The 144,179-nt window shown below is 43.4% G+C and overlaps 2 protein-coding genes across 7 annotated transcripts in view; both read right to left on the reverse strand.

The window, feature by feature from the left end:
- Positions 1 to 10,256: 10,256 nt before the first annotated feature.
- On the reverse strand, positions 10,257 to 100,104 carry VCAN (versican; the record flags this gene model as incomplete). The annotated part of the gene is made up of 12 exons (XM_084224962.1): positions 10,257 to 11,453; positions 12,296 to 12,478; positions 12,964 to 13,108; positions 25,573 to 25,655; positions 27,080 to 27,238; positions 34,204 to 34,317; positions 35,761 to 35,874; positions 73,985 to 74,278; positions 83,593 to 83,720; positions 84,264 to 84,438; positions 94,973 to 95,344; positions 100,035 to 100,104. The coding sequence occupies 12 exons, from the start codon at positions 100,102 to 100,104 to the stop codon at positions 11,323 to 11,325; spliced, it is 1,968 nt and encodes a 655-aa protein (XP_084081088.1). The 3' UTR covers positions 10,257 to 11,322.
- A 38,370-nt stretch (positions 100,105 to 138,474) lies between these two features.
- Positions 138,475 to 144,179, reverse strand: part of XRCC4 (X-ray repair cross complementing 4) — a 144,019-nt gene continuing 138,314 nt past the window's right edge. For 3 of the 6 annotated variants that reach the window (XM_084225187.1, XM_084225188.1, XM_084225189.1), the window contains exon 8: positions 140,160 to 140,752. In XM_084225187.1, coding sequence (XP_084081313.1) covers positions 140,656 to 140,752 — 97 coding nt within the window. In that variant the 3' untranslated portion in view covers positions 140,160 to 140,655. Of the gene's footprint in view, positions 139,905 to 140,159; positions 140,753 to 144,179 lie in introns of those variants that run through there. The other 3 variants (XM_084225190.1, XM_084225192.1, XM_084225191.1) reach the window with 3 other exon arrangements.

Raw genomic sequence — 144,179 nt, forward strand, 5'->3', positions numbered from 1 at the left:
CCTCTCTCAGTTGACACATCACAGAAATTTGGTTTCCCTTCTTCTCCCTAAATTGACCTGCACAAATCCTTGACCACAGCCACATTTTTATGCTGAAGGGGAACAGTTTTGTGTGTTCTTTCTGCGTGCTTGAGCTTGACCAGTTGGTCCTTAAATGGGCGTTGAGTCACTTCAGCAAAGGACACAGAGAGGAAAATAACCTGATATTTCAGGATTGTCCTTGTGAGAGGACAGACTGGGTGCTGAGAGCTTCTCATGTGGCTGATGAACAGGAGGCAAACATTCTACCCTCCTCCTTTGAGGTTAAATATCAAAACTGGTCCTGATCTGGTCAGCCCAGATCTGATCTGAAAGACCAAATTTCTCTTGAAGTAACAAACATATGAAGACAGCAGCAACTCGAGTTGCATTTTCTCTGAACACACACTTTTTTACATTCTCATCAGTGTTCCCTGCTTTAATAAAGGATACACAGCGTCACTGTGAAGACTCAAATAGTGCAGGCAAATAATAATTTTTTTTTCTTTTCTGTTCAGACAACTGTAACAGGGGTCACAATGAAAAAATTTATTTAAAGGCACTGGAGTTTCCCAAGTCAGTTCATGATAAAAGTATTGATAAAAATAAATTAAAATTATCATATTATTATTACTATTATAATTATTATTAAAACTACTACTACTACTACTATTAATATTACTATTTATTAATAAAATGCACACCATAGTTTTTGGTGAAAGCCTTTATGCCTCAAATTTGACTTTTGAATGTGTCTGCATCTGCCTATCACCAGAGAAGCTGTTTTTTCCAGTGTACTATGAAGACATCAGAATCCACTCTTACACCACAGGCCCTGTAATATTTGGAGGGGTTTATTGATTTTCCAAAACTCTCAGCTATGCAGACTTTGTTAAAAATCAGAATTGTTCAGCCTAGTAATTTCCTAGAAGGAAAAGAAACTTTAAAAAACTGTAAAAAAACCCACTTTTTTTTGAGGTTTTCTAGCAAAACCTTAAAAAAAAAAAAAATCAGAAACATCCCAGCATTTCCTTGTGCTAACAGATTAAAGGGATTGTTGCTACCATGGGAGGAGAATTGGGAAAAGCCTGACCTGCAGCCATGAGGGGAGGGAGAATTTCAAGATGATCCTGGTGGGAGCTGCAAGGATGGGCACAGGAGCCCTCAAGGCCACTGCCACAGATTTACAGGGAAGGTTTACAAACTAAAAATTGTCCTGTGCTGATGGCAAACAGTATCCTCACGACACATTTTCTGTCTGAGTGTTTGATTTGCTGATATTGGTGTTTAGAGCTTCAACCCTGCCACTCTGAACTTGCTGCTGAGCACACAGTGAGGAAAGTCATGGAAATCCCATCGTCAGTTTTTGACTTCATATTGGTAAATATTGCCTCTGGGCCTCATGTTAATCACACTGCAAAATCTCACACTGTGTGGCAGCAAGGAATTCTGAAATCTCAGGTGTGCTGAAAACATTGTGTTGGAAAGTTGTTTGCACAAGCTTGGATCTAAATGAAGAACAAGGGGTGTGGAGGTTTAAAACTTTGTAAGACCAAGTTCTTTATATGAATGCATTTCCTCAGGATCCTTGGGTGTAGGTATTTACCTGCAGGATGAGGCTGTAGAAAATATGGCTTTTTGCCATTGCTTGTACACTGATCAGCAATTAGTACAGTCATTCTTTAATCTATTGTGTTTTTTCCTTCCTGGCCCTGATCCATGTCAGATCAGATTACATAAAACTGGTAATGATATAAAGCTGGCATTGTAGGCAGCCAAAGCATTCCTTTCATCAGCTCAACAGCAATATTAATTATCAGTGAACAAAAATACACGCTACAGGTTTGCAAGACATCTCAAAATTCAACCTCATCTTGATAAACTCCTGGGAATTAAAAGTCTCTTAGTCACTTAGGAATCTATCATCAACAAGAATAATATTTAAGGTAGTGAATTCTCTGTAAAGATATGAAATATTTTTCTGTTTAGGCTTTTTCTTCGTCGTGAGATTTTTGGGGAAAAACAATCCTGATTAGTTTTCTTTTATTCCTGAGCTTTTTGTCTCGCTTTTGAATTTTAAATAAGTAATGTTATTTTTTAAATGAATAATACAGGGAAACAAAGAAAGATTTTTCACATTCAGCTCCCTGAGTGAGAGTATCTCGGATGTTAGACAGCTGCAGGAAGGGTACAAAACAGAGAGATACAGCCCCTTAAAAAGCAAACATTTCCATTCCGCTACAGTCACCCCACTGGCTGTTTCACCCAGGGATGTTTTGCCCTTGGGTACAGGTATCTGAGTTTAATTTTAACTCATGTGTGAGGTCAGAGATGTTGTAATTGTGAATAAAATCCGCGTTGTTCAATTCTTCCTGCAGTTTATCTCATTCTTGAGTGCGGAGACGCTGATCTTAGAAGGACACTTACTAACATCGACCTCAACCTAACCCCAGATTATGAGTTTTTCATAATATTTCTCTACTCCTCAACTCCTCACCTACTCATAAATCAGATATGCAATACATTAATAGATGTGTATAATCTGTTTCTGAAGTTTGTGCTAAACTGGATGCTTTTCCCCATTTTTAAGGAAAGGCTGCATAAAACAACTCCTTGTGCTTGAATCCTGTGATTTCACAGATTCAGAGAGGCTGGACAATCCCCCCCAGCCCATGGAGCCCCAGCTGTGCCCATCCCCACCCTGTCCCCAGCCCAGAGCTCCGAGTGCCACCTCCAGGTGACACCTGCAGGGCTGGGCACTGCAAACCCCCCTGGGCAGTGCCAGGGCAGTTGCTGAGCCCCCTTTCCATGGGGAAATTCCTGCTGTGCCCACCCTGAGCCTGCCCTGGCCCGGCCTGGGGCCGTTCCCTCTCTCCTGTCCCTGTTCCCTGGAGCACGGCCCGACCCCCGGCTGTGCCCTCCCGGCAGGAGCTGTGCAGAGCCACAAGGGCCCCCCGAGCCTCCTTCTCTGCAGCCTGAGCCCCTTCCCAGCTCCCCCGGCCCTGCTGGGGCTCCGTTCCCTTCCCGGCTCCGTTCGCTGCCCGGCCCCGCCGCAGCCCCTCCATTCCCGCCGTGAGGGCCCGGAGGTGCCTCAGCCCTCGCGGGGCGGCCTCGGCAGGGCCGGCCCAGGGACGGGCCCTGCCCCGCTCCCGCTGCCGCCCCACGGCCGGCACAGCCCGGGGCCATCGGCCTCTCGGCCCCCGGGCCCCCTGCGCTGGGTCCGGCTGCCGGCACGCTGAGGGAGCCCAGCGCATCCCTCGGGCCCCCCTGCGCTGGGTCCGGCTGCCGGCACGCTGAGGGAGCCCAGCGCATTCCTCGGGCCGCCCCGCAGGGCTCCGGACCCGGGCGGGGGGCTCGGAGACCTCGGCACGGAGTCGGACAGCCGCGCCGCGGATTGTAAGCCATGGAAACAATTACCAACTGCGTGCCAGCGGTTACAAGCCACAAGGGTTTGAGTAGAATGGTAGTGAATTTATCCCGGGGTGAAAATGTACAATTTTGGGGTTTTAGAAGAGGGGCTCAGGAGGCAAGATGGAGGGATCTGGGCGGGCCCGGTCCTTCCTCCTGTTTCTCCTTGTCCTCCATCCTCTGCTGCGGTGGTGGCACGTTGGGGTTGGTTTAGAGCACAGACAGACTGTCTAACACGGGTGACAGGTATAGGGAAGTTATGGTAAATAAAGTACCGTAGTTTTCAGCATAAAAAGCTAACAGCACCCTGAGGTGTCGGTGTCCCACAGCCCGACCGCGGGACAGAGCTGGGTGGGTCAGAGAAACAATGTTATAGATAAGGAAAAATAAACAACCTCGAAAGGCAGAACGCCGCATCTCGGCTTCTCCTTGGGTCTCGGGGCTGGGAAAAAGAGACTTTGTAACACCTGGGGCTCATCTGAACCCCAGAGACCTCGGCAGCGCAGCCACCGGGCCTGTCCCAGCTTCCCGGCCCCTCTGCCCAGCCCGGGGTGCTCCAGGGGGCTGGAAAATCCTTTCAGCGTTGAAATTGCTCCTAATACCACATGTAAACCTTTTCTGGGTGTTGTAGGGTGTTGGAACCCTGGCTGGTGAGAATTCCAGACTTTCTGTGCTGCTAGGCACTGACCCCCAAGAGAGCACTGCATTGACCTGAGGCCGTGGAGAAGCTTCCAGAATGGAATGGCAGAACTGGGATTGTGGGTGTGGAGTTTGAATAGAAGTGTGTGATATCACAGGGTGGGAAACTTTAAGGGTTTAAAAAATAGTAAGTTTAAAATATAGTAATTAATACAGTAAGTTTTAAAATATTATAAGTTTAAGGGTTTAAAATATAGTAATATATATAAGGCAAGATGGAGGTTTGAGGGCAGAGACTGGTCCTTCACTTTATCCTTCTCCTTCTCCTTCTCCTTCTCCTTCTCCTCCTTCTCCATGGGTTTGGGTGGTTTTCTGTAATTGGATAAAATGTCCCCATTGCAGGCTACGGGTGGTTAGTTATTGAGTTAAAAGTAAAAAATAATTTAGGTGTCATTTCTAAATTGGACAATTTATCCTTAAAAGGCCTTGGAGAGAGAGAGAGAGAGAGGGCTCCATTTTTAGTTTGTTAGAGTGATGTGCTGTAGAACTCACAGCTTGTGAGACTGTGATATGGATAAGAATTAATAAACATCTGACTACGAACATGAAACATTGTCTTGCAATTTAATCCTAACCTTGGCAGCAAAGAAGCAAAGGATCCAGGAAAAATTAGTTTCCCTCACCACACAGCGTCAGCAGTGGGTTTGAGAAAAAGGGGGAGAAGAGGTTTGCATTAGAGCTGGGTGCTGCTGTGCCCCAAGGTTGAGGAACACAGGAATAGCTCCCAATGTGACCCTAAAACACTCCCAAGGATGTGTGGGTAGGTCAGACTCTGAGCTGTGCTTGCCATAAAACAGCTCAGAGGGGTGAAACTGGGAATTTCACATCCAAAATCAAGTGGGTATCTGTCCCCCTGATTTGGGGCCAATCCAGCTAGCCAGTATACAGTATATTGCCAATCCCAAAAGTAGTCTAAACCCCAAATTTCTCCTTAACTTTCACAGCTGGGGTCTCTTCAGGAAGAATCTCCCAAGAGCAGAATGAAGTGATGCTGGATGTCCAAAGCTCTTATCTTTAGAAGACATTTCACTCCAGCAATATCACTTATTAATGATAGTTAATGTCACTTCAACTTGACAAATCCTGTCATTTTAAACGCAAATGTTTGAGTTTACAAGTGCAAACAGCTGTTCCTAACAATTTTCAAGGACTAGAGAGGGACAGGAAGTGTTGCCCACTTGAGCAAACATGGGCTAAAACGTCTTGTCTTAAAAAAAAGGTCCTGAAGGACTGAAGTAGCTTTTTCTTTAAAAAACCACCTGTCATTATATGCAAACAAAACACATTTAAGCCAGTTTATCAAAAACTAAAATAACTTTTTTATATGCTTTTTATCATATATAGATGCTCTACTGGTGTGCATTTCCTGGGGATGTCACTGTCTGCTTGGTCTAAATTCACTGGTATAAATTCAAATTCCTGCCTAATACAAAACTTGCCCAGATTGATTTTCCGTTTTCAAATCATTACCCACAAACTTTTCCTCCCATCCCCCTTCCTGCATTTTCATCTCTGCCACCAGAATTCCCTTTCACAACAACATTTCATGAAGATTTTCACCTTTCTTACTCTGCCTCTGTCAGCCTGGAAAGGTTTTCCACAGGGATTAAGCGAGGCTGAGGGCATGGGAAGGATGTGGGGGAGAAAATCAGTATTCCAAATCCTTTCCTTTAAATCCTCATCCACTGATCTGTGGGTGATGGGGCAAGGGGACAGAACTTTGCTCCAGGTCATCTTGCAGGGAAAAGGGAGATGGGTTCTCTTTGTAAACTCAAAGGATGAGGAAACCAGCACAACCTGTTCAGGTTGATAAGAGAAAAAAACATCTTTTTTTCCCCCAAAAGCAAAGGGGATGGTCTGGCATTCCTTTTGCCATCAGCTATTTTCAAGCTGCAAATATCAGCCTAGCTGCAGCATGGTTTGAAATTTGCCAAAATCCACGTTTTCTTAACAGAGCACGTATTCCTGTGGAAATGCACTTTTGGGAGATACAGGGGATGTTACCTTGCCATGTACTAAAAAAATCCATGTAGTTTGGAATTTTTGGTCCTTGGTAAGAATTTTTGATCTTCGGTAACCCAAGATCCTTCAATTCCTGGAATTTGGATCTCTGCTAAGGATTTTAGCACATCTGGAAGCTGCCCTGGTTTAAGCAGAGGTGGAAGTTCCCTTCAGGAAGAACCAAAGGGATCCCTCCTCCAGCAAGTAAACAGCACCATCAGCAATTTCTGGTGCTTCTTCCTCCTTTCACAAGCTTATTAAGAATATTTATTTTGACAAAGTGATGGTACTGGAGTGAGCCCAATATTTGTTCTAACTCTGAGAAGACTAAACTGGGATCCTGCTGCCTTTTGCAATTAAATCTTCCATCACCTGCTTAGAAAAGACAGTTTTTTCTTTTCCCTCTTTTTATTTTTTTCAAACCTGTGGAAGAACAGGGCCTTTAGTGAACACTCAGGTCTGCCACAGATCTTTTTCTGTGACCTGTGCCAAACCTCTGCTTTGCTCTTTTTCCCTACCAAATAGCAACATTACGTGCAATTATCACCTCGAAGGCTGTAAGAAACACAGAACCTGAATTCCTGCCATTCTCCTGCTACCAGAGACAACCACACCATTTATTCCTTTCCCTAAACTGATTGCCCTCCTGTCTCAAAAAGGACTTTTACTGCCAGGGGGCTGCTCACCACTGCATGATGTAACTTCCAGATCCTAATCCCAGCAGCCTTGCTCGTTACACTGCTGCATCCATGCAGGACCACCAACAGTGTTTGTCTTCCTTTTACTTTCTCCTCCAACCACCACAGAAATTGGCTGAAAAAATGGCTGCTGGGCCACTTTCAGCTTCATTTCATTTGTCCCACCTTTTGGCATCTGGAAATCTGGAGTCATTTTGGTACTGCCACCAATCCGTCCCTGCCCCAGAAATAAATTCCTCACTCAGAGAACTCGAGGTCCTGCTTTTCTGTTCTGTCAGCATTTACACAGTGACTGAGTCTCTACTGCACTACCAGCTGATGGCTTCCCCACCTGGAAATATTTATTTGCTATGGAAAACAAAATTTGCCATCAAATTGCACTGCACAAGCCCTTAAGCTTCCTTCCAGGTCTGCTGCTGGAGGGCTGAAATGATACACATTTTCCTGAGCAATGTTTCTGTCCTTACTTCTTTTCTCTGCCATGCTAACAGCTTTGTGTGGCCTTCAAGCTTTTGTTCATGTTTCCTCCAAGCGTTGTTTGTATCTTTTTTATCATTCCTCAGGAAGAACAATGTGCTCATGGAGACCGGCACACGTCACTGCTTAAAATCAGCAACACTAGTTGTGTGTTTTCTCTGAAAAAGAATGGATTTGCCCTTTTGCACCAGCTGCTTCAACTCCCACGGCCCAGGGATGGTCTCTGCTTGTTCTCAGAGCAGAGATGTCACCTACAGAAATGAATTTTCTCTTAGAAAGGGTATCACATTGCCCTTAACCATACTCACAGGGTGAACCTCAATGTTCCACCAGCCACTGCCCTGACAAAGTAATTTCTGATGCCAGAGCCCTCTTGGCAGCAAATCCTTTCCACTGGCAGCCCCCTGCCAGCCTGCCTGCATCCTGCTGGCCCCACTGCTGCAATTCCAGGACTTGTGTTTTCTCCTACAGGGCTCCTCCATCCCCAGCCTGATGAGTTGTCTCAGGCAGGAGATCCCATTAAACCAAAGTTCTGCCGTCATGGAGATGTCTCTATCTAATTTCATGCATTTGTGCATCTGGAAAACTGGAATGTGTGCCCCAACCAGCACCTTCTCTTGCTGTTTGAGGTCTCCCAAAGGAGTTGTCCTGGCTGATCTCTGCCCTGTGGCATGCACCCCAGGAATTCAAACAGTTGTTATCTGAAGGGATGGGAGGATGTTCAGAGCAGCACTGGGTACTCTGCAGAGACTGTCAGGGGCACAAAAAATGGAAAATCTGCATTCAGATCATAGAACCATAGAATAATTGGGGTTGGAAAGGGCTTTAAAGCATCACCCTCTCATGGCAGGGACACCTCCCACTGCCCCAGTGTCCATCCTGGCCTTGGGCACTGCCAGGGATGCAGGGGCAGCCCCAGCTGCTCTGGGCACCCTGTGCCAGGGCCTGCCCGCCCTGCCAGGAACAATTCCTCATTGCCAGGATCCCACCCAGCCCTGCTCTCTCTCAGTTTGAAGCCATCTCCTTTTGTCCTGGCACTCCAGACCTTTGTGACATCTCTGGCTTTGTCTTCTATGCCTCCACTCCAACCCAGCATTGTTGCCCAGACTGGAGTTCAGGGATGCTCCAGGTGAAGGAATGATGATATTTGTCATGGCAGCACCTTGGCCTCACAGCAGAGCCACCCCTGTGACATAGGTGTGTGCATCTTGCAGGGTGTTGGTACAAAAACATTTTGGGGTTTACATCAGTATTATAAAAAGTCTCCAGAGCTGAATAACTTGTCATTCCCTGTCTAAATAAACAAGCATGGGTGACAGGTTTTTTTAGTGGGTTTTTTTGGTTTTTTTTGTTTTTTTTTTTTTAATAAGGAATGTTGTCAGACCTATTTTATTATGCATAATAGAAGGAGGTGAAAAAAAAATCAATATAAGCACTGCATCTAACCTAATTAAAACTACAATCACAATGGTATCTGAATGTCTTACAACATTGTTAAATCCAACAAGTAGACAAGAAAACAACAAATCTATGCAGGGTTTTTTATACATATGGTGAGAAAGTTTGCAAAGTGTTAAAATATATTTTCTGTTCTGTGTGTTTCTGGTACAAGGAAGTGATGTGTAGATTAGTGTATATTTCATGAACAGAGCCTTGACTTTTACAAGCAATAATCGACTTCAAAACATACAATGTATATCTTAAAATATCCCCTAAAGCTGCTCATATAAAGTCAAATCCAGCACCTACTAAAGTTCAGCCAGCTGACTCTTTGACTCCAGTGGGCACTTGACCAAGCCCATGGTAATTGTGAAGTACCTGACAGTCTAGTTGTATTCATATGAAAAAAATCACATTGCATAGATTTAAACAGGAAGACATGCAATAACAAGACAAGTCACAGTATAGCAAAACCTTGTTTCTTTGGTGAAACAGAAGCAGTTATAAAAGTTACAAAGATTTTAGACTTTCATTCACAAAAAAAAAAAAAAACAAACCCCAGACATTCACATTATACACTATACAAGATAATAATATAAATAGAGAAAGGTATTATGTGCATTGTTTGGGGGTGAGGGGTGGGGAATGGACTGGCCAATGCAAGGAGGTCCTGCCACAAGGGTGGGGAGCAGCCCCTGCCATTCCTCAGGAGATGTTGTCTGAACTCTGCTTCCAGCTATGGCAAGGTCACTCCATGGGCAGCTCTGCCCTGCTGGCTGCATTTCAATTTTTCTCCTTTCCCTCTCAGTTTTTTTGTCCCCATCACAACCCCACATGAACACAGAGGCGCAAACCTTGCGCCTGTGTGTGTTTTTCTTGTTACTTTAAAAGGTACATCCTAAGGAACTTACTTTATTTCCATGGGGTTTTTTTAACTGTTATTATTTCTTTTTTTCCTTTTTTTTAACTTTTTTTTTTTTTTTTAACATTTTTTCGTCCTGTGCCCAAAGGTGTGCAAGGCACTTTGCAGGAACAACAGTCCTTTCAGTGGAGAGGCCGTTTCAAACGTCACCTCCTGCACTCACTGTACACATCCAGGTCAGTGGTGGCACTGACCAGGGCAAGAAATCATAACAGAAAACTCCTACGTACACACTGCACCAAACTACAACCTAGAACCAATCTGTGCACACACTTCTGTAGAGAAAGCCAAGATCCTGATTCTTCTGTGGGTCACACACAGCTCTCACCCATCTAGCCGCCAACAAATTATCCTGTTTAGCAGGAATTTTTGTTCTCCGGGGAAAAAGAGCAAGCTGAACTGAAAGATGGTTCCAAAAGTGGAGCTCAGGGGCTAATACTGCACTGGTGAGCTCTTTGAATCTTCTTTGTATGGGTAAAATAACATCCAATAAATTAAATCAGTATGGCTTACTTCATTTATTTATGTACGCTTCACAGCTGCAGCATTCATACACAAACATTCATTACTTTATAAAAAGATTAAAAAATGGTTATATATACAAAATTATTTACTTTTTTGATTTTTGTTTGTTTTCTACAAAAAAAAAATCCCCCAAACACCAGGTCTACCTCCATTTTAGAATGCAGAGACCTGTAATATAGACCTTGTGGTTAATATCATGAAAGTAATTTTTTTCCTTGTTTCCTTTTTTTTTCTCTTCTCAAAAAAACCAAAAAAACAAATAAAAATTAAAAAAAAAAAAAAAAGTGGCCCTGGTTGATAAAGTTAATGTATTAGCACTTGGAATTTTACAGGCTCTCCTTGTCATACACAACTCCTCCACACAGTCCTTTCTCACATGTGCTGAAGCTGGAATGGAGAGCAGAAAAAAAGTTCCATATTGCAGTCCCTAGTTTATGCTTCGTGCCACTTTTATGTGCTCTGCCTAAACTTTTCATCTCATGGGACACAAACTGTACCTTGGGTGGGAATTGGCACAGCTCCCATAAAAAAAAAAAAAAAAAAAAAAAAAGTCATGTCACTTGTGTGTTTATCTTCACCTGATAATTGCAAATTTCAGTCAGTGAAGTCTTTATTTCAACCATTTCCAGCCTAGGTAAACAACACAGAAACAACGTCATAAATGACTGAAGACCTCTGAGGCCGTTCTAACCATAAATATGCCTGAAATTAGTGTGACTTTTCATTTTATATACAGGATTTTAAAAACAACACACAGTCAAACAACATTAAAATCATCTTATTTACATTTTCATTGGTGCTAAAATTGAGCTGTTTAAATATTGCAGAAGGCTGGTACATATCATAAAATGGTCCACACCGATGGCATATAGAAAACTAATAATCTTTATAGGCTGGAAATGGTTTCCTTTTATCCCCATAAGCACTTCTCCTCTTTTTTATTTATTTCTTAAATTTTCTGATAAACACCGCAATTTTTATTTTTTTCCTTTTTTTTTTTGCAAAACGCGTCGTGAATACTGCAGTCCGTAGTTTCAAAACGATTCGATAATACTCCTATAAGTGATAGAAAAAGGCACAGAAAGTTATGACTTTGGCTGAAATGGTGGAAATCCCCAATTCACCATTTAGCTCTCAGCGCCTCGAGTCCTGCCACGTCCTGATCCAGCGGTGGTAGTGCTTGGACGAGTTTAACGACGTCCCCTTGCCTGATGCGGAGTGTTTGTAGTAGTATTTCTTAGAGTAAGTCCTTTGGTATGTGGAGGCTGCAGAGAGAAGGGAGAAGGGAAAAAAAAAGAGGGGAAATTCGTTTAAAATTAAGCTGTGAATGGGCCAGCTACACTTCACAACACAGTTGTGTTTATTCCTTGTTAATTAAAGGGTAAACAAATGATTAACGGGAGGTGTGGCAGTGTTACAGGCATACACACAGCTGCAGAAAGAGTCATTAGCATTATTAGGAACCTGTTGATTCCAGGGTTTTCTGACTTTGAAATAATCTTAATGCCTTCTGGAATGATGCCTTAAGATTTTAGCCTTTGTGTTTTTCAAATCCTGTACTGCTCTAGGGTATGACTCTAAACTCTATATAAAGTGTTAGTTACTGTCTTCACATTTTTGTCAGACAACACAACTCCTCTAGGCCTGAGGACAGCCTCAGGCCCCAAAAGTATAAACAAAAGTGAATTGAGGGGGAGCAAACTGGGGTAAATTACTTCATTACCTGAAGCTGTAATTGGAGGATTAACCCCTGAAATGCAAATGGACCAAACTTATAATTGTTTGAAAAACTCATCACTCATCCATCTTGGGTGCAGCCCCTGGGAAGCTTCTGACAGCCCAAGCTGTACCTATTGAAGGCCTTTAATAAACAAAACACCCACTTTATTCTCTTAATCTTGTCCACCCTCTGTTCTAGGCAGCCCCTCCAAGGCATCAGTAGACACAAAAGAGGAAAATTTCCATTAGTTTCGGATGCTTGGTGTTATTCCACCGTAATCTGTCCTACCAGACTTGCTCCTCTCTTAAAATACACATTCATTACTTATTAATTGCAACTTTGCCCACTGTTTCTGATTTGCCAGTGTATTTCTTTCAGAGAACTCACGATTCATGCAAGTAATTTTGGGCATGTCCCATCGCCCGTTCCCCTGGCAGCGGATGGTCGGGATGTGGCGCTGGATGAAGCCATCCTTGCAGTGGTATCTGATGAGGGAGTTGATCTCATAGCGAGGCTTCATCTTCCCAAAGGTCTTTGCATTCTCCACCACAGGAGGCTGGCCACAAGCCACTGGAAGGAAGAGAGAGCATCACCCAAAACTTCAGTTTGTGAGCCCAGTTTGAGGTGGGACTGGCCTCTGAGCCCTGGCTAAGGGAAGGTGACAAGGGACCTCAGCTGGACTCCCAAGGGAACATCCAGACAAGGACAGGGGGATCAGTCCGCCTTGGAGACCTCCAGTCTTGTAATCCAACACTAATAGTGTTGGGAATTGGAAAATGCCAGATATTTAGGTCAGTATTGCCTTTTTCGTTTAAATTCTAAAAGTAAATTCGAGCCAAAAAGTTGGCATACTCACACAAAGAAACCTGAAAACCAATGAAGTTACTACAAGCATTTAAGGAAAAATATCCTTTTTTCAGGACTCTTCATGTCATCCTCAGTGACATGTTCAAAAGGACTGAAAACTGATGGATCCATCAAGGTCCAGAGAACATGGTCAGAAGTACTGAATGGCAATTTAGCAAATTATGCTTTTGTCACTGCAAAGTTTGTACCTGTTCCTTTCTTGCAGGTATAAGTGAGATGGTAATTGCACGGGACATCATTCCACTGCCCGTTCTCATGCCAGATTATAACAACACAGTCTTCCCCAGCAGAAAAGAAGCTGTCTGGCTGGTTTGGTCTCCAGTTCTCATATTGCTGCAGAAAAGAGAAGCAAAACCATCATTCCCAGTGCTGGAGAATATTTACATTAACAAAAGAGCACATGATCTCACCTGTGGCAAGAAGCAATCTCAACTGTTTGATTCAGGCTGCTAAGAGTGGGCTTAACAAAGATAGATTTATAATATCCTCCCGCTATATTGAATATTATCTCAAGGGGAAAAATATTCTGGTGTAACTTCTCATTTACTGTAAACTGACGTCAGGTGAACAAAAGAGACACAAGCAAAACTGGATCCTAAGAGTGTCAAAAACACTCTTTCCTACATAAATATAATGAGGTATAATGCAGGAAAATAGAGTAAATAACCCATGATCCTCATTAGAGCACATCTACTAAGTGAGAAATTACAGACTAACTTCCCAGACTTGGAATATTTATGATGTTGGATGATTTCATTCAGTTAATGAAGTCATTCCGCAGGGATGACATGCAGAATTAGGTGCAACGTGAGTGAAAGAGTCAGAATGTGGTCCCCAAAACCACTGGAGATAGGTGTTTCCACTAAAAATGCTAGGTGGCAGTCTGAGCCCAGACAGCAGCCTCTCAGCTTTAGAAGTGTTGATTCAAATTCTGCCCTCTGTTGAAAAGCCAGACTCAAACATCTGTGAAAATACATGAGTAACAGCAGAAAGTGCTTCGTCAATATGCACTACATTTAGAAATAGAAATATGGGGTCTGATATGTTCAAAACAAACAAACAAAAATTCCCAAAAGAACCTTCAAATGGCTGTGAAATACCAGCATCATGTCATTTTGGGGTGAAAATTTGGGAGGATTCAGTCTGTTTTTACAATCAACCATCAAGAAAAGTAGCAACACTTTTGTCAGACTGATTGAAACTTGTGCAGCAGGTATCAGGGGACATACAGCCTCCTGTCCTGGCAGCCAGCAGAGGTGGGATAATCCCTCACTTTGCTCCCAAACAAAGCACAGGAATCTGAGATTTGCATAATCTTGTGTCAAGAAAAGAACGAATATTTGGAAACCACTCCTAGCGATTTTTGATTTTCACTGGGATTTCTGTTGTGTCACTCTAGGAAGAATTTAAGAAATGATAAAAATAGCTATCTTTAAGAACTGGAATTCACATAAATGCCAGACATTACCCAGGCAGCGAGCCCCTTTTATGGGCAAAATGGCACAGTTTCTACAGTGCTTATATTTCCCTCAGTGCTTACATCTTTCTGACTAAACCTGGCCCATACAAATGTCATAAAAGTTTAGTTTTCTATTTTCTTAACTTTGTGATTTAACCCCTATTCACTGCCTGGGTGAACACATTTTAGAAATAAAGTTAACATACCACACACAAGTAGTATTTACCTTACAATGAATCAAAGTATGAAAGGAAAATGAGTCAAATACTTAACCTTTTCCTACCACGTGTCATCTTACCCATCATAGGTTTTAATTATCTAGGCAATTTAACCAGCACAGCCTGAATAAATTTGTTCTGCACTGAATTTATTACCTCTAATAAAATATCCCCCTTTTCAGCTGGAACTAAATTAACTCCATCTCAACTTCTCAGTGTTTAACAGTCCTAAATTACAGTACACACCAACTCATTTATTCAAGTTTAGGATCCATTTCCTTTCAAGAACATGTGCATGGGTACAAAAATTAAGGAAGGTTAGTGGCAGAAAGTTTCATCAATAATGTCCTGAGAGCCAGGGAAAGATTTCAGCAAGCCTTGCAGCTGTTTCTTGTGAAAATTACACAGCAGAGCTGCTTGCTTCCATAGGGATGAGAGTGTGGGAATGAAGGATATTTAGTGGCTATTGGGGACGTGTGAGCTGGAGGTGCTCAGCAGCCTGCCAGCTCCCACCCTCAGCACACAGACTCCATATGCTCTTACTTGCCTTGCCAAAATGACTCCAAAATTCGTGTTTGCTTAGCTGGCAGGGCTGCAGTGTAGTGGTAGAGTATTACATCTAGGCCCTGTGGTTTGTTCAGGAATGTCTGATATCCTCCAGCATGACTTGCTGTTACCTCACATCTGATATCATCATTGCACAGATTTATTTTGGCTGAGGAGCTCTGATTTTGCCTGGGTCTGGTGCCAGAATTGCTTAGCAGAGGAAGTTCCAGACTGCTGAATTGCTTTCTTAGGTCCCCACCCAGCCCCTCTGTAGTTTTCCAGTTCCTTATTTAGACACTGATAATGGGACAATGATACAAGAAGATTCTAACAGTTTGAGTGGAACAGGCTACTAGACAAATAAACTAATATTTTGTATTTCTCTTATGGAATAGATTTTTCCATGAGCATAGGCATGAATCTGGTTTCCACTGGTGTAGATCTGGGTGACTGCACCATCTCCAGTAAAACCGTATCAGCAAAAAATTAATGGGAAAAAACCTTTGGCAATGCTGTATCACTCATAAGACCTAAATAGAATCAAATACTTGGTGAATACATGGAAGAAAAGTTGCTGTAAGATTTTTAGTCCTTGTCAGAAATATTGACACTGGGTGATTGCACAGAGTGACCTAAAAACCATCACTACTATGATCTTTAAGCAACATTACCACAACAGACATGAATTTTTACTCAGTCTTAAAATGCAAAGCACTTCCAGAATGTACATTTCTGGACATATAATCTGAATTATGTACAAGACACAAAATGTATCTCAGAGGAGGTTTGTCTGGCCACAGTTCTCCTGCAGCTGAGGCGGCTGGAGGTCCAGAGCAATCACAGTATCTCAGCATGGTTTGGATTGAAAGGAGCCTTTAAAATCATCCAGTGCCACCCCCTGCCATGGGCAGGGACACCTTCCACCAGAACAGGCTGTTCCAAGCCCCATCTAACTGATAACAAAATCAGCTAAAATTTATTATTCTCTGTGTTTTTTACCACAACCCATCCTTGATCAAGCACAGACTGCAGGCTCAGGCAGACACCCCTGTCCCAGCCACTCTGAAAAACTTCCAAAATCCTCAATGGCAGGGTGGTTGGGACTTTTCCTCAAAAACCTGAGGTTTCTGTGTAGCCAGGCAACTGCAGGACCTGGCCCCAGGGACAGGGGTTTGGTCCCTGTACCTTCCTTTGGTCCCTGGGGTGTTTGCCTGACCATCATTTCAGGATGAGAAGTGGACTTTACACCCTTTTGTGCTTTTAATCATACTGTAATAATTAGTTGATCTTACTTGTACTTTTTTGGTTTTATTGTTGAAAGCAAAGCCTTCTCTGTCACAGTGGATTTATTTCTTCTGGCTTTCTCTGCTAAAAGGCCCTGAAAATTTTCCTGCAGAGTCTGGATGGTCCATGACTTAGAGCTGGAGCCCAGTTGGGATTCAGCTCTTCTGGTTTCCTACGTGGCACTAGATAATACACTTGGCTGGCCATTCACAGCCCATAAAACCGGGAAAAATCTATTCTCTTGCCTCCCAGGAGGAGTTTGGATATGATGGCCTCAAAAGCCCATGAGGACGTTTTATTAAGTTCCACATTTTTGGGGAGGATTGCCTTATATGGCACTGCATAAACTCATAGCCATGTTGGGTGGCAGGCTGACTTGTCACATAAAATGAGCTAAAAATGCCAGGGTTGCACCAAGAGCTGTAAAGCAGAAAACTTTATTAGCCAGTCATTACCTATTCTCACTCTGATGGCTGCTAATTAAACAGAAGGGGCATAATCTTCCCATCATGGACAAGGTCCCACCTCGTGAGATTTGTTATTTAAAATCTCAGATAAGCAGCCTTTCTTGACTGGCTCATTTCCTCCCTAATGGGTAATCCACTCAGCTTTCCCAGGTGCTTGCCCAGGTGGATCCAGGAGTATCTCAGCTTTGAGACACTCCTTTGGAAATTTCAGCCCTTTTATCTCCAAAAGGCTCATCAAGTTCCTGAGATCAATCACCTGTATTTTGCATTTCAGAATAGCCAACAAACACTGTGTTTAATGAAGCACAATAAAAAAAAACAAACACCGATGCCAACAAAACTTTACTGCTTGACCTCGGTATTGTGTAAAGGCCAATAATCTTCCATATAGGACTGAATCTAGGAAATCATTTACTTGAAATACATCTATTTAGATTTACAGGTTAAGACTTTTCCTTCTGGAGAAAGGAAACATGTTTTCAGCATGTTAAACTAAGCTGTCTTTACAAATCTGTCTTGGTACTTTTTGGAACTTGCAGTTGTGATTTTTATTTTCTTTACATCTGGCTACTTCCTTATCTGATTCCTCCTTAATGCAAGACTAATGAGGCAAATTAGAGAAAAATCAACAATGGAAGAGGTAGGGACTGGCTGATTGGATACTCTGTGCCATTTCATCTCAAAGTGAAGCAACATTTCCTGCCTGGTATTTATCACTAAGCTGAAACCACCACTGCAAACCTTACTATCACCATTTTCTTCTCCTGCCATAGCTCTGATAAGAACAGGAATACAATTCTGTATTTTTTTTTTTCAACACAATAGCAGGCACAGTCTTAGAAATCTTTATCAGGAAAGCTCTGAATGAGTCCCTCACTGTGGGGGTTGTTATAATTGGACAGCTTAAGTAAAAATTACATCTCACTTTCAGTGAGTCTCGGGAATTACTCGGTGGCTGAACTTCAACAAGATCAGCACGAGGTTACAATGAGCACATGCATCAGGCCAGAAAACCCTCACTTGTGACTCTGTAACAGCACTGATGCTGTTACAGGAGACACTTGGGAAGTTTAAACAGGATTGCATTTCTTTTCCATAGGAAAAAAAATCAACCAGATTTCTGTGAGGATTTTGGCAATGTATAAGATACTTCCATTAAGGTCACCTAGTCTTTAAATGCATTTTTACATGGGAAAGACAACAAGCTATCTCACAGTGCAGGCTCTGTTCCAGGAAAATTCCCTTCAGTCCTGCAAAGGATTTTTCTGTTTAATTTGAAGAAAGGAAGCAGACTGACAGAACTCACCCAAAGCGTTCTTGAGATTAAAAACTCCATTCAGTGAGAGTTAAAGCACACATCTAGATTTAAAGGCGTGGGTCATGCCTTAAGGGGGATGATCACAGGGAAGATCACATGCAGATTCAGACAGATGCTAAAATAATTGCCTGAAGGAGGCACCAAGTGTGTGCATAAATCTTTGCTGGGAGAAATCAATTTGAAGACAGCTCCTATATTTAAACCTATCTACAAGTACACACAAAAATCACATGTCGTGATCCTGATATTTTTTTTAGATTCTGGTTGAATGGCTTCCCTTTAGCTCCTAATCTGAGTTTTATTTGCATAGGACTTGGGAAACTGGCAGGGTTTGGACCAGGCAGGAACCCAACACTCCCCATGACTGAGTCACACTGTGAGCAAGACAAACTCCCAGGAGGAGCTTTGCTAAATACTTCTGCAAAAGATTTCACTTGCAGGGGTTGGGTTTTTTGGTAACAGAGAGATGGAATGTGTTGGGAAACTTTTTTAGTCCCGTGCAGCAGCTTGCAAAAAAAGAAAGAGACTCTGGAAAACACACATTCATGTGCATCTATCCACAAGAAGTGATTGCAGATTGAATAAGCAGGAAGAGTGCTGCAAAAAGAACTACTTTGGGAAAGAATCGAATGAATTGAAATTCAACCAGTGGAAAAAAAAGGCTACCTGACAAAACTGAAACATTAAAGCACCGTCAGTCCTATAGTTTTGGGAAGAAGTGTTTGTATGGTGGAGCAGATGGCTAGCTCTGGGGTGTTTTTAAAGCAATACCATGGAATGACGATTTTTCCATGAGAAGCAGAAAACGGGCAGTGAAACCCCACTAGGTGACGCTGTCTGTTTGCTCCAAAGCCCAGAGCTGCTCCAGAATTATAATTATTCAGAACTACAACAGTCATTAACTCTTTCAAAGCTAAATGAAACCGTGGACTTTTACCTGCTCTTTACCATGTGTTCTTTTCAGAATAATAGCTTCATCACACACTGTACAGTTCAGTTTTGAGGGTATGCTGTGGATGATGGGATCTCAGAAGTCACTTTAGCAGCTGAGAAATCACATTAAAAATGAGTGGCAAAGAAAGAAAGTAGGATGGTAAGTGCTGATTTGGTGTAATTCGTGGTTTTTTTGGAGTCACATGAAAATATATTAGCAGCACAATGCAAATTGTGTGGGGTGTGATTTAATCTTTTTGTGCATGGCTACCAGGAGAGAAAAAAAAAAAATAGAGGAAAAATCATGCACTTTGTCAACAATTACTGCGGGTTTGAAGCTGTCCAAGAATTTTTGCCCAGAGTAACAAGTAATTTCAGCCCAGCAGTAACAAGTCTCTGAAGTAACTGCTGACCCCCCTGGTAAAAACAAGACAAACCCCACTTTGTCCAAGAGGCCCTCGTTATGACATCCTGAACCAAAAATATACCTGTCATTAATAACATTATATAGTTCTCCTCCATTTAAACGTGGGTCAAATGAGCACCTTAAAAAGAGGCTGTAATGACTGACTGCAGCACAGAACCAAAACATTTGGTAGGTTTAAAATCTCCTTCTCCAAGGATCCTGTGGGACATGGGCACAATGAGCTTTTTGTCTGCAGCTGACTACAGCACTTTTTTAGTTTGTTTGCTTTACTTAACCCTCAGAGGCAGGCTCCTTCACTACAATACTCCATGCCTTTTGAAGGTTTTGGGTTTTGTGTGTGTGTGTGTGTATGTGTTCAATGAAGTTACTCTTTCTGAGAGGGGTGCAGTTACAGATTTGCTCAAGTTAAAGCCTTCTGATTCACCAACCAATAAAGGGAGGAAAAGAGAGGGCTTTGTTTTTTGCCAGAATTAAGTTTCTGGGTTGTTTTCCTTCTTTTTCTTAATTTTTTAAAAAAGTTTTTATTCTAATGTACCTACCTAACACTGGCAACCCGAGGAGTTGGCTTTGCAGAACACAAAGCACAAACACCCCTGTGCTGAAGGGGAGGCAAAACCAAGGCAGGGTCTCTGTGCAGCTTTAAAAGTGGCAATATTCCCCATCCCTTTCCTGGCTGGCAGCATTCTCCCAGTGACAGACAATCTGGCCACAGATGCTGGCCAGCTCCTTATTACAGCACTAATCTTATGTAATGGCAGTGAGCTCACCGCCCTACAAAGCACTAATTATCAGCAGCGTTTTCCAGGGGATGTGAAAAACCCCCCTCGTGGGGCAGGGGGCCCTGGGCACAGCCCCAAGTTGCTGTATGTGCTTAATCCATAACATGAATAGCTCCAAAGGGCTCCTTGTCTGCTCTGCCTGCTCACAAGGGTCCTTAGCAAACACAAAGGGGGAGTTGCCAAAAGCAACACCAGATTTTTTTTTTCATTTTCTTTTTTTTTTTATTTTTTTCTGTTTGGATGGGTGTGCTTTACAGCTATAAAAGTTACCATTCACAGAGCTAAGTGAATTACTTAAATTCGATTTCACTGGTGTATTTTCAAGCTTCCTGTTGTCTCCTCTCTCCCTTTGATCAATTATTAAATGCCCCAGCTGATAATGTAAGTTCTGTTGTTCTGTAGTTTGTATTGCATCACATTTAAAGTATAAAAAGATCCAAGTAGGCAAATTCCTCTGCTCAGACACTTCCTTCTCCTGCAACACTGTGGTTTTTTTCCCAAATGTGTTTGTTTTCACTGCTTCGAGCCTTATAGATAATTGTGGGATGAAGACTGTCCTTGATACATACTTGAAAGAGTTGTTCACTGTTGCAGAAATGCTGGGAGAAAAGTCTAGAGTAAAGTGCACGAACAATTTAGATTCTGTAATTTTCCAAATGTAAATAAAGACTACATAGAGCCATTTTCATTGCACTCTAGAATGTAGATCAGAGGGAAAATAATGTTCTCCCACACCAAAGCCAACAGAACAGCCCTACAAGTACCCTGAAGAGAAGAAAAGCAGAGCTAGCAAACCATGCTCTAAAAACCACTATATTATTCTCTCCTGCCTCTTGAATCCATCAGTGTAATCATACCTGAAACATCTTGAGCAGAAATTGGCTTGCTTTTCAGGAAGTAATGATTAACAAAGCTCTAAAAGAGCTGGGGTGCTGCAAGTTCTCTGAACACACCTCAGGGGCTCCTCTCACCACCTTCACTTTTGGGACAAATTATCTGAATTCAGGGACCAGGCAGATTTGCCACAGTTTGCAGCTTCCTGCTGGTCCACACTACCTCAGGTGATGCTCCCAGCCCAGTGTCAGTGGCTCCAGCTCTCACTGAACATGCCCCACGTGTGAGGATCTGAGTTTCCTGAAAGAACACCCACCTTTTGTGCTGCACTAACACAGCTGCCAACCACTCTTTCCCCTTCATACAAAAAAAGGTGGTGTTGTTTTGCCCAAAAAATTGTTTTGTTGTGTGTCTCATCAGCTCCAGAACATGACTTCCACCTCTCCCAACCAAGAGAACCACTGAGAAATTATTTGAAATAAATAAATAAGAGAAATAAAATAAAATAGAAGGCAGGGACATGATGTAGAGGAGAAAAGATTGGTCCCTGCCACCCACATACAGCACAGCAAATCAGAAAAAAAAAGCACATACATGTGAGCATCCATTGGATCCCTCAGCTTACTGTAATTAAAGCCTATTTTATGCTGGTCATTGGACAATGTGTCCTAAGCTTAGCCAAGGAGCACTTTGAAGAGAAATTCTGGTCTTAGCTAAGATGATCCCAATTTGGTTTTTTTAAAAAAAAAAAGTTAAAAAAAGAAAGACAAATACAAGCAAATTCATTTGGCCAAAAAATGTATCCTATGATAGACCAGTTACCTGAAAACCATTTTCTTTATGCAAAGTGCCACCTCAGCTGACAATTAAACTTTAGGGCATGAGAGGTGGGACACAACCACTTGATTCAATTAATTTTGTTCTCTCAAGCCCAAGTCTGTGTTTGGGTTGCAGTGGGTACAACAAGCTGAAAATGTGAGTTTCACCAGCAGATGGTGGGGCTTTATCTGCACAAGATTGTGCCTGAAAGGCAGGAAACTGCTGGCTAGTTTTGAATTAAAACCAGTTTACAGTTAAGGAATAAACTTGCCAAATCCCTCTGAAATCTCACAGATAATGATGCATCAGACATTTCAGCGAGGTAGATCAAAAGGCTTCCTCAAGGTCTCTATTCAGGAGCAGAGCCTCCAATACTGTGATTTAGGAGTGGGCCTATTCTATTTTATTAGGATAATTTTTCTTGTCCTAGAAGTTGGGGTTTTTTAATGGAAAACAGGCAGACTCAATGCAAATATGGACAAAAGTCATGTGGGCCAGGAAGATTTAAATACTATTTCTTGCTTTCTCGCTGAATTTGGTTGTGTTCACTTCATTATTCAAGACACCAAAATTTTCCTCCAGGAACTCTGAGAGCCAGAGCATGAATTTACAAGATCCCTCTTCATCTTTTCCAAAACTTGATTACTGGCACTATTTTTCCAAGTTCAACAGAAATTGTAGTTGAAGCACAAAAAATGGGCACAGCAATACAGGGGGTTTGTTTTTTTTTTTTTTTTTCTGACTGCTGCTGGTTTTGATGAATTGTTAACAGAGAGTATTTTCTATAGGAGTGAAAAAGGAATAATTCCAAGGTATCAAAAGTGGCTGACTATACTTAGTCTACTATTAGGTAACTAAACAGTCTTTTTCAGAAGGGCTGAGACCCTGTTAAGGCTATTTTTAGTTCAGTGTAGGTTTACCAGTAAGAACCATAATTCTATATTCCCATTTACATGCTTTGCCCAAATATCATGTTTAATGGTGGCTGGCTCTTGGCTTCATTTTAAAAAAATATGAAACAACACAACTTGTCAGTGGCTGAAAATGTCAAAAAATTAATGATTTCCTTCCATTGAACCCATTGGTTGGAAAACATTTTAGGTGCAAAGAAAAAAACAAAAAGGCATTTCATCCCTTTTCCCAAAATTGCCAGTAAAATATCGGGCAAAACAGCTGCTGTCAGTGTGCTGCATATTTCTGTTGGTTTCCTTGTGTTGGTGGGAAATGAGTACCAAAGTAATATCAACCTTTTTCTGTGTCTCCAGTAGTGAAGCCTCTGTTTCAAGCATTCCCAATTCCCAATTCTAGGGGCTGGTTTTGGTTCAGAAGGAAAATTCGTGTGAAAGAGAAACTTGTCACCCACAACATGTCCTGTTGTGGTTGTTGTTGTTAATTTGCTTTTTCTTTTAAGTGCACAAAGCATCAGAACTGTTAGGGGCTTATTTTTAATCCATAAAACCTCATGCAAGCATGATTTTTTTTGGATTGGACCAAGCTCTTATTGGAGAAAATTCAAAGAAGTATCAAGATAAAGATGAATGTGCACCACTCGTGGCCGCACAATCACTCCTCTGGTAGTATCTACAAGAAATCTGATATTGGGGGATCCCCAGCACACCTGACAAATTTTCCCCCATGCCAGAAGTCTTGAATGGAATTGTGAATAGACAATATTTTTTGGAGAGTGCTTGGAGCTGGGAAACAGATTTAGAAACAGCTGAATATACATGCACCCTGATACATTAAACAAGTGGAGGCTGTTTAAATTTTGGCTATAGGCAAGAGTCACCTCCAAACTCAGAAATTCAATTTAGAACCTGAGTGTTGGTGTAATAATGCTGATTTTTAAGATCAGAAATTATGGTAATGATTTTAAAGCCATCATGAATCTTGCTAACCTGCACACCCATAAAAGAGGCAAATTTTCTACCTGCGTAGTATTTAAATTGCCATTTTTTAAATTAAACTGCAATTTTAGGAGAACATCAGGGAAAGAGATTGGATGCATATTATTTAATTATGCCATCATTCTTATTAATTACCAGAGAAGTAATAAATCACTGTAACAACAAGAGTGGTTAGAAAGTATGCGAAATAAGTTAAAAGCCAGAGAAAAAGGAACAAATGAGGCAGCTGCTCAGAACCATGGGATCCAGAAACCATATGGAATGAGTTATGAGGAAAATCTATTGAAGCAAAGAACATAAATGATTTCAGGAGACACCTAAATTGTTTCCAAAGGAAGAGACAGAGGGAAGTTGTTAAAAATGAAAGAAAAATAAGGTGGAAAAAAAGATCAATCAAAGCAGAAATCTGTTGGACAGATGGTACCACTCTGGTCCTGGAATACCTTAATTTCTTAAAATTGAAAATTACAGTAAAAATAAAATGCCCATTTGGTCAGTAGCCTGAATTTAAAAAATAGGATCTCAGCTCTAGTTTTTATTTCCTCAAATTTATAGACACAAGAGTGGTTTGGATTGGGAGGAACCATGGGCAGGGACACCTTCCACTAGACCAGGGTGATTAATTAGTATCACAATGACTCTGGTTTTGGAATATATAAGCGCCATATATTATCTTATGTATATTTATCTTATTTTACACCTGGTGCCTGGAGTCACCAAGGGGTGCCTTGCTACCACCCTGAGCCACCAGGGAGGCAACAGAAAGCTTCACCACCATTTCCCACCCCTCTTTGCTGTCACCTGCCACACACAGCCATGTCCCCAAGAAATGTCACATTGATAAGCCATTTCAGAGCGCTTTTGGGCTGTGGTTATTTACATGAGATGGCAATAAGTGAAGCCTGCCTTGCCCCAGGTGTCTTTCCACACCAGCTGCAGCCACATGGTCTGCAGCAACACCAGGTGTGTCCAGCTGCTCTCTGATTTAAAAGTTCACTACTGGAAGGGGAAATAATAACCAGTTTGGGCTTTTTCTTAATGTAATGTTCTTCACTGGGTGCTCAACAGCAAATAAATCACCTGTTCCTCCTACAGAAGAGATTATTTTGAATGGGGAAGAGTTTGATCATTTCCTATGTCCATCAGCTCTTTGATTTAGGTTTGTTGATGGTGGGCGAAGATGTTTTCCCTCCCCTTCTGCTGATTTTCCTTTTTGTTTTAAGTCAGGAGGTATCAACAGCATCTTAAACCTTTATGGCAGAATTATGGGTTACAGGCCTCCTGAACCAGCTGAGGATGGTTGCTGCAGAGCTGCCCCACAGAGCAGGCTCCAGAAATACTTGTGAGGCTCCTCTGTGCCCCCCAGAGACCCAGCAAAGGCAAGGGCTGAGTGCTAGATCATCACCCAAAAATGCATCCTGGTGAGCAAGGAGAATTGCCACACACAGCCTTGCACAAGGCAAGACAATCACAAACCAGCTCCAGCAGAGACCCTTAAATTACCACAGTCTCAGATTTTTGAGTATTTCTATTTGAAACCTTAGAGAGTTCGCACACACACAATAACAGGAACTAAGAGCAAGACCTTAGAGCTAAACCACAAAATATTAGGTATCGCAAAATGAATTTACTGGCTGTTTGCTTGGGTCCATATTTAGCGACAGGGGGGTTTTTTTGGCTTGTTCTTTTGGGGTTTTTTGTAGTGTTTTTTTTTTTTTTAATGCAGCTTCCCTCATTGCTAGTGGGAATTTGATAAGCCACCACAAAGAGAAATGAGTGAGTGATTTCAGCTCAAAGGCATCTTACCAGTGGGCTACCATCAGTCCAGCGGAAGTCACGCTCAAACATCTTGTCATTGAGGCCAATCCACTGGTAGTCATGGCCAATGCCTAGGGAAACAGAAGGGTATTTCCATTAACTTTCCCATAAATGGAAGAGGTTTCAGCAAAGAAAATAATTTTATGCGGAATGAATCAGACATCCTGTCCTTGAGATTATTCTGCTCTTTGTGCTAAAGACTGGTTTAGAGGGTCTTTTTTAGATTTTTCATTTTAATTTGGGATGTGTATAAAAATGCAGATTCTCATCTAGCAGTTTTAAAGGACCTTGTCTCTTTACTTCCAGGGATGTCTACCAAGGAAAAGAGAATTAGTTTCCTACCTGAGAACATATGACAGGAAGAAAAGAAAAATAAATAAAAATCATATATTCTAGTCCACATTGTTCAAGTTTTGGTTAGGCTGTGACCATTGCTGTCTAAATTTTACAATACAACACAGTAGCTATTTCTTTATGCCTAATTATGGTGGCATTGGCTTGATGTCACTATATGCACAAAAATGTGTCATATGCACAAAATGCCTTAAGTCTCTAGAAAACAAAGTGTTTCAAAAAGACTCAATGCCAAAACAAAAGTTCTTGTCCTCATCCCTCCCCCCACAAAGTCTTTCCTATCTAACAAATTATAACTTAATAGTGATAGAGAACTTGTATTAACCGCAGAAGTAAACATTTATAATACAAAGCGTGCCTTTTATTTAACATTTTAAAGTAGGTTTTAAGTTGGAGATGCAAAACCTGAGTGGTGAGGAGGAGATCTCACCATCTCTACACTCTCAGTGATGTCTCTTGTTTAGAGTCACAGAATATCCTGAGCTGGATGGGACCCACAGGGATCATCAGTCCGGCCCCTGTCCCTGCACAGACACCCCAACAATCCCACCCTGGGCATCCCTGGGAGAATGTTCTAAGTGCACCTGGAGTTCTGGCAGCAAAGGCTTTGTCTTTGCTTCCTGGAGCAAAGGTTTCACCTCAAATGCACTTGAACAAAGCGCTGTATGTTTTAAATTTTTTAAACACTCTTTTGCAGAACCAAATCTGCCAATCATCAGACATTTTCCCAACAACACACAGGTAAAATTAAAGAAAAATCCTTTAGTTTTGATCAGAAATCTAGAACCTTGGGGCCATGCCCATTCCCTGAGCTTGGGCAGTGCCCAGCACCCTCTGGGGGCAGAACCTTTCCCTAAAGTCTAACCTAAACCTGCCCTGACACAATTCAGGCCATTCCCTGAGGGTCTGACCCTGTCACAGGGAGCAGAGATCAGAGATACCCCTCAGAGGATGTTGGAGACCACGCTGAGGCCTGACCTCAATCTCCTCTTCCCCATCCAAACCACCCAAGTGACCTCAGCTCCCGTCTAGACCCTTCCCCATCTCCACGCCCCTCCTTTGGACGCTCCCTGACACCTCCAGATGTCCCTGGCGTGGTGGCACCCGAGATGAGAGGCAGAGGAGGCCCGTGGGTACGCACGGTTGACGAAGATCTGCTCCTCGTGGGACAGGATGCTGGTCAGGTGTGCTCCCTGCAGGCGGCACTCCCGCTCCGCCGTGTCCCACGTGCGCCGGTGCGCGAAGTACTTGTAGCACTGCCCCTGGAACTTGTGCCAGCCGTAGTCACAGGTCTCCGTGTCTGCAGCAGACAGACAAAGCACACTCCTGTCAGTGCCCCAAAATCAGACATGTTTGATCAATGGACCAAAATCAGGCATTTTTGATCAATGGACCAATATGAGGCACATTTGGCCAATGCGCAAAAACCAGGCGCGTTTGATCAATCAACCAGGCACATTGGGTCAACACACCAAAAGCAGGCACATTTGGTCAATGGACCAAAACCAGGCGTGTTTTTTCAATGGATCAAAACTAGGCATGTTTGGTCAGCACACCAAAATAAGGCACATTTGATCAATGGACCAAAATGAGACACATTTGGCCAATGCACAAAAACCAGGCGTGTTTGATCAACCAACCAAAACCAGGTATGTTTGGTCAACACGCCAAAATCAGGTATGTTTGATCAATGGACCAAAATGAGGCACCTTTGATCAATGCACCAAAACCAGGCACGTTTGGCCAATGCACAAAAACCAGGCATGTTTGATCAATCAACCAAAACAAGGCACGTTTGATCAATGCACCAAAAGCAGGCATGTCTCGTCTACACCAAGGGATTTTCTGTGGGACAAAGTTTCAAGAAAAACCCATCTGTCAGGGCATGCAAAATCAAACACTCATCATTTGAACCTCATTTTCAGGTAGTTCTGCTCACCCAGCCTCTGTACACCCATCCTTGATACTTCACTTTCAGGCAGTTCTGTTTACCCTCTTCCAGCACAAACTGCAAGACTATTACTTATCTAAGTCATACCATTGCAATTGGAAACTTTGTGGGTTTCCACTGACTGAATTAAGCTGAATGTGGGCAATTTCAGAAGGATGTCTCCATCCATAACCCTGGATGGATGAAATCCCTGGATGTTGGACTGCAGTGAACCTTCATTTCATCAGTTTTCTGACCCTGTGCGTGGGGATGGGAATTTTTACTTGCAAGGACAAATGGTTCTCCAAGTCACTGTACTAACTTAAGTTTGGAAGAAACTGAAAATTATATGAAGGGAAATTATTGTAATTGTTTAGTCTGCAGAGGCAAAGCTGCAATATTATCTTTCTGAGCTCACACCTCCAAATCCTCCCCAAAAACCCATCTTCCTTGATGAAGTCAACTGTAGGCATCAATTTATTAGGAGGTTGGCAAAGCTGAAATACAAAGGAATGAAATTGCACGTTGTCTGTGCTTGTATGAGGCATAGTGCTGCTAAGAATGCATCACAGAGGGGATTCACACCAGCCACTATGCATCCTTTCAGCTCAAAGAGAAAAAAACACAAGCCTTGGAACAGGAACAACATGGATTTGATGTTAATTATTCTGTCAAGGTTAGGCAGCTGTAGAGAGAATAGATGGCAAAAAACCCAAGAGTTTCAGTTCCAAGTTTGCTTCTGTGGGGATGAATCAGAGGAAAAAAAATCAGCATTAATAAGATGGGCAAAACAAGTGTGATGTGGGAATGTGTGATGTCTGGGCTGTGCTTGAGGATGGGAAGGACCTGACAGTGATAAGAGGCAGTTTTAGGGAGGAGTGGGAGAAACAACAGGGGAAAGGCAGGGAGTTTCGAGCCATGACAGATGCAATGGCATCATAAAGGACATTTCAGCAGGAGATTACAGTGTGTTTCAGCCACAGCTATCTCAGCACAGGATGGCTCACCCTGAGGGGCCTCAGGATGCTGAGGAGCAGAAACACAAGGCCTGGCCTCCCCCACCCACCCACCAGGAATCAACCACTCCCCACCAAATGTTATCAGCCCCCTGAGCACAGCTGTGGCTGAAGCCAACTGTTCCAGCCTCTCCAGAGTTATGGAGATGCTATGGGCTGGAAACTGCATTTCTCATTCCCAGTAAGTCAATGGCATGCTTTGGCCAAAGGGGCTCTTTTTGCCTGAGTACAGAAACTGCCAAATATTGCATTACATGCCAAGGGCTGATGGCTGCAAATACCTTAACCTAGGGACTACTTAGGTTTGAGCTGCTTCCACCACCTAAAAAGCAGTTTTTCCCAGCACAGGTTCTTAATTCACAGCGGGAAGAGGCCATTTCCATCCTGACACACCAAATTGTCTGGTTTTCTAAAAAAAAAGGTTTACATCCCCCATGACACAAACTGGATTTTATGCGTACGTAAAAGGATTCCAAAGTGCAAACAAAATGTGGCAAAGCCACATTAGAGGCTTAGCAGAATTTCTCTGACACTAATAATGTAGTCATTGTCTTAGGTGTCTGATATCAAAATAATTTCCCAAAAGTCATCAGTATTGACATAAATGTACCAAATGCAGAGACATAATCAAGGTTACACTGATTACGTCCCTCCTATTTCCAGGAAGCTGAACTGGAGAAAACTGCTTGTGCCTTGAGTCATCCCAGCTATGAAAAAAGGAATGTAATCGACACAACGAAATTGTTAGCTTTTTTATCTTTTCCCTCGTTGTATTCTGTGTGAGATGCAGGCTGCAGACCCAGCTTTAATCTCTGGCATCTAGGTAATTTTTAAAGTTTAGTCTGCCTTGGTCTTTCTAGAACATTTGTTTAACCACACAAAGCTGACTAACAGACCTATGTCCTCTGTGAAGGCACTTAAGATTTTATTATTTATCTTGTTCAGGGACTCCTTTGTCCCACAGGAAACAAGTCAGATAATAACAAGGAGCTGAGAAAAACGTGGCCAGAGAGGATTTCTAGGCTATTCTAATCAAACCTTCCCTGGCCTCTGCCGGAGAAGTGAAGGATTTGAGAGAAGGCACACTGGGGAGGCAAAGGGGCTTGAAAATACAAAAGTGAGAGGACTGTGTTTACTAAGTTAGATAATGGCCTTAGCATGAATTATAACACAATTTCTCTTCTTACAAAAAATCACACAATTTCTCTTCTTAAGACAAAAGGTGCTGAACACTGAGAAAAGTTAAGTAATTTTCTGCACCTGTGTATATCCCAAATCTTAAAAAAAAAAACAACGAAAAAACCCCCCAAAAAAACCCCAAAAACTAGAACTGATGGCTATAAAATGCATGATGTTTTTAGATGCTGGAAAAGAGGATTTTTTTGTTTGGAGTTGGAGAGTGTCTGAGGATTCGAGGGTTTTTCAAGGAATTTTGCTTTTGGTGGTTGTTGTTGTTGGCATTTTTGGGGGTTGGTTTGGTTTTCTTTAGAGGAGAAGGTTGACAAGAAGTGGGAAAAAATATATAGGGAAAGGAAGATTCAAGATAGTAGAGGATGAAAAATGCAAACCAGGCAAGGAAAACTGTGAGGACAATTTCATCTCTGCAGAGTTTTGTCCTCAGTATGCAACCCTTACTCAAAGCTGAAAGGGTGACAAAAAGGTGAAAGGGTTCCATATGAGTATAAATTTTCAGCACTTTTACTGAACCAGTAGAAAGTAATTGCAGGTAAATTTTGACGCAGCTGCAGTGAGCAGAGCACTTATTGAATGCAATACTTCACACTCATTGTGCACCCAGTCACAGACTTCTGTAACCTTACTCCAACATGTGGTGGAAGGACTGAAACACTGCTCACCATATTTGGGGTATTTTAAAACTCATCGAGGGTTTGTGACAACTTACAGGGGTTTTCAGTGGTGTGTGCAAGGAGTTAGTTTCACAGCTTCTGTTCTCTGTAACTGCAATTGAACATGTGTGACCACATCCCTTAACACTGCACTTAAAAAAAGAGTTCTCAGTGGGTTTGATACATAAATAGGGACTGTTTTCTCAGTGCTGCTGTCAATAGGTCCATTGTCTTTAAAGAAATTCCAGAAGAGGCTTAAAGGAAATGAAGACTGACACAGGTACCAGAACATAATGAGAGTCTTACTCAGCTGTGAATTTTATCAGTGACTCTCTGCCTTCAGCTAATGAGGAAATGCTGGAGGCCACTTAGCCCACACATCTCAAGGAGAAACCCATTTCTCTAGTAAATATCCAAAATAATGTCTTTTCAGCTGATAGACATCAGTAAGAAACCATCTGTTTTCAGAAAGTACCTTTTCCCTGAGCCCTTCTCAACTGCTTTAACCCCAACCAACCAAGCCCTGGGAACAAAGTGAGTTAAATGAGACTGGAGTAATCACAGACATTGAACCATTGAACCTGGGTTATAAGAACACATGATTCCTGATAGGGTGGTTAAAACCCACATTTGTTTTTTTTTCAGAACCTGGAAGAGAGCAGCTGGTTGAATTATCCCAAGGAGGCGCATTCTGTTGCAAACACACATGTGCCATTTTTGCACACATGTCCAGCTGCAAGCAAGCCAAACCTTAGGCTTAAAACATTCCTTGAGAGCAGGTAGACACCAGCTACAGCAGAAAAAGGAGAAAAAGAAAAGGAAACTCTAGCCAGCCAAGGAAGGAAGAGGAAAATCCACAGAGGTGTTCATCCAGTTCTCATCAAGAGAACTCACCCTTAACATTGAGGTTAAAGTTGCAAGTCTCTACCAGTTCCTGAGAGTTGTCACAGGGACTTTTCATAGAGAGATGACAATGGAAAGACTGATGGCTCTCCCAGAATAAAACTCACACCAAGATTTACTGTAATCTCCTGTCACTCTTTGGGAAAATGTTTGGGGGATATTTATGAATTTTAAGGGGCGATGTTCAAATGTCAAAATGTGACAAGCAGACTATCCATCTTTCCTTTGAAAAGATACAGGTGGTGGGCAAAAGAGGATATTGCCCCTTTTAATCTCACCTGCACCAGAAGTGATGATTAGCTTAACTGAGCTAACAATCTAGTTTAAAGGCAAACTTTTGAGGGAACTTTCAGCTGCACTATTTCTAACATCTGACAAATTCAGCTCGCTTCAGGAAGATGTTCCCCGGCTCAGATTGCTGAACTCTTTCCACCTGGCAAGAGGAAGGGCTGTCAGGGAGCCAGTTCCAGCTCCCTGAGTCTCAGGACTGATTTGCCTCAGCCTGGATTAGATCACCCAGAAGGTTCCTTTAACTTCACCACCTGCCAGAGCTCCCTGGTGTGCAGCTGTGCTGTCTCCGGTCACATCCCCTCCAAGTGCTGACACAAGCATGATACCCCTGTCAAAGATCCCTCAGTGCAGAGCAGTCACTTGGGGGCATTTGGGTGAATTTCTGAGCTCTGCTTTTCCTTCTGCACCAGCCAGTGGGTGCAGATGGGGTGACCTCCTACTCTGAGCTTCATTTCCAAGGGCAGTGCATGCTCCCTGCTCCCATTCCCTCCCACGGCATTTTGAATGCTCAGCACTGTGCCTGAGAAATCCCTTAAATCCCTTCAGCCTGATTATTTTTATTTTTTTTTAAGTTTTCTAAAATGAATAGTATATTTGAAATTAAAAAAAAAAAAAGAAGAAGAAGAAGAAGTAATGAAATACAATCTCGGTGTGCTGAGCTCCACCTTTCCTGTGGCACTGAGGTGCACATTCTGTCGTCCTGGCTGGTCTTTAAATCCAGTGAGGTCAGGACTGATGCCTTGAAATAAAGCCTGCTTGCCAGACAACCATGTCTGAATCGCCAACACAGTTTTATTTTGTCTGATGGAGTGGAAATTTGGCACTAAAACCTTTTCCCAAGTCCCAAACCACTGCAGGACTTTAAGTGGAGGAAATTTAAATTCCAAAGCTGAGAGAGCACAGCTCTGGTTCTGATTGACAAACTAGGAAATGTTCCCATTAACCACCTAAAATGCACTCTCAGGTTGGTCATAAAAAGCAGCTTAAAGCTACCATGGCACTCAGAGCTACTCACTGCTATGGATTTGCTGGAATGAAGGGGAGGAGGAAGGGAGTGAAAACATTTATTTCTTTTGGTGTGAAAACACTGTCAATTTTTAATTTGGGAGGCAAGATTCAGAAAGGCTTCTCAAGTTACAAGGTTAGCCAGACTGCTGAAAAGGTTAAACGGTAAAAATGCTGGAGCTGATCAGCTCTGAGATTTTTCATCCCTAACAAAGATCTCTACAGGTTGAGCTGGAAGAGTTTGCAAACCACTCTTCACTGAAGCTGAGAAACAAACATGAAAATACACAATATTAATTAAACAAATCCAAAGGTTTAGTTCATTCACCTGTGACCAAAATAATTCAGCTGAAGGAAAAGGAAAAAAATATTTTCATAAGTTTAGCAAGCACCGTTTCTTTTTTCCATGGAAATGCCTTCATTAATTTTATTGACAGAACAAATGTTGCTACCCTATTCCTCCTCCCACATATTGAGTAAGCATCTTGCACTGCAAATGTTTCCTGTAAATTCTGTGAGGTTTCTTGCAGGCAATTGTCTAAAAACTACAGGCACTTGGATATTCAATCTTATTTTCATTGTCCAGCTCAGAAAGCTTTTTACAACCTCCTTGTAATGATAATTCTGCACCTACTTTTCCTAAAAGTTTCTAATCCCAGAACAAATAATTTTGAAAACTGTAGGATGAAGTTGTCAAAACTGTGGTCCCCAGTGGAGGAATATACAATCTGTCTCACTCACTAAACTTATCCCTACTGATGTTTTTTGGAGGTGATGGGTTCTGATACGTCTTTCACACCACACGTAATTTTTTAAGAGAGAAACTCAGCCACAAAGTAACTCTGCTCTCACTCATTAAGCATCACTACAGTAATGAGAGAGCCTTGTTATGTGTCTTCCCAGCAGTTTGCAAGGCAGCATCAGCAAGCAGGCTTGGAGCCACCTGAATGCTGCTGCTGAAAAGCAACACCTGAGAGCTGTTGCTTTGGCACTGAAATTGCCCCACATATCAGTTTACATTTTGTAAATGGCTTCCACTCAGGTTAGCATGTCAGAATGGCTTGTGCAATGTGAGAGGGGGGAGAACACCCTGAACCACAAGTCAGGGAAGCCTAACAAAACTCAGGAGCTCTCCTCACCACTGGTGACTTCCCGCGGATTTTTGTCGGTTTCTTCCACCTTCTCCCTTTTAGGAGGCCTTGCCCTGTTACTCCAGAAGGATTTTGGGCTGGACATGGGTGTGCAGCAGCACAGGTGAGGGAGCAGCCCTTACCTTGCTCACAGAGAGCCCCGACGTAGCTGGGCAGGCAGAGGCAGGTGAAGGTGTTGAGGCTGTCAATGCACGTGGCTCCGTTCCGGCACGGGTTGGACTGGCACTCATCGATATCTGCAGCAGAAAACAAAACTGGTTTCATCACCCACCCAGCTCCCAGGGAGGGAAATGCTCTGCAGCCTTAGTCAGGCTGGTGACTGGGACCAGTTCAGAGCAGAAGAATGAAGTATTGCAAAAGATCCCAGTGGTGTCTGTGTGGGTGCAAGAGAGGAATGCCATGCAGCCTTTCCTGGTGGAAAATCTGACTCCTGTGTGTGACCCTGGCACAACAAAAATTCCCATTAACCACCAGGGACCTCAAATATCTTCATGAAACTCAAATATTGTAAACCTTATCATGTAGCATTAAACTGACTGCTAATTTCAGTCTGCAGAGCAGCAGGCTGTGGAATCCCATTGGTCTGCATTTCTCATTTCTTTCCTGTCTAATCTTATCGAGATGAGGACAAAACATAATAGCACTCATAGTCTTGCACAGTAAACAAATAACATGTCTGTCCCTGCCTCCTCTAGCTGCTAAAATACCTTTTCTTCACCTTTTAAATTGGAGCACAAGTTCATTTTATATAATTATTTTCAGCATGTGTTGCTTTTGCACAGGTTGTAAACCAGTGTGTCTCCTCATGAAGATCATATGAAGTTTCCTAACGAGTGCTGTTCCTCTGAAACAATCACAGTGTAGACTTCAACACAGATTTTGCAAACATCTCCATTCAAAAATGAACTTCTGGTTGTGGTTCACTCATTAAAATATAAGAGAGAAGCTGAACATATCTACAAACAACTAGGAATAATTGTTGCATCATGTAGAAGGCTTAAAAAATATATATTTCTATTTCAAAACATGCTCTGGTCAAATGTTGTGCTAGGTCTTACTTGTTTTAGTCATTATATCATACTTTGGTTGGCTTTCTGGAAAGAAAATTGGTTATTCTGAACCACATAGGTGAGTCTCTTGATATCTACTGTCACAGGAGGTGCAAAGATGTCACAGGCAACTGTAAGAGGTTCCTCAGCTGAAATTGCTACCAACATATTAATTTGTGCCAAAGATGCATATGATTTTGATAATATCTAAAATTTCCTGCAAAAATTTTCAAGTTTTTGTTCAGTTCTCAGCTTCCCATTCACATTTGGGAATATTTTATCTTACCAGCCTTTCAAATAACTATGGGAAACTCTTAGGGAAGTATCCCAAATATTAATTTTTTTTTTTTTAATTGGTGTGTTTTTTAATTCAATGCTGTGAATTCCAGCTTCTGCAGTTCATTTACAGTTCCCTTAACTCCTTTGTGTGTGTGCACAAATCTGTGCACTTTATGGGGAGAAGGAAAAGGAGAGAGACAATGGGGAACTCTCCGTTTAATTGTCCTGAAGTAAGGCCTTGGTGTAAAATTTTTCAAACATCCATGCAGCCTTCAACTCTAAAGCACACCAGATTTCATGTTCCAGAGCTTTAAACTCGAGCTGATCAGCAGCCAGATGGCACCAGTTTACCTAATTCACACTGCTCCCCGTTGAAACCTGGCAGACAGGTACAGATGTAGAAGGAACCACGTGGGTAGCAGGTACCACCGTTGAGGCAGGGGTTGCTCTTGCATGGATCTTGACCTGTTAAACAAATAGAAAAGGGAATTTGGCTCCCTAGTTTCAAGGAAATGGTGTATTTTTGATTTGCAGGAGGAAAAAAAAAATCTTCATTGCTGCATTGGTGCAGGATTAACTGCAGTTACAGAAACTCTATTAACATACTCAACTACTCAAAATAAGATTTATACAACAGTAAAGCTGGTCTTCAGGCATCACTACTTTCAACTTGAACAGCAATATAGCATTTACTATGAACAATGTAAATTACTCTTGGAATTACTTTTTTTTTCCCAGCAATTTGTACTGTATTTGGCAGTCATGATACTCTGCTGAGGATTTAGTTTGCATGACATGACAATTAATTATAGCTGAAAACAGTTAAACATATGCAAAATGAATGGAAAATGCTTTTCTCTTGAACAGGGTTAGTTTATGCAGAATGACAGGGTACACAGAACATACTGACTGGCTGCTTATATTCAATCAATCAACCCCCACCAAGTCTTATTTCTTTTCTCACATGTGTGCTTCCCACCTGCCTTTCTTAAAAATACATTTAAAGAATACAAACAAAGACTCTGAGTACATTTGACTCTGGACTGAATATTAAGATAAAAACTTACCTGCTGTGAAATCCTTGGTTGTTACAGGAGTTAGCGTTTAAATACCATTTCCTTGTAGAGCTTTATGCCTTCCAGTGATGTTTATTTCCACTGAGTTTAGATACCTGGGGTATTTGCATTTGATTTCATGCCTAGGAGCACTCACTCACACAGACAAGTCCACACCAAGCCATTTCTAAGAGTTAGTTTCTCACAGTGAGAGGGAAATCCTGAAGACAGCCTTTCTGATAAGCAAAACTAAAGCCCTGGCTCTGAAAGCTTACAAGATGGATAAAAGAGTTCTGTAAATCAGAGGCATGAGAAAAATTAAGATTTTTTTGGTCATGTTTTCCCAAATAATCTGGCTAGGATTTATGCCAAAAAAAGAAAAAAAAAAAAGTAAGAATATCTATTTTACTCTTGCAAATTAGAGATTCAATGTCTTCTTACAGTACCAAGCTCCCTGTCTAGGCATGGGAATGCAGAGGGTCCAGCTGTAAGCCTCCAGAAGAAAATCCTATGTGCAAACGTTTAGGGTTGTAATTAAGTAATTAAGGTTTTCACCTTGGAGGTTTTGGAAAGGTTCTGACCCCATCCATTCAACAGAGTGCTTTTTTTAGGACTGCTTCGCTGAAAGTCACAAATGTAGGGCTCTGTTAAGCACCTTAATGGCATTTTTTGTGTGTTTGCTGTCTGTTTATTCTTCTACAGACTGGACATTTCCACAGTAAACATTTTCAAATTGCCAGCTGCCTGGATTATATGAGGAAAAATAATAGAAAACCTATAAAATCAGACCAGTCCATTTCTTTCCTCAGATCTTTCTAGACAAAATATGAATTGAAGTGATACTACTGGCATCACCCATGTATTTGATGAAATGGCTCCCAATACCATCAAGGAAAACAAAATAGTGACAAATTATGTCTAAGAAAAAGTTCTGTAATTTTTAAGAGACTGACACTGCATCAACAACTTAAAGGTACAGACAGGCTGAAAAGAAGGTCTTAATTTTCTCTTGTGTGGAAAGCTATCTTGTAGGTCAAGAACAGTTCAATTTTATAGAAAATTCTGATCCTAAAACGTGCACTGTTGCTTTCTAAGTCAACTGCAAGATGTTAAAAACAACCCTTCATAGAAACCAACTGTGTAAGAACTATCACCATGCTCACAAGAAAAGCCATCAGATGAAACCTCCTGTTGGAAACTGGCAAATGAAATCACTCCAGCTGATTTCCCCACCACAACCAACGTTACCTTCCTGTCTTTTAGAACTGGCTGGTTACCTCCAGTCTGATCCAGAGCTCCACGATGCAAACACTGATGGAAAGTCACTCTGGGCTTGGGTTTTATTTTTTTGGCACACCCCCCCCCCCCCCATCCCCTTCCACTTTGTGGGGGCCACAACCAGGCTGATTTCTCAGCGGGAGGGTGACGAGGTCCGTTGTCACTTCCCACGGAGCTCTGGTTGTCACACCCCTCTCCAGAGCCCAGGCAACACCTTCACAAGTACACAACACACATAACACCACAGGGGTCACATTGGGGAAGTTACCTGGAATTTGCACTGCTGTGCCTTCAACTGAACCCACACTGGTGCCAATCACGAAATCTGATCCGTTCGTGACTTCTGGGAGGGAAAACGATGAAGTCACGGTTTCCACAGTGTTGGGCTCCTCAGAGCTCAGTGTTGATGGCTCCTTTTGGTGGGGACTGTTTCCAGGGGCAATGCTGTTGGTTGCAATGTTAGAAGGGGTGGTTGAGATCTCCCCCTGACCCAACCAAGCCGCCTGTGTTTCTGTGCCTCCGCCCAAAAGCTGGGAGGGCGAGGTTAGCATTGTAACTGCTTCCTGGCCAGGTTTAAATCCTTCACTTTCAATGCTGTTGGGTGAGTCTGAAACAGTTGTGGGCACGAGCCAGGGGTTCTGTCTCTCAGCAGTCCTGTCTTCCTCTTGGTGGGGATTATTGACTCTCCCTGAGGAAGCTTTGGCTTCTGTTGTGCTGCCTTTTGGAATATCTGTGCTCACACTTTCTCCAAAACTCAGAAAAGCAGTAGGCAAGACATGTATTGATGGAGAATCTCCAGAAACAACAGCTTCTTCCTCACCAGCTAAATCAGTTGCAGGGGTTTCTGTCTCCTCTGTCCCACCAGTTAGAAACCTGCCAAACTGAGGAGTGATTTCTGTGCTTGTGCTGTCTGAAGCAGGCTCGGGAGAAAGCTCCAGCAGAGACGATTCTGTTGTGTCAAGAAGGTCACTAGAGGGTGGTTTATATGTAGCTGTAATATCAGAACTAACCTCTTTGAAGATTCCTCCTGATGAGTGATTGGACTGATGTGAATCCCTTGATGATGATGATGTGCTTGTAATGATTACCTCAGGGTACTCAGATACTCCGTTTACTAAATGAACAGTTACTGAGGATTTAGGAGTTTGAGAAACAGAATAAAAACTCACTGGATCTGTCTCCTCATACTCTGCTGATGCTGATTTTGTGTGTGTGTACACCGTGGGACGATGCCCTGCGCCCTTGGTAGGTGACACAGTTGTCAGCTGGGAAGCTGGCTGTGTGGTGACAACACTTAACTCAAGCTCGCCAGTTGTCAAAGCCTTTTCTGGCTCACCAGTTACAACTGGTGTAAGAGAAGGAGCCCCAGCCTGATTATCAGCCAGCTCTTCTTGGCCCATCCCAGAAAAGCCAGAGATTGTTTCACTTTGATCTGCTATTACTTGGCTGTTTGCTGAAGTACTCGGCTCATAGGTGTCTTCTGTGGGGCTGGTTATGACAGGTTTGGACTCACGAGGCACCTGAGGGCTTGCCAGAGATGGCACTGTAGGAAGGAAAATGCCCAGTTCAGACAGTTCTGTGGTGGTGAGAGTTTCCCTTGCAAAATTCATGTCATTCCCTGAACCCAAATCCAAGTCACCTGTGGTTGGTCTGTGCCCAGAAGTCACCAACTCTCTACTTGGTGGACTGGAAGTAGTCAGAGGAAGATTATCACCAGATCCAAGTGTCTTTTCTTTGGCTATGGAAAACCTGGGAGTGGAATAATATTTCTCCCCTTCAGCTGTCGTGCTGTCATCATAGCCATATGTTGACTGTGTAACAGGATTTGGCATTGTCTGCACACTTATTATATCCTCAGGCATTGATTTAGAGTGATCCATGTCTATAATTGTTGTTTCTTCTGGTGGGGTTTGCAGTCGTTCTTCAATCAGGGTGATATCACCATAAACAGAAACGTTCAATATAACACTTCTTTTGTCATCAAACACGGGAATGATTTTTTCGTACAACCCAGCATCGCTTGTTAGTTCCTCTGATGAAGCTGCCTTTGGATGAGCAGCAGATGGATTTACCAAAACCTCTGTTTCTTCAGTAAAAAGGGAGACTAGTCCTGTGATGGCAGACTGTGATCCATCTCTCGGAGCCTCTGTGGTCATAGCTGTGGAATAAACATGCCCAGGAACACTAGATGAAACATTTAGTTCCACTTTGGATACGGTGGGTATTGAGAAATGGGCAAACATATCAGGGGAAGATGAATCTGAAACACCAACCCAGCCAGATCCTTCCCCAGAGCCCTCGGGTAACACTCTGCCCGTTGTTTTTGTTGCTGATGTTACAAGAGATTCCTCTGTTTCAGGACTGGGAGTTCCATTCAGTATAACAGATACTGGAGTTGTGCCACCTTTAATCAGAACATGTGAATTTTCCTCTTGAGAAATAGCTTTAGACGTGGGTGTTGTCTTATCTGTTTCATTTTCTCCTCTCCTATAGTCAGTTTCCTTCTCCTGTGGTTCTTCATTTGCAACAAAATAATGTGTGGTGTCTTCACTCTCTTTAGAGATGAAGCTTTTGGAGCTGTCTTCTGCTAAAGCTGAGGAACTGGGGAACATGGAGGTGGGGAATGGGTCTCCAGTTTCTGGCAGCAGCTCAGCTACAGCACTGGTGACTTCTTCATGAACTTCAACATTTGCTGGAGTGCTTCCTCGTTCAAAGTCTTGTGTCATGTCAGTGGAAAGTCCAGGTCCCATACTGGCAGGGTGAGAAGTTTCAGGGTTTGAGGTGCTCTTGATTTTTTGGACAGCAAATGGCACTACAGAAGGAAGAGCAGCAAGGTTGTCTCCTGACCCCTGTCCTGAAAACAGGGGATCACCAATGAGCTCATTATTTGGCAGTTTTTCTTCCTTAGGTGTCAGGAATGTTCTGGGAATATCTTCAGTAGGGAAAATGTTTTGCACCAGCTCTTCCTCTTGCTCTACATCTGCGACTGGAGAGCTTACGTATTTCCTTTCAATTGTTACAGCCTCAGTTACTCTGTCATCATTAAACGGCAAAAGTGGTTTTTTAACAGGTTCAGTTTCTAATTCCTTTTCTTCCAGATAAGGACTGAGAGTTGGAACATTTAAAAATCCCAGATGTTCATGGCTAGTCCGTGTGCTTTCAAAGAACGGGTCTGTTGTTGTTTCTTCAAAAGATTCCGTAGCTTTTGGTGAAATTTCACTTGGCGTTTCTTCCCCAGAATGTATCTCTTCTATCAAAGGAATCTTCATAGAAAAAGTTCTCACTGTCAGCTCATCAACAGTTGTCTCCTCAGTTCTCATGTCCCCTGCAGTCCCCATGGAGGTTACCTCGTGCTCAGAACCTGTGACCTGCTCATCAGGATCTGTAGGGAAGGCAGGATCCGGAGGTGATGTGCTGACAGCTTGTCTGTCATCCTCTTCCCATGTTTCTGGTCTCCCAGTAGGGACAACTGATGTTTCTGCAAATGATCCAGTGGATGAGTCTGGTTCTCCAGATCCCTGGTCAGTAACTGAGAAATGACCTCCAAGTATTTCTTCCGTAGGTCCATTAGACATAAGCTTTGTGGTGCTGCTGCTGTCATCTTTGAATTCTTCTCCAGAGCCATGCTCAATCAGGAAAATCTTGCCCAAGGAGACAGTTGAAGAACCAACTCTTGCATCTTTGCTTTCTGTAGATTCAGCTACTGCTTTTTTTCTGCCAGTACCATGTGTCACCAAGTCCTCGTGAGGGTTGTTACTGACCACAGATCCTGGAGATGATGTGGTCTCATCCATTTCTGCATCTCCAGTTTCAAATCCTGGTGCAATGTGAGATGTTATCTCTTTTGTGGAACCAGATTTTATGTCAGAAGGAGCTGTGTAGGTTGGTTTTGTTTCCATGTTTGGTTCTCCTGGGTTTTTGGTAGTAAACATATCCAGGGACATCTGACTTTCTACTCCAGACCCCTCTGTGAAGCTCTCTGACCAAGTACTCAAAACTGTTACTGCAGGTTCATCTGTTCTTGCATGTTTCTCATATTCTGTTGTTGCATCCTTTGGTGAGGCATCATCTGTGCTGTAAATTTTTCCTTCATACACTTCTGTTTGTGTTTCAGTGACAGGCCTTAATGGGACCGAAGTCACAGTAGCAGAATCAACAACAAAATCTGTGTCTCCAGAACCTGCATCAATAAATGGGGAGCCAATACTTACCACTCTGCTTGTGGAACCCCCTGAAAATATGTCTGCAGGCTCTTCTGCTGATCCTTCATTCACAAAAAACTTCTTCTCCCTCAAGAGAGGAATGGTGGTGACCTTTTTGATTTCAGAACTTATGGTACCTGGTACTGTTTTTCTGAGGGGCTCTTGACTTACAGTTCTGACTTCACTTGTAGTGCTCCCAAGCTCATTCAAATCCAAATTTTCCTCTGCAGCAGCAGCTGAATTTTGGTGACCTGCATGAAGAGTGGTGTGTATTTCTTTTTCAATATCAATACTCTTTTCAGTTACAAGAGAACTGGCAAACACTTTTTCCATCATTAGCTCAGACACAGAGTTGGTGGCAGCAGTTACTTGAGGGCTTTGATCAAAAGCAGAATAAGGAGTACTTATAGCTCTGGGCAAAGCAGAGGTGATTCCTGAATCAGTTACAGAAAATTCTGTCAGCAGTGCTGTGCCGGAGCCCAAAGAAATGTCTTGCATTGAAAGTGTTTCTGTTACTGCTGTTTCCTCTGTCACGGCTGAAGTTACAGTGATGCTATCTCTCACATCTCCAGAGCCTTCCAGCACCATAAAAGAAGCAGCACTCATCTCAGGCTTTGCTGTATGACTCGTTTCCAGAATGTTTTCAACAGGGGAATTTGCATTAAGTTTGAGAGTTGTTTTATAATGGTCTCCAGGAGCAGGGGTTGCCTTTTCTGAAATAAGGTCAGTTACAACGTTGTCTATTGTAGCAGGAATAAAAAATGCCTCCAGAGAAGCAGTTACAGCAGAACTTTCCACAGTAAATGCATCAGGAGAAGACGTTATACCAGAACTTTTTTCATCATCTTCCTTTCTTGACCCTGTCACAACTTCTAAGACCGAAGTGGACAGATCAGATTCAGAGGAGCCGTCTCCAGAGAATTCACTAGAAAACAAAAGCAGGTTTTTGCTGTCTTTAGTGGAGCTCTCCTCAGTTCCCTGCCAGGTCATGGTCTCTCCACTGTTTTGCAGAGACTGCTGGTGTGAAGAAGTGGTGGCTATTGATTTATCTGTGGTGACAACTTCAGACTCCCCACTATAGACAGGTTCTAACATTGCAGCCCCTGAGGTTGGTTGTGTGACCTCGAACGCCCCCATTACTTCTCCAGCTTTGCTTGGTTGCATAGTACCAGAGGCTTCGGGTTCATTAATGATAAATGTGTTTGTCTCATTGATTTGGGAAAAGGTGACATTTTTGGAATGTGCAACGCTCTCAATTTGGTCACTCCTCGCTTCCTCAGCTTTTGTGCTCTTGGGTGCACTGGTGACTTGCTGTTTGCCATTGATGAACTGCAAAGCTGGAGGGGTTGTAACATCTGTAGTGTTTTCACAGTCTTCTTCTTCTTCAAACTCTGCATAGTTTGGAAAGAAAGGATCCAATATTATATATTCAGACGAATCCTGCACAGAGTCTGAAGTACAGGGTTCAGTCTGAGCTGACTCTGCATCAGTGTGGGTTTCATCTATTGCATGAGGAAGCATGTGGCGATTGAACAGATCCAAAAATTCATTCACCGGGTGATCTGCAAGAAAAAGAGAGCTTTTCATAATCCCTAAGTAATAGCAGGCACACCAAGTACAAGCAATCCACTGGAGGAAAACAACCCCAAAACCAAAAAAAAAAAATCTAAAATTCGACAATTCGTTGTAAGTTCCATGTATTCTCCTGTTGACACAAAGTCAAGCTCTGCCATGGGGTGTGACTTTCTAGTTGGGGCCTCTCTGCATATTGAACACATTGGTTATTCAGTGCTGTTGATTCCACGTGCCCTTGGTCCCAAACCCATGCCTGAGTTACCTGCTCCTACATTTTCAGCAAAGATAAGGAATGGACAAGATAAAAACCACTACTTTTCAGACCAACCTGCTGCAACTGCTTCCAGGGATTTAGACACTAACTGACCTCTCCCAATAACTGAACCTAGACAAAGCTAAGCAAGGCCAAGTCTAAAATGAAATAAGACACAAAAAAACTCCCTCTGCATCTCCCTTTTTGTTTTAGTAGAGGGTAATTCAAATCTCTAGGAACACCATAACACCTACATCAATCACTCTTCACAAGACTTGGACCCTAGGACAGTGAATAAAGCCTTACTTTACAGAGTTGCTGCTACTTGGAATTTTAAAGCATTATGTAGCAAATAAGAAAAAAAATATCACAGATTCAAAGGCCAACTCCCACTCAGAGGGCAGCATGACTGAAGCCCAGTAATTTTCTTCTGTTTACCACTAACTTTGAATTATTTACATACTCCTACAGGTTGCAAACTTCTCACAGTTTTTTCTTCTAGGTGGCCAGGCAGATAAAGAGGAAGAAAGAAGATTAAGAAGGCAAGATTTTAGCTGCAGGAAGCCTAACTGCATGAATTCCTCCAAGATTTATGATCCCAAAATTCCATAGACACTTTTTAAACTTGCCCTTTCAGCACAAACATTGCTTCAAACCTTCTGTTCCAGACAATGGAAGCTATCCTAATTAAAATGAAATTTAAAAGAAAAAAAAATTAAAAAGAAGGACACAACAGACTCAGAAACAAGCCCCATATTTCAATCTTGGCCAACTGACTTGAAACTGAAAATTGTACTGAAATCCTATTCCATGAGTGTTTCTTTCTTCTGGATCTATGTTTATAACCATTTTGGCCAGAGGGGATTGCTTTCTTGCTGGTACCAGCTGGAATGGCCAGTGGAGCTTTGCCCACAGCTGCCAGGAAAGGATCTGAAGCAATTGACAGGACTCCTGCCTTCGAGCACTGTCAGCAACCACTGCTTCCTGAAAAAATATCTGCAGTACGTGACACAGCTCAGTTCTTAAATCAAATCCCCCTCACTAAAACTATCTACAAGTCATAAAACAATGAGAGCTTGAGGTGAAGCACTTCATCAATTTGAAGTAATTCCCCTACCTATGAAGATCATTTAACCTCTGTGACTACTGAGTCCTCAGAGACAGAGTCATCAGGTGATCATTCTGGAAAAGAATGTATTCAATCAAATCAAACTGACACAGAGCACTACGGAAGGTTTGTGACTCTTTGGCCTGGGCTGGCTTGTGTGTGCAAATCGACTTCAATTTGGTTTTGAAAAGGTCACAGCAGCTCCATTGAGAATTAATGTTCTAATACCTCACGCTGTGTTTACAGCTAAACCCATGAAGTATTACTGGATCTCAGCTTTGCTAAAGCTCCAGCTGAAGAATACTGAGAATAAATCACCTTCAGCATTGTTTATTTCAGCTACAGTGTCAAGTCTGTACAACACTAAGCTCAGGGCTCCCAGTGCAACCAAAAAAAGGTTCTTTTTAACCTTGTGCCTGCTTGGCTATTGTACATTGCTCAGAGAAGCCTGGTGTTTACCATGTGCTATGACAGCCCTATTAGATGGCTACAGAACTGAGATTTCTTCTCTCTCCCTCATACGTGCTTGTTGGGAGTTATTTTATGCAATGCTTGTAAAGATTGAATGCTTTTCTCCAGTAAATTAGAAATATTTAGAAAGGCTGCCCAATGCCACAGAAGAATAAATTTTCTGCAGCCATTTACTTGAGCTCTACCAGATCTCCCTTTCAAATTTTGTGAAAAGCAGGAATTTGGTAATCTCTCCAAGACTGGCAGCATGACTTTGAGGAGCATGTCTAATAACAACCTTTTCAGAATCCATGAATTTCAGCAAAAGGCCACCCTGGACACGCTGAGAAACCATGTCTTCATAGAAGAAGTTTCAATTGAGACAGAATTTCACACCTTCCTTTCAAATCTGTGCGTGCAAAAACCCATGGGAATTCAGACAGTGAGAGAGGAATGGCAAGGCAGAGCTGATAGGGAGCCCTGAGAGTCTCTGATTTTTGGTAGATTCACTATAAAATAACTGCACCCACACGCAGAAATCTGAATGGCCAGGAAAGATGCCTTGTGCTGTGTGAACAGCTGGAGGAGGGATGTGCATAAACAACCTGGTATGCCATAAACAATAATTATGATTTCACACACAGCAAATAAGACCATGAAAATAGGCGTGCAGCTTTGCACAGAAATTGTACATGAAAAAAATAAATTATAAAGCCTGGGTGGGACTGGATGGGCTGTAATTGTAGGAGGGCACCAAGACTAACAAGTTCTGACCAACAGTGCAGAATTTTTGCAGCAGTGCACACCTGGGAGTCCCTCAAATTAGTAGCTCACACCAAGTCATTTATGGTAGGCAATAAATTTAGGGAACAACATCTGTTCCAAATTCACCTAGAAGACAAATACAAATTCTTACACATGCAGAGATCTCTATCAGACCCTGCTTTTACTTTGTTAGCTTTTTCAAGATCTCACATGCCAGAACAATCCACATAAAAGAACCTTAGCAAAAGGTATGATATTCTGATAATAACCTTTCAGAAGACTCTTTAATTAAATAACAAGTATCTTTGGAGGTTTTTTTTTTTAAATATTTTGTAATTTTCAAAAGAAAAAATAACAAGCTTCTCGGGAGATAGTACAGAATGTAATTGATTGATCTTTTTATTGTTTGTTTTTAATTAGAAATTCTTTTCCTTCCTACAGGTTTGATTATTCCGTGTTAGCATTCAGTTTGCTCAGGATTAAGAGCAATGAAAAAGCCTCTCTGAGTCCTGAGATGGCAAATAATCTACATAATGATTTGGCTCACACATCCTTGACGACTGGGTATAGGACACTGGGATAAAATCTACAGTAAAATAATAAAATAGAAGAAATATTAAAATAGAAGAAATATTTATCTGTTTAACTTGTTTGTTAGACCCTGAGGGCAGGCTCCTGTTTATTTCACACCCATTCCTGCTGCAGGTAAACACACACGCAGACCAAAGGCTACTAAAAAAGAGACAAAACCAGAACTTTAAAGGGAAGGAGTTTGGCTATCAAATATGCTTATCAATATCTCATGGAAAACAAGACAAAAGGAGCCCTTTTTCAAAGAGGTGCTTTGTTATTCTGGCTCCAAGTGAAGGAAAGTGAAAACAAGTAGCTAAAAAGGATAAAAAGCCAAGGGTTGTCAGGTCAGAGTGCCAACCCAAACAAGTCCTGGGAGAGATTTATCAGCAAAGCCTCTCTTGGAGGGAAGTGCTGAGGAATGCACTGGAATGGAGATGGAAAGGATAGCGATATCCAGCCTGGAGTGTTTCTTAATCCATTTAATACATCTAGATGTTCTAAACGACCTGCAAGGAGCAGGCATCTATCTCAGTAACAGCTCCTATATGTAAGAAGTGGAAATCCCTCTGGCTACAGGGTGATTTTAGCCTGCTACTGCACATAACCACAGAGCCACAGACCAAGGTGTCATTAATTCTCCTTACAACCCTTCCAATCTGTCATGGCTGGTTCCAAACACATGTCAGTTCTTCAGTGGATCACACAGAAAAGCTGCCTCCCTGTTAGTGCTGCACCAGATAATGCCTGCACACATCCAAAAATGTGTAACATGCAGCAATATTTCTTTTCTTGAGAAGACTTTTAATATTCTACAAAGAGCTTTTCCAAGCCTGTCTTTGAGGGGGCAGGCAGTAAAAAAGCATTTTCTCTCTCAAAATCCATCTGATAAGCCTCTGAAGAAGAATTAATAGGGAAGTAAATAGAAAACATATTATGATGTTTCCCAAACTTTCGAAACACAAAATATTTCATTCAGATGACTTATGGCTTTGTGATGTTCCTTTCAAAATGGGGCTCTTAATATCTAATCTGGCATCCTGCAGATAATGGAATTTCACACTTCTGCAATTTGTCCACTTATTTCTTCAGAGCCACTGCTCAGATTTTTGTGAGCAGTTGTACGGTTCAGTCTTTTGTAGAAGGACTAGAGGTCTGATAAAGCCATGAGACCTACATGGAATGTTCTATGGACTTTAAATCAGGCCCTGTATTTTGACAAGAATACAGCTAAATAAGAAACAAAAAAGAGATTTTATTTGGAAGTCTAAAACCATTTTGGACTCATTGTCTTGAAAGTACTTCATTGCATCATGTGACACTAACAGAAAATCCTTAATGTTCACCATCAAAAATTCATAACCACGAGACAGGTTTGCATGAAAAATCAAAAGTCTGCATTAGTCAAATTATTTCCTGCATTTGATAAGCATCACTTTTTTGGGGTTGGCTTCAATAGAGTTTTTAGTTATTGTTGGAGGTAGCTCAGAGGAAGCTCCAGAGACACTGGGACAGTGGGAGGTGTCCCTGCCATGGCAGGGCTGGCACTGGATGGGGTTTAACTCCATCCCAACCCAAAGCATTCAATTTCCTATGGTTCTATGAAGACATAGATAAAACACATGTATAATTGTTCATGGCTTTGATGAGCTGTTTCAAAACTCCTGCACATTTTTGGGATGCTCGTGGTGGGATCGCAAAGGTTACCCACCAGAGAGCCTATGGGCAGCTAAAATCCACACTCTGCTCCACCTGGAAAACAACAAGGAGTCCTCCAAGTAGGAGAGACTGGAGATGGTTCAAACCCTCTGAAAAACCAGTGGAGCCTCACACCTGGGTTTGGGAGAAGCTCTAGGATGAGGAAAGACACAAACCACTTTTATGTCATGCCCTGACTCCCCTGAACCTCAGCTCTGCCCAGAACCTGATCTGCAGTCTGCGTGCATTTGAGCAGCTTTATGACCATGGCTTGCTGAAATTCTTACAGCAAGAAAAAAAAAAATCCAAAACCTCAGCCAATTCCACAGGAATGAGTCATTTTCATTGAATATATTCTGTTTTAAAAACATGGTAAGGAAATAAAAAAGGGATTGGAAAAACTGTGCCCAGTAAAAAAAAAAAATCTAAATCTTTCTACTAAGTAGGGTGTTCTTTCCTCTTAAGATAGTACATTCAAAATGGAACAAAACCATTCAATTTTACAGAAATAAATCAAAATCTGATAGCATCTTTTGTGCTGTTTTGCTTTACCGAAGAGTTTTGGTTTTGTTGGTTTTTTCTCAATGTATATTGTTCTTTTCATTTAATGTTTCAAAAAATAAATAAAATATTTTGAAATACAGATATTTCCTGGAGAACCAAAATTTCAAGTGTCAACCTTTAGAATATGCAATTCCTTTAACGTGTGCCATCTTGTAGGATCATTATCCCACCTAAGCATGGTCAAAGTGCAACAGTGCTCCAGGCATACCCCTTCTCCTCTTCAGGAAAAAGTAGGAATACTGCCAAGGAGCTGGTCGAAGGCATTAAAGAAACATGGCTACTATTATACACACCTAAGCCAAAAAATGTAAAAAAAAAAAATTTAAATCCAGAAATAATTAAATTTTTTATGCTTTTAATCCTTCTGCCTCATGTTAACATGACTACTTTACATGATGAGGTCTAGTAAAATCCAGGTCTTGATTACTGTTCACTCTAAGTAAACAAAAGGTTTTATGTAGTTCACTTTAAAATGTTTCCCAGCTGGACATATATATTTCTAAAATTTTGTTAACTTTGGCTCACTTTAAAAATCCTCAAGGAGGTAGGGCAGTTTCAATAATTTGAGGTTTGGATTGTTTTGGGGTTTTTTTAACCTTCTAAATTTTATCAAAATTTACATTTTGTTCTCTCTCTGAGAGTCAAAAGAGATTATTACATTATACACATATATAAATTTTTCTTGCATGAAAGTCTCAGTGATTCAGGTAAACTGCTGGGAGAAAGTAATTGTAAGGAGTGACTTTTGCACAGCTGGCTGGGTAGGAGTTGAAAGCAATTCAAGGTGGGTGGTCAGTCTTGCCTACTGAAATTCACTTATCCAGTCCGTCTGCTTTACCATATTTGGGGCTTTTCATGCAAAATCCATGAGTATCACTTTCTGGCACGTTCCTGACCTGCAGCCTTTTCCCAGACAGGACCCCAGGCTGGAGCTGGAGGCCACAGCCAGAGGCACCTGTGGAAAGTGGGTGTCACTTAGGCAGACATCTGCTCTGCACAGGGCTCTGGGCTCCCTCAGCCCTGCCAAACTCCAAAGCAGCAGACAGCATGGTGCAGAAACCATGTCAGAACGAAAGGAACTGTTTTATTATAAAAGCATATCACGGAGCCCTCTGGCAATTCCTGGTGTTTCCTTTGTTCTTCTCCCCCACCCGACAATAAATTTGTTAAAAAGAAGCAGACTGAGTGAAATGTCAAGTTGTTAAAAATGGCAGCTGTGCCATGAGCCCCAGCACGGGCAGGGTACAGCTCCCTGGATAATGCCTGGATATTTGTCATGCAACATTCTGAGGGCAGTCATTCCCACTTCCTTTCTGCTCCAATATGTCACTAACAAAACACGACTCCGGCCCCTGGAGCCTCCTCCTGAGCAGTCCTGGGCGTGAGCATCCTTCCAATGACAACATTTCTCCCACTGCCTACAGAGAAGACAATTCTAAAGCTCTGCAGGGCTAAACAACCCAAACCCAAACAACTGCCGTGCAATAAATCATCTTTCTCCAGATGGAGCCCAAAACAAAGCAAGGAGTCAGACTGTATCTGGCTTGGCTGGTGTGTCTGCAGAGGGAAGTCCAACTCTGCAGGAAAAGCTGGTTGGGAAAGAAGCATCTGCTCACCAGAATGACTTCAACTTCATCCATTATTTCATGCATGATATTCCATGACTGAGGTGGAAACACTGAGGTATCAATGAATGTTGGGCTTTCCTGTGCCACTCCACCACCATCCCTTCATTACATTTACGTCCTGCTAATTGGGAGAACCTCAAATGGTTCTGCCATGACAAGAATGAACCAGTTCTGGCCCGACCAATATGGGGAGAGAGTGTCCCCTCCTAGAAGAATCAAAAACTGACTTACCACAACATAAATTTGGGCAAAAGTCAGAATACTACACTTAGAATCTCAAGGCATATGCCCACCCTTTGACTGCACCTGTGGCTGCTCAGGGCTGAAAGGAATATTCTTTCCCCTCTTCCTTTTTCCAGTAATACTGATGCCCTCATTTGGCATCAGGGGGAAATAAAAACTTACAGTACACTCCTTAATGTGGCAGTTTGGGGAAAAAAATAGATTGACATCATATTATTTTAGCATAATAAAGGCTGGTTTATGTACAAGGCAGGTACTAAATTTTTCTTTCTTGATTTGTCTCACGAGAGGAATTATGTGGCAAAAATAAAGCCGGGAAGGGAAGGGAAGGGAAGGGAAGGGAAGGGAAGGGAAGGGAAGGGAAGGGAAGGGAAGGGAAGGGAAGGGAAGGGAAGGGAAGGGAAGGGAAGGGAAGGGAAGGGAAGGGAAGGGAAGGGAAGGGAAGGGAAGGGAAGGGAAGGGAAGGGAAGGGAAGGGAAGGGAAGGGAAGGGAAGGGAAGGGAAGGGAAGGGAAGGATACAGAATGTCTTTTTTTCCAAGAACTGAAGCTCTGATGACAATTACCCCAGCTGCTCTACCCCAAAATGCTCTTTTTACAGCTATCTGGAGGAGTTTGTTCCCCTTATCATGATGATTTTCTGGCATTTAGTCCCCTACTATTTCTCAAGCATTTTTTCATGTACCTCATAAGAACACTTTTAATGTAATGCCTGCACAAGCCCACTAGTCGTGCAGCAAGCAACAAAAATCACATTCTTTAGCTGCAGTCCCTGCCCTTTTTGGGGCATTATTTTAAGCGATTAGTCATGTGGCAATGCACAATCTTTTTCCCATGGCAAATATATTTTTTAAGTTTCATTTTTCTTCATTGAAATGTGACTAAAATTTTGTTTGGGGCAAATCAGTCTTGGCATGTGCAAAAGTAATTGAGTTGCTACAGAAGTGGCAGTGATAGCTCAAGGTACTGCAGTGTCTTCATAACTTCTTAAATGCAAGTGAGTATTAGAGTTCATAATTAAAGTGAATACATACTTAGATATTGATATATGTGGCAAAAGGATTTTTGCATATAGATCTGAGTCCTGTACTTTGGAAATGTTACTCAGGAGATAGAGAGTGGATTCTGCAAAACTTTAATGGATTATTCTCATTATCATCCCTTACTTCTGGAAAAAAAAAAGGTGAAAATTTTATAAATTTATCTACAGGTGTTAATAAAATTGTTTTGTTTATAAAACACCTGAAGCAGCCTAGGGATAAACCAGAGGTTCTCAGTTAAATCAGGATAAGTCTGTAGGCTCCCCTCTGCTGCAGCTGGAGTGACACAAACGTGTCTCTCCACCAGACACAATTTCAAACAGTGCCTACAGAACATGAGTGTTTGTTTAACCATAGAATCACATAATTTTTTCTTTCAGTAACTTTTTTCATCTCAGTTTTCTTTTCTGCTTTGTTTTGTTTTTCCCTGGCAAAACTAGAGCATTTGTTCCGGAAAAATATTAATTTGTTTTTACAAACACTTGGGGTTTTTTTGGAAAAGACACTTCTGTTGGACAGCACTTGAGAACAAAGGTTTTAAACCAACTACAGCTAAAAATAGATGCCTTGCTGTGGTAATGTTACTGCACCACTAAAAATCAGCAGAGGGAGACATATTTTTGACTATAAGGCACTGCCACAAACCCCATCCTGTGCTAACATGATAATATTGCTGCAGAATTGCTTCAAACCTGGCAGGGTCTGTATGTGGTCAGAATAAACTGGGGAAAAAAAATTGGATATAGGCCAGGAAGTCAAACAATTCAATTAAAGTGAACAAATACTTGTCTGAAGAACATTTTGGGTTAATCCTTGGTCCTGTCAGTTGGACCAAGTGCCCAACTTGGTTTTTTCCCAAGGGCTCATGAATTTTGCTTCTAATGTTCACTATTTAACTAGACATGTGACTGGAAACTCACTACAAGCCAGAGTAGTGAATGTATAAGTAAGCCCACAATCATTTTACTTACCACTTTCAAGGAAAAAAAAGCAATGGTTTAGGAAAAAATCCCACAATGAAATACAATCAAAAATCTCAGTGCTACTCTGTGTACATACAGGCACATTCTTTGCTGCTATTCTGGCAAAAAGCAACAAAAAAATTAAATCAAATATGTGGAAATTCCTTTTCTAATGCCAAAGAACCTCCCACTGGAACTATGGGATTCCTGCTTGATGAGGTGCTACATGTAAAATCCAAGAGTATGGTTTAAAGTTAAAAACTAATATTTCTTGTGCACTCTTTGAGCTAATGATGGGTATCAAAAAGGTAATGAAGTATAGCAGAGGTAATACCTAGGCAGGCAGGGACTAGTGGGAGACACTCCTGACCAGGAATAAAATTCCAACTGCTTTCCTCCTCCTCAGGAAACAGAAAGTTTTCATACTGAATTCTCCTCATTTTAGAAAAGCAGTAATACAAGGCTTGTCAGAAAAAGAACTGAGCAGCTTGGAGAAAAAAAGTTACTCTAAAGAAAGACTGATAACTTCAGCAACATGTTCCCAAAGACAACACAAATGTTAACCAGCCACTCTGCACACATCCTCACTTGTCACAGGAAAACATTCTGAAAGACACCAGGGGGTATTTTGTATATTATTGATCAAATTTATCACTTAATCACTTCAAAAAACGAGGAAGGTTTAAAAGACTGGCTGGATTAGCAAGGATTAATCCACTCATTGAACTGAAAATGTGCAAAAACAACTGCAAAAAAAGATCACTGAATAGTCCATACTAAGACAGCTACAATCTGGACACATTTAGAAAAGTTTGGTACAGAAAAACACTTTCCTCAAAAAAAAAAAATTAAGTCATATTGCATCACCATGTAAGAGACAGCTCATCTTTCCTGCAGTAGGATTTTTTTAAGGCTTTCTCCACATGTAAATAAAACCTCTAAAAGGATTCCTGCTCTTCACAACAGAAGTATGAAAAACTACATTGTACCTATGAATAAAATTCCTTCATTTCTCTCATGAATAAACAAAGAGCTATAAGAAAGCTGGAAATGTGTAATCCCTATGTCTAAATCTGAGATGTCTCCTTGGATACAATGCAAAAACAGCAGGGAATGTGTAGGCATCCTCTGAACAGTATCTAATGTGAGGGCACTGTTCCTTGTAGCTATGGAAGTTTAGAAAGGAATGTGGAAAGAGAAATTATTGTTCTATAATAAGTCTTTCTTCAGGAAGAGGCAGCAATAGTGGCCTAAAGACCACTTGTTAATTCAGTTTTAGCTTCTTGTGAAAATTTATAAGTATCAAGTTTCGGCTCTGTTGGATATGGGGCTGGTGGGGTTGGTTTCATTTTTGTTTTTCCTTTGTTTTGAGAAAAGGAGAAATGCACAAAAAAGCTTAATTTTTATTAAAATTACTTGGCTATTAGTTCTGCTTTCATACAAGGCATCACTGCTGTTCTGTTTTAAATACAATTGATATGGGAAGGTGTACAGCCTATTTTAAAATGCCCTCCATATCCCCAGCTTAAAAAAAAAAAAAGAGACTATTCTAATATAGAAAAACCCCAACTGGTTTAGTTAATAACAGACCTACCATTTTGGATTGAACTCAAATGTGTTCTGAAGGAAATAATCACCTAATTATACAATGACCCAGAATCTTTAAAGTGTCATGAAGACACAGTGATGCCTACCATCCCCACATCCCCACCACAGCTCTGCTCTCAATCACCTCATTGGAATTACTGTGGTGTAATTACACTGGGGAAGATGAAATCAGGACCTGGCCACGGTACTCAGCGTTTAACACTTCAGCTACTCCAGGCACAGGAAGAACGTGGCCAACTCTGCAGCAGGTTTTATGAATAACACGGAGAGTTTGGTCATTCAGGTTGTGAAAATTGCTCCTGTCAGACCTGCTTCCCTGGGAAATGAAGTTTAGGACATGACAATTGATAAGGAGACAAGCCCAGCCCTCCATTAAGGGGAAAAAAAAGAGAAATAATGAGAGGATATTTTGCATTTAATAAGGTGGGAAATTGGTCCTGCCCATGTGAGGCCACTTTTGCTGTTGCTTCAAGATCCCACCAGAAATTAATTCTGGTCAGCTTAGCTGCAAGACAGCAGCTTTTCTTACAGAAAACATGGATTGAAATAGGTCCTATAAAGAAACCATGGCTTTCAGTAGCATTTACCCTTAATTTGGGGTAAAAACAAATGGTGATTTCAGCACACAAAAGACAAAATCTCTTCCCCTTCAGAAGTCTCTCTAACACAATAATTAGCAAAAAAGGCACACCAATAATTGCACCTAGCTCACGTGTGTACACCACAAATAATGGTGTCCAGAGAGATTACTTGCCAGCGGGCACAAATAAAACACCTTAAAGAAGAACAGTGTGGGCACAGATGAAGAGAGATGCAAACCTGGATGCTGCAAACTTCCAGGCTGTCTCTTGCAATGCCTGGAAGAGGCATTGGTCACCCCAGCAGCCCCAGCCCCTGGGGCAGAGCCAGCATCTTCCCTCCCTGCAGAGCCCCAGCGCATTCCCACTCTCCCACGCACGCTCCCCCCTCAGGAGTCCCCAAAAACGGGGGCTGAACAAGGGGACGTGGTCATTCTCTGAGACTGAGCAGAGACATAAAAGTATCAAGGGATAAATGTCAGGAAGAAAAAAGACCTATTCAGGCTAAAGACAATGCTGGCAAGAATAAACATGGGTATAAACTGGCCAAGGAGCAATTCAGGCCAGATATTAGAATCAGGCTTAAACAGAGCCATGACGATCTTTGACAGCCCTCCAGAAGGAGCTGTGAAGACAAGAAGATTAAATGAATTTTAAGGCAAGGCCTGAGATGGACCTGAAAAGACTCTATTCTGCCTCCTTTGTTAAGGTTTATGACTATGACTCCTTACCATTCTGCATTTCATTCAAATTTCACTTGCCCTCTCACGCTGCTAAGACAGAAATATGCATGTCAGAGAATTACATGTTGAAACACAAAGGTTTGTAACCTCTTTCCGTGAAACCCCACATCCACAGAGCACAAGCTCCTGCAATTCCACTCTCTTCAAAGCTGGAGGGGACAAGAAACCAGACAGAGCTGGTGTGAGTCCCAGAGTCCAACAAAGACTCTGAAACATATGCACTAAATAAAGACTTTTAAATGTCTCCAAAAAACGCAGGTGTGCAAATTACTCCTATTCTGACAGGAGTTATGTTTCCAGCATCCCCTCAACCACTGCTAAACAACACCCCCACAAGCATTTTTCAGCTCATAAAAGCTTTATGGGCTGAAAACTTCCTTCAGATTTGGTTGATTTTTTTTTCCCTTTCCCAGCTGCTAATCCATGACCTTCCAGCACCAGCAGCACCAGGAAGCATCAGAGCTGCGAGGACACAGCAGGGCATGAGGTGGCAAATTCTGCATCCTCATAGAGAAGGACGGAATCCTGTGTCCCATCTGATGCCATGGGAGGCTGTGGACATGGTAACACCTCACACAGCAGGGGTGTTTGGCCTCCTCACCATCATGATTCCAAGGGAAAAGCTCCTGGTTCCACTCCAGTGGATGGAGGTCCCAGGCTCCTTCCATTCTGAAACACATGTGGGGCTCTTTTTGTAGCATAAAAAAGGGATGTTTCCTCATGTGCAAGGAGGTTTTCCTCATTAATTGAAATACCTCCCTGAGATCTGCCCATGGGCTGTCAGAGAAAACAAGCCTTACCACCCAGATTAATTTGTGCACCCGCCTCATGTTTGCCCACATGGGAGTGTGTGGATTGTTTGTACATTTTCTCAATGAAAACTGCTGTATTCCTACACAAATGAACAGCTTTATCTGTTCAGTTCTGTGTTCTTTCTTATCAGCTCTAGAACACGTCCTCCAAAATTCAAACTGAGTTTGACCTTCCACCAGGCCTTCAAATTACTTCTGTTTCCATGCCTTGTTTTGTTGTTTTTTTTCTAATCTAAAAGTAAACTTCCTTTATGGGAGTTTTCATTGACTGCAAGCATGCATTTTAAAAGCTAGGAGTAAAGATATTTATCTCTAGAATAAGAAAAGAAGTCCTCTAGGAGAACCTTCTTCTGGTGTAATAAATGTAAAGTCTTAGAAATGATAATATTTAATATCACCTTCCAGTTACTGTACTATTTTATACTAAAGGGGATGTGTGTTTGAGACAGAATAAAATCCTTGGCACTTTAACTGAATTTAACTCCACACCTTTCGAGGGCAGCTTCAGCCTGCAGTAATAATGAAGAATAATATCCCCTGAAATTCCATACATCCATAACACATTCCATACTTCAACAGCACATTCCAGCCCAAAGACTTCCAGGCTCTTCAGAGAAGTTGGTGCCAGTCTGGGGAGGGTTTGAGAAGGAGGAGGAAGGAACAAGGAATCCTTCCTGCCTCTCCTTCCACCTGTGCTTGGCCACAGCTGAGCTCACCTGAGCCAGGGCTGCCCCCACCACCACAGGCTCTCTGTCCTGCTCGATGGAAACTGCTAAAAATATCTCAGAATTTCAAGAGTGCACACATTTAGCACAGCCTTTCTCTTCCACGTGGAATGTAAAACACTGCTCCTTCCTAACAAAGCCTAATGGCACCTCCATGGAGCACTTAAATGTTATTGTGCCCACGCTGTGGATGGCAAACGGAGCTGCAGGGAGCAATATTCAGCTGTGTAACAGCAAGGTTTTTATTGTAATTGAGTGATGGGAAACAAAACATGGTGCTGAATTTCTGCTGAGCCCTGCCTCACTGTTAAACTGTTGCTTCTGGCAAAAGCTGAATAACTAGGAGGTGAAGAATGAGGGGGAAAGAATAATCTCATAAATAGTTCCAGCACTTCTGCAAACACAAAAAAGAAAATATATTCGTTTATGGACAATGCCATCTATATATAACCTCTGATTATAATTGCTATTTGAAACAGTTATTTCTTGAAGGGCTTTGGTAAGCAAGATGTCCTTTCTTAGGAGGCTCTTTGGGACTCTTGACTTGAAAATCAGTGAAGGCCTTTGTTTATAAAGCTCACAGATTAACTTTATCTAAAAACACTAAACTGTATTACCTTGAAAACATGCCAAAGGAGGAAAAACCTTTGTTTTATCAGAGTTGTAATGATGTAAACTGTATTTACAGTTTCTGAAGAGCTAAGAATAAAAAGCCACAAGTACAGTTTATGTAGTTCTTTATGATAGTGGATCAATTCTCAAATAAGGAGTGATAGAATAAGAAGTTAAACTACATCCTAGTGAAAGGGAAATGTTGGTAATATTTGCCAAATTCATCCCTCTTCATTACTCCCTATACGCATTTTCTTCAGCACAAAGAAAAATTTATGGACTAAGGAACGATGAGGGGAAACTGGGCCTGACAGGATTTTTAAGATATTGTCTTTCATTTCTGTAGCAATAAAAGAAATCAATCCAAACCCTCAGAGAGAATAAATCTCTGTCAGTTCTAACTGAGTTTGGGGTCAGTAGGTAGGGGGTGCCTTTAGTCTGTGGATAGCTAAGTGGAGGAATTCCCACTGCCAGGGCCTGAAAACAGAAAAATGAAGACATTTCCTTTTTAAAATTGCACTAGACACATGATGAGGCTCTCTGTGTTTAAAGAGAACACAGATAGTGCCATTTGATGAATTAAATAATATTTCAAGAAAATAAAGTTTTTTCCTCTTCTCACAGATTAAATAAATCTTAAAGGCAGATTTTTAAGGATTTATAACTTTATGTCTGCTTACACACACCCTGACACATATGCATAGCTATATGTGGGAAATGCATGCACAGCTTTGAAAGTTTGTGAAGATGAAGAAGACAAACCCTGAAGAAAGTTATGTCCTAAGGATCTCATCACCCAAGGCAGAGTAAGAAAGAGCAGCTATGAAGACATCTGCACACTCTGTCCTTCAGATAATCCACTTTGAACCAAATCCTGATTTAAGAAACACAGTACTCACACTATTCTTAAAAAAAAAAAAAAAAAAAAAAAAGTAAAATAAGGCTCTTCTCTATGTAGATGCAGAGAAATCCTACATCCACAGCCTTCCAAACCATCCTACTTCTTCCCATCACTTGGAACGTGCAGCCGCCCAGCACAACCCACCCTCCTGTAGGAAATAAACTGGAGTACAACCCAAAAATCTAATAGGGAAAATCTAATAGGTCACTATTACCTAGTCCAGCTACTCATCATTAAGTCAAATTAAGGGAATTTCCACAGGTACAAAAGGACTTATTATGTGGGTTAAGTCTTGTCTTCAGAAATTACCCTTCTGCTCTGACTTACTGGACTTGTATCATTTAACAGAGACTCCCAAGGCACTGGTAACATATAAAGACAAAATAATGATAATATACCACAGAAACAAAAGTTTCAGAACTATCATTTTCTGAAATAGAAGGCTAAGCTCCTATTGCTATAACTTGTGCAGATTTGCACCCTGTAACCCCAAACATAAAGTAGGATAATAAGCACAATGTACAAAAAGATACCAAGCTAAGGTATTACATGTCCAAACAGGATATGGCACATCTCAAGGAAAAAACCACTAGTGGTTTTTGATTTTTGAATGGAACCCTACCAAGAACAAACCTGAGGAAAACATCCAAAAGACTCCCATAAATTATGAATTCTGCTGGATGAGTTCTTCAGAGGCACGGAGGTTATGGCCAAGAACCAAAGAGAAAACAGTTTCTGACACAACCATTCAAAAGACATGCATGTAGTTAAGGTGTATAAGATCAAAAAAAAAAAAAATCCATTTTTTACTGTGTTCCTTCAAAAAAATAAAATAATTATTATACAATCATAAGAAAATTAAACACAACAAAACATTGAACCTAACAGAAATTCTGTGCTTTGTACTGCTTGTCAGTTCCTTTGCTTTTTGTTTTAAAATATAATGTTTTACTTTGATATCTTAAATAATAATCAGTTGACAGGATTCTTTGATGTAAAACTGCACACCCTTCAACATTTGCATTATGGAGACATTTTCATCATCAACCCCAACAGTTCATTGCTACTTTAGAAGTTTCTGTTCTGGATACCCATGGAATTGAAGCTACATACACATGTACAGAATCATCAGCTAAAAAATGTGGCAGAATTAAATATTGCATCAATTTGCACCACATATTCCCTAAAACGGATTTCAAAAAATGCTATGATATGCTATTAAAAAAAAAAAAAGAAAAAAACCCCATTCCTCCAAATCACAGGAGGCAGTAGAGTGCTTTAACCATTTTTTAGCTGACTACACTGTACATGGCATTGTTAATTGCTACAGACCAATGGAATGTTAAAATAATCTAGTGCTTCGTTTAGGACTAGTAATGCATGGAATGGAAGCTGTGAAATTAAAATGCTTGTTTCACAGACAGCTGGAGTTAAATCAATGACTTGACAACATTAAAAAAGAAAACTGGACTGTAGCCACCATGACTTTTAAAAAGAAATAAAACAATTTCATATTCATTCTTACGTAGAAATAATTCTTACCACCCAGGAAATATAAAATACATTTCTGAGGGGCTATTAACGGACAGAAAAATAGACCTACCAATATTCAGTAAGTTGCTGTCTAGACAAAAGTGGTACTTTGCATCCTTCAGTGATCCAAGAAACATCTCCAGCACATTCTAAAGCACACCTGTTTGTCATGACAAACTGTCCACTCTGATGGACTGCGGGTCTAAAAGGCAAAATCTTACCTGTGTCATTGCCTGTGATTTGAATAACATACAATCTTATGTCATTATCAGGGTGTGAAGTGGAAGGAGACACCTCCTGAGGTTGCAAGGCCTCTGTGGCCTCCTTCACTTGGGGTGGAGCAGTAGGTCGTGCCACCGCCGTGGCAGTGGACGCTGTGAAATATTCCTTATCGATCTCTGGCTCCAGCATCTTTCCTGGCAGGTCATCCTCAGCAGTGGCTTTGCTGGGAGAAACAGATTCATCAATTATGATGATGTCATGGCTTGTTACCTCCTCCTCTTCCTCAGGAATGATGCGTGGGGACTTTTGAGTGACAAAAGGCTTGGTTGCAGATGTAGGCTGTGCTTTGTCTACAGCAGCGAGGGAAGGTGTGGTCATGCTGCTGAGAGTTGTTGCCTTATCTGTTGCAGTAGCTGCAAATACAGCTGGCCTGGTTTCCTCAGGTTCTGTAGTCATTCCTGAGCCTTCTGTAGCCTGGCTTGGAGAAGCTCCCAGAGTCAGGTCAGTAATGCTTTCCACAGTGGAACGTCCTGCTGGCATCGTATGGGAGGGTGGCACAGAATCCCAGCTCACTGCATCATCTTCCTCCACAGTGGGTGTTCCTGGGCTGTCCTGTGTCTTTGCTTCAGTTCCAGCAGTTATGGGCATCACCTCAGTGACCTCCTCATCCTGGTCAGGAGCAGTTCCAGCTGTTGGAGTCACTGTGAGGTGCAACCAGGTGCTGGTTTCCTCAGGTGCCAGAACTCCTCCGTGGTCTGTGGATGCCATTTCAGGCACAGGTGCCTCTGTGGTTGGGTACATCTCCTCATAAGCTGAGCCTGTCTCATCCAGTGTCTCCTGAACTGCTGTTTGAGACCATTCAGATCCTGGTGACACCTCTGGTTCGTGTGTGTGGGCAGATGTCACAGACAGTGTGGCAGTTCTTGGTTCCAAACCTTGGTCCAGTGTGGAGAGTTCTGGGAACACCTTGCTATGTTTTGCAGTTGTTTCTGTTGCTTCTGTATGAAAGACATCATCAAAAGGAGTCTGATCAGTAATTGGCATATCTCTAGTGACCTCACTGTCTACAGTAACTGGAACTAGGGAAGCATCATACTCCTTCTGTGGAACTGCAGTATCTACCTTGGTTACACCTGTAAATTTAATAGTTCCCTCTGCCCCTGACGTCTCATCTCCTTCATGCTCTGTTACCCCCACAGCTGTGGGCACAGCCCTTGGCAATACAGTTACACTTGGGGAGCTAAAAAACCCTATGGTTGCACTACTTTCTTCCACTGGTATTTTGGATACTGTGGTCATTTCCAAATCCAGGGAGCTGCTCGTGTGGGCTACACTTGTAGTGTCTCTAGTCTGACCAAAATCAGATGATACCACTTCTTCATCCCTTGTGGTCTCTGCTGGCTCTCTGCTTGTCTCAGTTGCATCTGTAGCTGCTGAAATTGGAGCTCCTGAATGCACTGTGGATTCCACAATGTGCCCTGGAGATGATGAGGGCTCCATTCCAGAGAAGCCATCCTCTGTAGCTAACTCAATCACTCTTCCAGTGTGAGATGATTCTTCTGTCATGTACCCCTCTTCTTTATCTGTTGGCAGCCACGTGCCAGAACCTGGAGGGGCCTGTGTGATCTTCTCCCTTGCAGAACATCCCTGAGATTCTGCTGCAATACATGGAGGAATGGCAGCTGTGGAATGAGGGACCTCCACATCTGTTGTCCTCATTTCTGGCTGTTTTGTTTCCTCCTGCTCCTCTAAGACAGCTGATGCTTCTGTCTGCTGAGATGAGGGGACAAGAGACACGGTGCCTTCTCCAAAGCTTGGCAGGGCATTGGTGCTTCCAGAGATGGCCTCAGATTCTGTTTGGTCAGCAGCTGACACAGAAAAGGATACAGGTGTTCCAGATGCTACGGTGGGCTGCACATCCCTCAGGTCCTCTGTGCTCCCTTGAGCTGAGGTCTCGCTGTCAAATGCTGTTGCAGAGCTAAATTTAACCCAGGGTGTTGACTCTTTCGCTGCAGAAAACTGTCCAGTGGTTACTGCTTGCTCATCTAGGAGTGTCTCTGATGCAGCAGGCACTTCTGGTCTTGGGTAATGACCAGCAGCCACCCCAGAATCTGTGCCAGACACAGCAGTGTGCATGCTCTCGCTGCCCTCCCTCTCTGCAGACTCACGGGTGAGCAGAGCTTTAGGGATTACAACAGTTGTAAGTTTCTCGTCAGATTTTGCCTCCAGAGATTTTTTCGTGGGTGCATTTGTGAGGTGGGCAATGTGAGACACATTCTCTTTGGTTAGTGAATCTGCAGTCCCTGTCCTGGCAGCCTCTCTGCGAGAAGTCTGTAAGAAGCTATCTGTAGCTGTCCTCAGAGGACCCACTTCTATTTGCTCAGTCTGATTATCAACATCATGCCTCTGTGCATCTCCCGTTTCAGCATCTTCCCAAAAACCAGTGGAACTCTTAGCTACAGCTGTGCTATCCTGAAAAATTACAGAGGTCAAGAAAGCGTCCTCAATGCTTTCAGACCTACCTTGTTCCTCGGGCAACTCTGCTTCAGAGTGAGTGTGATCCAGTTCCAAATCTGGGGCGGTGGTGTCTGTGAGCCTGGGTGAGACATCGTATTCAGTCCTTCCCAGTGTGTCATAAGTGAATATTTCGCCATCGGTGACAGTCTGAGGTAGAAGGGTGGTGAGCGGAATGTTCTCCATGAGCACCTCCATCTCCCTTTTCTCCTCAGCCACATCAGTAGTCATTTCTGTGTCTTCCTCAGACTCTGGGGTTGTTTCCTCCAGAGAAACTGTTTGGGTGGCAGGCACTTCAGTGAGTGGGGTCTCAGAGATGGGAGGTTCGACAGGAGCTCCGGCAGGAGATGATTTCACGCTGTCAGTTCTCAGGGATGTCACAGGCTCGATGGTTGTAGGCTCTGTTGTGACTTTTTTAGCTTTAAAAAAAAAAAAAGCAAAAACAAAAAAAGGTACAGTCAGTGCACAAGCTACTTTAGTTCATTAGTTTGAATGCCCCCAACAGAAAATAAATGCCATGCTGAAAAATAAGTGTAAGTCTCAAAGGTTTTAGGTAGTTCTTTAGAGCATTGAATGGCATGCAATAAAACACTGTAAAGCTGCAGAATGCCTGACTTAAAAGTCAGATGAAGTGAAAAAAATAGCAAAATTCTTCATATTTGTGGTTTATATAATTACCCCTAGAAGTTCTTGTGCTACATGAGTGACCATCAACCTGCCAGGTACTGATCTGGGGACATAAAATTTTATTTTGAGATGTCACAAATGAGGAGAGCTGTGGGTTTTCTTCAAAGCTTGATGCAGCATCCAACTCAGATGTATCAAGGGACTGAAATAAAGCTTTAGTTTATTTTCAGCACATAATTACAAACTGCCAAAAGGAATCCTCACTGCAGTGAGAGTGTGCTCAAGCATCAGGATCAAGCATGCCACCAGAAAGTGCTGCTGCTGCCCTGCCTTTGAATTATGCTGGGAGAAATTTATTGTGGGTAAAGGTGAGAATGTTGAACCGTAAGATCACAAACTTAATACTACTAAAATGATGTTGATCTTTTGAAAACACTTCAAAGATGCACATCTGAAACTCCTCCACACACAGAAATGCTTCCATGGGAGCGCTGAACATGCAAAGGCAAAGTGCCGAACCCTCTGGACGATGGAAAAGGTGAGGGAGTTGCTATCCTAGATGAACAGGAGGCACAAGGTCCTTCCAGATTGTGATGTTTTAAACAACCTGGTGGCCTTGCTGCTTTTCTACTCCTTTTAGCCCACATTGCCATGCCATCTGAGGAGGAAATGTGTGCTAACACTGCAAGGCGTGTCAGCAGACTTTTAATTCCTGGAAAAAGTGAGTGCTCAGAAAAAGGTTTTCCTCAGGAAAAGCCCAGGTTGGAACCATCTTCCCTTCTGCCAGTTTTTCCAGGTCAGTAATCTTCAGAAGGGCAATGGGAGCAGATGGGTAGAAGATGTAAATATCTTAAACCACTGCTGTTAACTGCTAAGCGACTGAGAGTCAAAAGCCTTATAAGGATGCAAATAAAGAGAAAAAGACAGCTTTTAAATCACACTCAGCATATGAAGAATGCATTAAACAATCTGTGTTAATGAGGATTCACTGTTTACCAGACAGACATGATTACACCTAGAACCTCTTGGAAAATAAAATCTTGCTTAGCATGTAGTGAATTAAATAAGGTTCTTCCCCTTGCACACGGAAAGCAAAACAGTTACATTATTGTACAATTTATACTCAAGCATGAGCAACACACATGCACAAACCAGGTGTTTTCAAATGCCCATGGCTAATTAGGTGCTCCTTTGATAGCTGCAGATATGAATTCTGCAGGTGCCACTCAGGGTGACACAAATATTTGTTCAGTTTCACACACTCAGCTTTGAAAATGCCACCTTTGTAAAAGACCCGGGACTGGTCAGAGGATAACTGCTCAAAATTTCTAGAAGAAGGTGTAGAATTACAGAGCAGGAAAATGAGGTTAAAAGGTTGATATTTCAGCTTTCCTGAATGAGAAGTGAAAGTGAAAAGGAAATTGTGAGGGCAAGAAAATATGACGTCGCTCTGTTTAGAAGTGGTGGTATTCTTTGCCAGCAGAAAAAAAAAGGAGCAGACTCCTTTCCCTACCACAAATTTAAATTTTTTGTGGTTTTACAAAGAAGATGTAGCTACATATATATATAGAATGGTTTGTATTCATTTATTTTAAGTTAAAATATTTTTTCCTCCCCTCTCTGCTTGCATAGGGCTGGTTTAAACTTCACAAGTTTTGCTTCACAGCTTGGGAAATGAAGGATGCACACAAGTGGTGTGTGCTACTGAGTGGTAGCTCTTAAATCTCTACCAAAGAATTAATCCATTTTCCTCAACAGCAATTTTTACTTTTTTTTTTTTTAAATGGCAAAACGGAAAGGAGGCAGCAAAGTCTCAATCTCTCCCTTCTAATCACAGGATCAGTTTCCTTAATGTGGATGGAATTGGTTTTGCAGCCAACACAAACACTCACTCAGGCTTCGGCTGCCACACTTTGAGTGAGCATCAGGATCACCCTCTGAACAAATATAAAAAACGTTAATACCCTCTAACAGAGCTGGACAAAAATGTGGGCAATGTGGACAAATTTTTTTAAATCTGTGGAAAAAAAAAGGTAAGTTTATTTCATCGCTGCTGGGAAATTGTATACACTTACTCACAACCACTTACGCAGCTTCCAGATTTCCAAGAAATGCTTGGAAGTCCCAAGAGTTCAGATATTTATGCCTGGGATGCAGATATTTATTATTCATGACTTATTATCTGCAAATGACTTGACAGAATAGGTACACATTTATTATGCCAACCTGAAAAAACACCAAGCATATTTGGTTTGCTTATATTAATAACTGAATCAATAAATATTACCTTTATAGAGTGTTATAAGTAGAACCCATATTTTTTAAGAGTTTATCAATAAACAGCCAGATTTTTTCCCATGGAAATTGTGTGCAATTCAGCTCTGGTTAAAATCAACATGAGCAACTCTAAAGTCACTTTGTCTAAACAATTACATGCAAGTTTTTTCACTCACATCATTCAGGAGTGCAAACTTATTTGAGTGGATAAAAAAAACCCGACACTGCTTCTTCAATGAGAAATATATCCATGCTATTTTTTTTTTCTGTGTGATAAGAAAAAAAGAATAAACAAAGAGAAGGTTGCTTTTTTAATAGACAACACCAGTTTGAGCTGTCCTCCACTCCACCCAGATGTTTTGCATTACTGTACTCCTTGCATCATGCGTGCAATATGCTATCTCCTTTGTCCTCCTTCTGGTTCAAGACATGAGACAGATTTTCCTAATAAAATGCATGAACATATTAGCAGCAAGAAAGCAAATTATCTCACCAACAGCTGCTCATATCAAAGGCTATGGTTTTTTTTGTTGTTGTTTTAATCGATTCCTTCTACATTGAACAACATGCATGAAGTTGATTTTGGAAGGGCTGTATGACGTTGCAGAGAAGTTATACTTTTTCACTCCCTATTTATTTAGTTTATGGTTTTACTGTAAAGCATTTTCTTCTTCTTTTCCCCCATGACTTAAACAAGGATTCAAAATTATGGAGCAATATTGAAACTTACTATTTCTTCAAGGAAATCAAGCTGCACAACTTCAAACCTGGTTTAACTTTGCAGTTACCAGAAGAGAATTTTAGTATGTTCTGTACTGTTTAATTTGGTATTAGTATTAGTGTACTTTATGGAGGAGAAATGTTTATTTTAAAAATTATATTTATATATAAATTATATATATTATCATTTGTAGCCATGATTTTTTAGCAATACCAGACCTACCCATGTACCTAACTTGAACCACTGGAGCAATTTTTCTGCACTCAGAAATACTGTTTATCTGTTTACATTTAGATATGTACCAAAGAACCTGGAAGGACATAGACCCTATAGGAAGAGATTGTTTTGAGTCATTGCTAACAGGCAAAACAACAAAATTGTGCTTTAGGTTGGAACAAAAACTGGAAATAGTGAATTCCTTCTGTGAATTACAGCCAAAATAAATTATTTCAAAATATAAATAATGTTAAGACACTCAAAATTAATGCTTGAAATCTTTGAGTCCGATTTGAGCATGATGCCAATGCAGAGAGCTGCCTTAGTTAATTTTTACATATTTTTTAAATGTTAATTTGTTAAGTTTCTTCTTGGTGTCTCTTCCTTCCCTGCTACCAACCCTGGCAGAAAGGACAGCCTTGAATGTTCCCCTGAGTCCAAAAGTTTTGCCAGCTGGAGTTTAAATTACTGGCAGAGCCTTCCAAGCTGAACAAGTCTAAGATTAAGAACAGATCAAAAAAGAAAAAAAAAAAGAAAAAAAAGAAAAAATAAAAGAGAAAAGGAAAGGAAAAAAAGTGGTGCTCTGAGTTACAGACTGAGCAAGAAGCCTCTGATCATGGCACTGATCCAGCACCTGCTCATTCACGCCTTTCCAGAAGCAGTGGTGCACAGGGCATGTGGGATTTTGTTCATAAATAATGAGAGTTTTGGTAGCAGAATTCAAAATCTGACAGTGCAGCTGTAAGAATTTCTCTGTAACTCCAGGTGCATACTCCCACTCACCTACACTCTGTTTTGACGTCAAAATCAAAAGCCAAAGGTAATGAGAAAAATATGAAAATTTAAGTGCAGGATCTGTTCCTGCTTACAAAGCATGTGCCATATCAGAGAAAACCAACAGGATTCTTAAAAAATACCCCAAAATTTGAAAACTATCAGGCTGTCTTATTTGCAAGGAAAACTTATAATGAAAAGTTTTGCATCCTCTTCGCACCACTGCCCAAGGTCTTTTCTTCCAGCTAACAAAACAGCAGAGGCAGCAGCTCTTTCAGCTCTGTGAGCACAAACACTCTTAAGTGAAACCACTTGCTATTTCATAACTTCTGAAGTCAGATGGTTGAAGGGAGAAAGATATGTTATCTCCTGGTTTCCCCACATGCAAGTGTAGTTCTGTGAACGAATTATAACCTGCCAATCTATCCACAAAAGAACAATAGCAAAAAACATTTCTCTTTCCACATTACTTATTATGAAACTGCCAAAGAGGACCAAAAAGAAAAAAATAATCAGCAAGCCTCTTTAGTCAGCTCTTCCTAATTAAATCTGTAACCCAGCACCAAATAAAAGCAATAATCTTTGCTTCGAGACCGCAAGAAAACAATTGAAGGACAAAAAGGGCCAAGACTGTCACCTGGATAAGAACTGAGAGCATAATTCTTGGTGCTCTGCTCTCCCCACCTGGTGTGAAAGGAGGGAAATCACCCCTGTGTGCCATGGGTGATGCCCAGAACCCCACAGCAATGGAGCAAAGGCGACAAAGAGCAAAATTAATTCATGTTTCCTGCAGTTGGACACTTATAGGGGTGGACCTTCCCCTTCTTCACATTCTTCATCCTCTCCTTGTTACCTAACCTACCCAGTGACTTGAGGCTATGAAAGGAAAATGCCTCCAACTGTGTCTTCTTCTCTTTCCTTTCTCTGTCTGGCCACAATGTTTGCACTTAGAGGTTGTTCTTAGAGCAGCCAGTTTTGAATCATTCAGGCAAATGCAAGTTCACTTGCTCAGGCAAAAGAAGCATCTCCTCCCCAGCACTTCATGGTGCTCCAAACAGCTGCTCCTCATACATCAGTCAGGTTGATAAATCTCTGCTCCCACCTTACACAGCATTTAGAAGGCTGAGCTGCACCCAGGGACCACATCCTTCCCCTCCTTCTCAGGACGAGACACTGAAGAGATGAACAGCACGGGCTGGTTTGGAGTGGATTGAGGTCTTCTTGCAGTTTTCAGCATGGTCTAACTGACCTCTCAAACCCCTGAGGAAGAGTGGGGTGAGGAAGCTGCAAGGATGTGCTGCTCACCATAAGCCCAGCAGAGAGAAGCAGGGATTTACTACAGCCACACCTGGGCCAAGAAATTACCAAGGATCTCTGCAGCTGTGGGGGGCTTGACAAACGGCATATCTGAGAGAGGAACACAAATCTACTTTCCTAGGAAGATAATAAAAGGCTGGGGAATGGTTGTCTGGAGGTAATCTCTTTGCACAGCTTCATCTTCACAGAGAGGTGGCCTGAGCAGAGCCAGCAGCCTTGCACAGGCTGTGCTCAGTGCCCTGACCTTGGGATCCCCACCTGCCCAAAGGCATTTCCCCATTCTGATACTGGACTCCGAAATGCTGGAGCACACTGTGTTAATTATGCCCAGCGCTGTATGTGCTCCTTCAGAGATAAATTTCTTTTTTGGCTTTTTTTTCCCCTTCAGATTGGCAATTCTGCTCCTCGTGCTTCGCCACGCCCGATGTCTTCATTATTCTGCGTCCGTTCCCAAACTGATCAGAAATCCACAGATCTCCCGTGACACAGCCCCTGACATCAGGCTGGAAATAATTCCCTCATCCAGGAAATAGCTGGGACACGCAGCTACCGACGGTTGCTGTAGAGAAGGACAGAGCTGCCCGGCTATTCAAGGTTTTCCAAGCTAAGTCACATGCAGCAGAAGGGGAGGACAGCGTTTTTCCTGCCAGCTTCTGAGCTGTGCCTAGCAGTCTTTATCCTTCCTGCTGCAGGACAAGAGGAGCACTGTGGATGCTTCCTGAGCCTGCCACGGTGGTGGCTCGTGCTGCAGGACGCCTCAAAGCCCTGTGGAGGTCATAATTCCCTATATTTCTCCTACAGAGTAGCGCTGTGATTTTGAGCTTTAGGTGGATGAAGCATCAAAGCAAGAGGGCCTCAGCCCCGAGCAGAGGCAGACTTGGATCCACTCTCGACAGGGCTGGGCTGGAACAATCAGAGCAGCGTGGACTCCATTCCTGAGGAAGGCACATGGCAACACCAGCCCAGAACTGGAATTTTCCAATCTCCTGCTAAAACTGAGCCGCGATGCCAAACCAAAGTGGTGTAACAAAAGAGAAGCAATAAAGGTGCATGAAACAAAGTCAAAATGAGAGAGGAAAATGGGAAAGAGAATGGGCAAATCCAGAGAGAAACGGTCTACACGTGTTTTGAGTCAGAGTGAAAAATGTTTTGCTGAAAGATTCGCCAAAACCAATACAGGTCTATGAAAGAATTCAGCTTTAATAAATCAATGTTTCTCAGCAAAAAGGGGATTTCTGTTTCAAAAAATCCAACCACCTCTCTGTACAGAGCTCATCAAGTTCAGCTTTGCTGCAGGTATGTAAGTTAAAAAGCTGAAGGCATTTTGATTAGTGCATTTCTGGAGTGCAATTTGTTCAATGGGTCCTGTGAGATAAAAAGGTCCATCCAAAGTCAGCTGAAGTCTATGACAACATGTCTACAAATTCCAGTGAATTAGCCCTGGAGAGACTAGGAGGCTGAAGTACTGGATTAAGTAAATCCCCTATAGCTCTCTGAAAGAACTAATTATTAAATTTGTATCTATTAAAAAGATACATTTTAAATGATTGAAATTATATTCATCATTTTCTTAATGATGAAATGTTTTCATCTCTTACAAATTAGCATAAGAGCTCAGCAACAGCTGTTCTTTTTTTTTTTTTTAATTTAAGCATGTTACTATAAGTCCTATATGTTAACACTCGAAAAACTTTCCCTCTGATGATAGCCTCCAAGGAGCTGCAAGTACTTAATCATGTGTCTGACCTGAAACCTTTTCAGGCCCCATCAGTTACATGATTAGGTATCTCTCAGAGAGAAAAAAAAAAAAAAAAAAAAAGGAAAATAAAGAAAGGAAGAAAAGGTCCGACAAAAGCCTTGGAGGTATGAAATGAAACACAAAGATAATGTTTCAGAAACTTAGACCCATGTGGTTTTTGAAGAGTGAAAAGCACTTGTGATCAAAGGGGAGAAAGTTTCAGGGTTTTTTAACAAGGCTTTTAGATTTTAAATCATGTAGTATTAGTCTGGGCCACTCTTATTTTCATAAAGTCAAGACACTTCATACAATGTAATTTTGTACCCATAACACTGCTGAAGTTAAAATCCTGAACTTAACTGTACTTTAAAAGTTGTCCAGGTTGGCTGCTCTACTGAAACTAGTGAATATCATTTTTAAATTGAATTTACTCCCTGTGGTTTTCATGTACTTCAATAACTATGATTCCTCTTTAAAAGCAAGCAAAATGCTCAAGATATGGACTGAGGTTTCTCAATTAAAGAATTAAAATTAACATTTTGAGACTTTCCAGCAGAGAGACTCAAAATCACGAACCAGGAGTGAGGAGCCTGAGCAGGATGAAGGAGATATCCCTGTTCCCAAAGGCACAATTTGTCTTTGTGCAGTCAGGAACAGCTTGAAGAAGCACAGAGGTGCTGTGGTGTGACTGCACGTCCATGTGAGGAGGGAGAGACACCCACGAGGTGTGAGACACACAGTGAGAGCTGTGAGCAGGGCCTGGGGTTTCACTGAGAGCCCAGCTCCTGGGCAGGACAGTTGTGTTGTCAGGCACTGTGGGAATCACTGTGTGAGAGCTTAATGCCAACCCCAAAGCAGGCAGAGCTGGGGGACAACAGATTTTGTGGTGGACTGGAACTTTGAAACTGAGATAATGGGAAATTTCGGAAGAAACTTCCAGACAAAGGATGATTTGAAACAAAGGGCTGAAATTCAAGCCTTCTGCTCTCATGCAGAGCCTTATTTTTTTCTTTATCCTCTCCCTTTTTCTGCCCCAAAGAAGGGACTGGCTCCAAGGCCCCAGTGGGAGAGAGTGACTCACTCTAAAGCCACTGCACCAGGCAGCTGCTTGAGATGTGGAGGACCAAGATGCTGGGCAGGGAGTCTCATTACTCACCACTTGCATAAATCTTTTAGCAAAAGCAGTGAGGAGTCACAGCTGGTTCCTGTGAGATCCCAAGCACCTTCTGAGAGGGAGGGAGAGTTTTCAGTAACTTCTGAAATTTGTGGCACCCTGAAGGAGGGTATAGCATGACACTCCTGCATTTCCCTATACAAAGGCAGATGCATCTGGCAAAACCTGAGTCCTCTGGCCAGCAGTGTTCAATTAATTCTTATATTCCATTGTTTGTAATTAAAAGTGCTGGAGAGCTGTTCAGCCTCTACCAAATTATTTTGGTTCTGTTTAGTCTTATTTTCTCTTGTAAAAAGTTTGATAGTCCTGAACCGTCTATTCCTGGGTTGCAAAGTGATGAAATATTTATTCTTTATATACCAAGGGCAAGACTTCTCAGGAAAAATCTTTATATAAAAGGCAACAACCCAATACCTATCAAGGTCATTTTTGGAACAAATGGTATGTTACCACAAACTGTGCTAACTAAAACTTCTGGAAAGAACATTGTAAAGGCACATCTTGCTTGAAAGCAGCGAAATTCACAAAAATAAACAGCAGGTTGGAATTTGTCCGAACTAAAGACTAGATTACAGGCAAAATGTTCAGTTCTTACCCCAGTCTTTTAGAGGGACTTATGAAATACACCCTCATTAAAGTCTTTTTTATCCACAACACTTTAAACAGGTCATAAACAATTTGGAGTAGGAGCAGGAGGAGGGATATGACAAAATGCTGCTCTGCAGATTAGAGCACAGACTCCTGAACTTAAGTCCTTTTTCCTGTAACCAGTTCCATTAGGACTATTTCCACATGCAAAGTTTTGGAACATCATACCCACAAACTATAAAGGAAAATTAAAACAACAAACCAACAGTGTCTGAGAACAGCCAGACCATAATGTTGCAGCAGATGTTGGGATTTGTTCTCAAAGAGTAAGTTTTGCTCATAAATGGGTCTTCAGTGCCTGAGCTGGAAAGATCTGCAGCTGCAGTAAGTTCATTATCCTCAAAAATGGGGACAGTACATACTGCACATTTCAAGTAGTTCTGAGTTACAGTCACTGAACTGAGTCCAAAAAACCTAAATATTCATAGTTAATGACCAAGTTCTGAAATTTTAAGTCAACACAACGTTAATGTCAGTCATGCTATTTGCAACAAGGAACTTCCTTGGACAGAGAGGCCTGCAGGGAAATAGTTGAGCTGTCCAACCCCCTTGTGCTGAGGCTGCAAGTCTCAGGGAAGCAGGATATTCAGCTGGGAAGCTCGTGAACCTTTTGGGACAACAGGAACCCATTCAAGGAGAGGTTGCACCATAACAGAGCCAGGCAGCTGGCACTGAAGATAGATGAGCTTACAGGGCAATATCTGACCCCAAAAGAAAGCTGACAGGTGTGGAGGACATCTGGTTTAGATTGGTGAAGTCTACCATGTGAATGCGGTGAGCACTTGAAGTGCCTGTGAAAATACCAGGAGGGAAACAAACAGCAGTAAGAAAGGCAATTTAGACCACCCACTGGCCCACGGAACACTGAGTAAGAAAGAGAAAGAAAGTGATGGGAGAATGTGCCTGGGATCCAGAGATAGCCCCAAATTACTGGTATTGAGAGATCTGAAAGTGGCCAGCCTTTGCAGTCCGTGAATAGCTTCTCTTGCTGCCATCAACAGAGACAGAATATCCATTGTTCACCTTTAGGACATTTATCACAGAACCACAGAATAGATGTGATTGGAAAGGACCTCTGGAGGTTGTTTAGTCCAGCCTCCTGCCAAGGCAGAGTCACCTGGCGGAGGTGACATGCCCAGGGGGTCTTTGAATGTCTGTCTGGCGCCCATTGACCAGATACAAAGGTACCAAGGTGTGCTCAGGCTCCAAAATACGGACCACGCACAAACTCATGGTCAAAACGCTGCTCAGGCTGAAATCCTGCCTTAAAACCTACCAACGTTACTTTAAGAAATTGACAATGTTACTTTAAGACAACAACGTTTTAGTTCCCAAAAACCCGTGCGCGCCGCAAGAACCGACACAAAACACGCGACAAAGGAAGCACTTCTAGCGGCAAGCATGCTGCAAATCCCCACCCAGAAAAGAAAAATAATAAATGCTTACGTTCATAGCAGTAGGCATCAAACTTGCTATCGGGGTAAGGGAAGCCTGTTTGGTTCTCATAGCGATACAGGGTTCTCACCCCAAGCAAACCCCCGCCGCACTGGGGCCGCGCCACCGAGGCCGGGTAGCGGACGCTGCCGTCCGCCAGCCACCCGTAGTCACACTGGTCAAAGCCGTTCCTCCAGGCCACGTAGAGGTTCCCCACGGAAGCCAGGACACCTCCTCGCTCCTCACACAGCTCCCTAGCTTCCTCGAAGGTGAACTTCTCAGGGGCTGAGACGTGGACCACTTCATCTGCAGGAGGAAACAGAAAAGGTAACAAAGGCTGAGTGGCACGCTCCGCCGTCATCAATTCCAGAGTCCTGCAAGGTTGGGGATTTTTTCCCAAAACATGAGGGTTTTTTTTCCTTATAGAGAAAAATAATCAGATGGCTGTAAACCAAGTGTTCCAGGCCTGAATTTGAAAGTTAAACTGCCGCAAAGCATGAGCATTTATAGGCAAACCTTATGCCATGAAGTACACTGTGGCTGGACACCAAATCCCTTCCTTGGTCTCTAGCAGAGGTAACAGCAGCCTTGAGGCTCCACTGTGACCCCTGTTAGAGTAGAATTTGCAGCTCAACTGAGTTAATTTAATCCAGTCCATCAGAATTTACTTTTCCCATAAAGCAAACCTACTTCTGCAAGCCTCCTATCTGGCCCTTTTAGGCATTGCTAGAATCTCACTTCAAACACTCAAAAAACAGGAAATATTCTTCACTGGCTGCTCTAGAGCAGCTCCTAATGTTGGATTTCCATCAGTCTTCCTCTCGTCCCATTTGGAAACAAAGGCGAGGAAATGCACAAGACATGTTGCGTGCACAAAGCCCTCTTTGTGTGGAGAAGCTGAATTAGTCCACAAAGTTGATGGCATAGTTCAGCTTCCAAGGAATAACAGTTTGTAAGCAATAACCATCCAGTTGGACGCTAAAACAAAGCAAATAGCACATCTAATATTTTGCTTCCAAGGTAAACCACCATTATGCAGTTGTCTTGGTTGCCTCATTCACACAAACACTCTAAAGAAAAGTCAAGCCTCTCATGTTCATGTCCTGGGAATGAAGCAGTAAACTGACCCTTTTCCAGCTTTTGCTTAGACTTCAGATGAAACCAGCCAGACCTAAAATGAGATGCTGGTGTACAAAACAGGAGCACAAAATCAAAATATTTGTTGCAAGACGGCAATGCCCTCCCTCAGCCCCAGCAGGCCAGCACACTACAGCCACTGTTGTGGAAAACACTGCTTTTCCACGCCAGCCAGTCTGTCCTACCCTTGCACAGGTCTGGGGGGAACACAGAAAAATGCAGACAGAAACTACATCACCCCGAGCAGTTTCATTCACATCAATATTACACTTGTTTGGGGCCTGAAAGGAATGCAAGTGTGAAAGGAGGCAAGGTGCCAGCTTTCTTTTTCCTCCTAGGTAGAAACTCTGATTTGTTATTACAGCTGTAGCACCAATCCCATAGTGTAATTTGCTTTATGCACATTGTGTGCAGCTCCCAGCTTGGAGGTAGAGGGACAGATAAGGGAAGCAAAGAGCTATTCGTCCTCAGAATGGCTCATTCAGCTTTTCAGACCACACAGAAAATGACCATTTTTTGTTTCACGTCCTTCTGCATCTGCCTGCCAGTTCTGCTGCCATGTCCAGCACAGGGTGATGGGTGCAGCTATTCCACAGTCCTGTCCCAGAAGCAGCACCATGAAACAAGGGAGCAAAGAAAGGCCTCTCCAGAGCAGCCCTCTCTGCTCTGAGAACAGTTCTCTGATCCTCTCACAGAAGCCATGATGTATATGAAAATTAGTAGTTAAAATGCAATTTAATTGCAATTATACAGCAGATATCAGTCCAGTTAGGCGAGCGAGAAAAGTGAAGAACAATGAATTTCCGTGACTTCTGTTAATAAAAAAATAATTGCAGACAATCCCACAACATTTCTTATGAGATAAACTATAGGATACACAGGAAAAAGGGCAAACAGTGCAGGATTACTAGAAGGGCAATTTTTCCATCAGGTGATTTGGATCATTGGCTCCAAATGGAGCTTGTACACCACATCATTAAAGTCAGTGCTATTTATTCCTCTGAGCTGTCATCTGCACTCAGTTAAGACAGAGAAACTTAGTGAAGGGTTAAGTCTTGGTGTAAGATTTCAAAATGCAGGGTTCTTCTTAAAGAGAGGTCCCTTTGCAGAGAACTGACTTTCACAAGCTGCACTTTCTAGGCAGAAGTCTGCCTCAAGTTTGCCTTGGAGCGTGCCTGTGTCTGCAAAAGTGATAATCCTGCACATTTAAAGAGATGAGTACCAGATCTTTCTCTGCACTGAATATATTCTACTGACCCCACATGGGCTTATTTTGTCCATCTGTTAAAATTGGCTGCTGTCAAAAAAACACCATCTTTGTCAAGGATAGTTTTACAAAGAAACCAAACCAAACCAATTTAAAAAAAGAAGCCCACACATATTTAAGGAAAAACACATTTAACCAAAACAATCCAATAAGTGAAATACAATGTATTTGACATCTAATTGGTATATTCAAGAATTTGTGATAACAACCTCACAAAGAAGGCAAAAAGGCAGCAGGGTAATCAGCAAAATTCTATCATATACCAAGTAAATGTGCATTTATTTCAGGAATGCTGTTGATAAGATAAAGGGCAAAGATGTTAAAACATGCCGTCTTGTAATTGCTGTAGTTAGAGAGCATTTCTCTATGATTCCTCATTTCTTATTTTTAAAAAATCAAGTACTGGGCAAAATTCATATTGCAAATAGCAGTAAGTTACTCTAGGAGCGATGACTCCTCAATTTGTCTCTCCAGTTTGAAATAGATTAAAATTCTCTGTGATTAAATATGCACTTAACACGCTTATTAATTGTTGGGATAAAATGTGGAAAACAAAGAAAGAGCTTAATAAAGGGCTTGGTTGATATGTGAATCCAGAAACACTTGACAGTTTGTTCTGTTTCTGCAAGCTTTTCAAACCACGTTACAAAAAAAAAATTAAAATATGGGGGCTTTCCTGGGGTTTCTTGATCTCATTCACTTCTAGCACATGGCTGAAACACTCCGACTCCTTCCAAGTATCAAAGAGAGAAGGACTCAAGCCTTGCAAAGAATCTTCTTCTAAAAAGTAAGAAAAGTAATTCTGAAGTTAACGAAATGTATTTAATCCATGCAGTCTCTACAATTTACTCCTGTTTTTGAAAGCACCACAGCTTCCATATTTAACAGGAGGACAGATCCCACCACACTCTTACAGGGTTTTTATTAAGATGACTGGAAGCCCCTCAGTTTCCCAGCCAAAACCCTGAAAACAAGGAAATTAAGAGGGAAAACTCATCTGCTGGACAAACAAATGACATAGCCACCAACACCAGGCAGGGAAAATTCAGTTCTGTGTGTGTTAAACAGCCACGTGCATTGTTTTTATATCTGGAGCACACCCTGAGTAACTCAGCAATATTTTGCAGGCAAAGCCCAGGGCTTAGGCCAGCAGATGAAGAAAAACTGGTTCTGCAGTACCAGGGGGTGGGGTGGAGAACGTGACAGTGTTTAGGCTGCAGACAATAATGTAATGTGTGTTATTGCTGGCTCCTGTTCCAAACCAAGCCTCAGGCTGATGGAGCAGCCTCAGCGGTCACTGCACTCCAAGAATCCCCAGGATTTTCCTCTTACATGTGTTTGTTTTGCTTGGTCAAAAAAGATACCTGATGAAAGTCAGGCTTTTTCCATCTCTTTACAAAACATGGGGGCAGATGAAGAAGTCAGATTTTTCTCTTGAGGACAAAAGCTGATTCACCTGCAATACTTGAGGAAAAAGTTTAAGTTCTACAAGAATCAGCTCTACCAATCTTATCAGCTGATTTTACAGCAAATTTAATTGCTTTGATTCACTTTCTCTCCTCAGGAGATATCTGGGTGAGCTGGGCACACTGGTAGATGTGAATGTCATGAATCACACAACTTAAAAGCAAGGTAGGAGGAAGGGCAGGCTAGAACCAAAGCCACACACAACCTCTCTTCTCTGGGGTAGTGGTGCTGAGTTGATGGTTGGGCTTAATGATCTCAAAATTATTCTTACCCAGCCTTAATTATTCTGTGATAATTGCTGTCCCATCCAGAATTTGGTGCTCATGAGCTTTACCTTGTGGTCAGGCACTCAGACTCTACACCCTTCACAGTCAACCAAAGCCAGGCTTAGAAAAGGCAGAGGGATATTGATTATATGAAAAGATAATCATTCCCATAGGAGGAAATGCTTAATTCTCACAATTAAAAAAAACCAAAAAACTAACAAACAAGTAAAAAAAAAACAACAAAAAAAGAAAAACCCCAAACCAAAAAACCCCACCAAAAAAAAACCCAGCATAACAAAAAAAAAAAAAAACCAAACCCCAACAAAACAAAAAAAAACCCCAAACTAAAAAAAAATTTAAAAAACCCCAAAAAACAAAAACAAAGCCAAGACAAAAACTTTTCAGTGCCTTTCATTTTAGTTCCTCTGTGATAGTTTTGTTTGAGGAGAAGAAACACTATCTCCCACTAAGAATTTGGGAACTCGTTTTTTTTTTGTTTTGTTTTTTTTGGGTTTTTTTTGGTTTTTTTTTTTTAGCATAATGTGCCTGTGGTGAACTCCAGACCTATTCATTTATTCATTTGTTTCTGAGAGTTGGAACCCACCAAGTTCACCAAGCAGAGATGTCCTTTGGGAGTGTTAAAGCTCCTGGGTTCTGTGAATACAGCTGGGTAGAGACGAAACCCTGGGTCAGAGACAAAAGCTGGCTAAGAGTGACAAAATGCCATCTTTTCTCATGTTTTATAGAGCATTCCAAGGGCATTTTCCCACCTGCACCTGTAACCTCTGGTTACTGCTCCTCACCTGGACACAGCCAGCAGTAAAAACCCAGGCAGTCATGACACACTGCCATCACAACTTTCTTTTCCTCAAAAACATGGAATCTGTTGAAAGCTTCATTCCCAGGACACAGTCAAGTGTGCAAAGAAGCAGGAATACCATGACCACCTTGAGGACTAAAACATTTACCCTGGTGCCTTCAGGACCAAGAACTTCCTCATCCCCCTTTCTCTGCTGCTCAGGGCTTGGTGCTCCGGCACACCAGGGTAATAAAGAGGTGTCCTTAACAAAGTCACTAATTACCAAAACCACTCTGCAGGGCTGGAAAAACACGAACATCTAAGCAGCTTGGTTCAACTTTAAAGCAGGAGGCTGGACAAGATGAAGAAGTCTTTTTCTCTTGCATGTCAGAACAAGTCAGTTGATTCATTTTGATGCACAGCAGCAATGATTTCACTAAACTTTCCTGAATGTCTTGAGTCTATTTTGTGCACACCCATTGGCTGAACAGGAATCCTCTTGAGAACTTAACACTGCATGAGGGGTTAAGGCTGGATTAGTGTCCAGTATAATGAAAAAGATCATAATTCTACCACAGGCCCTGAACTAGAGAAAAAAACTGATTTTTTTCACCGTATCCCAGTTTTGAAACCTAATCTAATTGCTCCAGAATCAGAACAGACCCCAGAGAAGATCTTTAGCTGCCCAAAACACAGAAGAAACTTCTCACCTGAGGCCACATTTCAGACTATGATTCCTTTAATTACGAGTATCATTCTCACAGAAATTTCCATGACAACAGCAAAACCGCATGAGAGTAGGTGGAAAGTATTCAAAGGACATCTGGTTTTGGTTTTTATCCTTTTTCCCTGCTCTCACTGTTGGGGGGAGGTGGTGCATGGAAGGAGGGCTGTACAATCTTCCCCACAGACACCCCAAAAATAACTCTGTCAGCGTGAGGGCCCCATCTGCACATGAGGGAGGCTTGTCAGGCATACATGGGCTCTGATGGGTTCTGGCCAGGAGACAATCCTGATGGGCTGGTTTGTGCCTTGGCTCAGCACAAACTCGCTCCACCAGCGGGCTTTGGTGGTGGTTCTATCTCCATCTCTGACACCACAGCGCTGCGAAGATAACCACGCACTGCTTGTCTGAAGAATTAATTCACACTCTTCCTCACCCACCACCATCTCCATCCAAGGGATCACACCACAGGAGACACCCCTTCGGCTGGTGGTGCTAAAGGATGAGCACCCAAACTTTTGCAGCTCAATCATTTGAAAATCTTTACTCATAAATCACTTCCTGCTGTTAAAAGTATCCTAAATGTTTCTGTTAGTGCTTGGTACGCTGAAATAAGTGATGAAATATGAGGAATGTAAAATAGTTTGTAATAAAACACCATGCCTAGTACCTTTTTAATGATACTTTGACTCCAGGTTGTCATTTTTATCTCCAGGAGCTCAGAAATTTTCAATCCTTCCCACAGTTATTCTTCTGACTGTCACAGCAAAACTCATACTATTTAAATTAGAATTGTGCAGTCTTTAATCTCTCTGGCTTTCCTCAGAACAAGGAAATGGCAAGAGTTAGCCTAGATAACTGGTTTCAATTTAAGCTAATAGTTTGTGATTTAAGGAGAAATCCATGTCTCTGGCTAACTTCCTGATTCCACACGGCCAAAAAGGAATAAAATCGAGATGGAGTTGCTGCTACAAATCCTCAGTGCAAATACCCAAATTAGTACTGCAAATTCAATGCACATTTATTTTAAAATGTATTGCAAGAATTCCCACCACCATTTATGGCGTTCTGGGGTGACAGACCAACAGCAGCCAACAGACCAATAAGTGTTCAATGACTTCCATGGTGAGACCCTTGTTATAGCCCAAATTTTGATATCCTTAGTCAGGCTTGTGCCATGAATAGTCACCCCACTGACACACACACCCTCCAAATAAGGACCTCTTTAGTGCAAGCAAGTCTAATAGATTTGGCATTGAATCATGGCAGGGTACACAGACATGAGCTTTAAAATTCACATGGAAAAAGTTGTATTGAAGCACACCCTAAGTGCCATAGATTCATTTTGCTATGAATTAAGCTAAAGGTCTCACCTCACAGGATCAACCTTTGGAGAAAAGGGCCATCAGAAATCTGGCACAACTTTAGCTCTTGATCTGCAAGTTTCCTACCAACACAGCAATCTAGTTTAATTCAACTTTCCAAGAATTCCGCTGACATTCTAAATTTCCATCTTCTCTGGGTGAGTTGTTCTGAAGTATAAACTCACAGATGCTGTGTATCTTCTAACAAGCTCCTCCTCACTCCAAATTAACCTCTGTCCTGTCAGAAACTGCTGCTGTTAAGCGGACAAAGCCACCTTGGCTCCTCAGCCCCACCTGGAATAGGGAGTCTGGTTCAGAGGCTCAAGTTTCTGTGAGGGCACTGAGGGATGGTTTATCCTGCAGTACACCACGATGTGACACTGTGTCTTTTCCTCAGAGTGTGCCTGCTTCTCCTCGTCCAAACAGAGTAATTTAACTCCTCAGCAGAACCTACCTGCACTGTTTTGCACCCTGTACCCATAAACTCCTCCTGGAGGTCGTAAAAGTTGTTGTCACACTCCTGATCATTTTAAAAATTCTGAGAGAATGATAAAATAAAAAAATCTCTCTCACATGCACAGAAAAACCAACAAACAAGACAACCAACCAACAAAAATTACCCAAACCTAAATAAAACAAACAAAACAAACAAAGAAACCCAAACCAAGCAAAAAAAAAAAAAAAAAAAACAAAAAACAACAGAAGGGAAAAGTTGGGGAGTGTGTTTGGCTAACTATTATAACAATCTGACATTAAACTTGTTCAATATAATGTATGCAATATAATGAAGCAAATCTCTACAATATTGTGGTCTAGCTTAGTATTTGTTAAAATCTGCATGTTTCATATGCAAGCAGATCATCTCACCACAATCCAGCTGTCAGGCCACAGCAGAGGGACAGAAGTGTAGATGCATCCAGAGAGGGAAACCAGCTCATAAATCTTGGCAAATTAAATTTTATAACAAAGAACCAATTAATGTCCATGAGAAACTGTGTGCATTTTCATCCATGAGGACTGCACAGTCACTGTGACCTCTTTCAGCCACACACCAGTCTGGTTCCAGGTTGTTCCAAGCTGAGACCATCAGCCTCAGTGGAAAATGCTCCAGTTTTGACTTAAGTTTTATTTTTGAAAGTTTAGTGATAAATTTTGACCCTGAGAAACTGCTGGCTCACATGCACCCAGGACAATCTGCTCTGTATTAGTTATACTTCTCTGTTCTTGAAGAGGGAAAAGAGCAAGAGATTGTTCTTCACCCAAGAATTATACGGATTAGGTTTTTGACTAAGCCTTCTTTTTTTGAGCTAGGAAAGACCCAAACTGAATTTAAAAGCATTGATTTAGAGGAGATTCAGAATCCAATCCCATCAAGGACTGATGGAGGATGAAATGTCATGACTTGTAGATGCTCACGGGTGCCACTCACTGACAGGTGTAAACAGGACATAACTAAAATTAAGAAAATGAAAAGCACTAACAAAATTCTATCACTTAATTTTCAAGGTCAAGTTAAAAATTCTCAAGCATATATGTTTTCTGGAGGCTTTGCAATACCTGTGTTGCATGTACTGCATAAATCTCCAAGTGGTCTAGGACAGATCCTCAGCTATTAAAAATAAAACACCTACTGATTTCAATAACTAAAATCTCTCTAAGTCCCCAGCAGGAGAAAAATTTGCATATTTGCAAAATTTGCATATTCTAATCTATATCTTATCTCAGACAAATTACAAACATTGAGCCCTTGCATTTTGCATTTGCTTTTTAAAAATATATGCACACCTACAAAGGCAGGCTTGCTCAGAGCCAAGGCTGATTTATTTTTCTGTTGACTTTAAGAGCACCAAATTAAATGTGTAATGGCCAAGGACCATCCCTGAGGATGTTTAGTTGGGAATTAACAGACTTTTTTAGACAGGCACTTAGGAACTGGCATGGAATAAAAACCTGCCAGACAGCATTGTGACACACTCAGGCCACTGGAGTAAGTGGAAAATATACTTTAGTATGCAAAGTATCTCTGTAATAATTTTACTAAACTAGGCCCAGAAACTGCAAAGCTTTTTCACATTTTTTTTATTTCTGAACCTGAGATGACCCATTATTAAAAAGATACTATTAAACATAGATGGCAATTCAATATCTGTCTAATTTTATGCCACGGACATATAAAAAGACTTAATTACATACTTTATGAACTGCAATACAGTTAGCACATATACTACATCTATCTTTGTATATACTTATATATAGCATACACAGTTTCTCAAACATTAAAGGCATTTCTTTGAAAATACTTTTATATAACATTGAAAAAATAAGACACTTCAACAGCAGCTTTTGTGAGATCTACTGCACTAACCATAGGCAGCATGAACCCTGACTGCCTCTCTGTAGACTCCACACAGGCCTTTAATTAGGACCTGCAAGACCACAAACTGTAGGTTCCCTCCATTTGGCAGCTCCCTTCAGATCCAGAGCAGCCAAAACTTATTTTAAAAGGAATTTTCTCCTCTCTGCTCTTCCACATGAGGCTCCCCAGTCACTTTTTAAGCCTTGCAGTGCACTTCCAGGCTTTGCAGACCCATCTCACCTTCCATGTGCTCCACGTAGCAATAAACATCGTAAGTCTCGTTAGGGAAGCGGCGCCCATAGGTCCTGACTCCTTTCTTTCCCATCTTATCTCCAAAGCAGCCAACTCTTGGATGTCTAATTGGATACCTGGAAATGCAGAAAATTTATCATTACGATGCCTTAGGATTTTAGGTTTTATATTTTTCAAATCCTGTACTGCTTTAGGGTATAACTCTGAGCTCCATACAGACTGTTAGGTCCTGTTTTCACAATTTGGTCAGACAAAATCTCTCTGGGCCTGAAGCTCAAGGACACCCTACAGCCTCAGGCCCTGAAAGTATGAACAAAAGTGATTTGAAGTGCAGCAAACTGGGGTAAATGACTTCATTACGTGAAACTGGAATTGGAGGATTAACCCCTGAAATGTAAATGGACCAAACCTTTAATTGTGTGAAAAACTTGTGACCATTGTCCATCTTGGGTGCAGCCTCTGGGAGGCTTCTGACTGCCCAAGCTGTACCTATTGCAGGCCTGTAATAAACACCCACTTTATTCTCTTAATCTTGTCCAGCCTCTGCTCCAGGCAGCCCCTCCAAGGCACAAATGATGGCAAAACAACAGTTCAGGTCTGCACAGGCCAGGCACACAAATTTTGGGTAAAAACATGAAGGGGCATTTTGAAAGCCTCACCTGACAGTCTGGTCAGACACCCATCCAGCATCACACTGCTCAAAGCCATCCTCATAGGCAGCTTTCAGCTGCTCTGGGCTGGCCATGACGGCGCCGTTGTCGCGGCAGGTCTGGTGGGCCTGGGTGAAATTCAGGGTGTACCTGCTGGTGGCAGCCCGGTAGTGAAACACAACACCTGGAAGGCAAAAAAAAAAAACCAAAAACCCATCAGTGGCACATTTGGCATTGTTTCCACAGCCATCACCACTCTGTAACTCAAAAACCCCATCAGAGGCACATTTTGGGTGGTTTCCGCAGCCATCACCACTCTATAACCTCACCTAGGTGTTGTCACAATGCTGAAAACAGGTGGGTAGAATGAAAAATAGTACAAAAATTTGAGATATCACGGTATAAATGATGTTCCCCCTCTAGTGGCTGCTACCAGTAATGACAAAATACCCCAAAAATGCGCTTTTTTGAAGCAGATTTGCTAATCAATGATGGGCCTGATGCCCATTTTTACACATCAAAGATCCCTACAATATATAATTTATCACTATATGGATTTTGGTCATTTTTCTATAGCCATATTTTCCTGCACACACCACAAATGGTACAGACAAAACAAAGCATGATTTTATTTGGGGGTTTTCTGGTTCTGAAAAGGACCTTGACAATTTCAGCAGCTTCTGGAGCACGTCAGACCTTTGGAGAGGGAGGCCTGGTGTGAGGATGGTTTTCTTTAAAGCAGGATCTGTCTAGAAGCCACATTCTGTTTTCTACACACATGCAATTCCCACTGAATCTGACAACAGCTAGAACAAACCATAAAGGGCACTGAAGTGGCAGAAAACAGCCACCCCACTTTACAAAATCATTTCCCCCTATTACCACTGTCTTTTACAGTTTAGCATCAAAGGCATGTCCCCTGCAATACCTAATTGCACTCTAAAATCCTCAAAAGTGTTTCAACACCATAAAACAACCAGAGAATGGAAAGAAAACAAAACAAAACAAGCCCCTAAACCATTGAATGATCCTTTTCTCTGATGGTTCTACTGGAGTACTTCATGATGAGGAAACATCATACTGTAATATAGTTTGGGAAAATAGTAATATTGTAGCAGTAACTAATTTTACAACAAGTCTTTGCTATTAGAGCATTGTTGAAAGATACAGAAAGTCTGCTAGTTCACAAGCAAATAGAAATACAGGTCACTTGGCAAATTGTTGATGGAAGAATTTCCAACTTATTTAGAAATCTTTTTCTCATGCAGACAAACTCAGTAAAGTCTTGCCAGCCATCACAAATCTGCATATGGCCAAGAAGCCGAGTACACATTTTTCTTCTTGTCATGATTCACTAAGAAATTAATGCAGAAGATATTATCTGAAAACTACTCAGCCATCAGACATCATTTTTTTATCAAAGCCACTCACAGAGAAACAGGAAATAAAAGGGGAAAAACTGGGAATCCCCATATTTCATCATTTAATAGGGAGTCACACACCAGCTGCAGCCACTAACTGGAAGCTTGCAGACCACCAGCATCCCTATAAAATGCCTTTCAGAACTGACAAAACCCATCACAAACAGCTTCTTCCAAGCAACAGTGTAATTTCAGCTTCAAATGGATCCAAGCGTTGTTTGGCAACAGTGACAAGTGAAGAATACACCCCAGAAAATTATGGCTGTGTTTGTATCATTACATTAAACTTTCCAGGTGCCTGAAATTCAATCATTAAGGGTGTTAAATTGTTAGCTTATTTCACTGCATTATTTGGCTCAGGCCCCACAACACTGTTCCAAACAATTTCTGGGCAGATTTCAAGAACAAGCAGAGAACAGGGACAGCTTCCAAAGGGCATCTTCATCCTGTGCTGGGAGCCAAAGGAGTGCTTCAGTGGGGATGGGGGACACCCTGCTCCCCACAGCCTCACATCCCAGAACACAGAGTTAGCCAACATCAGCATCTAAACCCTAAAATCACAAAAAATGTTATCCGGTGAATTGTATTTTTTTAACATATGGTATGCATAAAAAGATTTATTTTAATATATTCGGAATTTAGTAGCAGTGGTTGAAACTGAGAGCAGAAAACCTGCTGGTGTAAATGAGGATTGCTACATTAGTAGCACAGCAGTAAATAAAAACAGGATTTCAGGTGGTCTGCTTGTTGTTCTGGATCTAGAATTTAAAAATGGACAACTTTTAAAGAGCTCTCAACAGAAGCAGATAAAATATTTACCCTGTTTCACAACTGTGAACCCATAATAATAGTCACAAGCTGTGCATCTGGCTATTCTATTTGGGGTTTTTTTTAACATATACAAACATTTTAAAACTTTCTTTTTTATAAGAGTGGTGGTTCTGTAATAAAGCATATTTGATGCTGAGTCAGAAATGTCCAATTACATGAAGCAATTTGTTAATTCAGTTTGTTGTTTTAATCCTAATTAAAATGTATTTTGTGTGAATTTGGATTAATTGTCTGGTTTTTATATTTTTTTTCCAAGTTTGCTGAAGTCATAGTCTATGACTTCAAACTGGGCACCAGAGTTTCTGCTTCTCAGTACAGCCAACAAAAGGTTTGTTACCTTAGAGGGGATGGGAACATGTTCCTCTAAAGCTGTTTTTTTTAAAGCTTCCTGCTGCTTAAACATATGAGTGTATTTTCCACAACTAACTATTTCACCTCTCATTCCTTCCCTTTTTTTTTTCCGTGTTGGAAGCACCACTGCCCTTCCTACCCTGGCACAGCCGTGTGGCACCTGAACAAGGCAGGACTAAAGAGTTAAAATCCCAGCCAATTTAAAGTGGATTTCGGATTTCGCCGAGGCAAGGAAGAGCCTTTGGTCATTTGTAAATCCTGGAAAGGAACTCGGGGAATGCTTTGTTCTCCTCGCCCTGATCCACAAGGTAAACTTCACCTATTCTCAGAGCTGGAGGCTCCTCCATTTCCAGCGAGGAGCTAATGGACATGAAAGAGCCTGCGAGATGAATGGGAAGGAGGACTCACTATGCATAAGCCTGTGCAACAGCTGCAATAATTAGAAGACCCCTGGGGCTAAGAAGATTAAAGTGCAGGACTTTCATTGTTTCAGTTAGACAGAGAGAGGGGGAAAACCCATTGTCCCGGTCTCTGCACTTTAAAACATTTGTAAAGGATTTTTTTCCTCCCCCCTTTGTCTATTTCCTCCCCGAAAGAAAAGGCAAGAAAGGAGTTGTCCTTGGAACAAATAAAGCAACTGGAAAACAGACTACAGCGGTATAACGTTGTCACTGAACATCTGGCAAACAAAGTCAGTGTAATTACAGGAAGGAGTAGCAGCAAGAAAGAGCACTCATAGGAAAGCAATTTGTAGCATGCAAAATTCACTTCTGTCAGAGCAAGGGTGAACGTGTTTTCATCGTTTATCTCATGTCTTAGAGCAGAAAATAAAAATGTGAAGCATTTCATTTTTAACGAGCAAGGGTTTCCACGGGTAAGAGCCTGGATCCGTGGTTACACCCCTTTGGGTTGCTGCTTTATTGTGTATCATGCATCAAAACCCTGTGGAACTGCAGGGGAAGCTAGTTTATTAGCTCCTGGTATGGCTAATAAATTATAGTTCACTTTCACTAGTGAGCTCACGCTGCTGCCTCATGCAGTGTTGGATGTGGCAGCATAAACCCTGAACCTCAGAATCTGCCTCACACAGCAAATACCTAAAGGGGAAAGATTGTGATGGCATTGCTTGTTATCCTGTTAATTTTTGTCTTCAGACCTTGGACACTGTGGTGCAGACCCCTGCAATAACCTCCAGCCCAGTGCCAGAGCTACCACACAGTTCAGATCACAGTTCAGATCCTCCCTGGGCTTGATGTAGAAGATAATTTACATTACAAACACACCCCAAAAATATGGGTTACAAGGTTGAGCACTGTATGAAAGGAAGGAATAGGGCAGCATTTTCTATTCTCTGCATGAATAATTCGTTTGTGTCTCTCTCTCTCTAAGCTTTGCACCCATCTTCTGACGCCTGGCTCGGGCTTTGGCAACCTGAGAAGAGGAGGCTCGCCTTGCCAAAAGCCTCAGGGAACTCACGGTGGGGAGGGAAAGTGCCTTCCCCTGCCCTGCCAGGGCTCTCCAGGGACAGGCACCAGCTCACAGGTGCTCCCCTGTGCAGGATGTTTGTGCCCATCCTCACAGCACACAGGTGGAGGGGCACAGGGACGCCTCCAAACAGCTCCCCATAATGAGAGGAGGGATCAATGCTGAGCTTCACCTATGGTTTTATCCTTTATTTCTCTCCACCACAGCTCCTGCCTCCAGAACCACCCCAGCCTCTCCACCCAGAGGCTGCCATGTTCTCAAAATTTACAAGAGAAACACAGCAGCTTGGCCAGAACATTTCCTTCCCTCTTCCTGGCACGCCTTGCATGTAGACCCCGGGTCTTTACCACCCAGAAATAAATTTCCCTCTGCCATCCTTTGATGGTCCATACCAACTGTCTCTTCCCTTGCCAGGAAGATTCCTCAGGATCCATTAGGCAGGTGAGTAAAAAACGAGCTGAAAAATGCAGGAGCCCATGATCAACATCAAGAGGTGGTAAGGTTTCAAGACAGGTAAGTCTGAAAGATTAGGTAAAACCACCTCTTCAAATGCCGACTTAAGAGATAAAGAAGGGGATTTCTGCTGCAGAGAGAATAGATCAATTAGGTTGTCAGCACACAATCTCTGAGTGGCAGCGTTCCCACATCGGAAACAACTTTCTTTTATTATCATTACAACGTTTGCAGGAAAGACGCGTTTGCATAAAAATGAAAATGTGAATTACCATCTACTGCTGCCTCCCTAATGCTTGCTTCTTCCCATTAAAAAGAACAGTATCTTAAGCCTGGGATTGTCTTTAAAGGCTTTAAAAAGAAAATACACCAAAAAAAAAAAGGGGGGGGGGGGAAGAAGCCTTTCAGACTTGCAGCAGAATCAAGAAGAAACTGAGAAAATGAGGCCCATGAAAAGAGTGAATTCCCAAAATATCAGTTAGAAAAGAATAAAGTGCTCTCACTTTTGGCAGAAAAATATTCACTGAGGACCTATAACAAAAGAGTAAGTAAACTAGAAAGATCCCGTTTGCCACTTTGATCCCTTTAAATCCAATTATCTCCAAGGAGGAGAACAAAAAACCAGCTCAAATGAGTGGTTTGTTCAGACTTCTTAATATTGAATACATTGGGTCATAGATGTTCCTCTTAATTGCCCAATATCATAGCACAAAACAAGTATTTCACTAAATATTCAGAAATGTTCCAGAATGAAAAGTACTGTGCCATTTCATTTCTAGGTCAGATTTTTACAAGGCAGCTCAAATGTATTTTATAAAAGTGGACTTCATTACAACTAGAGAGAAGGAATGAGTATGGACACAGAGAGGTACAGCAATACTTTTTATAAAATCCTTCCTGGAATTCAACTCACACAAGGTAGCTTTGCCTAAAGGTTACAAGTTGAGTCTTAAAGAATGATCTATAAATCTCCCTAATTGGTAATCTGGGATATTTAATGCAGAGAGCTTACCTCACCCAGGAATATCCAAAAACTGAGAGGCCAAGAACTCCCAGTGTGAGACAGTTTGAATTCTGGGCTCAGTAACAGCAAGAAAGGTAAGAAGAAAATCACAAAACACCGTAGAGAGATGAAATTACAGAATCTTACAAAGAGTTGCTCCTGAGACAGAGGGAAAATTTTGGGAGGAACATGTACAGAAGGCAGAGAAGAAAACGTGGAAGTGAAAATGAGTATGAATGACTTGTTCTACATATCCAGGATTGCACTTGGATGATCCTAGTGTGTCCCTTCCAACTCAAAATATTCTAAGATTCTTCATTCCTCTCCTTGTGAGAAGCTGAAGCATCTAACACTGCCACGCTGTCAGATCCATTTTGAACATAACGTATCCCTGTCTGGGAGGTCAGTGTAATTATAGCAGCAACCAGGGTGTCAGGAAAGCATTTTCCATGATTAATGACAGGAAAGGGGGTATCCAGTGTGAGGAAAGTGCCCCTCCAGTGATCCTGCAGAGCTGCCTGCCCCAAGGACAGTCCTGCAGGCCTGAATAATGAGTAAGGCAGGCACCTGGCTGCCCCAAACTTCCTTCGTGGGCTAAAATAGTGTTTCCCTCCTCCCTCTTACACCCTCACCAAGTGCAAAACGCCAAACAGTAACCCTGATCTCAGGGGTGAAGTGTGGAGAGGGCACCTGGCCCCTGTGGATGGGTGTTCTCTGCTGGGTTTGGGCACAAGGCTCAGCACGTAACATGGAGATTTGCAATGCCAAAGGAAAACTAGATCGAGTAACCCAACGTGTCATCCTTCTCCTACACTTTGCTGTGACTTCCCAGATCCCCAGGGCTGTGCACACAGAGCCACCCCAGCCAGAACACAACTGTTCACACCCCTAGAATAAAATGGGCCAATTCAGGTATTTTGCTCTGATGAGACATTTAAACAGATACTCAGATCAAAATATTTGATCTCTCTTTGATGCACACACAGCCAAGCACTGCTCAGCAGACAAAAGATGCCATGTGAACTCACAGTGTCTTGATGATGTCTCTGAGACAGAATCATGAAATGGTTTTCGATGGAAGGGACCCTAAAGATTTCCAAATCCAGATCTATTTCCAAATATAAGCAGCTATTGATACCCCAGTAGCTGGCATTGTTAATTCCCACAACCAAGGCAAAGGAAGGCCAGAGAATTACATCAGTTTCCAAGATCTGTCACTGTTTGGAAAACTTTCACCTGTCAAAAAATGACCTAGCAGAAATATGCACTGCAGAGACAAAGGCAATGTGTGTGATGAAACAGGTCTTCCTTGTGAAGGATAACTAAGATTACCAGCTGTGGTTAAGTGGTGGCTTAAGCAGGAGTCCACCCATGGATAAGGAAAGACATTCGAAAACCAAATGGAAAAACCAAAGCCATATCTGTTCAGGAGAGAAAAACACAGGTCTCTGTGTGGGTAATTCCACGGGTGACAGGTCTCTGACAGCAACAGGGGAAGTGTTTAAGGTTGCTCTTTGATATCAGCTACTTTCATTGGAATAGGACTCTGGGACAGCCAGATCTTTTGTCTGAACAGTTTGTTGCTAATAACATATGAGTCTGACTTCAGAAGTTCATTTCAACAAATTAACTGGATATTTGCACACAAGTTATCAAATTTGTCTGTTGTGATAGCTAAACAGAAAAAAAAAAATAGGTTCACAGTTACAGCTTTTGTACAGTCTTGGGCTTGAGACCCAGCCAAAAGAAATAATTAGGCATTAGAAGTTCTACTTTCAATGACTAATATTCGCTGTTCAGCTTAACCTGGGAAAATCTGTATGCTACTGAGAAAATTATCCTTCCTCAGAAATCCCACTTTTCATTCACAGTACATTCCATCACTGGTAAAATACATTCATTTGATGCACAGTGTGTTCAATAGCAGTTTTGTATTCCCAGCGTACCTGAAGGAGAGAAATGGCAATTACAGTAATTTTATTCTAGTTATCTTTCCAAGCCATCTATTATGCTATAAAGGTTAATTTGAAAAACAAGCTGGCCAGCTGTCTTATCTTCCTGGCTTCATTGATGCTGCATTATGCTTTTTGTTTTAAAGTTTAAAATTAGGGAGTGTCTATAAAACAAATAGAGACCCTGAAAATACCAAGAAAAAAAGCCCTAAATTGGTTTAAAAATACCCAAAGAATCATAAAAAAAGAACCCCAAACCAGAAATTCATCATAATGGCAAAAGTGAAATTACACCTGCTTCAGTAGAACTCTTCCAAAAAGTTTTGGCCTACTTAATTTGAGCATAAAATGAGCAGAATAAAAAAACTGGTGATAATTTTACCAGAGCTTTAGCAGTCCCAGCTCCACCCAGGAGAGCTGACCAAAGCACAGTGCTGAACCAGACTACCCCTCAGCTCTGGAATTAGCTCAGTTAACATGGAAATACCTCCCTGCACCCCAGTCAGGACAGGATGGACAAAGGGGGAGAACAGTCTCATCAAATGGTGTCACTTTGGGGCGCAGGTTCAAAAAGAAATGGCAGAGATAATTTGTGTTCAGGACTAAAGTTCTTTTTTGGTTTATTAATAAAAGCTAAAATAATAAGAGACCATAAAGAATAGAGCAGAAGAGTTGAGCAGCAACAACATTCGCATGAAGTTCTTATGAGTCTAATAAATGCCATTTGTTTACATAATGGAGAAAACTGAGAATGGATGGCACAAATGACGGTCTAGCAAACCAATTTTCCACTTGGATCAAGACTTAGCTTTTTTCCTCTCCTGAAATTCTGACATTAAAGCAGTCATGGAAAAGAACAGTTGCAGAAAGAAAATGGAGTCTGTGAAGTTTTCGTTGAGGTAAAATCATAAATCTAATCAGTTCAACACTTTGCAGTGTTTTTGCAGGAGCAGCAAGTACAAAAGCTACAGTATCACCATAAATCATCTGATATTTTATTGTCATAAACATCTGCAGCTCCTGGATATAGATATGTAGTCAAGGGAACACTTGAAAAGGGTAAGGAATGCCAGGTACACTCGTTGTGAAAAGTAATGTTCAAACCAGGATTTCTTTTGCTTTTGTCATTAGGACCTAACAGTTTATGAAGCTATGCAGACATTAATGGCTACACTGATTTACTGTGTTTCCAAATTAAGGCCACACCTTCGAATCCTTTTGTCGAATCAATGCCAACAGACTGTTCACATTAGGTTAGGCAGATTGGAAGAACAATACATTATTAAGCTCACCAAAAAAGCCCTAGCCAAAGCCATGATTTCCAGCAGCAGATATTAATGTTTGTTTTGGGATTCATTCACCTGAGTAAATACTGCACTTCCAAAAAACACTGAGCTGCAAAGGGGTGTGCAAGGCAGGGCCCAAAGCAAGGCTCCTATGAGGAGATCCATCCACACAGCTCAGTGTTGCTCTAAGCACAGGCAGAAACCCGGGTCCAGAATGTGGAGCGTGGCACAGAGCCTGGGTTAATGCCCTGCCTTTCAGCACAGTCTGTTAGGCCAGGCTCAGTGCCAGCCCGACGGGCTCTGGAGCAGTCTCTGTGCCATGCTCCACGAGCGGGTTCCGAGGGGAGAAACACCCACACATCACAGGCTGCTTTGGCCACTCACTCTTTGGTTTTGCTTAAACCCATGGAGCACTCCGGGCTGGGACAGAGGGGCTGGGAGGCTGGGACAGGCCCTGGGGTGCTGTGACAGCAGCTGGACACAGCCCAGGGGTGCCCGGGTGGCCAAGAGGCCGATGGCCCCGGGCTGTGCCGGCCACAGGCAGTGACTGCTCCTGTGCTGGGCACTGATGAGGGAGCACCTCAGATCACAGCGGCGGCTCTGGGCCACTCACTACAACAAATGGAGGGGCTGCAGTGTGGCCAGGGCAGGGAACGGAGCCGGGAAGGGAACGGAGCCCCAGCAGGGCCGGGGGAGCTGGGAAGGGGCTCAGGCTGCAGAGAAGGAGGCTCGGGGGGGCCCTTGTGGCTCTGCACAGCTCCTGCCAGGAGGCACAGCCGGGGGTCGGGCCGTGCTCCAGGGAACAGGGACAGGAGAGAGGGAATGGCCCCAGGCCGGGCCAGGGCAGACATCAAAAAATTACGAACTTCACTGAAAGGGTGGTCAGACACTGAAATACACTTCTCAGGGAATTGGGGGTGTCATCATCCCTAAGAGAGTTCCAAAAATGCTTGAATGTGGCATTTGGGGACCTGGGTTAGTACTGACCATGGCAGGGCTGGGTTAGAGCTTGGACTTGTTAATCTTAGATGTCTTCTCCAACTCAACCATTCTGAAACTCCTGTCTCTTCTGTCTCTCAACACATAGACTTCTCCCTCTCAAAATTTTGGAGACTATTTCCTAATAGAGATGGCAGGCAAACTCTTATCACTGCCTGCCCCACATTTAGCAAACACCTCCTACTTCTTTTCTTGCAGCTTCTCACAGATGAATTTTCCTTATGCCCATCCAAAAGTTATTACTGGGCAAAAAGAAGCACTTCTTCATGCTTGATATTCCTTTGCCAGAAAGAGAGGGTCTCACTTTTGGTGGCATAATTTGGGACATCAAGACAGGCCAACCACAGCTTCAGTGGCATCTTTACATCCTAAATCTTCATACTTTCCATCATAAATTGCTTTTATACCAAGGGCTGTGGTATTTTTAGGGTCCTCAGGACGAATTGAGAATCTGATGCTATGTTCTTAGAAGGCTAATTTACTATATTATGATATTATATAAAAGAACACTATACTAAAGAATAATAAAGAGCAGAGGAAGGATACAGACAGAAGGTTACAAAGGATGATCATGAAAACTCGTGGCTGCTTCCAGAGCCCCGACATGGGTGGCTGTGATTGGACATTAAGTAAAAACAATTCACATGAAACCAATCAACCAACCACCTGTTGGACAAACAATCTCCAGACCACATTCCAAAGCAGTAAAACAGGGAGAAGCAATCAGATAATTATTATTTTCATTTTTTTCTGAGGCTTCTCAGCTTCCCAGGAGAAGAAATCCTGGTGAAGGGATTTTTCAGAAAATATGACAGTGACAAAGGGCGAATCACTATAGACACTGCTGCCAATCCTCTCTAGTTTTGTGTTAATCACCAAGTTTCACTGCTTTAACTGGAATCACTGCTGGCTAGAAATGAAACAGACAAATCCTTACCCTCAACAGCCAGAGAGATGATGCCCTGTGTGTCCTCCACTCCGTACATGACATCGCAGCGATAGACCCCGGCGTCGCTGGCGCGCAGCTTGGAGAAGGTCAGCGAGGCGTCCCCGCTCTCCTCGGAATGGCTGGGGACAGACACCCTGTCCTTGTAGCTCTGGCCTATTTTGATGTTGCCATTTTGGGCCACCAGGACCGTGGTTTCCTTGGCGTCCTTCCCGCTTTTGTCCAGTTCCACCTTGGACCATTTGATCCGGAGGTACTCGGCGGCGTAGCTGGAGGAGATGGTGGGTGTGGTTGAAAAGAAGCATGGCAGGACTGAAGTTCCAGAGAGAGATCCCTTGACCAGGGTTTTTTTTTCTGCTTTAACTAGAAAAAGGGAAGAGAGAGAGGAGAGAAAAAGGAGAAATCATGTTAGTGTAACAGCAAAATCAGAAACAGATCTATTTCATTGTTAATTAATGATTCACTAATGCAAAGCCTGAAATCCATGAAGCTTAGCTGATTTGTAACAGGAATGGGGAGTATGAGCTGAAAAAGAGTTTGTATCAATCTTGGTACATTTTAAGCTGATGATGGGACAAATATTTCTTTGGGAAAATTTCATTCTGACTTCTTTTCTCCATTTGTTATGGTCACCAAGTAATTAACCTTTGGGAACTGGTCTGAAATTTTAGGCAATACATGAACTCTAAGAGCTCTTTTCAAGTCACAGGAGGAAGACTACTCTGACTGAAAAATCATGAGTTACCTCAGCGGCCAAAACCCTGAATGCAGGGGAGCTGCTGGAGTTGACACCTTGCCTTGCCTCACAGCAGCTGTTCTTATCCTCAGATGGAAACACAGCCCATGGCTTTGCACCCCTGTCACCCCTGACCCCACCGTTCTCTCAGGGGTTAAATCCTTTTACTGCACACGTGCTGAAACAAAAGGCTTTCCAGTGAGAGTCTCCCAAATAGTCACTCTTTCAAAGTTGTTTCCTTGTAGCCTCTGGGCCTTTAACACATGGCAGAAATGAAATATTTCAGGATGTAAAAGCAAAGGAAGAAGTAAAGCACGCAGAAAGTCCCTACTTGGCTCAGACTTGACAAGATCAGGACTTTTATCATTTTTTATGTCATCTCCAGCTGCAAACATTTCACAGTGAAATGCTTCCATCTGACAATATCCTGAGGGGGAAGTTGACTACTGTTCATTCAAGCTGCACACTGTGACTGAAGAGAGGGTTTCTGATGGATTTGCCTTTTTTATGTGATGTTATTTCATCACACATAATGGGTTAACGAAGATTAAAAGCTGATGCTCAACAGTAACTGTTTTACCTCTTTCACAGTCCTTTACTAACGTTTTTGAAAGGTAGAGCATGGTCATCATTATTTTGAAGAGAGCTGGGATTTATAAAGTTTAGAAATATAATAACTTAATAATAGCCAGAGTGACACATGAAACAGGAGACACCAGCACGTGAAAATTATAATCTCTCCATAAAGAGTAGAAAATTGGAGGGTGGGATGGAAGGATGGGCAGAGGGAGAGAATTAAAGAAGAGGAGCAAAAAGGGAAGAGAAAAAAGAAGAGGGAGAAAAAGGAAAAAAAAAGAAAAAAGAAAACAGAAAAAATAAATGGGGTAAAAAAGGAAAATGGAAGAAAAAATAAAAGTTGCTCATTAACCTGGTTATTTTTAGTGGAGACAGATGATTTCCCACAGGACAAAGTCTTAATGTTATTATCTGAACAGGTTCAATACAAGAGTCATCAGCTTAATGCCCAAGCATTTTAATAATAAAGTACTAGCCAGAAAAAGAGAAAAATGGCCTGACAGGGAAGACACAGGATTCTGAATTAAGTTCTCAGGTCCTTTTCATCCATGCCTACCAAACTAGAATTCCTTGGGCACACAATTCAGATAGAGTCAAGATAATGGTATCAAAGCTGATGAAACCAGAAATCTTTGGTATCGCCTTTATCTTGTTGAAACGTCACAGAGCTACAGTGGTTAGAGATAAAGAAATAGAGTGAACTCTCAGTTCTATCAGTTGTGATGGAATTACTGCCAAATTGCACAGGTGGGAGATTAAAATCAGTCTCAAAATATTTAGAATGTATTACGATCTCTTGTCATCTACAGACCTTACAGGAACTTTCTTCTTATTTGAAGAATGACTAAATTATAATTATACTGACTGACAGAACTTTAATAAACTTTGTAAGAACACTGTTTATGATTATGAGTGATCTGGAATATCAGCACTGAACCCTGAGGAAATTTCCTCCCTTTAAAATTCGTGTCTTCATATCAGCCAGCTGGAAGACCTGGCAAACAACACTTTTAATCCTGATATGAAAACTAGATCCAGCCCAAGCTGTGCTACTTCCCAGAACAGAAGATCCTGTGGAATTGCAGTTCTGCCCAGCTTTAGAAAGCATTATACAACACTTTATAAAAAACTATTTGTTGAGGGAAGATGAGGGAAGAAGGAGGAAAAGGAGGAAGAGGAAAAAGAGGAAGAGGAGAGGGAAATTGTTCCCTACAGAAAAATAAAATATTTGACTGACATAATACCTGAAATACAAGATTAAGTGATGCTCCTGCACCGTTCCAAAAAGCTTGATTTCTTGCAGCACTCCAAAATAGTTAGTCTAGCATAATTTACTGACCAATGCAGAAACTATCAGTATCTCATATTAATCCATATGACCCTTTTTTTACCCTCTTTAGCATTTTGGCTAAGCTTATATCCCATGTCAGTCTCTATCAATGGGATGTGATAGACCAACGACACATAGCTGGATGTCTTCTTTTTGAAGTGGGAAGAAAGGAATTCTTGCTTGAGAACAAAGTCTCTTTCTTCAAAATGCATACACTTGTTCTGTGGTTAGAAAAGTCTTAAAGTTGGAGTCTAGATAATTTTTTAAATGGACAGAATTATGCCCTTCTGTATCACATTGTTCACAATGACCAGGGCAATAGGTCTGCAGTGGACAAGGAGTCTGAAGAAAACAGTGCCCTGCATGGTGTGACACTGCTTAGAGGAGTGCATTTGCCTCATAATTGAGTTTAGCTGAACAGAATGTTGCTACTGACTATGCAGACAAATCCCACATGCTTAAAGAATAAAATATTCTATTTATTTTTAGCTGAATTTATGAGAGAAAAAAAAAAAAAAAAGAGGAAAATGTTGCATCTCATTTTTCAGTTCATCAACAACCTGCTGGGACATATGGTATATTGCCCTGTCTAGCAGCAGAAATAGAAAGGATCACTAAAATTGTGTGTTTTGTCAATCCAGCTAGCACTGAGCCTAGGAGAACCTATTGCATTAACCACCAATCTTTTAGTGAAGATAATAGTGAATTAAAATGAGTAAAACTTATAGGAAACACTGAAAGGTAATAGACTGAGACCCAACAATAACCTCTGCTAGGTGGTTTGTGGTCTGAGCAAGCAGAATAAGAAAAGGACACACAGAATTATGAAGAATTAATTTTATAGTCTACAAGACACTCACAAGGAGCCAGGCAAATGTAAATCTCAGCCGCAGAACTCAACACCACAAATGGCCACCCAAAACAGGTAGGAAAAACTCCAGTGTTGATTATAACCACAAGGTCCAGCTTGGAAAACACAATAGTGATAAGTTGGGAATTCGTATTTCACAAAAGATTTAAATGCTTCAATTTTAAATCTAAACTAAGGATTCAAAAAGAAAAGGTTGAAATGTGGGGTGTCTATATTTCAGAATGCTGAGATACATTTTATTTTTAGAGTATTTTTAAACAAAAGCTGTACTTATAAAGATTGTGTGCAGTCTTCTAACATTCATTCTCAAAAATATTACTGCACCAACTGACTTTTTTACAAAAGAAAAGGGCATGAGTTGATTCCACAGATTCTTTGGGATCCCAATTAGATCAATTCATGAAAAAGGAAAATTTTTTCATCCTTCTCCTCCTCACCATGGCCATAGTTTGAAAATGGTTAAGACTTTGTAGGCCAAAAGAATGGCCCCTGACTTAAAAAGCAAACCTCACAAAGTTCACAGTGTGTTCTAGGAACACCAGGGTCTTTCTGAATTTCTTCAAAAAAAATTGGACAAATAAGGATGGGTCACAACCTGATCTGCATTCCAAAGAATGGGACATTCATAAGAATCTCCCAAGTACCAAAAATTCCACTCTGGAGATAAATGAGCCATTTATGATGTAATAAAAGGTGGAGTAAGTGAAAGGACATGTAAAGATGCCATCCCACATTCTACAACTCCAAGGATCCATGCACTTCTCCCCACCTAAGAGTGCTGCCCTCTCAATCCCTGTATCCCTGAATTCTGCATTTGTGCAAGGCAGTGAGTCAGGTCTATGATCTGATCCAGACCTTTCTTCCTTATAGCCAATCTAAATCTATTATCCTTTTTTTTTTTTTAATTTGTTCCACTAATGAACCAATCCTTTTTTTTATCATTCAGGACTACCTAAACATGTTACTGGCAACAGTGTTCCAGCTAGGTGGAAAAAAGAAAAGTAGTAAATTTGATTTTCCCAAAGGTTAAAATCAGATTGAGGAGTACCTGGAAAGAAGAGGGAAAGAAAATAAAGAAAAATCTTGCTTTGAGACTTGGGAAAGCTGCTTTCCCAGTTTTGTGAGTCTGTAGTAGCTGTTGAGATATTTTCCATATGAAGGCCTGACCCAAACTTTCAAATAACCAGGGCAACCACACATGGATACATACTTCAGTCTTGGCATGTAATCACCAAGAGAGGCTGTAAGGGCTCCTTCCTTTCCACCCAAACCTGCAGTTGCTCTAACACCTCCTTGCTAAAGACCCCAGCGGCCAAGGGATCTGCCCCAGCTTAGCCCATGGCAGCCCAAGCACAACAGAAATAAATCATTAACACCTTGAGGAGGACGCAGAAACAAAATTAGTGACATGGCACAGCATGGCACGGGCAAAGAAAGACAATTTCCTGAGTTTGGGTTGTTTCCTCAGTCCTGTGAATTGCCCTACCAATTAGACCACTAAATTAATTTTAATGAAATGTTCTATGTACAGAAGACTTACCTTTAGGTAGCATATATGTTATAACTAACGTAGAGTACATCCATAAGATACTTTTTATACTTAACAACATCTTGACCTAGAAACAAAGAACAAAGGAGTAAGTGGTTAGTATTGCACTGTGTCCTTAGCAAATGTAACACAGCACATCAATGTTTGTCACTGGTATCAGAAGAAGTCCTTCCTGCTTTCAGGGCATTTCATTTAGCAATTTATGGTGGAGATTTGTTATAATAACCGTTTGCCTCCATGGAATAGAGATTTGCAATGGGTGTTCAGGTTGTTGAGTCCTGAGTGATATTCTGACATGTCAGTTCCCTTTGGGTTTGCCTCTCACTTTCCATTACAGACTCCACCTTCCAACAGCTGGAAATCTCTTCACATGTATCATATGTACACAATAATAAATTGCATGTTCACAGCATTATTTCACAGTTTTCACTTCCATTCATAGTCACACGTTGAATCTGTAAATATCCCCAAAGTTATGAAAGCATTGCAAGACACACAAACACCAATGACTACAAAGGGTTTATAAAAAGTCCCTCATCCATACATGTGCTACAAACGTCCCAACATAATAAATTACTTTCAGCAGCAGTTTGCCAAAATGCTGACAAATTTTTATCACTACCTTGATTTTCCTGATATTGCTGCAAAATCTGCCACCTGAGCTCTTCACTAGGACAAGTAACCAAGCTGACAGTTTTTTTCCTGTTCAAGAGAGCTTGCAGTTGAACTGCCTTAAGGATCAGTGAAGGAGAGATTTAATAGATATGTACTTGTCTGTGTTGTAACTTTGGAACCTGCGCCGCACACGTGTACAATTTGAAACTTCCACTTTTAAAAACTCCACAGGCTGCACTGAACATGACAGCAAAAACACACAGAGAGGCAGCTTCAGAAAACTCTTGGTGACGTGTTCAACCTCAGGACAGTTCTCTCCACAGCTCACAGCTGCAGCCCAAACTCCACAGGAGTCTGTGTGAACTGGCACACATCCTGTAACGTCTGAGCAGCACGGGAAAGACGCAAAACATCTCCAACCAAGCCTTTCCAGTGAGGCAAGTTAAAAATTCCCACCCAACAGGGCTGAAAACCCCAGAGCCTTTCATTCTCTGTACATGGATGGCCAGAGCCAGCTGATTGCACAGGGAAACATGTGCTACAACCTATTCCCTGGGCGTGGAGGGAGAAATGCAGCTGCTTTCCACAGAGCAGGCTGCACGCTGCCAAGGACGCCCCATGTCTGCTCCAGCCGTTCAGGACAGCTGAGTGTAGAGTGTGATATCACTTATTTTGCAACGTGAACTTCACGGAATTTGCACTTTTCACAACTGAGTCCCAAACTAGAACCGGGACTTCATTCAGGTTAAGCCCTACATGCCATAAAACTTATAATGAAGACCCTAACACCTACCCCCAAAACCACTCAGCCAGACTATTATTTCTTCTTACATTTACACAAGCCAAGCTGCATGTGAAGAAAACAAAAATGACTATTTATTAGCTAACTTTAAAATTCTATACTGTGCCCTGGTACAAACTCCCTGTAGAAGGCTGTTATGAGTGAGGAGGTTGCACAAGATCAGAGCTGCAGACATCCAAATCCTCTGAATGCAATGGATCAGCTCTGAAATAGAGTCACATGCTTGCTTAGATAAACACTTAAATGATCTTCATTATTACACAACAATTAAAAGAAAAAGTGATGTCAGTTTGAGCCTACAGATGTGCAGAAGGACCTTCAAGCAATCCTTGTATCCCAGGAATGCTGGAAGCCTCAAACACCAAAACCACCGCAGCGAAGCTCCTTTGGTAACACAAGAGCTCTGATGGGAGCATGGAAAGAAGACTGACTGGAAGAATTCTCCACCTTCCAAGGTGCTGAGTGAAGGACCTCCCTGCCAGACAAAGTTCTGGCCCTTGTGGGAGCTGAGTGGCTCCAGACCTTCTGAGATGTTCTGCCCACATGTGCTCCCATGCGTCACACACTGGCTGCACCCACAGCGAAGCCAAGGTCCAGAACAGAATGTTTACAAGTTCAGCTCTCCATGTTTACCCATGAGTTTTATCTCCCTCCTTCCCCTGAAGGCAACCTTGCCTTTTGGGACCAGAACCAAGGGAATCAAAGAAACCTGACAAGAAAAAGAACAAAGTATTTTCTTTTTCCCAACAATGGGGGTGTTGCACCTAAGCAGAGCTGGTTGCATTTTGCACCTGGCCCACTTCCCTGGCTCTGACTTGGCGTACCTGGGTGCCTGGCATGTGTCAGTGGAAGCCTGTTGCCCTTGGAAGTTCATTGCAACTGCTGTCATAACACAACTACTTCCATGTTTGGTAAGAACACAAACCCTGCTGCTACGCTTCCAGTCACCAAACAACACACACACCCACGGGGACAGATGAAAACAAAAAGGCAACTGTGGAAGGGCAATTTTCAACGTATCCATGGGAACAGAAGAGAACATTCCTGGATGTGATGGCTCCTAGCCTTTTACTGAGAAGGGCAGGAATTACACCTGCTGCACCAAGGGCTTGGATAGCTCCAAAAAATGGCAGTGTTTGAGCACAAAGCTTAACATGAGACTCTTGCCAAAAATCCCTACCTGACTCTTGGAAAACCAACCTCCTGACTTTTTATAAATCTTCTTTATCCTGAAATTCTCACTCAAGCAATGAAAACCCCTGGGAGGATGATCTGATTTTCAGCCCTAAGGGTCAGGAGTGTGACTCCCACACAAGCCTCCACACCTGAAGGTTGGTTTTCATGCCCCAGGCCTTGGTGGGTTCCCATAAACACTCCTGGTTTGACCAGTGCTGCTCCACTCCAGCTGCCAGAATGAACATGGAATTACTACCTCTGTCACCCTCTCTAAACATGCAGACCATAACAGCAGCACCTTGCTCAGCCCCACAGGGCAGCCTGGCTCAGGAGGAGACAGAGCTCTGCAGACCTGGTGCCAAAAATCCTCCTCAGGACCTACAGGTGAGGCAGAGGCTGCTCCTTTACACCTCACCCCGATTCCCACCCACATTTCCAGGCTCTTGGATGTGATTGCTCCTGCCTCCTGCCCTTCTGCTGGCAGAGGCTGTAGAGGACTGTGCTCTCTTGTAGCCCCCAGAGCTAAATCCCTGCTCTAAAACAGGTTTGTGTTTCCCATTCCTGCACCCTACAGCTCACAGAAGTCTGCTGTCTGGCTGCTGCACTGCCCCTAAGTCCACTGCAATTAGCCAAAACCCATCTAACTCTACCTTTTTCCACAAGATTTTTTTTTTCCCCTTGGTGTCACTACACCCATAGTAAAAGAAATCCATAACACAGTGAGCAAATCTTGCCAACTCAAGCTGCAAGGCTTGAGTAAGTGTTTAATTTCCACCTTGTGCTAAAAAAGTACTTCACTTGACGTGACCAAACTTGGGCTGCCTGCTGGCTGGTTTCCAACTGGGCTGATCCATTTTATTAGGAGCTAGTCTTCTACAGGCAGATGGATCTATGGCAGGAATTTGTGTTACATTTTTAAATGGGAATGAGCCCTGAGTGCAGCATCTTTAAACCAATAGATGCAAAACTCCTGGACAAACTTCACATCTTTAAAAATTAGCAGTAGGGGTTCTGTCTGTGGGGAAAGAGAGAACTCTGCTATTTTTTTGCAGGCACTGCTACCTTCCCTTACTACAGCAAAAACTCATAGGAGCATTAAGTTCTGACCCAATTCCAGCTTGTGTTTAGTTTGCCATGCAAGCTTGATCTCACACCAATGCTATTTTAATTTAACCAGATGAGAGAACATCATGTCTCTCTTTCTGTTTAAAACTTCAGGTTCAGAAAGCGAATTTTCCTGGTGTGGAAGAGACTAAACCTACAATCCAAAAATGCTCCTGGTTTCTCTGAAGCTGAGACAATGAGGAATTTGCCATATTAGCCATTTTCATAGAGGTAACAATGTCTCTGAAATCTGCAACTTCTCTTCTCAAGTCACACTGAGATTGGTTCTGCACATGCTCCACAGCTGCATTGTGAAATCTGGATATGTTCCTTAAGCACATAAAAAGCAGCCTCTGCCCATCTGACCCTCCTAGTGAAAGTCAGAATGACATAAAAGATTAAAAGAAAGGAAAAAAAAAAAAGAGGGTGGGACCGAACAGAACCCGGTACTAGAGAAGAAAGGAAGGCTGCTCATTCTAACGGCTAAAACAGTAAATTACAGTTTCCAGTGGAACCCCAAAAAGGTAGAAATGACCAATCCCAGTCACAGCACATCCCTTGCTACCTTCCAAGCTCTGAAAGCCTCACAGGTATCATTCTTCCTCAAAGGCAAACATTCTGCACTTTCCTTTACTTCTGCAGTCCTTTGATCCTGGTACTGTTAATTGCTGCCGTGGATCCACCTCACCATCAGTGCTGCCTAATTAACTTTGCCAGCCTCACCACCTCTCTGCCACATGATTAATTAGCCCACTGTGCCAACACATGGCACATCAGCTTGCATCCCATTCACCAGTGGCCCCTGCTTGGCCCATTATCCCTTGGAAATGCCCTCCCAAGGCCTTGGAGAAGGTCTTTGGGGTGTCTGCATCACCTCTTCCTCATCACCTCCAGCAGCTGTAGGGGGAAACTCCCCCAGGCTGGGTTCTTTTGGTGCTGCCTGAAGGCTGGAGCACAGAAAGGAGCAGTGACCAGAGCACAGCGTGTTCTGGCTGCAGCAGCTGCTGCCTCGGGACATCCCTCACAGCTTGTATGCCAGGAGCAGCTCCAGGCTCTGGGACAGCCACGCAGAGACACAGTGGAAAACTGCCAGAGGCAGCACGTGGAGAAGCAGCAAGCACACCCTGCTCCTTCTGCATCACCTCAGCTCCACCTTGTCGCTCCTGCCTTCCAGAAACATTGAATATCCTGAGCTGGACACACAGGGATCAGCAAGTCCAGCTCCCAGCCCTGCACAGGACACTCTGACAATCCTACCCCGTGCCTGAGAGCATTGCCCAGACACACTGACCTCTGTCGGGCTTGGTTCCAGGAGAACTGAGGGCCACCTCTCTCAACCACCTGCACTGCTGAAGGGAGCAAGAGGTGGAAACAATGTGGAGGTGGAAACAATGTGAAGGTGTCACCATGGCACCCTGCACTGCCATTGTGGGGTTAGGCACCGGGACCCCGCTGTGGCTCCAACAGCGGCTCCTCAGCTCTCTTGGGGCTCACCCAGGGCTGCTGCTGGGCACAAGGGGTGGCTGTGGGTGCCCTTCTGCCATCCCACAGCCCCGGGGCCACCTCAAGCCTTGAGCCAGGCACTGAGGGGCTGCCCAGAGTTGGAAAGGCGCGAGTCCCACCCCGCTGCCCAGCGCTGCCCATCGGGCACTGCCTGCTCCAGCACCACAGAATCACAGACTCACAGAATAGTTTGGGCTGGAAGAGACTTTAAATATTCATCCAGTGCCATCCCCTGCCACGGCAGGGACATCTTCCACCATCCCAGGCTGCTCCAAGCCCCAATGTCCATCCTGGCCCTGGGCACTGCCAGGGATGCAGGGGCAGCCCCAGCTGCTCTGGGCACCCTGTGCCAGGGCCTGCCCACCCTGCCAGGAACAATTCCTCACTGCCAGGATCCCGGCCAGCCCTGCCCTCCGGCCCCGGGAGCCATTCCCCGGGCGCTGTCCCCGCAGCCCTCGGCAATTGTCTCCGTCCATCTTTGCCGCGGCCCCTTCGGGCCCCGCGGGGCCGCCCCGAGCTCGGCCCGAAGCTTCTCCCGCCCGGGGGAGCGACGGCAGCCGTGCCGGCCCGTGCTGCCGGCAGAGCCGCTCCGTCCCTCCGCCCGTCCCGGAGCCTCCTCTGTACCCACTTCTTGTTCACAGGGTTGATGGGGAGTGCGAGGAACAGCGGAGACAGCGACTTTTATCGAGGGGGGTGTTGTGTATTTCAAATTATTTTATTACGGCGGTGATTTGGGGGAGGTTGGCCTTTTTTTCCCCTCACGGCGACGGGCCCGGAGCCCTCTGGCGGGAAACCGGCGGCCGGGGGAGCTGCCATGCCGCCGCTCGCCGCCCGGGGGCGCCGCGGCGCCGCCGCGCCCGCCCCGTTCCTCGACAGCGGCCGCGCCCCCGGGCCGGCACCGGGCCCACGACCCCAAACCGGCACCGAACCCGCGGGCCCAATACGGAACCGAGCCCTCCGCCCCAAAACCGGCACTCAGACCGTGACCCCCGGCGGACACGCGACACGGAGACCCCGCCAAAGCCCAGCCCTGCCACAGCCTCCCCCCGCCCCGGCAGCGCGGGGCCGCGCCCGCCCCGTCCCGGGCTCGCCCCGCCGAGCCTCACTCGCTCCGTGAGGGGGAGGAAACTTCCCCTTTCGCTCAGAGCGAAAGGCCAGGAAAAAAAGGAGAAAAGGATTAAATAATAAAAAAGGCACGGATAGAAAGGCAATCACTGAACCCGCCCAACAGTTACGCTCTCTCATCCCGGGATGGGTTTTTGGTTTGGTTTCTGTGTTTTGGGTTTTTGGGTTTTTTATTTTTTGCAGCGCGTTTCGACGCTCACGCCTCAATTAACAAAAAAAAAAAAAGGGAAAGAAAAGGGGAGGGGAAGGTGGAGGGAGGAGGAGAAAAAGGGGGAAAGGGGAAGGAAAGGGAAAAAAGGGAGGGAAAGGGAAAAAAGGGAAAGGGAGGAAAAGGGAGGGATAGGGGAAAAGGGGGGCAAAAACGGGTAGGGAAAAGGAAGAAAGAGGAGGAGGGAGGGAGAAAACAAAAAGAAGGGGAAAGAGAAAAGGGGGTAAAGAAAGAAGAAAAGGGGGAAAAGGAAAGGAAGGAGGGAAAAAGGGGAGGAAGGGAAAGAAGGAGAAAAAGAGGAAGAAAAAGAGGGAAGGAAGAGAATGGGGGAAAGGGAGAAAACCCGAAGGAAGCGGGTGATAAGAAGAGGAAAAAAAAGATGATAAAAAAAAAAGAAAAGCCATGGGGGCTTAATCCCGAGAGCCGGTGCTGGGAGGGAGGGAGAGAGAGGGGGTGGCCGGGAGGACGTGACCAGGGGGACAATGAGGGACAATGAGGGGCGGCCCCCGCCCGCTGCCCGCCGCCCCTTTGTGTGGGGACGGGGCCGGGGGCCGGCGGAGGCTGCCCGCGGTCCCGCTGCCGTCCCCGCACACACACTCCCACACTCACACACACAGAGCCACTCCTTCCCGCCGTCGGAACTCCCCGCTTGCCCTCCACCGTGCTCTCACTTCTTTTCCTTTGTAACACAAAGGCGAAATCCGTGGCAGCGGAGGGGGAAGGCAAAGCCCGTGCCCCAGAAAGTGGACGTGGGTGTAAGAGGGGGCGTTTTGCTCCACTGACCTTGCGATCCTCCTCCTCCTCCTCCTCTTCACCCACTGCCCCCCTTTCCGCAGAGAAAATGTGGTTCGGGGCACGCTGCTCGCCGGCTCCTCTGGAGAGATGCTGAGCACCTCAGAGCCTCTCTGCCCTGCGAGCAGCTTTCCAGGAACATCAGGGGAAGGGATTGGAGGGGGGTAAAAAAAAAAAAAGAAAGAAAAAAAAGGGATGTGGGGAGCACGCAGGAGTGGAGGCTACAGAGCGCACGCTTTTCCCAGCACTACAAAACTGGTGGCCGGGGGGAAAAGGTCTGTTCTCGTCGCTCCTGCCACACGGGCGCTTTGTGTACTTAACACCCGTAAGGAACAGCTTCCTCCCGTCTCCCTCTGGAGCCCCGTCGCACGCCAAGGTGCGGCTCTACCTTCCCAGCCATCCAAGCCACCAGCACCGAACACTCTTGTCAGGGCTCCCACTCCAAAGTCTTCTATTCCCTAGTTTTCTTTGTTCTCCTCTTTGCACCGGTTTTTTCTTCTCTTTTTTGTATTTTTTTTTTTTCAGTCGGATCCCGAGCATCCCTCCTTCTCCTCTTCCCCCGCGTGTCGTTGAACTTACCCCAGGTTGTTTAAATTCACCAATCATCGCTATTCCCTCCCGCTTAAAATTTGCAGTTCAAACTCTTTGTTGGTGCAAGCAGTAAAACAATTGTTTTAAATCTTAGACTAGGCGTTTGCTGGCAGTCATATTATAGAAAAAAGGGGGGGAAAGACACACACACACAAAAAAAAACCACTACAAACCAACCCGCAATAAAAGAGTTATAGTTACCTTAAAAGGTAGCGTATTGCAGAGATAGCAAAAAATCACAACGTGGTGGCTGGGCTAGTCCAGAGATCCCAGTGGCCGCATGAAAGAGTAAATCCCCTCGTTAGTGCTGGAAGGAGCCGGTGGTTCCGGGCTCTCCCCTTGTGCCGGAGCTCGGTCTCCCCTCCTTCGCTCGCTTCCCGCCGGCGAGCACCTGACTCCGAGCGGCGGAGCCGGGACCGAGCAGTGGGCAAAGGGAGCGAGCCTGCAAGTTCAAATGCGAGCCTCAGCCACCCATCATTATTATATCGTTGTACCGTCAGCGCTGCAGAGGAGGGGCGCTGGCTCGGGGAGAGGAGGGTTCACAAGCTCTGCGAGAGCCTCCTTGCAATTTCCAAAGCTCCCGCAGCTGCTGGGCGCAGGAGAGCCCCCAGCGCCTGCCTCCAACGAGCGGGGCCCCCCCGCCCCCGGCCTGGCCCGGCCGCCCCCTCGCTGCTCCCTCCGGCCCCCAGACCCGGAGCGGGGACCCGCAGCCCGGTGCGGCGGGACGGGTCCGTCCGAGCTCGCCCGGAGCCCTCCGGAGAGGGGCAGGCGGGTGCGAGAGGCGCATTGTTCCCCAATTAGACAATTAACCGGGAAGAGAATGGAGAGACCTCCTCCACCCTGGCTCCCGAAGCCGCTTGAAATGGGGAAAGTGACTGGGACCGAAATGCCTTTTTCCCCTTTGCCTCCCCAGTCTCAGCGGAGGTTGCAATGAAAGAATAAATTGGTGCTGGTTCCAAACTTCCCCTGCCGATGCCAATTCACAAGCAGCTTCACATCGGCAGCCGTCTGAGCCAAACCTTCTCCACCCATGCATCTCCAGCCACTTTCTTTTTCTTTTTTTTTTCTTTTTTTCTTTTTTTTCTTTTTTTTTTTTTTTTAAGATTAGACTCTGAGTTTGCTGTCCAAACCTCTCAGAGATGAAGTCATAAGTGGAACTCTAAACCACCCTTTTACAAGGGATGTTCACCAGTTCATAAAGGGTCTGGTGTGTTCTCCAGGCAGCCCCCATCCCAAAATGTACCTATCTCAGAATGTGGGAGACATTTAAGGCACCCTCACCAAGCACAAAACGCTGGCAAGAGCAGCTCTCTGGCGTGCTCCCTCTCAGAGAAGCAGATGCCAGAAGTCCCCCTCCTCCAGGAAGGTATAAAGCTGGAGCCAGAAAAGAAAAGCCTCGAGAAATAGGTGTGTCTGATTGCACTGCTCTGGGCACGTTTTTGGCAGCCCCAGGTAGAAACACTAGGAAGAGGCAGAAGGAGTTTTCCTTCAGCTCCTCTCGCTGTTACTGTTCCAGCTGCTGTGTCCCCAGAGTTACACTGACAGAGGATTTCAGACAAGCCCAAAGCCCTTGTTTCCAAAGACAGACCTCGGTGCCAAGTTGGAGGGGCGGGAGGTGGAAGAGATGACAGCCAAGCAGGGAGAAATGGAGACCTGGAGGCTTAAGCCAGATCAGCTTTGTGTGAGCTGTGGCCTGGGTGAGCGGAGCTGGAGCGCTGGCTGAAAACCTTACCTCAGCTTGCAGAGCTTCTTTGTTTCTCCTCCTTACACGGAGTAAATACACAATTGCTTACTTGGGAGGTTGAAGAGAGGCTTCTCTCCCACCAGTGCCACCTCCCAGCAGCACCAGTCCCCCCAGTTCCTCGTGCCCGGGTCAGCCCTGCATGGTGCACGTGCCTCCTGGGCACTGCCACACCTCAACCCACCGGACCTGCCCCACGCTGGGACGAGGCTTCTCAGTCCTTGAAACTTTCTGAATCCTTGAAATCCTGGAAATCGTGCGTCAGAAGAGCTGACAACACTCTGTTTTCAAACAGGCACTACAAACAGTTGTGGGCACGTTTTTTGAGGGTGTTGGATGCAAATTCACACAGTTCCTGTTTTTGGTAGCCTTGCCTGCCTCGCCAATGTCACTGCTGAGGCAGTGCACACTTCCTCTGCACAGTGTTGTGATGAAAGGAGGACACTGACGTTGAATCTCTCCCACACTGGTTCAAACAAGCCTCTTCTGCCCTCCCAGATGTAAGGGGGGGCTGGGTGAGACACACAGTGGGGGCACTGTCCCCTCTCCCCACACAATCTCAGCCTTCCCAGGCTGCAGACAAACCCTCTGAAGACATAGGTGTAATGCAGGAATCTCTCTGGCCCACTCCTTTTTCTAGGTGAGGAGGTGGGAGACCATCCTGCTGCCATCTCAGCCTCTGGAAAGGAGAGCAGGACATCCCCCATGGCACAGGGGGATGGGGGATCCCTTTGTCCAGGCCATCCTCTAGGACAAGCAAGGAACTTCTAAATGACCAGGCACCACAGTCAAGCTGCCCCTCTAGCCTTCAGTTGCCCCAACTTCCCAGCCTCACCTGTTCCTACTCTGCTCCCTGCCTTGGCTTCAGGCAGGAGAGGTGACATTTAGCAGAGCAGGAGCCACTTCTGCAGCCCTGAGCTCGCTTCTTCATCACCCCGTGACCCTTGTCCCCTGGAGACTGAACAACTGCTCCTGGCAAAGGGTGGGAAGAGAGTGACTGCTGCGGAGCATCCTCTCGCAGCTGTGGCTGCAGCAGCACAGCTCCACGAGGGGAAGCTGCAGGTTTCTGCTCCCACTGTGCTGTGCTGGTGTCCAGCTGAAGCACTGGCCACCCCTCCAGGGGATGGGGAGATCCTGAGTCTGACCAGAATTCTGAACAGGGAGTAGGGTCGGGGGGTAGCGCAGCTCTCTGCCTTACAAGCACCAGCAAAAAGCAACCAGTAGTAATAGCCCGGGGCTAACCAGCCTCGGGTCGGCTCGCTGCTAGCACCTCTTTTTTCTTTTTCACGATGGGAAAGAAAATGCATTATTTCTTTAAAGAGAAAAGACCGCTTCCCCCCTCCCCTTTCCTTTCCCCCTTCCCCTTTCCTTTCCCACCGCCCGGCTGCCGGAGCTCTGATGGGAACCGGCCGGCCAAAGCCGCTCCGTCTCGGAGCTGGGAAGAAAGCGGAGGATACAGAACCCCCCCCACCCCCACCCTTCCCCCTCCTCCCTAGCCTCCTCCCCGCCTTCCTCCTGCTCCTCCTCCTCCTCCTCTTCCTCCTCTCCGCCCGGCGCGGAGCTCCCGGAGCCCCCGCGGAGCCTCGGGGCCCCGGGGCTGGAGGAGCGGAGCCTCCCCTTCCTCACCCTCCCCGCGGCGGGGCCACAAGGAGAGGAGGCGGGCGGGGGGCTCCGCGCTCCCCCTGCCCTTCCCGCGGAGGGATGGAGGTTTCTGGGCACGGGGGAGGCTTTGGGGCTGGCCAGACAAAGGCACGGGCGGGGGTGGGCGCAGGGCTCCTGGGGGGCTGGGAAGGGAGGGATGAGGAACTCCTCCTGGGCATCCCCAGCCCGCCAGGGAGAGAAAACCCCGGAGGAAGGAGGGTGTGTTACACCGGAGACCCTCGGGGCTTTTCGGGATGACTGGGGAAAGTGAGGAGCGAATCAAGCTGGAAAAACAGACTGCTGCAGTCCCTCGGTGTTTTCATCTTATTTTATTTAACCCTCCCCACCTTCTCCAGGAGCCAAGCTCTCTGCCCTGAACCAAAAAACTGTCCAGAAAGGGGATCTCCTTCCCTCCTCTTGGAGACCACGCAAACTGCCTCCATGGGTTATGTCAGGGGCCTGAAACGTTGTCTGATTTACTGTCAATGTCAGATACTTTTCTTTGTAAATATTTTAGGCAAAGTAGAAACAGTAAACCTTTGCTCAGGCTGCCAAAGTCTCCCATGACAAATCATTGTTTTCAGATGTTCAGATTTGTGTGAGAAAACCCAACAAAAGGGAAAATGTTTAGGCTTTGTCTCCATCCTAAAGCAATATCTCTTGAGAAAAAAAAAAAATCCTCCCAGCTACATCGTAGTCCAGAGATGAAGAAAAATACTATTTTCATTACACACTTCTTAAGCACAGGTTTTATGTTACTGACTCAACAATGATTATCATTTTAAATGTGAAACACAGGCCCTAAATGGTTCTTTATGAGAAACCATTGTTTTCAAATATCTGAAATTAATTAGACCATGGCTACAGTCAATGTGCAAATATCAAACTGAACATCTGTGGAAAAAAAGTGCTTCCCATCACTTGAAAGAATATTGTGGGTCTGGAACACAGTCTCTCAAGGAAAATCTAATTTGTCTGGCATAGGTTCTCTTAAGCTATCTTTTGTGGTTTCACAATCACCTTTTCTTTGTCTTTTCTGTGCTTTTTTTCCTCCTGAGCTGCTGTGTGTGAAAAAAACTTTACGTAAAAGTAAAGGAAATAATTCATGTAATTTTGATGTCAGCAGCACTAAGGTCAGTTCGAGCAAAATCAAAGATCCTTTCAAAGTTCTTCCACCTGGTCAGTGGCTCTGAAGGTCCCACTTCACACTCCCATGTACTTGCAAAGGGCTGTGCCATGGCAGCTGCGCTGAAAATGAGTCCATTGCCCCAGTTTGCCTCTCAGAGGTACAGATATGCAGGCTGCTTTCTTATTCTGCAGTGATTCAGTTATCTAAACCCCAATGTGTTTTCAGAAACCACAAAATCTCCTGAAACAATAGAACTTTTTTGCAAGTTCTCTGATTCCACGTTTCAGAAAACCTTTTTTTTGCCCCCAGTACTTCTCTTTCCTACGCTTTGAGTGAAATATGTTTTCAGAGGCAAATTAAAACTCTCCAAAGGAGTCAGGCTTAGCAGCAGTGGTAACCATAGTGTACACAACCGCTTTCTCAAACAAAACACTTGATGGCTTATGTCAATGTTTCTTTTGTGGCAAAACCCTTCTCCACCTATTTTTACTCCATATTTCTTCAGCAGAGGGGAGAGCACTCAGCTATGAAAAACCATGAATAGAGTGTTTCATTTGGTAGCAGAACAAGCCACAATTGATGGTTGGGTATTATTTCTGCATTAAATGTAATGATGCAGACACGGCACTATCTGCACTGAGATAGTCGGTTTCCAGGACAGGATTTATCAGGAGAAGGTCCAGGCTTTCAGCAGCACTGGATGATGATGGCAAAGGCAATGATGTTTTCCTCCTGTGTTCTGATGCTGCCTTCTGTTCTGACTCAGTGTTTCTGCCTTGACTCCAAGGACAAGGGGCCAGACTGGGATGTTTTATGTTTCCACAGCTAATCCCCCCAAAAGCTGTGTCAGGAAGCTGGTGGTTTTTGTTTCTGGCTGGTGTAAGTGTCAGGCTGTGTCTCCAGGTCAGGCTGAAAGAGCAGCCTGCTTCCCACAGCTGGGTCTGGCTCCTCAGAGAATGGCTGCTTTGTGATTTTGGGGAGGAGTGGTCAGTGTGGGCAGGTCACAACCAAGGTCCTTCTCAGGGCTGATCCCTGTGAGGACCAAACACAGCACAAGGCAAGAAAGGGGGAAAGAAACTGCGAAACTTATCAGTACAGGGTGGCCTGAGCCATAGTCAAGTGTTGTGCTAATCCGTGCTGTCCTGGGCTTCCTCTGATAAACTCCATCCTGGGCACGCATTATTTTTGTTTTGATAACTCTGTGGCTGCATCATAAACTTGAGTGCAGAAGTAATCCTGAATAATCAAATGTGTTTGTTCTCTTGCTGTTACCAAAAGAAATGAGTCTTTCATACTCTTTATTTTGGTTTTTTCGGGTTTTTTTCTTTATGATACGAAGGTACCTCCATTGTGCAAAGAATAAACTCGCTGGGTCTGGTTCCACACTGATAGGGCAAACTCTTGAAATGGATTAAGAGAGATTTTCTTAACTAATCTCCTCTTCCTGGGCCTTCTCATCCTTGGCTAAAGCAATAACAAACATTCACAATGTGATTACTCCAAAACCTACTGTAGTCACTGGAAAGATCCAGCTAACTCCACAAGTGTCAGTCAACAGTTTCTTCTCCTTGCCTATGTGTGAAGGGGAAGCAAAGTAACTAAATAGAACAGGAACATCCTAAAAAGTGGAGGAAAGAGGGAGTTTAGGCTTTTTCCTTGCCCCACCTCCCCACCACCATTCAGGAAAATCTCTGGTTTTCTTTGGGGACTCCTTTTTGTGGATTGAAATAGAAAGGTGGAAATCTTGGTAGCTGTTAGCAGGCAGGGAAGGATGAAAACATCCATGTCTACAGGAAGAGTCATAGCCCACCTTGAGTAAAACAGAGTAAATTTGGGTTGAAAGATCTGATCCTGCCCTGGCATCTCACAACTTTTGATTGGCTCTCAGACATGTCCAAGATAATGCCTATCATAATACCATTTCAAACAAACAAACAAAATAATATATAAACAACAACAACCAAAAAAAAAAAGGGGCTGGGGATGTCTGCAAATATGTCTCGGCACAATTTATAAGACTCTTGGGGTAGCTGTAAACATTTGCCCCCCAAAAGAATTTACCACTTCAGATGAAGGAAATGGTAGCTTTTTTTTGTTCATTGGGAAAAGAATGGGTATGAAGGCAGAGAGAAAAATTCAGTCCATGTCTGTTGAAAAGCACCCTACTTTGTTGAATATTCTCTGATTTTTAATGCCTTCTTTTAGTTTTTTGAAGGCCACAGCTAAGGAAATGTAACATTCTTGAACCTCGTTTGAATTTTACCCAGAACATGAATCATGGTGGGACCAAAGTTTGGAAAGAGGAAGTAACTTTGCCCTGAAGACCTAAACACCAAATAAAAATAATCAGAGACAGAAAAGGAAAAAAAAAAAGTGATTGGACAAATAATCATACTGTTTGTGAGGAAGAGGTGTCCAGTGCTTTGGGAAGCCCAGTACTGTCAATGAGAGAGAACTGATTTGTGATGTCCTCCAAGAGCTTCAAGCTCCATGTTCTCCCCACACCATTCCCAGGTCTCTGCTATTACTCGGTCTTGGCTGCCATCAAGGGTTTCTCACCATGTTTTGGTGAGACACATGCCATTTCTATCCTCTATCTGCTAAAGGAAGGATAAAAAGAAGTGTTTCCAGTATCCAGACATTCAGTGAAAGGTTTTCTCTGTTGCAGCAAGTTGGGTCTCCCAGGATGAGGGAGAATGGGAACAATGTTAGCATTCATTGCATTGGCTGTAGGAGCTAAAAGATGCCCTTTTTTAGTATAAAAGCAGACAGAAATGCCATAAACTTTGTGGGATTTTTCCATACTAATGCAATGGACCTACTCTTCTGTGAGTGCAACGGAGGGGTTCTCCCATCACCTGGCTGAGCACAACCCTTCAGCACTATATCCAGAAGCTTTGGACATTTCCATGTCCAAAAGTGCTCAGAGAGCACATATCTCTTTGGGGTGGTGAGTCTGCAGATGGGGCTGGTGAGGAGCAGATAAGGGGCTCTCACGCTGGGGGCACGAGGTCTCTCGGAGACTCTGCAAAAGCTTCTGCCATATGGAAGTTTTCTCATGGCTGCTGGTCCTTCCTAATGGTCCTATGAGCCAAGAAACCATAAATATGGATATGCATATATCCACCTGCCTGGTGTTTGATTTTGAAGGGTGAGAAGGGGTCCAGGTCTGCTCAGATGGGGAGGTGATGTATTTCTTTTTCATGTTGTTGGCCTTGGCTACCTCCTTGCACAGGCTACCTCCTTTCCCCCACTACAGGAAGGAGCTGTTTGATTACCCTCTTATCTTTTTCTTCCTCTGGTTCAAATGCACCAGGGATGGGGGAAGCTGCAGGGTTGAAATGTTCCTACTGGAACCAGTAGTAATCATGCCCAGTTTCCCCTGTTTCACAGCTTCAGCCCCACCAGCACCACAGAATATCTCTTTTTTTTTATTTGTGTCCAGTGAACAAACAGCTTTACCATTTCAAGATGATTATGGCCAAGCTGCTACAACAAAGCTCTGAAGCACAACAACCTCCATCTTTCCATACAGCAAGTTTTAGCACTGCACACCCAGGACAGTCCAAGAAGAGAGAGGATCTCCCTGCCACAGTCCAGGGAAGCAGCTTGGGATGGGAGGGTCTTCCTTCTGTGCATGAAAACAAAACAGGGAATTTGAGGAGCCTTTGGAACAGCAGAAACAGGGAATGGACCTGGCAGAGGGAGCTGCCCAGACAGAGGAAAAGGGGGTTGAGGAACAGCAAGATGCCATGAGAACAAGGGAAACCAGGAGACACTACAGCTGAGGGAGGACGAGTGTCAAAACAAACTCCGCCGAGCAACAAAAGGCAGGGGGAAAATAAGTGTTTATTTTTCTCCCTGTTTGCTTTTTAATGAAAGTAGGCAGGCGAGTGTTTGAGGGTTGTTAGCATTTCTTGCTGACCTGCAGCTGGCGCATTTTTCACCCGCTTCTGTCAGAATTTATTTGAGTTTGGTACTGAACGCTGATCAGACTTTGCCCCTTGCTTTACTTAGGCTAGGAATTGCTTATACAGCAAACACTCTCTGCTAGGGTTCTCATTAATCCACTTCTTTGTTGAGGTTTCCTAGAGGAACTCCTATTTGGTAAACCAAACAGAATTAAAAGGAACGCATCTGCACCGGGGATATCCATCTTGGGTCTCTGGGACCCATTGTCCCAGCTAAATTAGACTAGGAGGCCCCTTGTGTTTGCCCGGAGCCGGGATTCCCACTGGCACTTGATAAACCATTAACAGGCTGCGTTAGTCGGGAGGTCTTGGCACATTTGGGGCACCCCTGGCAGTGTGGGTGTGGGATACCAGGTGTGGGATGTGGGATGCGGGATGCGGGGTGTGGGATATGGGATGCAGAGTGCAGCATGCAGGGTGCGGGATGCAAGGTGTGGGATGCGGGATGTGGCGTGCAGGATGGAGGGTGTGAGATGCGGGATGAGGGATGTGAGGTGTGGGATGAGGGATGTGGGGTGCAGGATGGAGGGTGCGAAGTGCAGGATGCGGGAAGCAGGATGCAGGACATGGGACGCAGTGTGCGAGATGCAGGATGTGGTGTGCAGGATGAAAGATGCAGGATGTGGAATGCAGGGTGCTGGATGCAGGATGTGGGATGTGGGATGCGGGATAGGGGATGACGGATGCAGGGTGCGAGATGCAGGATACGGTATGCAGGGTGTGGGATGCGGCATGCAGGGCGCGAGAGGCAGGTTGTGGCATGCGGGAAGCGGGGTGTGGGGTGTAGGATGCGGGATATGGGATGCGGGATGCAGGGAGTGGGATGCAGGGCATGGGATGCGGGATGTGGGGTGCGGTATGCGACGTGCGGGATACAGGATGTGGAATGCAAGATGCGGGATGTGGGGTTCGGGTAGAGGGATTCGGGATGTGGGGTGCGGGATGCGGGATGCAGGGTGCGGGATGCACTCTGGCGGCGGTGCGCTCCTTGCCACTAGGTGGCACTTCCCATCCTACAAATTACAGTAATTAACGCACGTCTGCCGCCGCTAATGAACATCGCCCGCTCTGTTTGATCGGCGACAGGGCAGGGAACCTGATGCACAATATTTTTTTTAAAAGGCGCGACTGACTGGTGAATATTCTCTGTCTCAGCTTATCTTTTTCCCCCTGCTTTCCTTTTTTTTTTTTTTTTTTTTTTAATACGCTTTGAGCCTCACAGTGATTTCTTTGCCTCTGTCAGAATTCCTTAGCCTATTACACGTGTGTAAAGTTGGGTCCTTCCCTCTAGAGATAGGGCCTGTTACTGAAAACAGACGATTTTTGGTCCCATTTCATTGCCTCTTTGTTGCCTTGGTATCAGACTCCAACAATGCGACACAAAAAAAAGTCAAGACAGGAAAGCCAATTTGAGTTTTCCAGCTACTCTTCTCACAGCAGCCACAGAGAAAGTCTAAAAATGAGTGAAAACTTCACAGTTCAGTCTAAAAAAATGTACACTTTCTTTATTAAAAAAAAATTAAAATAAATAGACCCAGGTTTTACTGTGGATTATGTGACACTTCACCTTGCACTTTAGGTTTCTATAAAGCCCAGTTTAGGTCAAACTGATTTTTTGGCAGATTACCAGGCATAACTAAGAGCTTCATATAGTTTCCATCTGAAAACATAAATCAAGCAGCAGGCTCAGAGGACAGCCCAGCCAAGGTTTGCTGAACCCCACAGCCCCAGACAGTGAGGCTTTCAGTGGATGTAGTCTGATACGCAGTTTTGGCTATGATATGTAGATATGTAGTTTGTTTGTTTTGCAAAGCATCTGGGCGCGAGGAGGGGAGGAAAGATAAGTGAAATGTGGCTTTTTCCAGGCCCAGGAGCCGCCCCTGGCTCCCCAGTTGCTGGTGAACAGTGGGCTCTTTTACACAGCCCCGAGTGGCTCAGCGGAAGCATGTGGGATGCAAATGGGAAAAGGGCATGAGAGGGGATTTTTACTTCTTTTTCCCATTTTTGGGTTTTTTTAAAGTGTGCACCACTGTGTTTATACTTTATCATCTGTGATGCAACCAGATATCCACTCCTACCTGCACACTCCCATTGCCCCTCTCACTTTTTATCCATCCATCTTTGCCAGCTCCAATTTTTTTCATTTTTCTGGTGAAATTGTAGCTTTTGACTTTGCAACACTTGCATTTGCCAAGTCTTGCATGCTTTTTTGTGCCCAGCCGTTTTCCTCTGTGTTTAGCTGTGTTAGATATTCTTGTGCTGTCTCATTAGGATTGAGACCTTTGTTTTCAGAGCAGGGTATGCATGATTTTCTGTTGAGTGCCTTGAGATGCTCAGTGTCACAGAGATGTATGTGTGTATTTTAATAAAAAAATGGAATGAGATAATTTCCCACTTGTGGAACCATTTAATAAATTCTCACAGGCTTAAAGCAACACAAAGAGAGACTTGAAAAATTCCTCTCAGGTTTTGCTCATTTTGCTGCAATTTTGTTTTCCATGCTCTGAAAGTCTGAGTGGTTTCTAGCAAAACCCTCCACGCAGTGTAACCTCTGCTCCCTTGCAATCATTTCACTCCGATTCACAGAAGCTTGGATTGTTCCTGCCCCCGAGTATCCCCCAGGATTAATGCCTGTTAAAACTTCCTAACATATTCCAGCCCATTCTGCTGCTTTCAGCATCTCACTGAGGACTTTCACTGCACCACTTTGTACTGCAGGTCCTGTGCCTTATTAGCAAACTCTAAGTATGTCACGGCAGCCACACTGCAATAATGGCCTTATATGCAACCCAGGTGTGTGAGAAATAAAAAAGGAATAGAAGCTTGGTGCAAAACGCTGGGTGGATAAAAGGTGAGGGCGCTTTTATACCCTACAATACTTGAAAGCTGGGGAGAAAAAGCGAGTTCCAGATTGTGAATATGGGGCTGAAACCAAGGGCTCTAACACTGGTGAGGTCCCTGGGAAGGGTTATGGGTCTGAAGACTTGGATTTGTTTGTGGTAGTGATTGTTCCCTGGGCAGGCAGTGGGATGCTGGATGCCTGAGAGGGCTGTAAGGATGCAGAACTGCATCAGCAGACCCTTTGGAGAGGTGCTTTGGGGCCAGTGAAGTCAGTCCCTGGAAAACCTGCTGCCCTTGTCAGCAGCAGTTGTAGAAATCCTTTCATGGAGCTTTGCTTCTCCTTGCAGAGTTTGGCCAGCCCCTTCTGTTCATACATGCCTTTCTTGAATGTGCAACACCCCTGCTTCCTGCCAGGGCCTCTCCCTCTCTTGGGCAAACACTCCTCCTCTTTTGACTCAAAAGCTGAGAAAACCCTGGCTTTTGGGCAGAGTTTGAGGTCCCACACACACCAACCCCTGCAGTACCTCTGGGTGCTGATGGAGAGCAGGACCTGAGGTCTTGTCAACATCTGCTCCCACAGGGGGGTTCCCCAAATTCCCCAGGGGCTGATTGTGTCCATGGGGCACTCAGCAGCACTGACCCTGCCTCTGGGATCATAATTGCTTCCATCAGCACGAGGGCCACTGACTCATGGGTGCTAAAACCCCTGCTGGTGTCTGCTCCACAGCCCTTGCTCCCCCTAATTGAGTTTAGCAACTGTGAGGAAAGGGTTGGGCAGGGCAAACAGAGGAAGGAGAGATTTACACTTTCATTGCTTTGTCCTAAAAATGTTTGTTTTGACACAAGAACAGGGCTAATTCTGCCTCAGCAAAGGAAGCTGAGCACAATAAAGCTCTTTTCTTAGGTAGGAAGGTTGAGGAAGTCTTTAAACTGTTGCACAGATAATAAAGATAAATTTAGGAGATAGCTTAAAAATTCCCCCTAAGATATAAAGTAATAATAAGCTGTTCACTGTAGTTTGGGTCACACTTAAGATGCCTGTGGGATATATAAATGTCATCCATGGGAGCTCCTGTCCTGCTGTTGGAATATATTCATTATCCAGTGAATTCTTGGGTGCTGAAAAGCTCCAAAGATATTCATTGACTTTTAGGACTGATAAGACAACCTTCATAACATGGATAGAAAGGTATTTCTAAAGGTGTTTCTGAACACTTTGACAGCATTATTGCAGAAGAGTTAGTGGCTTGTGCAGAAAAGCGACAGCAAAGTTTTAAATCAAGAAAAGAAATTGATTATTTCTTTTATTCTTCACTATTCATTGGTTCATAGGAGGGTGCTCCTTCTACAACTGCCAAGCAGCCCTCAAAGTCTTAACTTCAATTTTTCTCATTTCCCAAGAAGCCAAAGTGATGCCGAAGACTTAATTTGCAATTTTTTGCTTGTGGGATGTGTATATGTAACCACACAATTAGAACTTACACTTTTACCACATTTTCACTGTTTTCATTTCTGTCATATTGGTTATTATTAGAATTTAGTATTAGACTTCAGCATTACAACAGCCTAATTCTTAAAAAGAAGAAAACATTGGAGGTATTTTTATCTCTTGTTCCTTTTTAGAACATATATCTAGGTCTTAATCCAAAGAGTTTTGAATTTTCTCAGGAATCTTCCACTGACTTTGAAGAGCTTTATGCTCTGCAAAAAGGTCAGACAAAAGGAATATGTTGACTCTGCCCAGGCTTCTATAAAAGGAAACCTGAAAGCATTTAAAATAGAAAAATGCTATCTTTCTGCAACTCCTGTTTCCAAGGCCAGACGTTTAAGCCTCCCCAGAAGCCAGCAATAAGCTCCTCGTTTAATGTCACAATTAATTTAACAGGGCTCAGCTAGGACAGGGGGTTTGTGTGAGTTCATGCACCCGTGCCCACGCAGGCGTTCACCACACACCGTGACATTACCCTCGGAAAAAACCCAAAAAACTGCATTAACATCCAGTCCGGGGGCTCAGCTCACAGCTCCGGGTTTGCCACTGAAAGCTGAGCCCCGCTCTGGCTCGGGCTGGCTTTGAAGGAGGCCGAGATAAGGCAGCATTAATCTAAGTGAGTGGTTCTTTTTGCCTGAAGGGAGGGAGCTGGAGCTCCTTTGGGAGGCCAGAGACCACCTGGGCATTCATCCTATCGGGCCACAAATCAGTGTGTTAATATCTTGTGTACAATAGCCTGTCAGAACAAGCAGGAGGTACCTTTGCTGCTTCTACAAAATCTGATTTTTTTATTCTTTTTTTTTTTTTTGTCCCTGGGACAGGAAAAATAGGTACTATTTTAAACACACAAGAATACATAGCCCTATTTAAGAATTCCTTGGTAATCCCAACAAGTTTTTGTGGTTAGGGTAGGCGTAGGTAACCCTACAAACATGCTGTTTTGTGTACAGGTGAGGTGTTTTTTGAGTGGTGGATTTATGGAGGGAAGCTAACAGGAGAGCAGTTTTGTGGGCATTTTGCTGATGACTGCCTCAGGAAAATGGTCAGTTTTGGGCTGAAATCTTGGTTGGGAGATGGGGCTCTGCATTGTCATCTGGAGACACCAGAAATTCCCGCAGACTCCAGCAAAGACCTGACACGGGTGGGATCAAAATTGAGAAGCTGTGACCACATCTCCTGCTGGTGTTCAGTATAAAGGAGCTTTAGTTCCAGCACAGATCACGTGGATCCAGGAGGATTTGATATTAGAGACCTTCTGCTCACATATTGCTCATATATTAACATTTACACCACTGTGCAGCAAGGCAGACAAGAATGTTTTTCATACTCCTGACTTCCAGAAGTGCTCCCACACACAGAGCACTTCCATTTTTGGGTCCCAGATAGCAAATGAAAGCTCTTACAGAGGGGGACTCACACAATGACCTATTCAGATTAAAACTTGTACATCCAGCCCTTTTTTCAGAGCAACAGACACTCTATCAGCAGCCAGACAAAGCAAAAAAAGAGGAGATATTTTAATATTGCAGCCATTTCCTGGCTTGAGGCATCGTCCAATCAATCTTATCATTCATTCCTAAAAGCCTTTCCTGTTACCCACCCCTAACCCACACCCACACTGGCACTGAAAGGGTGACCCATCTCTAGGGACAAAACATAAGCAGTAAATATTCAGTATCTTGTGAAAGCACAGAGGTGAATGTGGTACAAAACACAGCTCACCACGCCAACACAAAGAAATCAAGACCAAACCAACTGCAATTTCATTTCTGTAAACTCCTCAGACTGAGGAGTGAGAATGAAACGCAGAGCCAGTGGGAGCAGAGAGATGGGGAAGAAAACGGGGGCATGGCTCAGGTGCGTAGGGATGGGGTCAGCAGAGCCCAGGCACAGGTGGAACAGGACGTGGCAAGGAAGAGTAACAAGGTGAGATTCTGTCGGGGCAGAGGGCAGAAAGAAAGGGCAAGGACAGAGCAAAGCCCCTGCCACTGCTAGCAGAGAGGATTTGGGCATCACTTGACGAAACTGAACAGTGGCAACATCTCTGTGGCCTGGTGAGATGCACCCCAGCCCCCTGAGGGAGCTGGCTGGTGTTGCCAAGCCACCTTCCATGGTTGCCACAGGTTTAGCTTTTATATTTTTCAGGTTCTGTGCTGCTTTAGTGTGTGGGTCTGAGCATCACATTATGGCATGGTGAGCTCTCTACACAGAGCAGGGAGACAAAACACTTCCTGCTCCAGCTGGGCACCAAGGACAAATGACCCAAATCTCAGGCCAGGAGCACAAATTCTGTGGGCTGGAGAGAGAAAAACAAGCAGGGTGGGACTGCAGGGGCTAAAGCTGGGATGGGACAATGAACTGCAAGGTGCAAACGGAGCAGAGCTGATCCCAGGGAGAGACCCCGTGCCCGGCCGGGCATTTTGGGGCCATTTTGGGTCATCTTGGGTGCAGCCCTGGCTGGGCTCTGGTGCTGCCCAAGGTGGATCCATGGAGGAGAGCCTTTGAATAAATCCCTGCTTTATTCTGGAACTTGGTCTAGCCCCTGTTCTAGGTCAGCCTGCACAAGGCATCACCATCATATCTGAAAAGTCACAGCACTCAGGCAAAGCCCCCAGTGACTAGAAAATGGGAAACATCACTCCTGCTTTTGAAAAGGGGGAAAAGGAAGACCTGGGGAGCTCCAGACCAGTGAGTCTCACCTCTGTGCCTGGGGAGGACATGGAAATATCCCCATGGAAGCAATGTGTGGGTATGTGTGCAAGAGAAGGAGGTGATTTGAGATTTGCTCTGAGGCAGCCAGGGTGGCTTCACCAAATGTTCTGTGTCCAGCGGAGTCCTCAGGGCTCTGTCTTGGCACTCAACACCCGCACCAAAGGAGGTGAATGGAGCACACCCCCAGAAGTTTGGAGGTGACACCGAGCTGAGGGTGCAGGGACACCCCTGAGGGACAGGGTGGCATCCAGAGGCACCTGGACATGCTCGAGAAGTGACCCATGGGGGTCTGAGGAGGTGGAACCAGGACAGGGACTGGTGCTGCCCCTGGGCTGGGGCAATCCCACCCACGAGCACAGCCTGGGGGAAGAATTCAGGAAGGACAGAGAGGGACTTGGGGGTTCCTGTGAGTGAAAAGCTGGATTTGAGCCAACAGTGTGTGCTCACAGCCCAGAAGGCCCAAAACATCCCGGCCTCCACCAAACCAGCGCAGGCAGAGGATCAGGAGGGTTCCTCCTCCTCTTCTCTCCTTCCTGGGATCCCCTGCAGAGGAAGCCCTGGAAGTGCTGTGGGGCTGGGCCCAGCCCAGAGCCCAGAGTCCAGAGCCCCGAGCCCAGAGCCCCGTGCCGGCACAGCCCAGAGCCCCCTGCTGGGCCCAGAGCCCCGTGCTGAGCCGAGCCCAGAGCCCAGAGCCCAGAGCCCAGAGCCCAGAGCCCAGAGCCCCGTGCTGAGCCCAGAGCCCCGAGCCCAGAGCCCCGTGGCGGCCCAGCCCAGCGTGGGCAGCAGGGCAGGCGGTTCTGCCCCTCTGCCCCTCAGGCAGAGCCCACCCGCAGAGCCGCCCCAGCCCCGGGCCGGCCCGGGAAGGAGCCGGAGCTGCCGCAGCCGGGCCGGAGGAGGCTCCGGGACGGGCGGAGGGACGGAGCGGCTCTGCCGGCAGCACGGGCCGGCGCGGCTGCCGTCGCTCCCCCGGGCGGGAGAAGCTTCGGGCCGAGCTCGGGGCGGCCCCGCGGGGCCCGAAGGGGCCGCGGCAAAGATGGACGGAGACAATTGCCGAGGGCTGCGGGGACAGCGCCCGGGGAATGGCTCCCGGGGCCGGAGGGCAGGGCTGGCCGGGATCCTGGCAGTGAGGAATTGTTCCCGGCAGGGCGGGCAGGCCCTGGATCCCCGGCAGTGCCCAGGGCCAGGATGGACACTGGGACAGTGGCAGGTGTCCCTGCCATGGCACTGGATGGGCTCTAAGATCCTGTCTAGCCCAAACCATTCCACGATTCCACAATTATCACTTTTGAAACAGCAGCATTTGGAGGTTGATGGAGCTCCATGTCTGGTGAGAACTACATTAAATAATAAAACTTGTGGTGATGCCATTCCCACAGCATGTCCTGGCAAAGAAGTGGAAAAAGCAGTCATGAGAAATATGAGGGAAATAGTTGAAATCCCGATGACCAAAACCATCCCTTGGCAACCCCATTTCTGCAGGCTTTGGGCACTGAAACAGCAGGACACAGTACCTGCAATTTCCTTTTCTCTTTCCTTTTATGCTCTGCTATTATAATTAGCCACACACACACCACTTTATGGTCAAGAATTGCATTCCCGACCCTCATGTAGAATGTCAATGCAACAAAAAAAGAGTTGAATGCACAGTGCTCACAGAAATGGTACTGCTGCCTCTTTAATGTGTATCATTTTCCACTGAGTTACTTGAAAATGCAAAGCAAATGGTTTTATTACATAAAGTGCTGTAGCACTTTCAGTTGGTGAAGAGTCATTTTAAATTTGAAAATGTCAGAGCCGGCCGGGAGGACATTAGAAATGAACATTTCAGTGTTCTCTTTTCAAACCTGCAGAGGAAAATAGGCTCAGGAATCATAAATTTCCCTTTTCTTTTTATCGTCGTTAGAAATTTCTCTGCCTAGAGCCCAGTCAACAGCAATTCAGTCGTGATTCATGGGTTTAAAGCCTGAATTATGACAAAAGGAGCCATAAATTGCAGGAATTATTTTACTTTAAAGATGATGGAGTATCTACTCTGACCAGAAGACTTTTAATCCATTATATTTCTTAAATAAATATGCCTGGGCAACTAATCACTTGCTATTAGCACTCTCCTATGATCACTTCAACTAACATAACAGTGTATCACTTAAATAAACTGGCAATGTGAACAGGGTAGATTTATGGGCTTTAATTTCTCAGCTCACACTTGTCTCTTGCATTTAAAACAAATACCAGAGTGTAGCTGTTGGCCGATGTTTGTAGAATCCATTTGTTCCATGTTTTGAAAGCAACTGTAGTATTCATCAGCCAGTTTGGGACTGAATTATTATGATAAAAAAAAAAAAAAACAACCAAAAAACCCCCAAAAAAACCACTCCAAGCAAACCCAGCTAACTAAGAAGTAACAAAAATGGCTCTGGATTATATGGTAGCATTGGAATTCTTTTTTTTTTTTTTAATTTTTATCATGGCATTTTTTTTCTCCAGTGTAAAATGTATAGGTAGTCCAAGCAAAAGTTCTATAGCTGTGCTCAGTTAAAGAAAGTTATGAAAAGGGGTGTCCCAAAGGGGTCCTTGCTAAGCCAAACCAAACAGAGGTCAAGTTCCAAAAAGCTGATGTTTTGCCACCAAGAAGTGCCCAAGCAGGTCACATTTTGCCTGGTGCAACAAGCATGGCATATCCATCAGTGGGTGTTAGTCAATGCAAGGTGTACTTCAGGATATTTTGGGGGAAATACCCCAAAAAAGAAACCTGTTTCAAAATAAAAGCAATAAATTAAAATTTTACTGTGAAAAAACTTATTAAAGCTGAAGGTGTAAGATGTAGCTTTTAATGCAACACTTCCTCAAGGATGACTTCACCTCTGCAGCAGTTTTTGTGCTTCACCTTTCCTAAATACATTCAGAAATCTCCAAGGGCAGGAGAGTCAGGGTGGCTGGGGAGGATGGGGAAAAATCAGCCTCTCCTCACTTCTCCATTTGGGTAAATCCCAGCACCTCCAGTGGCACTTCCACCTGCCACCAGAGCTGAAGAGAGAGCAGATCCTTGGGTTTTAACTGGTAGATTGAAACAAATAAAATAATGGACAAATTAAATAGCCAACAAAAGAAAACAATAACAACAATAACAAAAAAACTTCATTTCAGGCTGATCCAAATTCTGGCGTTTGTAGTCAACTCAAAAATTACTTTGGGATTAAGCAATATGTTCTCATTCCTAAAAGATGACTTTGCTTTGGATTCAGACTCCTAACTTAAAGGAAATGTGGAACAAAAATCCTGCCTAAATGGAAATCCCCAAAATAATCTGAAGTAATGCTTGGATTTCCATTTTTTCCTGTTTCCAGCTTTTCTGGGACTTCCTGGGATATTCTTTTTTTTTGTTTGTTTTTTGGTAAGACAATTGACTTGGCAAAAATTAAATTTGAGTTTTGACAATGCTACAATGTCACCACATCTCTGTGTTCCATGGAAAAAGTTTGTAGCCAGTTCTAACCAACTAATTCATGTCCTGTGGGCAGGTCTAGTAAACACAGCACAGAAAGGGGTTATTTCCCATTAATAATGGACTCAGCAGCTGGAAGGAGAAATAAAAACAATTTCCCTGTTTGATTGTAGGGCAGCATCTTCTCCAATGCCCAAGATATCTGCCATTTATCAGCCTAATAACCAAAAAAAGAACTTGGTTTGAATTCAGGCATTTGTTGCTGAGAAGGTGTTTGGGGAGGATCAAAATTTAAAAAAGAAACCACATTTTTATTAGCTGGAAAGGTATGGATCAGCTTTATGTTATCAGTGATTTGAATTTCCATATATTAACTGCAGGCATCACTAAGTTAATTTCTGGTCTTTACAGGTGAAAACCAGAATTGACTAAAAGGCCGACCACTTACACACCCTCCCACACAATTGTCTTAAGTATGTATCAAAACTGATCTAAATCAAGCTAAAAAACCCCCTACCCCCCCCCCCCCCCCAAAAAAAAATCAATAAAATCAGGATTAATTCCGTGTTTGGTTTTCTTACATGCATTTTTCAGTATTTCCAGACTACTGCTGTGCCACTAAGACTTTAAATTATTGAAGGCATTGAAATGGGAGCTTCCTACTCCGTGTGGTCTGGGCTTGTTTTGTGAAGCCAGAGTTAGAATTTGTCTTTAGGAAGTCCTTGAACAGTCAGCAGCAGTCAGGGCATCTGCTCTGGGCTCGTTTGAGAAAATAAAGTTGTCCTTACAATATTATTGGAAAGTGTGGTGGCTCACCCTGGAAATCCAGGGACCCTTTCCCCATCCCACACACCCCCCTCGCACCAACCCCCCAAAACTAATGGATATAAAAGCATTTTCGCAGGATCTAAATGTTCTATTTATCCTGCCAGCATTTTTAGGGAAAGCTACAAGTTTTCAGGTCAATGGAATTCTTCCAACAGCTGCCTCCCTCTGCTCATCTCCGTCAGTAAAGTAAACTGTCTTCTGGTGGTTTGGGAGTGGGAGAATTCTGCAGCTCTGTGCCCTGTGAGGCAGGGCTGGGGGGTCCTGAGCCAGGCAGGAAGGTGTCCCTGACCACGCCAAGGGGCTGGAGCAGGTAACCTTTAAGGTCCCTTCCCACCTGGATCATTGTGTGGGTCTGTGGAAATTTAAATTTAATTTTGCTCGTTCGCCCGGGTCGGCACACAGAGATCGCACCCTGGTAAATTTAACACATCCCTTCATTCAATCTCTCTGAGTCTGGCTTTCCTGCCACTCGTCTGAGCTCTGTTCCACCAGCACACAGAGAAGAATTCCTCTGGAACCATCTCCATCACTTCCTGCCCCCCAGAGCAGACACACTCGTGTGATTTCACCCCAGCCTAAATTGCTCCTCACCCTTTTAGCAATCAGGGATTTTGTGTTTTACCGCTTCCACACCCCTCAGGTCTCTCCTTCAAACCTCTGACTGAAATACTGCACCCCACCAAAAACCACAATTGAAGCAGAACCCTAATGTTTTGTGAGGAAAAGAAGCAGCTTACAGCATTTCCATGCCTTTCCCACTCCATGAGAACAGCATCTCCGAAAGGCTGGATTCCTTCTTTTATTTGGCCATATGCTCTCACTGTAACTATGTTCTTTTCATAACAACCCTGCACTAACCATACATTATTAACCCTAGGAGACCAAAACTTCATTTTAACATTTTCCTGTAAGCACTGTGCAAACCTGGGGTATAACACTAATGTCTTTTTTTCACCGCCTCTGCTTACACTTTAAGTAGAAGGAGATGGTGGTATGTCGGTTAAAAAAAAAAAAAAAAGGAAAAATAAGAAATGAAAAGTCATTCAGTGTGGAGCATCCAAATCTGAATTATTTTCTGGTAGGAAAGAGTGGGCAGGTGGTAAAACATCTGTTCTCTCTCTGGGCTTTAGGTATCCAGCATTGGCTTGTGCTTTGCAACTCCTCTCCTTATGTGTCTTACAGAAGGTTTAACACTTGTTGGACTCTCTATAGCATTTTTGAAATCAAAACTGCAAAAAAGCAGTAAATTATAATATTATTTCCCAGAGTTTCTGCAATGAAAACTCCCCTCAGAGTTAGGACTTTGGGTTGCACGAGGTTCTGTGACTTGTCTGGCACAGGAACCAGTGGTCAGGTGTAACTCACCCACTGACTGACAAACCCAACAACAAATTCATTTGTGCTAAAGAACAAAGAAAAATCCTCCTGCCCCTTGCCTCCTGCACTTTGGGGAAAAAGGTTTCTATCAAGGGATCTCAGAAAACCCTGTGATGTCTCAGGAGTCTCAAGCTGAGGCCTGTCAGGGTATAATTAACAGATGCAGACAGACCCTCTCTTGGCATGACTAAGCTAGTTTCACACCGGATAAGCAGGAATTATATTTATTTTCATTTCACAACATGTTCATAATTTTAATGAACTCGTGTGAGATACGAAGAGGAGAGCAAGGCACCGTGACCAATCCTCCTCCCTGAGCTGCTGGCTCTGGAATGTCAGTGGAGTCAGAAAGCAGCTGCACTGCAAACACCTTCCCCACTGATGGGACAACGGGGAGGGCACGGGGAGCGTCAGGAATGGGGTGGCAGCAGCAGCAGGGCAGTGACTGAACCCTGTGCTGGCAGAGCTCCTCAAATCCTGGGGGCACCTCCGGGCCCTCACGGCGGGAATGGAGGGGCTGCGGCGGGGCCGGGGCGGCGAACGGAGCCGGGAAGGGAACGGAGCCCCAGCGGGGCCGGGGGAGCTGGGAAGGGGCTCAGGCTGCAGAGAAGGAGGCTCGGGGGGCCCTTGTGGCTCTGCACAGCTCCTGCCAGGAGGGCACAGCCGGGGGTCGGGCTGTGCTCCAGGGAACAGGGACAGGAGAGAGGGAACGGCCCCAGGCCGGGCCAGGGCAGGCTCAGGGTGGGCACAGCAGGAATTTCCCCATGGAAAGGGGGCTCAGCAACTGCCTTGGCACTGCCCAGGGGGGTTTGCAGTGCCCAGCCCTGCAGGTGTCACCTGGAGGTGGCACTCGGAGCTCTGGGCTGGGGACAGGGTGGGGATGGGCACAGCTGGGGCTCCATGGGCTGGGGGGGATTTTCCAGCCGCTGTGGTCCAGGGATTCTGGGATTCTGAGGGAGCAGGCAGCTACTGGGGCTGATTCCCTGGGACCAGGCTTGTCATTACCCATCTCTGATTAAATCAACAGCCAAAATAACGAAGTCTCAAGAACACTGCACAGCAGTCCAAAAGTGTTGTATTTGTGGGGTGCCCCAATGAAGGCAGGAATGATGAATCTGACTCCATGTTCTCAGAAGGCCAATTTATTATTTATAATACTGTATTATATTGATTAATACAATGCTAACTATACTAAAGAATGTAGCAAGGATACTTACAGAATGCTAAAAAGACAATAATGAAAACTCCTGACTCTCTCCAGAGCCCTGACACAGCTTGGCCTGACTGCCCAAAGAGCCAAAACAACTCCCAGCAGAATGCAATGGAACAATCTCCTGTGGGTGAACAATCTCCAAACACATTCCACATGAGCACAGCACAGGAGAAGCAAATGAGAGAAGAATTGTTTTCCTTTTCTCTGAGGCTCCTCAGCCTCTCGGGAGAAAAATCCTGGGACAAGGGAATTTTCAGAGAATGTGAATGCCACACAAAAGCACTTGGCCACACAAACCAAACACAAACAGTGAAATGTGTCTCTCAGGCTGAAACACAAGAAATGGTTTTTGCACCAGACAATGTGATGCAAATGTGTAAACAGGCAAGTGGAGACCAAGATGTTTTACAAGACACACTATTAGACAAGAGGCTGTAGCACAAGTTAGGCCTTGTCCAGCTGTAAGGTTGCAGCTCTTGGAATAAAAACCACATTTTCCTTCTGCTGACCAACAAGAAGCTGAAGGATGCTCTGTGAACCTGCACCTGTGCCTATAATCACTCTTTTTGGGCTGAAACCTGCCCATGCAGCAGCTGCCCAGGTGTACACTTGTACAGCACAGGCTTTTCTGCTGCTGTGGTGGGAAATACACACACACATTATTTTAAAAGGGATGATATGGCCTCCTGAAAATGTCACATTTAAATATCAGAATATGAAGCTTTCTGGCTCTGGCTGGGACATAACTCCCCTTGTGGTGTCAAATCCCTTGTCAAATCCCTTTACCCTCTGGGGGCTGAAGAGGAGATGATTTGGTGCAGGTCCAGCCCCAGCTCTGACTTCCATGGAAGGACAAAAGGACCACATTCAGTGCTGCTGTATGGCCAGAGAGGGCTACACAGGTTAGGGAAGGGCAGGGAGGAGATAACCACCCATAAATCCATAAATCCACCCAGCAGCATTCCCCAGGACCATCACAGCACCAGCCTGGGTGGGAATTCCCCACTTCTCCTGCAGCTGCTTTCCTCCCCAGGCAGGGCACACGTGCCAGTGATCTGTACCCACAGGGACAGCCACTGCCAGCTCACACCTGCCCACACCAGAAAAAGGCCAATAATTACAAATATTTATGTAAATCCTTCTCCCCCAGTGATCTCCCAGCGCCCCAGACACTGCCAGCCACGGGGACCTCCCAAGCCATCTCTTGGTGGCCCTTTTCCAGAGCCCTGGGCCCATTCCCTGTGGGAGCTGTGCTGGTTCTCAGCACCCACCCTGCCTGCTGGCAGCCAGCCCCAGGGCTTGCCCCAGGAGCTGCTTCCTGCTGTTTGTTTTGGTTTGCTCTGTTTGTTTGTTTGTTTCTTCCCCTGCAGCTCTGCCTGAAGCATTCCCACTGCCTTTTGCTGCCTTCCAAACCCCTTCTGTCCACGCCACAGCCCCCTCACTCACACACCCCCTGTGGATGGCAGACACCTTGGGGTACCAAAATGGGGCCCAGATTTTCGGCTGCTTGTATTTTGGCAGGTCACAAAAGGATCCATCAAATGTCTTGGAGCATTGGGAGTTTTGGTGGGACGATGTGCAGGTCTTCAGCCAGCCCCATATTAAATTAAAATCAATGAAGCTGAGAGGTGAGCTCACCTCAGCCCTGTGTTTGCCACACCTGGGTAAGGCAGAGCATCCCTCAGCAATGAGACCAGGAGAGGAGGTGTTGGAATGCCAGGCTCTTTCTTGCTCCAAGGTCAGGGTGAATAATTCTCAGGAAAGGTTGTTTTTGAAGTCTCACTCTGACGTTTATTTTCCTTATCTATTACAAACTCAGGAGATGTGAGCTCTCCTTTACAAGGTGAGAAAGTGCCCCAAAATGGTGCCTGTTCAGGGCTATTTAAGTCCCAATTACCCAATAATAATAATAATAAATTATTAAAAATTACCCAATAAACACTTGACATCTGTATTATTTATGCTTCTAACTCCATTATGATCACCCAAATCCCACAATGCAGACATTTTTCAACTAGAGAAAATCCCACAAATTTGTGAAGAAGGAAGAAGAACAAAAAAGACACCTAGCCCACACCCAAAATTCTCCATCTTGGCTCCCATATATCACCATATATTAAAAACCCAAATCTAAGTTTTTTCACCCTGTGAGATCACACAATACTATCCAAACCATGCACTGTTTGGATAGCACTGTTTCTGTGCTATCACTCAATTTTTGAAGCCTTTTCCAAGGTCTCAGCTCAAACGAGGTGTTTACTGCAGGGCTGGCACCCTTAAATTCAGAGAGCTCCAAGTTTTCAGCCATCAGAGCTCCAGCAGGGAGGCTCTCCTGAACTGTGTCCATCTCAAGGGCTGGGACCACAATGGGACCACAGGCTGCAGCCTGGGCTCTTCCTTCCCATAAATAGAAACATCAACCTCCTGTTTTTCAAGCATTACCCCAATCCTCCAGAGCACAGCCAAGGGAGATCCCTTTTCATACATCACCCTAAACATCAGAGCCCTCCTGTCCCCAAAGCCCCTCTAGGCACTTGCCTTCCTAATAGAGCAGGGAAGCAAAACCTTGAGCTCAGTACTTGACATTTTGATATCTTTTTAATGTCTATTTAACATAAGAACTCCTGTGCTTCTCTGTCTCCTCATTTCTTTGCTGCACAAAAGCTCTCCCAGTGTCTTTATAAAGCTGAACCCCTTCACTGCCCTCCAGCCATGACAGCAGTGGCTACCTGGTCATCACCCAACCACCCTAACCTGCCACTTTGGCCAGTTTTATCCACTTTAAAAGTGCCTTTTTTTTTTTTTTTTTTTTTTTAAGGGAGCACACAGCTCACATCCTTGCTCCCCTTGCACAGTGTTTGGGGTTGGCTGCAGTGTGGTGAGGACTTGACTCACTCATCCCCCTCCCCAGCAAAACTCTCTCAAGTACTTTTGAGCCACAATGGAAAGCAATTCATTACAAAAGGGCTACAGCAAAAATCTAGCCAGTCAAATAAAGAAAAAAACACCCCTGTCAGTAGAATTTATAGAGACATTTTTCGAGGGCCTCAGAGGGATTTCATTTCGTGGCTATTTCTATTCAAACTGTAATTTCAGGGCTGGGTGTGGAGGAATTTATTTGGCAACTCAGTCCTGGTAAGGGGCAGGGTGAGGGTGCCACAGTCACAGGCAACAGGGGAACAAAGGGACTGGGCCAGGCCTCTGAGGTGTGAACATCAATTTGAAAATTTTCCCCTGAGCTGGAAAACAGAAATCAGTACAAAACAGTAAGAAGCTGGCCAGAATGTGCCCAGCCTGGCTTTTTAGAATTTCCCTCCAGATCACTTCTGTACAGAGGAGAAAGGGAAGGATACGAAGAAGCTGGGGTGGTTGGACCTACATATATTTTTTGTGAAACCAGTGACTGCATCTTTCTTTTTTTGTTGTTGTTCATTTTTTTTTTGGCTTGTGCATCCTCGTGTGTCGTTTAAATTAAAGTTCTCATTTTTGGGTCTAGAACTGGAGTGATAAAATCAGACAGGGTCAGCCTCAACCATCTCACTGTTTTCAGACCTTGCCAGTGGTTTTTGTGCACGAAACTTTGGTCTGGGTCCTCTAATTTGGGGAGTTTGACTTGAGAAGTTTCCCTCCTCAGCAGTCCTGAGCAAGTCTGAAGGTTCCATGGTGAGGACCCATGCTGCCCAGGAGGAACACAGGTCCATGTCCACCTCAGGTTAGACTTAATGGAGCAAACATCTCCTGAAAGATGAAGAAACCTGACCTGAGGGCAGCTGAACCATCCATTGAGGCTGGTGACACCAGCAGGAAAGGTCCTTGCAGCAGCTCCTCTTGGAGAAAATCGCCAGCTTGTTCTTGCACACAAAACTGAAAGCAAAATCAAGGTTTAAGAAGAAGAAGAAGAAGAAAAAAAGCCCAGCATTGCAAAACAACAGCTTTTTCTGGGCTCACAGCAGCTCACTGTGGAGCAGTTGCCATAAATCATCATCCAGTTTGGCCCTGGAGCTCAGATGAAGCCAAAGTGGGAGACACAACATTCCTGGGAGCTGTCACGAGGAGCCCTGTCCCATCTTTCCAAGGCTTGCATGAGCAGGAACAGGACAAGCTGCAAGAGGCCAAGTGCTAGGCAGAAATTATTTCACTTCCTCCATGCCTCTGCAGCAAAAAATATTTCTCGCCCTAAATCAGCTCTGATTAATTTATTGCGGAGCTTTGGGTTAAAACGTCTCAATTGCTCTTTTGTTCTGGGGAGGACGCTCTTGTTTTTTATAGATATTTATTAGTGCAGCTCGTAGACAGCTGATTTCATTTCCCATCTCTCTGGGTTTTGGCTCTGAGGAGGGAAGGATGGAGTCATGGGGCTGAAACAAGGCAGACACAGGGAGCACCACTCAGGGTTTTGTCTCCTCCAGCACGAGGAGCTGCTCAGGACCAGACCCTGGGCTGCTCTTTCCCCACAGCCTGTGAAATAAAATAAATTGAAATAAATGTGGTTAGCCAGGCAGGCCTGGAACATCACCAGCTGAATCAAAGCTGAGCAAAGACAGGCTGAGAAAAGCAGAGTGCAGGGATGCCTTCAGCTCACAGGCAGAAAGGACCAAGGTGGGTTTTAGCTTTTACCTCTCCTGGTTCAGAATCCCCCCGCTGCAGTTTCCTGGGCAGAGGAGCTGGCCCAAGCCAGGCTGCTGCTGCTGAGCTTTCTCCACTCTCACGTGAATAATTAATGCCTAATTAATGTAAATAATTAATTCATTCATCCTCGGGGATATCAGGTGATGGTTTCTGCCTCAGCAGGGCCTGCCAGGTACCAGGAAGGGTGAAGATAATTTTCTCCCCTCCCCAGAAAGGGAAATTAACCATATGCTCACTGTGAGGAAATGCTGTCAGAGAGTTTTGTCAGTACCTGCCTTCCCAATACAGCAAGAATGAAAAACCTTGAGCACAGTATTGCACATTTTGATAAATTCTCAATCCCTATGTAATGTAAGAACTGCTGTGCTCTTCCATCTCCTCATTTCTTTGCTGCATAAAAAGCTCTCCCAGTGTCTTTATAAACTTGAGTTGAGCAGGCTTGTGAATAGTCCTGTAAATATATTTTATTGCCTGTCTCTATTTTTATGTGGGTATGAGTCTGGAGGACAGACTTTTCTCCAGCCTTTTCTGCCTAGAGCTCTAGCTTTTGGTTAAAATTAAGTTTTAACATCATCTTTCAACTGCCTTGGGAGCCAAAGAGGACCTGGCAACATCTCAGAAAGGGCTACAAGAGGATATTGAGGTAGGTGATTAAACTGATTAAACCCAGAGCTTACCCGTGGTCTCTCAACCAAGAGGAATCAGAAGCATGCACTAGAAATGAGATGCAGGGCTTCAAAGTCACGGCTAATTAAGCAGGAAAAGAAGGACAATATGGTATTACTTCATTTACTCAGAGCAACATGGGCGCTACATGCTGCACTGACAATTATTAAATGAATTCTACAGTAATAGCTGCATAAAACCAGAGATTTAAACATTTCATGGCTTCATGCCTTTCACAGGGTGGATGTCTACCTCTGGACATGAATTGTACCATCAAATATTCCTCTCAGACTCTCTCCCATGAACAGCAGCTCTGAGTGTGAGAGGAAGATAATGAGGGCAGCATTTTTCAGTTCAGTATTAAAGTGGTTTCATGTGTTTGTTTCCTGCCCACGAAGGGTATTCCAGCAAGGAGCTACTGGTTGGATTCCCAAAAAGTTGAGGCTCACAAGGAAACATTTACAGGGATTATTTTCACAGTCCCTTTCCAAAATCACCTGTCCAGTGACTCTGTGAGGCTGCAAAATTTTCCTTGGTTAAATATTTCTGCACTAGGAAAATAAAGCCATAGAAAACCTCCAAAACTGAGCTTTGTTTCCTTCCCAAAAAGGAACCTTAAAATGGAAAAATGGAATGGTCGTCCTTTTGATCTGGGGCTTGCACAAACATTAGCTTGGATGGTATTAGGAATCAGGAGAGAAAAAAAAAAAGAGGAAAAAAAAAAGAAAAAGGTGATTTCTGGTTGCTTTTGTCACATCTGCCCAGTGGGACAGCATGAAATTCCAGACCAGACTGTGCCAAACTTCCCAGATCCACATCTTCCAGAGGTTTCACTGCAATTCTTACTTTTTATTTCAATGCCACTGGTGAAAATGGTCAATGAGATTGACCCCAAGACTCATCCCTAAGGATCTCCAGAAACAATCTTCCTCCAGTTCAGTGTTCTTAAAAATGCTGGTCTTTAAAAATATAGTTTCATTTTCCTAACAGTAGCAGATTAATCCTAAGGACATGCATGAATTAAATTAATTCTGGAGCATAATTATAACAGCAGTGAAATAATTTAATGGTCAGCAAAGGATGAAAATTCAGATTTGACCAACATTTCAAGGAAAATAAAAAGATGAGCTGGAGGATGACAGATCACCAAAATTAACTTTAGGAGAAAGATTTTATGAGCAGGCAGGGAAGGGAAGGGAATTAGAATAATTTTATTCTAATTCCCTTTGTGGAGGGAATTAGAACAAAATTAGAGCAGGAAAATATTTAGTAGGACAGTGGTACTAGCCCTGGCTGAGAGGATTGAGGGTTGATCCTCTCTCAGTGGGGTAACCAAATCCTGGGCATTTTTCTCAGTTAGGATTGCTCAGAAGAAGTTCAGATGTACCACCTTCTGTCTCTTAGCACCCTGGACATGCTTTTATTGCCTTGTTTTGCTTCCATTTTGCCTCCACCATTCCCATATTTCATTTTCCCCAGAAAAACAGGGGGGAAACACCAAAAAAAGATTTGCCTTAAAATTTATCTGCCCCTGGATCCCCACGTGTAAAGAGCTTTCCTTTCCTCAAGCACCTCCAGGCTGATGGATCCAACTGCAGGAGCTGTCAGAGCCAGCTCTAAATACTAATTCTGCACTAAATATTTCCAGAGAATCACATTTATCCACACAGTCATTATACATCACGGGCACAAAGGGAGGGAGAATCTGATGCACACACAGACACACACACGAGTGTCTGCTTTGGGGAACAATAGTGAGAAGGGAGGTAAAGTAGTGATACAGATTGTCAAAACATTATCTCAAAATCAAACTAGCATTATCATGCCAAAGGCAACACTTTATGCTGTGCCTCCTCAAGAATTGATGAGGTTTTTTTGGGCTTTTTTGGTCAAGAAATATTTGTGAGGAATGATTTTCAAAATTTGCTGGATGAACTCAGACCTCAAGTAACAAATTGTTTTCCATGACAATGCACATTCTGTTCAAGCAGTTACATTAAAGGTATAAAACTCTAGATGAGTCTTTAATGAAAACATGGTTTTTCCTTCTGCAAAACAACTCCAGGTTTTATCTTCCCCCCAAAAATACAGTTTTAAACTGGTGAAAAAAAAATTGATTTGGAAATTGATGTGTAAAGATTTGCAGATCAATATCAAGGATAAATGTTAATAAAGAATCTTTGGAATTTGCTCTGTCATTCCTAACTTTGATTAAGTTCCTGCCTTGAAAAACCCATTTCTGGGCATTTTTCTCTATTTGGTCTCCTGTAATTTTGGGTAGGGGAGAAGCAATTGAGTGATGTGACTGGCACACCTGGAAAAATTGGTCTTATAAACAGTGAGTTAGAGAACCTTGTCCACAAAACAAAACAATTCTAAGTTTGGAAAATCTGCTAAAGAGGAAGGTGAGTGGAGTCAGGATTAAATCCAGAACTGCTCATGCAGGGATGGCAAAAACCTTGGCTTTTCTCAGAGAAAACCAAGCAACACCAAGTATTAATGTAGTAAGCTTTAAAAAATCATTTTGTGAGGCATTACCACAGGGTTCCCTTCCCATAAAACACGAGTTAATTTGAAATAGATTTCGCCTGCATGGGTGAATTGGACCACGTCTCCATGCACAGGGAGGAGTGAGTTTGAAGATAAAGCAGAGATCCCCACTTCTCTCACAGACAAATACTCTTCCTGAGGAATTTTCACCAATTTCCTGCAGTTTTTGCAATTCCACCTCTGCTCTCACACCAAGAAAGACCCACACAGATCTGAACTGATTTAGAGATTGGTGGATTTCTCCCAGTCAAAGTCAACAGGAAAATGGAAACTTATTAAAAAAAAAAAAAAAAAAAAAAAGTTTCTCAAAGAAATCTTCAGAAAGGAGGATTTCACCAGGCTGAGGACACTGACACTGCCAGGAGGGGAGAAGAGGGGACAAGAGTGAGCAAACAGCCCCAGCTGGGAGGGAGAGGGCTCTGCCCTCCCCAGGCAGCAGGGCTGAGCTCTCACACACCAAGGGCTGCATCTGCATCCCCCTCCATGGGATCTTCTGCTCAGCTCCTGGCCTGACTCTGCAACCTCAGAAAACAAACAAACAAACAAATAAAAAACACAACCAACCAACCAACTAACCAAACAAATAGAAAAAAAAAAAAAACTGAACCAAAAAAACCAAACAAAAAACCATGAAAAACCAAAAACAACAAAACTGGAGAACAGCAACAAAAAACACACCAAAGAAAACCCTACACAAAAAACAAAAACAAAACCAATAAAAAAGCCAAAAAATGAAAAAAAAAACCAAACCAGAAGAAAAGGAAACAAAAGCCCCAGAACCCCCCAAAAAACCCAAACAAAGCAAAAAAAATCACCCAAAATCAGAAAAACAAAAAAAAAAACAACCAAAAGCTCACATACAAAAAAAACCCCAAAAAACCCAAAAGAAACAAAAAGAACCCCAATACCCTAAAAAACATCAAAGAGAAGCCAACAAAAAAAAAAAAAGGAGAGAACAGAATAAACATCCTCGTGGACTTTATTACACGTGCCAACAGCGTGTAACATTTCCTTTTTGCAGCAACAACATTTTCCTCTTAGAAACCCAACAGTTCCCTGGAAGGGGGGAGTTCTGTGGCATGTCCAGATCCATTTTCTGCTGCAGGCACCATCAAGCCAAGCTCTGGCACTCCGGGTTAAGTCATGGAACATTTTCACTTTAAAACTGAAACCATATACAAGCTTCTGCTGAAAGCATTGTCAGATCAGCACTGCAAGATTCTAAATCAGGCTGTGCCTATGAACAGGGGCATGAATGGTTCTTTTGTGGCCCTGCCACTTCCCAGGCACAAAGCCTTTTTAGCAAGCAAAATATTTTGGCCATTCTTATTTTTGCTGTGTGATTTATTATACTGTCCCAAAGCCCTTTGTGAATTTAAAACGCTGTGACTGTGCTTTTTTTCAGAGAGGAATGGTTAAATATAATATTCCCAGATCCCCATGGCCTTGTATGAAGCCTGCTAATACTGACAGGGATGCTTTTAATGGAGTATAGGATGGAATTCTGGCAGAATCAGAGCCACTTCAAAAATATCAAGAGTTTTACCAAAGAGCTTTGCAACCCACAGAGCACAGAAGATTTCAAGGACTGACTTCAGTGGGATTCCTTCTGCAGAAAGAACTGGATCCTTCAGTCTAAAGCAGGGATGGAATCAGGTCCTGAAAATGCAAAGCAGAATCCTGAGGTCCATGTTGAGCTCTTCATATTGGCCACTGAAAGGTAAATGCATGTTAACTTTGTCTTTTTGGTGAAGATTCAAATCTAAATTAATGCATCAGTTTGGGGCAAGACAAGCTCAGGCATTAACACACTTTGGTAACTACTACCTTTATTCATAATGTCTAAGAAATAAAGACAACTGTGATTTATTTTTTCAAGTGCATTTTATTTTTCTTCTTTTTTTTAAAGAAATTGATGTAAGGAAAAAGCCAAAGTATCAAAAAATCACAATTGTAAACGCTGTGGGTTTCTACAGAAAGCTAAACTAGAGTCAATATCAACTTTAGTAGCACTTTGCTCCCAAAAGCTGGAATACCTTACAATGCACAGTGCCAGGAGTAAAAGGACATTTGCTTTGACTCAGAACAGACCATTCTCAAGTCACACCTGCACCTCAAATAAAGCTGATTTACCCATCCAAGCCTGGGCTGAGCTGGCAAAGGCAGAGCTCAGTGCTGCTCTGGCATCACTGGGAAAGGTTCACCCTGAGCAAAACCAGAGGCTGTGAGGGTGCAAAAACCACATCCACAGTGCCTCCCTTCCCCCAGACCGGTGACCAAAGCTCCACACAGAGCCTGAACTCAACTTTCAGCTGAGGTGCAGCGGGCCAAGGGTCTGCAAGAAGCGTGGTGCAGGAGGGTTCAGAGCCTCAGAGCAAAGATTGAGGTTTTGCTCTGTAAAAAACCCTTTTAGTTTATAACTGACCCTCTGGGAGCAGCAGTGCCCTGTGCCCAGCCCGCAGTGCTACATGTCCTCCAACAGCTCCTCTGGCTCACAGGAATTCTCCAGGGTTTCCAGATCCCAGTCCAGGCAGCGCTGCCCCGGCGAGGCTGGGCCAGCCCTGCAACAAACAGAGGGGTGTCAGACAAGGCTGGGACAAACACAGGGCATTCCAACAAATTCTGGGCTTCTCCCAAGAGACCTCATCACTCACTGGGGAGGCAGTGGCAAAGCAGGAAGAGGAAATTCATTTCGTAGAATGTATAATTTGATAAATTTATAATGTATATATTTATTCAGAATTGTGTGTAAAAAAGAGTTTAGACATTTATATTTCTGTAGAAAATATATTTCTATTTCTATTTCTATTTCTATTTCTATTTCTATTCCTATTCTTATTCCTATTTATATTTTATTTATGTTTATAAAATACATACTTATTTTTTCATATAGCTATAAATAAATAAATAGAATGCAATTATAGTTTTATATTTATATTTAAAATTTATATTAAAATTTTATAGATGTATATTTATATGCACTATATATTTATATTTATATTCATTGATATATTTATTTTTATATTTTAAATAAATATATGAAAAATTATATTTTTATATATTCTGTATGTAAATATATAAATAGATTATATTTACATTAAAATTTATATTAAAAGAGTTTATAAATTTATATTTATATTCATTATTATACTTTATATTTTATTATAATATATAAATAAGTTATATTTATATCTAAATATATTCTATATATATAATATATATATATTTGTGGGTTTATATTTATATAAAATTATATTAAAAGAGTTTATAAATTTATATTTATAGAATATAAATATTTATAATATATATTTATATTCAGAAAAGATATTTTATTTCTTAATATAGTTTATATTTATATTTTATTCAAATATATGAATAATATATATTTTATATATAATTATATAAATAAGTACATATATAAATAGAATGTAGTTATATTTATCATTTTATATTTATATAAAAATTTATATTTTAAAAGAGTTTATAAATGCTCTGCTAGAAGTTTTTCAAACACCCTGAGAATGACCATTTCACCCACAATTTCCACATGGAGAGCTGGGAAGAGCAGCACAGATGCAGAAATCCTGCTAAGAGACCATGTTCCTACTTCTGCTGTCTCTCCAGGACATGGCTCCAGTACAGAGAGCTCTGCCCTTGTGCCTTGGGAAGGTCATGTATCCTGCCTTTCCAAAAGAAACCCCAAAAAGTGGCATTTCCAACAGCTTCTGACCCCTGTAGGAATTACACTGAAATAGGCTGAATCCACAAAAAAGCCCAACTGAATCCTGCAGAGAAACCTTTTTTTCCTGTGGGTTTAGAGGGGGTTTTTCAATCACAGGGGTGTGAGTTTCCAGTGACAAGGAATTCTATGGAACAGCATCAGTCACAGGAATTCCAGCATCAGTGACTGCCTTGAAAATAGGATGTGATCTCCTAAGCTTGGCTCAGGACCTGGCTGAGCTTCACAAGGGCTCAAGCCCAGCTTAATTACACTGCTGCAATGCTGACAAAAAAGGTGAAAAAACCATGTATTGCCCAGGATGGGAAAAGCTGGAGAGAACTGGTGGAGTGTTCTACCCTCCAGTGCTGCCCTGTGAGGACTCAGTGAAATGAAGCACACAATAAAATTTTAATTTTCAGACTGACTCAAGCATCTGCCTTCAACTGCTCTGTGAGATAAAGCCAGTACTGTTGGTCAAATTAATGAATTTTTCAATTTTCAGAACCAATTTTTCCGTAATTCCTACCTGGGAATCTCTAGGGAGCAGAAGTCTCTATAAAAAATGGCAAAATGATCTCTCTAAGACACCAGGCACTGTGTGGCTCCCCCTTCCAGCTGCTCAGGCCCTTGGAGGCTCAGAGCTCGGAACATTCTGTGTTTCCTCCATTCCATCCCTGCTGAGCTCCAGGGCAATCAGCAGAAGCCCTGTAAATGCTGAGTTTTGGATGCTGCCACTTCCTGAGAGCTCTCCAGAACCCAGAAGGGTTTCCTCACCACTCTCTCTCTGCCACTCCAGTTCTGCAAACCCTTCTAAATTCAATATATTGCTATATTCAGAGTATGGTAATTACTTTCTCTGAAAGTCTAACGAGCTTTCTCTGAGAACTCTTCCAAAACACCCTTCTTCAGGCATGAATAAATCGTGCCAAGCATCTTTTATGTTCCTTTTGGCATGCAGTGACACCTCAACAGATATTTGCCTCGCCAAAAAGTCGCTGGGATTAGCTGTGAAACAGACCTGGACCCTTCAGCAATGACCTCAGAGCATCCCACGCTGCTCTGGAGGCTAGAAATCAACTTATTCAGAAATAGAGTACAGGCACCAAGCCCCCACAGAGGGTTTTCAGGTTCAATCCCTGAAGGTGTGTTGTCCTTTTACCTCTGTGGGTCCATCTCCAGTGAACCACACAGTGTGGAGCCACCCACTGATCATTTAAATTAATTCTGAAAGGTCTCATTAGCAAATAAATTGGGTTGTGGAGGCCTTTCTGCCTCCACAGGATATTTCAGGTATGGAGGTATGGTTTGTTTGTTGTTTTATTTTTTTTTTTTTTGAGCATATGCTCATATATTATTCAGGCATAAAAGAATTTAAAGACCTCTGAGACCCCACATTTGTTGGCTGTGAGGCTTCAGCAGTTCCAGAGTTTTCTGATTTGGACAAGGAAGCCTGACAGGGCTTAAGCAACATCAACAACCATTCCACCCTCCTTGGCTAAAATAACAGTTTTCAACACCATCCATGAGAGCACAACTTTAAGCCAAGCCACTGTTGGGTTTTCACATTGCACAGTGAGAACTGTTAAGCTTCTGTGTCCTTGTAACAACATGGTCCTCATTTAATCTCCAAAAAGCTGCCTCTGAATGAACCCACCCCGCTTGCAGAGGGGAGGCATTGGGCTCTTCACACAAAGCTCATCAGCAACTTAATTCTGGTTTTAGGACTTGGTGATTCCCACTTGCATGGCAGCTGCTCACTGAATGCCAGCAGCCTGCTTTGTGCTGCGAAATTATGTTGGATTTCTCAGGGAAGCTGTATTACCATATCCTGACACGTAACTGAGTTAATTTCTGTAAATTGCAGCGAGTTGCACAGCCCTCTCTTGCCAAGAGGCCTGTAAGTAAGGCATTCTTCCTCAAAGTTTATTCTTCTGCTGGATCTCTTTTTGAAGTCTTGCCTTTTGGTAAACTTAAACTCCATTAACACATCTGGGGAACTGCTGACTATAAGAGATCATTTCATATTTCCTGACATTTAGTTCATAAATTAAGACAGAAGACCAGACCCACAGCTGTTGTGAATCACTGCAGCACTAATAATGTCACTGCAGCTCTGCTGACTTACACCAGCTGAGATGCTGGCCCCAAATCTGGAAGAAAGTGGTTACATGACTTGATATTTCCTTCCAGAGCTGAGCAGGGGTCCTGAGGAGCAGGAGACACGCAAGGCTCTCCTTACAAGAGCTCAGAGCCATGGCTCTGCAGAA

The sequence above is a fragment of the Fringilla coelebs genome, assembly GCF_963513975.1.
Source record: "Fringilla coelebs genome assembly, chromosome: Z".
In the NCBI taxonomy this organism is placed as follows: Eukaryota; Metazoa; Chordata; class Aves; order Passeriformes; family Fringillidae; genus Fringilla; species Fringilla coelebs.